The sequence below is a fragment of the Saccoglossus kowalevskii genome, chromosome 2, assembly GCF_978046115.1.
Source record: "Saccoglossus kowalevskii chromosome 2, keSacKowa6.1, whole genome shotgun sequence".
Classification (NCBI taxonomy): Eukaryota; Metazoa; Hemichordata; class Enteropneusta; family Harrimaniidae; genus Saccoglossus; species Saccoglossus kowalevskii.
Window position 1 is genome coordinate 25,857,073 of NC_140642.1, and position 110,852 is coordinate 25,967,924.

The 110,852-nt window shown below is 36.3% G+C and overlaps 6 protein-coding genes, 1 long non-coding RNA gene and 2 pseudogenes across 8 annotated transcripts; 6 read left to right on the forward strand and 3 right to left on the reverse strand.

Moving 5' to 3' along the window:
* Positions 1-4,133: 4,133 nt before the first annotated feature.
* Positions 4,134-38,486, reverse strand: LOC100371288 (striatin-3-like). 2 transcript variants are annotated; one of them, XM_085493608.1, is made up of 17 exons: positions 38,227-38,486; positions 30,593-30,696; positions 30,247-30,314; positions 30,067-30,142; positions 27,744-27,932; positions 26,761-26,962; positions 25,899-26,049; positions 25,640-25,756; positions 25,116-25,244; positions 24,197-24,285; positions 21,052-21,278; positions 20,066-20,187; positions 19,458-19,625; positions 18,997-19,137; positions 17,997-18,104; positions 14,119-14,205; positions 4,134-7,083 (listed from the first exon to the last, which is right to left on the reverse strand). In XM_085493608.1, exons 1-17 carry the CDS (start codon positions 38,422-38,424, stop codon positions 6,914-6,916), a joined length of 2,346 nt encoding a protein of 781 aa, XP_085349734.1. In that variant the 5' UTR covers positions 38,425-38,486; the 3' UTR covers positions 4,134-6,913. The 2 variants fall into 2 exon arrangements, with proteins under 2 accessions (XP_085349734.1, XP_085349730.1); XM_085493604.1 differs by lacking the exon at positions 24,197-24,285 and adding an exon at positions 24,363-24,511.
* A 228-nt stretch (positions 38,487-38,714) lies between these two features.
* LOC100371440 (uncharacterized) lies at positions 38,715-41,631 on the forward strand. The gene is made up of 2 exons (XM_002741707.4): positions 38,715-38,986; positions 41,161-41,631. Exons 1-2 carry the CDS (start codon positions 38,849-38,851, stop codon positions 41,452-41,454), a joined length of 432 nt encoding a protein of 143 aa, XP_002741753.4. The 5' UTR covers positions 38,715-38,848; the 3' UTR covers positions 41,455-41,631.
* Positions 41,632-44,205: 2,574 nt separating this feature from the next.
* LOC100371595 (tubulin-specific chaperone E-like) lies at positions 44,206-65,199 on the reverse strand. Its single transcript, XM_085493617.1, has 14 exons — positions 64,854-65,199; positions 58,403-58,487; positions 55,105-55,305; positions 54,723-54,811; positions 53,979-54,078; positions 53,338-53,440; positions 52,104-52,180; positions 50,198-50,293; positions 49,036-49,165; positions 48,050-48,199; positions 46,793-46,946; positions 46,070-46,198; positions 45,722-45,813; positions 44,206-45,445 (listed from the first exon to the last, which is right to left on the reverse strand). The coding sequence occupies exons 1-14, from the start codon at positions 64,939-64,941 to the stop codon at positions 45,353-45,355; spliced, it is 1,587 nt and encodes a 528-aa protein (XP_085349743.1). The 5' UTR covers positions 64,942-65,199; the 3' UTR covers positions 44,206-45,352.
* Positions 65,200-69,369: 4,170 nt separating this feature from the next.
* On the reverse strand, positions 69,370-74,984 carry LOC102808295 (acetylcholinesterase-like). Its single transcript, XM_085506946.1, has 4 exons — positions 73,446-74,984; positions 70,790-70,971; positions 70,454-70,589; positions 69,370-69,970 (listed from the first exon to the last, which is right to left on the reverse strand). Exons 1-3 carry the CDS (start codon positions 74,945-74,947, stop codon positions 70,474-70,476), a joined length of 1,800 nt encoding a protein of 599 aa, XP_085363072.1. The 5' UTR covers positions 74,948-74,984; the 3' UTR covers positions 69,370-69,970; positions 70,454-70,473.
* Positions 74,985-79,302: 4,318 nt separating this feature from the next.
* LOC100371748 (acetylcholinesterase-like) lies at positions 79,303-82,461 on the forward strand. Its single transcript, XM_006825215.2, has 3 exons — positions 79,303-80,654; positions 81,162-81,373; positions 81,952-82,461. The coding sequence occupies exons 1-3, from the start codon at positions 79,324-79,326 to the stop codon at positions 82,071-82,073; spliced, it is 1,665 nt and encodes a 554-aa protein (XP_006825278.2). The 5' UTR covers positions 79,303-79,323; the 3' UTR covers positions 82,074-82,461.
* Positions 82,462-83,572: 1,111 nt separating this feature from the next.
* On the forward strand, positions 83,573-84,564 carry LOC146748616 (uncharacterized). The gene is made up of 2 exons (XR_014931395.1): positions 83,573-83,902; positions 84,391-84,564. It is a non-coding gene; the product is annotated as an uncharacterized LOC146748616 (long non-coding RNA).
* A 4,009-nt stretch (positions 84,565-88,573) lies between these two features.
* LOC144343443 (acetylcholinesterase pseudogene) lies at positions 88,574-89,468 on the forward strand (annotated as a pseudogene).
* A 27-nt stretch (positions 89,469-89,495) lies between these two features.
* On the forward strand, positions 89,496-93,602 carry LOC100371898 (cholinesterase-like). The gene is made up of 3 exons (XM_002741710.4): positions 89,496-89,991; positions 91,495-91,703; positions 92,932-93,602. The coding sequence occupies exons 1-3, from the start codon at positions 89,525-89,527 to the stop codon at positions 93,132-93,134; spliced, it is 879 nt and encodes a 292-aa protein (XP_002741756.4). The 5' UTR covers positions 89,496-89,524; the 3' UTR covers positions 93,135-93,602.
* Positions 93,603-96,066: 2,464 nt separating this feature from the next.
* On the forward strand, positions 96,067-97,572 carry LOC100372049 (cholinesterase pseudogene; annotated as a pseudogene).
* Positions 97,573-110,852: the final 13,280 nt, after the last annotated feature.

The following is a 110,852-nucleotide window of genomic DNA, read 5'->3' on the forward strand; positions in this document are numbered from 1 at the left end:
GTGCAGGCGGACGATGAGGTCTATTGGCTTCAGATCTTGATCAAAAGTTCAGCACCCAAAGGATTATTCATAGGAGTGCTTATATCGATTATCCGACGTCTTGTTCAGTTTATGTATTTTATTGGTATGTTTGCAAATGTGCTTTAGACTATGCGACAAACCATGTGAAACCCAGTCTAGTATCCCCATGGGATTTGAGAGATACATTACCAATGATATTGATTACAAGATAAGTGATTTACTCCATTGAACCCAGACAACAATGCATATTCCCACTGGGTTCAGTGACCTTTGAACGTGTATCACCAGTAATCAGTCAAATAGAAACTAAGGGAAGATTTTATACTGATTAATTAAGTGACCAAGTTTGATAAAGTTGAATAGTAAATAGTAAACGACGACAACAGATATTCCCCCCTTCATATACTAGTACCTTTTCCTTTCATTTTTGATGATACGGGCAAGATAAAAACGGCGTGTTGCACAAGTGACAAAGTCGTTTTGCACTAACGCCAATAAAGTGTTGCACAATACAATGCATTGGCTACCTAGAAATACACGATGCGAATTACAATGGGAAAAACTGCTCCGATCGTTTCTATGAACAATTTACGGTTTCTAAACGTACCTGCGTATTCATTATGTATTTATTATTCCAAACAAGGTCGAGACATCAAAAGATATATATAATCATAACAAATATGAGAATTGCATTATGATAAAATACTGGGCACAATGATTGTACAAAAGACTGCAGTGAGATTTTCTCCTTTAGTTGAACTGGCATATAATTCATGAGATAAGACGCACTATAACTGCGTGAAGAGGAATCCGATACTGACGCGACACTACAGCGGGCATCAAGGGATTGGAAATTCTCCTGCGCCAAGCTGGTATGTGCTGCATAAGGAGCGATCCCACGGGAAGGAGCGGACGGGGGTTCGGAGCTAGTGCTTCCCGAACCCCAGCCTCCAGTATGGAAGGACGAAGACGGAGAGACTGAGCCCGAGGACTCCGAGGAGGAAGACCCGGAGTCGTCCGCCATCCATGACCAGGCAGCCGGCAAAAACCTTCAAAGAGACTTCGTGGCCCCCTCGTCCCCAGAAGTGTCAGAACGCCCACTACCAAAGCCACATTTCTTGGTCTTTTTCTGACGCTTCCCGCTCTAGTCTTCTTCTGCCCCTTCGAAGATCCTCGCTGGTTGTGGTACCTGAGCCACCTTGCGGTTTTGATTTGAACTGTTGACCAGAAGGACTAGCCACCTTGGCCAACAGGGACGATTGCTTCAATTGGTATGCTGATCCTCAGCAACCCTCGAACTGTTCGCCACATCTGTTAACCGACCACCAAATAGCCGGTCACGCCCCCAAGGCCTTCTTGGCAGGCGATCAAACTAGTCTCCCACTGGAGTAGGATAGGCGCACATCTCAGAACTGCCTCTCGCTCAATCAAAACCACTTCTGCCAAGAGGACAGTATGGACTTGCATGATATCCCACATAGCGACTCTCTGCACAGCCAGGAACTGGCCCATCTGCGCGAGGACCGAGGTTCGTTGCTGAGCACTCAGACGCAAAAGAAACCCATTCTATGAAACTGATGGGTCTAAGTTCCGACTGTAAAGCCTGATGCACTTGTAGGCACTGGTGTCTGTCAAATGTCCATGCAACGTGGCCTTCCCAATCCACACTACCCGCCTTAACGTAGGTATGGGTACCGGGATCGGGACGGGGAACCTGTGGAGCATGCTGTGGTACTGCATGAGTATCCCACACCGGGAATCCATCAACAATTCGCGTGACCCCAATGGGGTATTGATTCACCCAACAGAAGGCATAGGACATGACCGCTCCAAAACCAGATTCAAGCTGTTTGTCCTTTTCTCTCAAAGGGTACCAATGGCTCCCTTCCATCGCTCTCTGAGCCCCCTCCATAGCTTGGGCCACACAAGGTGCCCAGGGGAGTTGCCAGCGGGCATGGTCTCCAGAGGAGAGCGTCGATGAGAACAGGTCCAAAGGCGACCCTCCCATTGGGGAGGGGATTACCACACGCCCCGTATAAAACAAAAGTCTCGTGGCAATCACTGCCCTGCTCAAAAGCTGCGACCTTAATTGCATATTAGTAAGGGTCAGCTGGGCTGCGGTTGGTTGGGTATCCTGTGATTGTCCCGAAAAAGCGGGACGAGAGACACCAGACCCTAGCCCTGGCAGAGGGACAGGCAGTATCTCAGCCCATGCCCCCCTAGGTCCTTCTGCGTCATACCCTGCGACTGCAGAAGGGAGTTGACTTTTGAAGCCAGATTACACATCCAGGCCTTCCAAGCCATCTCTTCACCATGGGAGAGCGATCACCTTGACTAGTTCTGGTAAAGGAAGGCACCATACCTGTGTCTGTGATCGTGCAAGCAGCTCAGGCATGGGGATCAAAAACCATTAGGTCTGTGCAACGTCCTATGACATCTATGTAATTCATTTAAATGTGATCAGTACTTAAAATACGAGTGGAAAAGCCAACAAGCAGCCTATCGGCTGAGATAGCTCCGCTGTTAGCAATGCACATTTCAATTAAAGAACTAAAGACATCATTAGAAAATGAACAATATGAATAGTATCAAAGCAATCGGACTTACAGTTTTTAACAAGAAGTCGAAAATATCACTTTTTACCAAAAATTATAAAAATATTCACCAAAATAAATAGAGAATTGAAGATATCATCACAAAACAAACAAATCTGAGAGAGGTCCACATGTAGTACCTATATATGTAATATCAAAGCAATCGGACTTACAGTTTTCAACAAGAAGTCGAAAATATCACTTTTACCAAAAATGACAAAAATATTCACCAAAATTAGAGAACTGAAGATATCATCACAAAATGAACAAATCTGAGAAAGGTCTACATGTAGTATCTATATATGTAATATCAAAGCAATTGAACTTTTGGTTTTTAACAAGAAGTCGAAAATATCACTTTGTACCAAAAATTACAAAAATATTCACCAAAATTAGAGAATTGAAGATATCATCACGAAATTAACAAATCTGAGAGAGGTCCACATGTAGTACCTATATATGTAGTATCAAAGCAATTGGACTTGCGGTTTTTAACAAGAAGTCGAAAATATCACTTTTTACCAAAAATGACAAAAATATTCACCAAAATTAGAGAATTAAAGATATCATTACAAAATGAACAAATCTGAGAGAGGTCCACATGTAGTACCTATATATGTAATATCAAAGCAATTGCACTTGCGGTTTTTAACAAGAAGTCGAAAATATCACTTTTTACCAAAAATGACAAAAATATTCACCAAAATTAGAGAATTGAAGATATCAACATGAAATGAACAAACCTAAGAGAGGTCTACCCAAGGTACATATACACCAAATATCAAAGCATTCAGACTTGTAGTTTTCAAGAAGAAGTCGAAAAAGTAAAACATTGACACTGACGACGGACGGACGACGACGGAGGACAATCACTCATATGATAAGCTCCGCTCGACAAAGTCGACAGCGGAGCTAAAAATTTACAAATCATTATGCAAATTAGGTAACTAATATGCACAGATTTTTACCCAAAACTAATCAAATTTGTGCATTAGTTCAGAGTAACTATGTACCAAGTTTCATTGAAATCCAATTAGTGGTTCTTCAGATATCAGTGGAACAGTCAGAAACACCTGAAAATTGGCTAATTATCATGCAAATTAGGTAATTAATATGCATGAATTTTTACCAAAACTTTTTCAAATCTGTGCATTGGTCCAGAGCATCAATGCACCAAGTTTCATCGAGAACTGATGTATGGTTTTTGAGATATCAGTGGAACGGACGGACGGACGGACACACACACACACACACACACAAACACAAACTGCAAAGACTCCCAATTGTGTGCTTTGTACACAGGAGTCAAAAACATAAATATAATAGTGGGGAACAAATGACCTTGAATTTGTTATACATTTTCAATAACAAGAATAAACTTAATAGTACCCAAGTAGATTATCTAGGATTTAACTACAAGACCAATAATGACAGGGAATCAGTGCAAGGTCTCCATTAAAATTTATTACAATCAAACCACACATTCTCTGAACATCAGATGAAACAAGACACGACCAGTTCAGTATTTTACATGAAGTTGGTTTTAATGATGTATCATTCATCAAATAGATTAACAGGTAAGTTGGGTGGGCTTTTTTTTTTAAATCGCCAAGAATACCCATAAGACACAAGTGTCGAAAAATGTTACAATTCCAAACGGTTGGAAGGTCACAATACATGTTTAGTAAACCATCAAGACATCGCACATTTAAATTATACAACTCTTGTGTTCATTTTCTCTTCGTTCTGTACAATGAGTTTTTTTTTTAATTTTCTCAATCTATCATTGCTATATATGGATTTTTGAATATGAAGTCATACAAAATAGAACAAGCTAAAAAACCCTGACAATCAGAGCAAATGTGACAAAAAATTATATCACACATTGCAAAATTTATTAATTATTCATTTAACCTGCCAAAAAATAACATCTCCTATGCTATTTGATAGAAACGTTGATGTCATGGCATCACTAGCTTTGGCCATTAAACAGAGACAGGAGAATTTCACATTTTAATAAAATTTTTCCTCAAAATTTGAAATGTCCGAAATACAAAACTGGTGAATGTCCACCAAGACTGCGTGTAGCAATGAATGAATGGTTGAAACATTCAGTACTTTTAAGTGCCTCTCCAGATCAATCTACAGTGTGAAACTGAGCCTTCTTCCCAGCTAGCAATTTGCACATCATTTGTTTTATTTAATCTTTTTAACACATTAGAACCAGAATTGTTAGCGTAAACCTGTGTATTGCAAAATACTTTATTTACATCTGGAATTTATTTTCGCTTATTTCTGCTGAAAGGATGAATCGACAAAAATTAAATCCATTGAAAATACATTTTGTTCTACGTTTTACATTCAACTTATCAAAAATCAGTGAAAATAGACATAATTCAAAACAGCCAATATGTCTTTTCAGCCAAAATTAATTCCAGCAAAAATAAAGTATTTTACAGTATTTTAACACTTGGCATTTAGAACCACCAACAAACTATATATATTCTGAAAGCACAGAATGTGTACTCTTATAAATTAGACCTTTGTAGTTCGCAATAATCAATATCTAGTCATGGGGCAGATTTTTTTTATTAAAGATATTAGTCCTGCTGCTTCATGTGAGAGCATTTTTGTTAAATTTTCTATACTCTTCTCTGACTTCTACATTCAACTAAACCGGATGATTTTAGATATGTGTCAAATCTTGATAACAATGAGGGCTCACATATGACTGCTCCGAGACTGGTAATCTTGTTTTTGAAATAAAAATATTTGCAGGTCACTTGAACAGTAAAAAACAAATTAAACTAAAATTGCATCTAAAATGAACAAATCTCACAATTAGAGATTATCCATGAACCAATAACAATAATCCCATAACTATTACGTAAGATAGTGATATGCACTGGGAATAAGACAACAGATTCAAACGGGGATAGACTGACGGGATTATACAGACAAAACTGAACCACCAGTACAGATCTAAACACTTGGTAGAGCTTCTTTTACATTCATCTCACAAAAAAAAAAGGTATATTAAGTGAAAAATAATATAAACCTGGAACTCTAAAATATGTCTGCATCACCAAAATACAATCACTATAGTTATAATAAATACTACGTACAACAACTCATTATTATTATTTTTTTCGTCACTCATTTAAGAAGATCCCAGGATGATGCTATTTCTGTAATTCCAATTTTGGTCAAAACTCATAGAAAATATTCTTTTGTACAGTTAGGGACATCAATGAAATACTAAGACATGGTTGATATTTAAACTGTACAGAGGGAGTCCATAAACATATTCAAACCTACAAAATAAAGTGTTCATCAGAAATACAGTGCAATAACCAAAGGAGAAAGCATAATAAAGAGAGGGAGGGAGGGAGGGAGGGAGGGAGGGAGGGCAGGCAGGCAGGAAGGGCATTAAGAAGAGAACTTGGACATTTGCATGGCAATGCATTTGGAAACCACTTAAACTCAACTCATCTAGATCAAAAAGCAGGACATAATGTACGCAAATGACAGCACACTATTTGTTTGCATATTAATTAAAATCCAGCATTTGGTATTTCACACTAGAGCACCAGCTTTGACTAAGAATGTAAAACAAGTAAAATAGAGTAAAGCAATGCGTCCCTGTTTTGTATACATCTATTGCAACAACTCGCTCAGGAAAATCATTAACAATTAACATAAAACAAGAATTATAATGCCTGACTTTTTTCCTTTGGCATGCAACAAATCGAAAGGTTTTTTTTGAAAAAAAAAATTGCGCAAATTTCAAAATACGTTTCAAAGAAATTCATATATATATAATATGTATATATACCAAAGTTATGTATTAGGCATTTATCTGCACAGTGACAGGCTTATTATACAGGGCGTTGAATAATTTGTCATAGGAAGGGGAAGGGCAAACATACCAAATCACCAAGTGGCTAAAGAAAGGGAGAAGATGGCAATCAGGACATAGAAACATACATGTAACAGAAGAAGCAAATACGTAACAATTATCACCCGAGAGAAACATGTAAAACTCAGACATATAAATTGATTGCTTCATTCACATACATTTAGGAGACAGACGTTGAAAGACGGCAAGCATGAACAGAGAACGATACAGGCTAGATATCATATTATACAAAATAGTTTGAGGACTCAAACAATTGTGCATTCACAGAGCAGGGAAGTTCTTGTTTTGCCTCATCCTTTCTTGTTTGCAGTCCTCTGCACGTATAGAGTCCATCATTGAAGATAAAATGTACTTCTTAGAAGCATATTAAAAGGGGTTATCATACAAAGACTTTTGCCAAGGCATCGGCACCCCCGCTTGCTATGTAAGGTTTGGATGGATGGAAAGCGACTGTGTAGATGGCTTCATCAAATTTCTTACGATGCGACGTTATTTCCTGTACACATGTTTTACTATCAAGATTCCATAACCTAATAGAGCAATCATGGCCTGCGGAGAAAGGAAATAACATTGTTAGAATTAAAGGTGTCTGTGTCAATCTCAATATTTCTCATGGGAATTGCATGTTGTTGTTTTTTAAAGCTCAGTACCAGAACTCAAATCAAGAAGTTGTTTGGAGAGAATAAACCTACTAAATTAAGAGTGAAAATAGGATAGGAACTCTAAAACAGTACATTTCAATTCCACTCCTAATTTAACACTATGATTCAAATCACTACCTAATAGCACCATAAATAAGTCAACTTCTTAACTACTTTTCCACGACTGCACATCACACTTAATATACAGTTGAAAAGTCCTTATATTATGTAGAATATACAAAAAAAAAAAAAAAAAAGAGCATCCTACACTAATTTTCAGGCAGAGATTTACTAGCACTGGTAAAACAGTTTTATTCAGACACTCGAAATAAGTATGATTTACTATCAGTCTAAATTAGGACTGTTACTAGAATATGTAGGAAGAAATGATGTTTTAAAGATACAATCAGTATAAATTGTCACAGGAACTTTTAACACATGACTGGATACTGTCAGAACGACTCGGATATTATTGCTGTGTTAATCATCATGAAACAGACAGAGAGTAAGGTGGACAAAGACAAAATACAGCCTTTAAAGCAACATTTTTCTCCCTCACCGATACAGGATGAGGGAGATGGTTGCGTTAATTTTTAGGAATTAAAGACTGTTACAAAGTCATCCACGGAACCTACATAATGTATTTATTAAATATAAATACGAATAAGTAGTTTAAAACAAGCAGCCTGTCGGCTGAGATAGCTCCGCTGTTAGAAATGCACATTTCAATAAAGAACAGAAGATATCATTAAACAATGAACAATATGTATAGTATCAAAGCAACAAGCCTTGCTGTTTTCAACAAGAATTCAAAAATATCATGTTTCACCAAAAATGACAAAAATAATCATCAAAATTAGGTAATTGAAGATATCACCACGAAATTAACAAATCTGAAAGAGGTCAACATATAGTGCCTATATATGTATAATATAAAAGCAATCAGACTTGCGGTTTTCAACAAGAAGTCGAAAATATCACTTTTTACCAAAATCAACAAAAATATTCACCAAAATTAGAGAATTGAAGATATCATTACAAAATGAACAAATCTGAGAGAGGTCCACATGTAGTACCTATATATGTAATATCAAAGCAATTGGACTTGCGGTTTTTAACAAGGAGTTGAAAATATCACTTTCTACCCAAAATGACAAATATTCACCAAAATTAGAGAATTGAAGATATCATCATGAAATGAACAAATCTAAGAGAGGTCTACCCAAGGTACGTATACACCAAATATCAAAGCAACAGGCTTGTAGTTTTCAAGAAGAAGTCGAAAAAGTAAAACATTGACACGAACCACGACGACGAACAATCACTCGTATGATAAGCTCTGCTCGACAAAGTCGACAGCTGAGCTAAAAAATAAAGTCCAATAAAGTATCAGTGTCAAAGCTTCATTATTTAAAATAAAATAGAATATTGCTGTTAATCAATGAAATACAACCGCAATAGCAATAGCAAAGCAATGCAATGCAATGCAATCTAGCTGGTAGGTTTTAAATAGATAACCACCAAGTTTGTAGTTTTTCAGAGGTTGGAGATGATAATATAAAAGTAGACAACCGACTGAAAGATTGCACTGGTAGCCATGGCAATAGTGCCTAGAATGATTTTCTCTGTACGAGATATAGTATGCATGCTATTCAGAAATTTTAATGGCTACTAATCATATAAAGTGAACAGTGCTCACAAGTACATTTGTACTACAAAACAAGTTTATCCTGCCGACACTGGTTCTCAATTAATCCAAGATGCTTTTATTTTCAAAACGTGATTCTTGTTGACAGAGATGATTCGGCTAAAATCAGAAAAGAGGTCGTACTTGCTAAAACGTTGCTATTTTGGTATTTTACAGCAACATTCTCAATACTTGCATAGGTGTATGACTACTACAATGGCGGAGATGGAAAGGTGTGATATTGCTTTTTGCAAACATGCTTTAACACTTCACAATGGCGCCTATAGCCACTCAAACTCGTCAGCTGCGAGTCACACATATTAACAACAAGTCTAAGGATTTAAAAAGAGCTGTCTGCCATCGGAGGATGTAAGAAACGGTAAGAACAAAATAGATGGGATTTTTCGCAACAGGAAGTTTATGCCTGAGTAGATGCTAAAAGCACATCAGTGTCTTCCATAGCGTAATGATGTGTTGCTATGGAGATGAGAAGTTATCTACCTAGTCTTTCGGTTATTTCTGAGATGTTATGAAAACAATTCAGGGAGGGAAATAATTATATATGGTGGGGGAACAGGAAAAATCTTTTCTTGATATGAACGATGCCTAGTCATAAAACTATGCATATGTAAAAATATTAGCCGCACCACTATAAATAATATACAAGCAGAAAAATGGGAACAAAAAAAAAAATCACTATTTCTAAATCAATGTGCTTTTTTTCATTTATTATTAATTTACTGAGTGCTTCTGTGAAAGAGAATTGCCAAGTGTAAAATGAGAATTGAGCAAAAAGATGATGATTGAAGGTGAATAGAATAGAGTTTTATACAGACATGCCTACAATAATTAGATTCATTAGTGATCACCAGGATTCATGTTACAACCACAGGAGAAGCTGTAAAGGGGGATACTTGGCAGTTTTAATAAGACTATCCATGACGGCAGCTAATTATAAATGAGAGGCTTTAAGGAAGTATATGGAAAGCGGGAAGAGGGGAGAAACAGGGAGTTGGATATTACCCTAATGGAAATAGGAGTCAATATGAATACCGTAAGAATAATAATACAAATACTTATAGATTTCAAAACAAGATTGTGTGCTTTGACAAATCTCCTTGTACTGTTAACTACTTTATTTTAGCTGAAATTAATTTCCGCTGAATAGACTTTTAGGGAGTTTTGTATGGATTTTATTTTCACTGATTTTTAACGAGTTGAATGTAAAATAAAAAAAAATAAAAATATTAAAATATATTGGCTGGATTTTATTTTCACTGAATCATTCCTTCAGCGAAGTATTCTACAGGATTTCAATTAAAATAGACATCAAATGCCACTCTGTCGAATTAGTATCGGACTGCACACATGTAATATTGATTGTGTACGCTAATGTAAACGCCACTATTGCTATTCTTTGTCCATTTGTCACACACAGTGATAAAGAATGCCAATTAATTACACCATATAAAATCATTGATTACACTTTGTATACAGGTATAACACTGAATTGAATTCAAGTGACAATGGCTATTATAAATAGATATTAATGTAATAGTATGTGAAATTAAACATAGCGCAACAACAACAGCAACCTTGCCCTTTCCATTAGTAATTCTTGAACATTAGCAGCGAGAGCAGATGGCCAGACAGCTGCATTGCAATGGGTCATTGGGCATTCAGAGACATCCGTCTATTACCCAAAAACATCTGGTTATTTTGAAGTATTTTATCACTTTACATCATATCCACCAACCCTAGAAGCCATTACCTATTGTTCATATTTACTGTTTGAATTAAAGAAAAAATTGTTGAAAGTTTTCTATTACCGTACTTATCCGGGTAAGAGCCCATGCCCGGGCAAACGCCCACCCCCCACTTTTGACACAATAAAGAAGTTGAGGTAATATATTGGGCACACGCCCGGGGGTCTTTTTCTACACAAAAAATAACAAAAAACTATTTTCTATTCGTTGACTGTGGCTGTATTAACAGTTGACTTTCTTGCAGTCTGTCGTGATGCTTTAAATTCTTTAAATATAATTGTTAATTGCGTAAAACAAGGGGTGAATGCGAGATAGCTGTGACAGCAAAATAAGTATTTCGCTTTCTGCCTTCAGGGCAACGCGTTCACTGCTGATTTACATTTATTTTTCAAGATTTTTTTTTTCAGAATCATAACAGTCAGCATGTCTATAAAAATATATATTAAAGCAGAATAGGTAGTTCTCTTTTTGAAATATGTCGTGGTCCTAAAAAGGGCTGGGCGTTTCGTTTTGTGCTTCCTCAGAAACGATTCAAGCAAATCGTATAAGGAGAGCCGCGAAGCAAGTGTCGCACCTAGTCGACCGTAGAATCATCAACAATTAAACCAATGTTGCAATATTGTAGCAGCCCATACTGAGAGAGTGGTTGAAATCACGTTATTTTGGCTTTAAAAAATATTTGGTAGCAGCTTGCGAATCCATAGCTGGGGCCAGCAATTTTGCAATGTCACGCCAAAGATTGCCAACTTTTTTACCATCTTTCATCACCGCTATTGCATTTCTGTAATGAAAACTATTCTTCTGATAAAAAAAAACTTCCTATTTCAAGCCCACCGTGATATCCATGTAGTGAGATATTCCAACCGCCGGAATTTGCTGAATGATAACTTTCACCGTGAATGATAACTTTCACCGTGAATGATAACTTTCACCGTGATTGATAAGCGTCGAGTCTGATAAGAAAGCAATGTCACGATTTGACCTTTATGATGAAATACTAGTAGTGATGTCATTCTTAGCCAATCAGTAAAGCAGATGCATAAAGGCCAAAGATGATTGCCAGACTGTAAACAAAAGATCGTGTGCCATCGCAGCAGAGCGACCCCGTCTCTCTTTATTGTGATTAGACATGAATGAAAAGTGCCAAGCTGACAGACTGCGAAATCCGTGGATTAAAAGTGCCAAATCCAAATTGTGTGGGACGATATCGAACTTCAGGAAGAAGTTGTAGGGATTTTGTTTGACTGCTACAGTGATGCCGACTTGGACTTCGAGGGTTTTGAGTTTGACTAGGATGACAATGAACGTACATGTACAAATAAATATCTGAGAAGTTTTTTCAAACAGCTATGAATTTTTATAATTTTTACTGTGTAAATTTTGTAAATTATTATTGATCTTGTATGACAGTTGATTCGTAATTTGTCGAGACTGGTAATCATTTTACACAGTTTAACCCCTGACATTTTAATTCATTTTGAGTTCACGCGTATTGGGCGTGTTTGTCGGCGGGGAAATACTAATTCAAATGATTCCTCACTGTCGATTTTTATTATTTCTGGTTTATTTGTCACATTATAAGCAATACATTATTTTTGTTTTACTTCTAATGTTGCATATTGTTCATATATTTCTGTTGCATGTTTTCATTTGCCGTTCTATTCCCTGCCGCAGTTTGATCTGCGTGTTGCCATTCGAGAATTTTCGTTTTTTTTGCCAGGGATATACTGGCAAGCGCCCACCCCTATTTTTTGGCAATTTTCCATGTTCAGGACCCTGGGCGCTTACCCGGATAAATACAGTAGTTGAACCCCTCAGTTTATTGGCCTAGCTTGAAAACCAAGTTTCACACTTTCATTGTTTGAAATTACTTCCACTGTAAATTCTACAAACATTTTATAACTAAAATATAATAAACTACTAATAAAAATTAAAACTCTGCCACCTCCAAAGCGAATTGTTTGTTTATGATTTGATTGATAAAATCCTGAGACCTGCATACGGGTGCTATACAGGCATGGCAAAAGTAATACATTTTTTAACAAGACTCTAAATTCATTGAAAAACATGCCACATCTGATAAAAATGATATACATGTATTTACAGAGTACACTTTGACATGTCAGCATGCCATCAACCAAGCAAATCATTACAGTGCACATATCAATCCAATAAATATTAAAGTTTCCGCTTCTAAACTACGCCTAATGAAGGCCAGTATGTCTATTACCATCTACACGCAGACTTTCCATTTTAATCTAAAAACATATAAGAAAGTAGATTCACTCTGACCAACAATAGTTACGGGTACATCAATATTAGGCATTCATACACAAGCTATCAAATGCGAAATAGTCAGAAATATGTCCCAGCTGCTGAATAAAATGGAATAACCCTCAAAAATTCAATCATGCCTAGTATTTGGTGAATTCTATTAACTCCTGTGTATATTCTCCTGTGTTCATCAGGTCTAATACCAATAATAAGCACCCCTGTGGATTGTTTCCAGAGGGAAGATAATAAACACGTATTTTTTTTCTTCTCAACGAGAACAGACACAGGTCAGATGCTTTAGCTCCATGGTATTAACACAGAGGATTAATCAAGTAATCTTCACACGCGCTGCTGAATGTCTCGCCTGAATAAACTCAAGTCTAATTCAATTTACAGCCAATACATGTAGAAAATCAAATAGTGGATCAGCTATTTAAGAATGCATGATTAATTAATACCCAGACTGATAGATTTAGTTGAACTAGCGATAATATACAGACAACTAGATTACGTCTAGAAATTTACATCTGTCCACAAACAAAAATCTATATATTTTATATTTAAATAATAAATGCTCTTACGAAAAAATTTACACCAACCAAGTACATTTGTAGTCTACGGTACTTCACCTGTAATTTCTGATAAATTTCCACTCAATACAAAGTACAGGAAAATCAGCAATTAATGTACACAATTTGTAATGGTTTATCACGAAAGTCTGTAGGTAAGTATTTGAATCATGTGTATGTGTTTTAACACACAGTCCAACATATTCATCAAGATACAGAATACTCTCAATCATAGCACTTCTTTTAAAATTTGAAAAAAAAAAAAAATTGTAAATATATTTTTTTTGCTCAAAGTATGTTACAATTTTTATTTATTATAAACCGACTTCGTTCAACCCTGTGGAAAACTGGTCTCAATGAGCGAAAAAGATTAATCAAGTTAAAGAGGCACTGTTCATTTCAATGAATGAACCAGTGCTATGTTTATTGCAAAAACATTATTTTTATTGTACCATAAAATCCTACCATCAAGTATTCATCAAGATACAATATCAAATAAAATCAATGAAACATGATAAAAAATGCTCAGTTATCCAAACTACCTCTTTAAATATAATTCATTATACTCATTTATTATGGAAAATAATTTTAACCGAAAAAAAAAATTTGAGCATGTAATAACATAGAAGTTAAAAAGAGAGACTTACTTCCTGATAATAGATAAAGTCCATTTGGATCAATAGCTAAGCTTGTTACAGCGTCTAAATGAGCAACCATGCTATGAATCATTTTACCTGGGAACACAAAAATACAAACATTTTATTTTAAATGGATTGTCAGCAGCTCAAAAAGTGTTGAGCTAATCTGCATATGGACAAAATTCAGGTTATAGGTTAGGTTATATTAAATGTACTGGTTTTATGAGAGAAAAGTGGACTAGCAAAGCATAATCTATATTGAATTAAATAAATAAATAAATAAAAGAATTGCTATAACATTGCTTGTGTTGGAGTAGTATAGCGCCCTCAATCAACAACTAAATATTACCTCATTATTTAGCACTGAGGGCTCCCTCACACAATCATGAAATCGATTAACGTAAAATGACCTGTAGAGGGAGCTCTAACAATGAAGTCAACATTCAAAGGGTAAGAAAAGAAATCGTGCATTTGGAAACAGACTACTATAAAACAGTTTAGGAGGTACACAACATTTTATCCAATTTAGCCTAATGCCTGAATATTTTAATCTAAGTAAATCACCAACTATGTCATTGTAAAACAAGTCATTGTTAGATAACCTGATGTGTGATGCGTGTGTGATGCGTGTGTGATGCGTGTGTGATGCATGTGTGATGCATGTGTGATGTATGTGTGTAGATTGAACTTGATTTATCCAGGCATGAATGAGTTATGGCTCTGTGGATTTGTTTAAACAAGACGACTGCTATTCACCCTTTTTGGATTTGATGGTGACAAAAAAACATGTGCATTTGTCCGATATGTCTGATGTACAGTACAGTTATCGCAGAAGCTTTGGCATCAATTCAGTGTCAGCATCGCATCATTATGGCATTGTTATGGCTTCAGCGTTGCATCAGTGTCACAACATTATAAAGTTGAGGAGGTTATCACTTCGCATCATTGTATCAAGTATCGTAGTTAGCTGTATATGTATTCACACAGACGTTTTTACATGCAAGCTGTATTCATCTAAACTCTGTTAAAGCTAAATCATGCATGACCCCGTCCAATTATCAAGATTGACTGACGTTCAGCTACAAATTTGTTCCCTGAATCAAGCAGGTAGACATTAGAAAGTGTTGGTTTAAAAAAATGTGATCGTCAAGTTTTTAAAATGTAATAGCATCGTACTATGTTTTTTATATATTTGAAACTACACTGAGGGAAATCTGGTAAACAAACGAAGGTGAATTACTTTGACTTGGTTTAGTACTAAGTAACAGAGTTACGTAAATCCATATCTACTATTGGCTGACGGTGCCATCAAAAGTTGGCGTCATGACAACAAGCTTTTCATTTTTCTTTTATTGCATCTAGCTCTTATAGTTTATCACATAATGAGACCCATTTTACACATCGGTGCAGGGGTGATTCAACATGACATTGGTAATTTTACGGTGGACCAGGGATCGACTGATGCACATGAATAGAATCAAAGAAAGCTTAGAAAGAACTCCCGTGTGCTGAGAGTTTTGGGGACACATTAAAAATTAATTCAAAATAACTTGTACTTGAGATATTGATGGAATAGCTGAAAACTAATTATGCAAATAAGGTAACTAATATGAACAGATTTAAGTGTAAAACTAAAGGTCTGCACAATGTACCAAGTTTCATTGAAATGTGATTAGAACCAAAAAAATATTAATTATTATGCTAATTAGAGAATTAATATGAACAGATTTTATCCCAAAATTAATCAGACTGTCTATTGTCCTAGAGCATTTATGTACCAAGTTTTATTCAAATGCGATGATCAATACTTGAGATATCAGTATTAATTAATTATGTTAATTACGTGATTAAGAAGCATAAATATTTACCAAGAACTAATATGGTGCATAGTCTGAGGTTCATTGAAATGTGATGAGTGGTTTTTAGACATCAGTGCAACAGCCATAGAACAGCAAAAAATTAACTATGTAAATTAGGTAATTAATAGGCACAATTATTTATCCCAAAATTAATCAGGTCTCTGCATAGTCCTTGAAAAAATGTCGCAAGTCTCATTGAAATGTGATGATTAGTACTTGAGATATCAGGTGAAAAGCTGAAAATTAACTAATTATGCTAATAAGGTGATTAATATGCACAAATATTTTACCCAAAAACTAATTAGGTCTCTGCACAGTCCTCAAGTAACTATGTACCAAGTTTCATTGAAAAGTGATCATTACTACTCGAAATATCAAAAGCGAAAATTAATTAATTATGCAAATTAGGTAATTAATATGTACTGATATTACCTTAAAAACTATCAGGTCTGTGCAGTGTCATATGACACCTATGTACCAAGTTTTATTGAAATGTTATGATTAGTACTTGAGATATCAGTGGAAAAGCCGAAAATTGATTAATCATTATGTAAATTAGATAATTAATAATATTAACAGATTTTTACCCAAAACTAATCAAATCTGCGCATTAGTTCAGAGCATCCATGTGCCAAGTTTCATTGAAATCCAATGAGTGGTTCTTCAAAAATCAGTGGAACAGTCATAGAACAGCTTAAAATCAGTTAATTATCATGCAAATCAGGTAATTAATATTCATAGATTTTTACCCAAAACTAATCAAATCTGCGCACTAGTTCAGAGCATCCATGTGCCAAATTTCATCAAAATCCAATTAATGGTTCTTCAGATATTAGTGGAACAGTCTTGAAACAGCTAAAAATCAGCTAATTATCATGCAAATTAGGTAATTAATATTCATAAATATTTACCAAAACCTAATCAACTATGCGCATTATCCCAGAGTATCTATTTACCAAGTTTCACCAAAATTTGATTAGTGGTTCTTGAGATAACGGTGGAACAAAAAAAGTGACATACATACAGACATACAGACAGGGTAACTGCAAAGACTTCCTTTTGTGCTTCGCACACGGGAGTCAAAAATTACTCACATATCATCTAAATAATATGTTAATATGTATTTGTAAATTGTCGCAGAGGTTTCGACACCGAGTGTACTATTAATGATGTGAAATTGACAAAAAGATACACATGCACGTACCCAGGAAAATTTCATTAAACGATCGGGTCTGGGGCGATTAAGATCCACTCGAGAAAATAATTCAATCTGACAAATCTTAACACACATTTTGAACAACACTCATGTAAACACACTGAAGCGATGTGTTTTCTGTTTTGTTGTGCAAACAAATACTGGTCGTGATTGCACAGAGTTTAGTAAGGTGCGACTTATATCTAACTGATCATGCTGAGCTTGATCTTCAGCTAGCTCTTTTGAAGATCGATTACATAACAATCTTCTGTACATGTTTTTTTCTTTATTGCATTTCTAAAGACGTCATACTGATGCCGCAATACTTTGAAGCTGATGCCAAGAGACTGCGAAGCTAAGGCCACGATGATGCCACAATGATGTGATGCATAGGCGACAATGATGCTATAAACGCCAAAGCTTACGTGATAAATGTACTGTACATGCATGTGTGAAATTTAAACTAGATCAGTCCAAGCATGTAAAATATTTATTATTTGGCTATTTTGAAAAAAATAAAATAATGTGCATCAAGGTCCCATTATGTTCAACGTATGTAACCAAATATTGAACATAATCCGTGCATGCACACCTAAGATTCCGTTCCGGAATGGTGAAATTGGGTGATCAAAAAGGCTGCCATTCAGCCATCTTGAATTGGATCATGAAACTAACGGATGTGCATGTCTGATATAATGTCTGACATATCTGTGAAGTTTGAACTTAATCAGTTCAAGCATGTGCAAGATTGGAATCCAAATGGGGACTTAATCAAGTTTTCGCTGAGTTATAGGTGTAAAGATGACATGTGATTGTTAGGACTTAGTACTCACCTGAATTATTATCAAAGAACCTTATATGCCTGTCTTCATATGCAGCAATGGTAATTGGCAAGGTAGGGTGACTTACTACTCTATTAATTTGTGAAGAACCTTCATTTTCTGAAATATTACAATATATACACACAAAATTAATCAAGTAACTATAGAAAACGTCACACAAGATACTAATTTGATGTCAGCAATATGAATATACAAATGGTGACTTGCTCATCAATTTTTGGTATTTGTACGATGTCCTGTTTGAATACATTTATCTTCTTATGGGGGCGGAGCCTCAAATTACATTCAACTAGGTAAACAGTGCAACAATTATCTGTAAATAGTTTTTTGCTATCAAGTGTTTTGATTTGATTTCTGTGAGAACTTAAAGTGCTATAGTTGTTGCACCTTGTTACACTATATCATGTTTAATATGGGTACCATAGCGATGTATACAACATGCGTAAATTACATTGTTTACATGACATTTGAAGGCATGCTCATTGCATTGCGTGACGAACACTGCCTTTCTAAAGATCTGAAATGTTTAGTTCACAGCAATAAAATTACGTGATTTCCCCTGATGAAAAACATTCTAACACCAAAATACCACTAGGTTCCTAATCAAATTTATTTATTATCCTTGGGGGCGGAGCTACGTCACAGACGTTCCACGTTGCTAAGACGCGCACCACTGTACCACGTATTTTTATGGGCGCTGCGCACGCAGCTGAGAAACGTGGAACGTCGAGCCAGTGAAAATTCAAGAGAACAAAAACTCAACTTTGAAGTAATCCTGAACAATCAAATTTATATGCGTTACACACGCAGGGGTGATCTTGTTACACTGTTCAGGGGTGATCTTGTTACACTGTTCAGGGGGGTCTCAACAACCATCCCAAAGTAATGTTTTCTGAGAGTTCTCGGCCTTTGTTTTTTTCACCGTGATGGTTGCTATGCGGTGAAAATGCCCGAATGTCCACCCCCGAGAACAAAGAGAGAGGTGTGTTACCTGCTGTCTGCATGCTTTCCAGTCTCAGTACAGGCGTGGCAGTTTCCAGATCATACAGTACGGCAGTAGCAGAAGAATAACCTGTCACCATTTGACTAGGATCACAGCGTACAAAGTCAACTGACGTAGGCGTACCATCATCTTAAACAAATATAACAAATAGATGAAATAAATGCTATAATATACTCTAAGATTGTTTTCATGACATAAATCTCAAATAGATTCAGTAGTTTGATTAATTGTACACACACTATGCTCATTGAGGTTGTCCCACAATTCCAAAGTGGAGGAAATATGACATATATATACAATGTATATAGCTTTGCCAACACAGTCAACAACTCGTAGCTAAACAATAGTCATTTAAATATAAAACAGTAGGGTCCATCAAGAAAAAATGTTCACATAAGCAAATGCACATAACTGAATTTCAAACACTGGACACTAGAGGGCGCACTTACCCCTTTCCCCTGTATATGTATTTAGAAGTGGGGTTTTACTTTGAGGACTCCATAGCCTTACAGTATTATCAGCAGAACAGGACAATAAATGGTGTCTTGTAGCATCATAAGCTAGGTCCCATATAGCATCCGTGTGTGCTATAAGTGTGTCTGTTAAGACACCTGGTTCTAATAAAACAAACATAAAATAAATAATTTACATCTATATCAGACATTTAGTAGTAATTCAGTAGCATCATTATTGCACATCAGCCACAGTTATGACATTTAGTCTGTTCATATGATACACGTTCAAAGAATAATAAAAAAAATATATATAATTTCAGACTGCCTACAGAGAGTTTATTTTGAAAATATACTGCCGAGACAGTGTAATATTCCATCAGTGATCAAAAACTATCACCACACTAATACACCATGAATAATAAGCACATGATTTATAAACACGTGGTCTCTCTATGGTAATCGGGGTTTGACATGTGATCCTTATTCGTAGAGCTGGTTAATTAATACTTGTGACATCACCTGTCATATTTGGCCCCTGATAAATACAATCTCTGACTTCACTATATCAATAAGCTCTAAGAACATGATTCTATTTTACTTACCATATGAATCGAATGGATCGATATTCGACCCTGGTATATTCCAACATCTAATAGTAGCGTCAGTGCCACCACTATAACACTGATCACCATTACCACCCATAGCTATTGATAACACTGCACCTCTACAAGTTAAAAAGAAAAACAGCATATCAGTGCTCAGTTAGCGATACACAAGTATGAAACAACCTAATTCTAGTAAGAATAATATACATTATCTTTAATTTCTAAAAAGTATGCATACAACATTTACTTATAATTTGAAGGTAAGTGTGTAAAAGAGAGAACACTTCCTGTATGATGAAAACTAGACAATTTGTGACAGTGTCAGAGCGAACAATTCCTCTGAAATAAACACTAGATCATGCAAAAATTGTTTTCCAAAAAGAGTTTGCATACGATAAAATACATTAAACAACAAAGATGATGATGATCATCATCATCATCTTGTCTTCAACAGTTTTCCCACAGACCCTAATAACTTTCACACCGTAAATTCAGATGGCATGTAAATAATATTGGAATGAAATACTGTAGAATACTTTATTTTCGCTTGGAATTTATTTTCGCTATTTTCGCTGAAGGGATGATTCCGTGAAAATAAAATCCAGTGAATATACTTTTTTTCCTATATTTCACATTAAACTGATCAAAAATCAGTAAAAATAAATTCCATACAAAACAATCAAAAAGCCTTTTCAGCGAAAATTAATTCCAGCGAAAATAAAGTATTTCACAGTATTTTTGTTTCTTAATTATGAAAGTGTTACGGAAATCAATGATATTTCCCCTAATCTAGCACATGGTGAACAAAAATAATTGGTTAATTTTTCGAGATGGTGACATGGTAACAATGTAAAACAAACAAATTTTTATCTTTCTGAGGAGGCCCCTTGGCTTATGACTCGAGAAATACAGTACTAGTAAATTGGCGAAAGTATTTGTTTCCTAGTACACCACATGCATCAATTTAATACTGAGGTACGTACAAATGAGCTCTAAATGTGTAAATTGGCTCTACGTCAAGAGAGGCACTCTTTTTTGCAGGAACTGTTTTCTGTAAATTCCATAACTTAAGCGTGTGATCTTCAGAGGCTGTTATGAGTACCGGCTCGACAGGATGAAACGTGAGTGCCCTCACACCGTCAAAGTGACTCCGTAGCGTGTACTTTGGATTCCACGTTTTCCTGAAAGCTTCTTTGTTGGCTGTGGTAATCTAGAAATAAACGACAATATTGAAAGTCAGTGGGATTAATAAGGTTCATGTTAAATTACTATTAATTATTTGTTAGTAAAATTAAATCCTTATTTCCAATTGGGTAGGAGTTGGTAAATTTTCATTATTCAAATTTCATACTGAACAACTGATGTAATAAAGCTATATTTTCCGATTATATCATCACATTTTGATACGAAGATACTGGCATTTCGTTTACAAAAAGCGACATCGATATAGAAAGTGATTCAATTATAACACAAAATCTTGAGTACCGTATAAATGCACGATTTGCATACAAACCACAGTATTGAAATAACCATATTTAAAAATGCAAACATTTACAGCAAGTCTCAGAAGTATTGGGACAGCCAATTTGCAAACTTGCAAGCGAATTGGCTAACTGCTTTGGTTTTGACTGAACGGTTGGCTTTCCAATCTCGCTGGTGCCGTCCTGTGGTCACGCCCACTCTGTGTGAATCTATATAACAGTAGGGGTCGTCATACTTTAGTTGGATGGCGATTTCGCTTTCAAATATGCCAGGGAAAGTGTTCTTTTTTCTTTGTGTAATGAGGTGTTCGTATACAAGGAATTGTCTACGCAAAAAAACGATGAATGAGTTGAATTTTATGAGCGGTTGGTTTAATGTTACCCCAACAAATCATTTGGATGTGAAAATTTATTTTCTCCCTGATTTGTAGGTAACTATTTCTCAACTTGTCTCTTTATTTAGTTTCAATCAGTGTTCAAGATGGCCCCATATAGTAAATATCGGTGGATTAATTGCATTTATTATATTATCACTTGTACACCAGCTGACTGTGGCCTTTCTCAGACTGACCAGGGAAACTACTTTCCCATTACATATATCACGCTTCGCAAAGCAAATCATTCAGAGGAATCCAGACATGTACCAGGCTACGAAAAAGCATTCTATGTTCCCTAATGAAATATAGACTCGCTGAGAGTGGACGCGACCATGAGTCAATGCCAGCGAGATTCGAAGGGCCAACTGTTTAGTCAAAACCCAAACAGTTAGCCAATTCGCTAGTGAGTTTGCAAATTGGCTGCCCCAATACTTCTGAGACTTGCTGTAAACTATTATTTGAATGCTTTCACTATAAAATGTGTTTTGAAAAACAACAAATTACAGCATACGACAAATAAACTAACAGATGTTACATGTGTAGACTGTTCCCAGCATGCAATGCAGTTCACTATAACTAAATAGCAAAGCAGTTTGGGAATGCAACAGAACTGTGCAAACAAACAGTAAATAACAGTAACAATACACAAAATGACAAGCAAAGAATGCTAATATGACATAATATTCATAATACAAATAAATGCTGTATCAGCTGTGATGTAATAAATGGGCCTACATTAGAACATTTAAAATGAAAAAAGAATGATGAGTTTGGGAACAAACGTGTTTAGTTCATATCAAGACACGTTTCTAACAGAGCAAATACAGAAAACACAATTACAACTTAATAATGTTCATGTAAGATAATAATGAGATTTGTAAATACTATATATCATACCACCTAACATTATTTTAGAGTGAATTTCATTTTAATTTAGTTTTAACAATTATAATGCAAAACGTACTCTGAGGTGTACATGTTAGGCTGCTTTTGTATCATGTTTATAAGTCTGATGTAGAGAATACATACACATAACATGAAGAAACTTTCTTTTGGTTGAAATTAAATGTAGATGAACTGTGATGCAGTAGTACATCAAACTAAAACAGTAACAATATTTATAGACCAGTAATTTACAACAAACATACTACGACAAAACAAAACAGAAACTTGGTATTTGAAAACAATTTCAATAAAGGGTATGAACTGTAGTTTTTTGTGATTTTTTTAACTTGTGTAATACTGTCTTTGTCTTACCAACACATGGGATGTACAATGTTATGATGTTCGTGATACACAAATGCAAACAGTGCCTTGACAGCTGGAAAATTATTTTTTGTCGATCAACAATTCATTTTCCAGCTATTTGCATAATATTATCATAAATATCACACATCACTATGACAATACTCATTTGGTACCAGAATGAGGAATTTTGGCTCAGTATTGGATTAAATGGTTGAAAGATTGGTGAAAAATACATCACATGCCACTTTAGCGCTTAAATAATAGAGAAACTAACGAGACGTTGTCCTGAACTGAATATGTGGTGTTCACATGTGTAGAAAATTGCAGAGTTACCGTAGTTTTAACTTACTGCTGGAAAATTTGTGAATAGATTTTAACCCTGTTTTGACCCGGGCCATTTTAGCTCAACTGATCTTGGTCTTGGTCTCAATCCCAAGTTTTGTGTTCAACCCTGAGGTGCGACACATGTGAACAAAGTCACTGGGATGAAACATTGCCCAGTAACATTGATCCGGAAATAGATGAATAAAGGCATGAAAAGGTGTGAGCACCTAGTTATTAACCATGAACCACTGTGGTGTGTGATCAGACAGCAGGTTCAGCCCACTGAATATTCATCACCCCTCCATTTCTCTACACATGTGAACAAGGTTCTTTTTAAAAAAAATATTCAAGAAATCAAAGAAAAGAACCTGCATTCAATATGATTATTAAAATCCAGGCTCTAATGAACAATATCTTTGAAATTTAATAAACATTAACACATTCCATGCCCAACTGATTTCTGGTAGGTTCGTAGAAGCTTTCTGGAGGCAATTTCAAGGAGAAACACAATTCTTTTGATTCTGATTAAAGGAAAACTAAAACATCAAAATACAATGAAATAGAATGAAAAATAAAAGTAAGACAAAAAAACACTTTGACAGGTGAAGCTTTGATTAGTGCATCAGCCAACAGTCCAGTGCGTGTGCATTTCTCACTACATTTATATTTCTGACATTGGGATATTTACTGCTACTCACTTCACATCTTAGCGGCTCAGCCTCATCAGTTACCGTTAGTCCAGCCAGTTCTCCCAATCCTACTTGCAGAGCTGTCTCAAGAGCTAAGTCTGTATCAAATATAACAATGGCAATGGATTGTCAAATTTTTGTAACAAAACATATGTTTATTTGAGTGTAGACTTACATCATAGCTAAGGACGTCTGCCTCATTAGAGACCGACAGACCAGCGAGGTCTCCCAGGCCATACGTAGTCTCTATAGCAGAATCATCGGAACCAATAATACCGACCACCGGTCGTCTGGACCCTGCGTCAAAAGGCATTATCCCACCGTCTAGTGGTAAATTAATACAAGTACTAAGACTATCATAACATGCAATAAAATAACAAAATCTTGATTATAACATAAAAATGTTAATTTTAAAAAAAAGTATGAGAACAAATGATACTGCACATTCCTATTACAGTAAAGACTAAATTTCAGAATCACAAGTGAAGGATTTGAGTTAGTTCACCATGGTTATACTGTACTGAGATCCCATGGTGTACTATACATGGATGTCGGTGTCATCTAAGGACGCACGAAGTTGAATTTCATTTCCACTTTAAAATCACACTACCTGAACAGGTTCGTCTTTAGTTGTATTTGTTTCTAGCAAAAAGCTTACATGTAGCTTAGAGCAGAATGATAGATCACAAGGTAAAGAAATGATATCAGCGCATTTTATATAAAAAAAATTATCTAAAAAGCAAACATAAGAGACTATTTTCTGCGTGTATGAATTTCATTGCGTCTATATAACAAACAGCAGCAAGAGTTTATTCAAGACATCGGTGCAAACATGAAATTATATAGTTTTGTTACAGAAGTGTTTAACAAGGAGAAATGATGATGATGATGATGATGGTGGTGGTGGTGAGGGACGGTAAGTAGTTACCTCCTTCTTCAGGGAGATCTATATCTGAACGTCTCCCACTCCGAAGAGGTGAGCCAGAACTATCAAGAGGCATATCCTCTTCACCTTGTAGATTTGCTAACATAGATTGTAAAGTACTCCTTTTTGGACCTAGTGATAACATATATAAAGATTCAGTCATGCAACTGTCTCATTCATTCACTGCTCAATCGGTCAGTTTAACGATGTTACCATTCACCACAGATGCTGCAAGCTGGCCCAAAACTTTATATCCAGACATGTGAGCTTTCAGTCTGATTACCAGAATACACATGTACAGAAGAATAACAGTCTCTCATTGATCATGATGAGCAAACGGAGCTATCCATTCAGATTTAAGACAAGTCGGCTAGGGTTGAAGTTTAACATTTATAAACAGCACATTAATAATTATTAAAGTATAAATTAGAATTATCATCAACATTGTTACATAATTAAACAATTTAAAATTATCTCAAACTTTATTAGACACTGAGAGTAGGAGAACATTTCCAGACAATACTTACGCGACACAGCTTTTTTGCCTTTCCTTGCTTTCTTGTAATCTTCTTTAAGTTTATTAATAACACTTTGATCTACGCTACCCCATCCTTCACCAGTTGGTGACAAATCACCTTTCTTATCTGTAAAAGACAAGTGAACACAACATGAATCCTATTGCATAGAAATAGTGGGCGAGCACAGACTACTACAGACAATACACTGCACTTGCAAAGTGATCAGAATTCAGAAAGTTTCAGCTTTTGATTGAAGTTGTGAACTCACCTATTGCCCATTCTGTGTGCGCGTGTGCTTCTCCTGCACCTTCTCCTGCTTCCTGTACAAGGAAATCAAATTCTGCTAAAGCTTCTTCTGTTTCTGCATCAGCAGCTAGAACATCCTCCATACCTGCCATGCTTTCATTACCAACTGTTGGCTAGACAAACAAATTAACATACTCTTAGCATTTATATGAGAAGAGGGCAAATTTCAGAACACTATCATAATTATCAATTTTTTCTGGGTTTAAGGGCTAATCCCAATGCCTGAAAAATAGACATGTAACTTGTTTCAAAATGTTTCACTCACAATTAGCATAATTCTCAGTACCTTCATTACAGACTATTACAACTTACAAACTTCCAGGTCAACACAGTTGCAGTTTTAAAGAAAACTCTCATAAAGCAACACACAAAACAGAGCAAATACATTCTGCACTTTTGTATTTGAAGTACTGATAGTTAAAGAGCAAGAGCAAGAGCCATTATGGGTCCCATGCAACTTTAATATGTACACATGAAATACCAACATGCACTGCAAAGTAGTGCTATTAGCATTGTGATCAGTCACTGTGATCTTACACAGACTGCCTTCCTTGTGTTATAATTAAAAATTCAATGACACACATGTGTGAAGTGTGATTATAAAATACGTGAAACAAGTCATACTCTGAATATTTTCCATCGTTTGTGTTAGCATTTATGTTAATCAGGACGCATAGAATTCACCGTGTTCATTCTGGGATTGCACCCTCGAGCACGGCAGACGTTACACATGTTTGGGACATTTAATCTGATGCTATCTGCTGTTATGGAATTGTTACGATGTAGCATTGCAAGAAGAAATAAATACATGCATCAATATTTACCTTTTTCTTTTTAATAATTGTACCCATTTTATTGGCTTCCTCTCTTTCTTCAGATTCATCATCTGCTGACCCCCCACTATCTTCTTCCCCATCATCTTCCAAATTCTCTGACGACAGAAAATCAAACGTTGATAAAACTGATGTTTCATTGTCTAATATACCTTCAGCTATCTCCCGAGCTATCCTTTTTTTGTCCACTCCCCTGCAAAGAAAGAGTGGGTGTCAACATCAACAAAAGAAAGAATCACTTTTTACACGGTTTACACTGATGTAATAGAAATGTCATTGAATTCTCATGAACACTGCTTGTGGAAGCATTAATATAATGACAATTCTGGGCTGTTATTTATCACTAAATTACGACTACAAGGAGAAGAAGATAATTTTATCATGAGCAAACCGCAATGTATGACAGTACAAGATCATATTGACCTCTGCTACTGCCACTGTATTAACCCCATCTATTATTGTGTGTCCTGCATGCCAAGTTATCAAAGCAATCACTAAATATAGTAAAATAAATAAAATCGCCATGTAATGAAAATTTATTCAATGATTTTAAAATTCATACAGCTGAACTTAATATCAAAAACACATTGGGAAAAGCAGCAATTTTCTATTGTAAAATAAACGTGGACCCCTCCAAAAAAAAATTATTCAACCTTGAGAAGTGTTTATTTCACCCTTATTAGACTCTTGAGAAAAACATCACACCAAATAGAAAAATGTCCATTGTTTAAAAACACTAAAGTGTTGAGAACAACATTTTTAATACAATGTAGATAGACAGCAAGCCTCCATGTGACATAGAAACAGTATTGATCATCTCTAATGGCAGTTATGCATATAAACAATCACACAAAGGTCAATACGGTATTCGTCACCCTGATATGTCAATTCATAGCAAAGGTATGAATAGATCATTGTATACGAGTAATTTATCTTTACTTTTAAAAAGAAAAAAATGTTAACTTAGTTTCTACCTTTTTGTTGTTTGTTGATCCCCTTGCCTGGAAGGCTTCCCACCGTCTCCATTAACGATAGGTTCTACATTTTGATTTTCAACATCCAGATTAGATGTATTTGATTCGTTACTTAAACCTAACAAAGATCTCACTCTGGACGACCTTACGTCTAGTATCGTGTCTGTATAACCAATTTCTTGTAAATATCTACGATAGAGAAAATTATTCAATGAAACCAGTGAATGCAGACAGACATAATCAAAACTACTCATAGGAATATAGTCACGTAATGACAAGGACTTCAGCTGCAATGTACAAGGAAGCTTAAAATAGAACAGAATTGAGACAGTCTACTGATGTGTTTTGAATGCGGTAAATTGAAGTATAACCAACAGGGAATAAACTCTGTAAAGTTCTGTAACTAGCATTTTATTAGCACAATGAAAATTAAACGAAATTCAACGTACAGATTACAGAGAGACATAAAAACCCTTCCTAGACATACAGAAACCTATTTTTTTATTCTAAATTTTCATCCAGTGTTTTTCAGTAAGTATCTTTCAACAGTTAAAACAGAAAGCCCAACTAAAAAAAATTTTTTTTTTTTAAGGGAAAGTTGTATTAAATGCAGTTAATATTAAAGTGGAAGTCTACTTTTGTGAGAGTTGGTCATAAATCGCATGACAATGTTCATTAGTTTATTGTTTATAAAAACAAGAAGCCATTGTCTCATAGCATACTTTTGTGTGCTACAGTGACATATTTTGAGAAACTTGAGTTAATACTTTTCAACAATCACTATTTTAAGATCAGTTGCATAAAGCTCAATGTTAAATAATTGATAACCCAAAGAAGCCTATCTGTCAGAATATATATATTTTTCCCAGCCTATGTCAATTTGAGATGTGGCATATCATCTCTGCCATCGAAAACTATGGTGAAAGCAATATAATATTGCCAAAATGGCCACTATGCATTAAAATACAACCATCATTCTCTAGAAAATTAAGCTGGAGATATATCTTTATATTTATATTGTACAAGTTATTGGAAAATAAACAAATTCTGGGTATTTGAAATCATGTATAGGCATCTACCTTAAGTAAAAACTTATCAAAAAATAGAATCATAGCATTGAACTTAAAAGATCTCACACACACACAATCCCCCAAATATTCAATAATTACAGATGTCGCATGGGCTTTGGCTTCTTTTCGCTACAGCATTGATTCAGCTTCGTATAAACAAGAAGCAGCTTTGCTACAGTTTTGTATCGCCTTCACTTCACATCTCTTTGTATCAGCTACACTGGCGACTTCAGTGATAAAATGCATGAAAGGCAAAGAACATAATTTTTTCGGTGTGGAGAACTAGGGGTAATATAGCCATGCATGGCATTGTAACCCAGCAGTCACATCCAATCAGCTGACTTTTAACTGATAATGTAACACAACACGTATTTGAGGCAAACCAACAGTTCGACCTCTGTTTTAAAAACAAAGTATACTTGCACTTTCGAAACAGTCAGACACATCATGACAAATTAGTTTTTTTTTCAAGTGAAATTTATTCGATCGAGTTGTTGCAAAATAAAAGAAACTTATCTCGATTATATTTTGCAAGGGCTCATGTCCACTATTTTCACACATACAAGTTCATATTTGTTTACGCCTTTTACAAATGTATACTCATACATGTAGATGTGTGATCAAGCTCAAAAAATAACCAAAGGCTGCAATCGTGATGCTGTTACGTTTCACCGGACAGAAGTTGTCTTGTTAACGTCTTCTGTTCAATATTTCAGATCACTATGCCCCACATAATACAGCAATGATATTTAACAGAAAAAACAATTTTTCGAAATCGCATAACAAGGAGTCATAGTTCAAGTTGCGTCCTCAAACTACCCCATGTGTAGCATTATATCTAACAGCACTCGGAATCAACTTTATCTAGTTTACCAGAAATACAGACAGAATAAAACGCTTCAAACTTCATCATTAAAACATCATTTCGATCACAAAACTTTCAGCGTTTGATGTAAGCGTTGCTGTAAACGAAGCTGACATGATGCTGTAGCAATCTAGTTTACCAGAAATACAGACAGAATAAAACGCTTCAAACTTCATCATTAAAACACCAATACGATCACAAAACTTTCAGCGTTTTGCTGTAAACAAAGCTGACATGATGCTGTAGCAATGCTGAACAAAGCTGAAATGAAGCTGATGCCACATTGTATTGAAGCAGGAAGCCAAAGCTGAAGACAAAGCCTATGCGATAGCCATACTGTATCTATTAATAAAATCATTATCATTATAATAGTAATATTAATACTCACTGCCTAAGTAACTGCCTTCCTTGCCTGAAGTTCATTTGACTATTTTGTGGAAGAATGAGATCTTCCTCACCCTCTTCTACAGAGAAATTAAATAAAAAATATTTATTTGAGAAAGATGTATGTGATATGTAAAAATAAATGACAAATTTCTGAATTATGTAATAACTGAACGACACTAACCTCCATCGAAAAGGGGTTTATTCTCTGGATTTAATTCTGTTCCAAATTTGAGTTTGTGATATTTTGACCTAAAAACAAGAAAAGCACATTATAAGCAGCAGATAAACCAAGGACGAGCAGAAATGCATTATATATTGTTTGTCACTATTAACAAGACCTAACTAAAAATAGAACAGATACATTCATAGAAAACGATACAGCACGTGACACAGATTTAATAGTTGTGATTACCGTAAGAGCCCATTACCTGAATTATTCTAAATAAGTCTCATTATTTAAGTTTTTGTTTACTTTGTCTTCATGAATAATTATTCACATGGTGCAATGCTTTAGTAATGTCACCTACCTTTCTTGTTTTAGTGCATATTCTAACATTTTTATTCTTCGAACTAAGTCTTGTTTGAGATTTTCTTGACCTTTCCTCTCCCCCTGCAGGAAAGCTATACGTGCCTAAAAAAAAAAAAAATTTTTATTTGATTTTGAAGAGACAAATTATTGACAGATAAAGAATCAGCTATACCTCACTGTAATGGAATTACAAGTAATCATTTCACAAAATTAAAAATTATAATTCTCTAATCTATTATTCACAATTTTTTAATTAATAAGATGGATGGATGCAGATCTCAATGAAGTTTCAAAATTAAGGGCAATTTTCTGTCATATACAGATATGCAAGTATACTTGTATGCTAAAATAAAACGAGGTCACAGTCAGTCAAGAGACATATGTGTATATATACATAGTATAGAACGTACGATCATCAAATATATTTTGTTAAAAAATAAAAAAAGTTTCTGTAGGTAAAAAATAAAAAAATATAAATCAAACATATTGTTGTTATAGGGAGTTTAGATATGTTTGAATAATGCACTAGATTTAAATTCATTTCCTACATGTGTTCAGTATTCGTACAGCATAGCAGAAAACTACTCATGTGTACTGAGACACCAAACAGCCTTGAGATTATGTCATTCAACTAGCAGGCTAAAACTACTGTTAATTCATTCATCTTTTGAATTCAAAAGTGACAAATTAATTTCTATATTCAAAAATTATTACCGGTAATTATTATTCAATAGGCATGCACTCATATGTATATATGTTTTAAGACGTTAGTTAACATTAATATTTTACACCTACATTTAATGAATATTAACATCTTGTGTATCATGTCAATCTAGAATGACCAATAACATGTTGTGAATTCAATCATTTTAATAAAACAATAAATCCCTTGTATAAATATACAAACTAACCATACTAAGGGCTGCTTATTATACATGGCAGGATATGCGTTTAGTTGAAAACAAGATATGTCCGATACATAAATAAACTGATACACAAGATTACAAATGAGAATAGCTGAAATAAAACCAAGATAAGACGTTATGCGTAGGAATTTAACAGGGTTGTTTTCTCCAGCAAAATGTATTAAATACAACACTACTGTTTAGCGTAATAGAAAAATATTTGGCTGGATGGCGGACTGTTCTTGATTTTACATATTTTAATCAGTAGACTGATAGTCTAAACTCCCGGCTATTAAACCTTCATCAAGAAGATCAATAAAAAAGACATGTACACACTATTTGTCTGTGGCCAATTTACATGTTTAGGAAATCTGACAAAAAGACATCAGAGTATGAAGGGGAGAGAAAAAGTACCTCTGTGTTATGCATCTATGTGAAACATGCACTGTGCACAGAGAAGAGAAAGAAGAATTGAGCTATACAGATGCCCCTCCCCCTTCCCCAGCCCAACACTTGAATTTTGTGAGTGATAAAATCCAATAAAGAACAAAGATAGTATTTCATTCATTCATCAAGCATGACAACACAGCTGCACTCTTAACGCTTAACTCTTAACGCTTAAATTAGAGCTTCAGACATACTTGGAGTATGACTAACTCTTGTAAGATACCAATTAAACAGCATATTAAAATAAAAGAAGTGATAACGCAAATCTATTTAATTTATAATAATTACGACCATACATTGGTTGTAAGAAGTTAAGTAAAGCTGCTGAGTTGTCTTCGTTAATCACACTAATACCAAATTACGCCCACAGACAAGGATGGAATGTACAAACACTGGTAAGTGAGGTATCAAATATTTGAACCAGGCCTCACGGATGCTTGTAAAACTAAGTAATTATTTCACCCATTTGTGCGATTACCTATGAATGTTGCAGGACTACTGCTGTAGTAAGATCAATCTGACCTGTGACACTGGCACATGTCAGTGATAACGACTATACATCTCGCATATCCCAAATATAAATAGATGTCAGGTCAAAATAACAAGGCAATCTAAATAGTACCAGGAGATGAAAAGGCACTATAAATAAATAACATAATCTGGAGCGCAGGAATTTAACCATGACTTAGAAGTATCATTTCTGGGAATGTCAATTTAATACGATTTACGATTCAATTTTAGGAAACTTAGGAGTCCAAATGAAAAAAAATATTCACACAGAGGTATCTATCTAACCTCTGAAGGTTAAGGCCAATATACGGTATTCCTATAAATGGTGAGCGTCCATGTATGCATACAGAAAGGACTAGGTAAATGGAAAACAGAAATATGAAACTAATAACAGATACCAATTAAAAGAAATGATAATGACAAAAGCGTTCTTCATCTCTGTTATAACACTAAACATGAAAGTACAGTACATTTTATTTTGTCAATGTCTATCTACTTGGAAAGCCTGAATACAAAACACAACACAAAGCGATTTTCTGTTAATCAACTTCAAGGTCAATTCACCAGCTTCACATTCATGTTATATTCTCAACCATCATACAAGGCTCATTCAGGTGTATGTAAGGACCTGCTCGGACTGATAATTATAACATCAAATGGGCCCAATTTAATATGTTGTAACAATGGAAAACTCAACGCTAAACTGAACACCAGAGCATGAGGTATTTAGAAATCCACTAGTTTGTTGAAATAATGATCAAATCCTGCAACTGCAAATTTTCCATGAAAAACAATTCACTCGAAATTGTGGTGAAACAGCAGAACTTTCCGTAATATACACACCCACCTTGATTAAATGTTCATTAACAATTACATCCTAGAAATACTAACATTGAGTTCAAAGTGTTTTTTTACTTATGTCCTCAATAACTGAAACTAATACGTTTTATTATTTAAATTATATTCACCAAATGTATGAGTCCAAATAAAGAAAGCTGCAAAACAACGGTGTTCATGTTAAATTATGATAGATGGGATGGTTTATCATTTATACGTGCAACAAATAACAGGTACAAGTTGAATCAGATGTTAAAAAATAATTAAAAATCTCAAGAAAGCTAAAAAAATTCCCATTGATAAAAATATGATTGAGAGCATGGATAGCAGGACTGAAATTGGAACTATTTAGAACAGAAGATGATTTGTCATTTCTCAGGTGTAGATAACAAACAGATGAGACAAGGTAGCCAAAATGAATATCTAGCAATTTATTACAAATAAGATTTATAGTTGACATTACTTCAAATAACATTTGCTAGACATCAGTGGTCTAAAACATGTACTGCACAGTTAACATAAACAGATAACTGTTGAACTGTCCCCCCCCCCCACCATTGCCAGTTGCAATCCCCACGTCCACATGATTGAACAAGCTTTGATTTACTACTCACTCACTAGCGCCAAAAAATAATTTAACAACATGAATTCAATTAGTTAAATGTCTGGATCATGACAGGCTAATTCAAGCAGAACTGTACACAGAGGATTACCCGTGTTGCAGTTTTCATGATAATTGTTAGCAAATACCAGTATCACTATTCTGAAAGCACATACATACACATAGGGTATTAAGTGTACAAGATTAGTGCAGTTCTATTTGCCGAGTAGTATGTCCTGACATTTAAGGTCTTCAGTCACGATTATTTATGAAACATCACAAAATGACCCGGTCTCTTCATCTATTGATAATATAAATAGCACACACTTTGATATTCTGTTCAACATAATGTATTCAAAACTTGTCTTGAAAACTTTTGTATGTACAGACAATGCACCGATGAGCAGATTTAACAATACAGAATGGAGTTACAAACTTTAATAATTAATGTATTCAGTGTAATAAGTCTTGTACATCAATCAATGCTGACTGACCTACACGTATACATTTACATCAATTTACATATTTTTGAAGTTCTATTTTGTATAAGGTAAGTTTGAGTGTGTATGTATGTTTGTGTGTGTATAGCAAAGTACAACAAACAATTACAACTATAAAGGCAATGCAAAAGAGTGAGGTATTCTTGGTTTCAGCTTCACTGGGTAATAAGTTTATGATAGTCATATTTCAATTGATGGATCTTATCTGGTGCGTCATCAATGTCAGTCAATACTGATTAATCCCACTCAGGAGGGAAATATCTTCAATTCGGAGACAGCATGAGATTATTTGTTCCATGTAAATATAGAGAAGTACAAGCTGTCATCTCACATACAGAAGATGTACAAACGAGAATCAAATAGATTGACAACTATATAAAGTGTGCAGTATGCCTCAGCCAGTCCTACCACATCTTGAAAACTGCTTGGAATCTCGCCAAACAAGCTCACCAGAGAATATATATTTAAATATATTGTCTGTCATTATTTTCTCATTTTTACAGTGGAATTCAATGATAGAATTTAATTATTTAAATCAGGAAGCACCTAAATCCTCCAAGAGTAGGTAATTAGCCATATACAGTGTCATTCCTCTATCATATTAAATCTCCGGGGGCCACGACACCCTGGATGTCGTATATCACTATATATACTAAATGAACCCAGACTGAGTTATTTTCACTCCTAAGGATACAGCACTATTGCATAGCCACAACTCAAAATACTGTAAAAGGATTAATTATTCACTGGGTTTTAATTTTGCTTATTTCGCTGACTGGAAAATGCGCTAAATAAAAACCCAGTGAATATGTAAAATTTAGCATAGAACACGTTATCTAAATGATGAAACCGTGAATTTAAACCTTACTGAATATGCCTGTAATGGTAAATCAGTGAAATTTAAACTTGGTGAAAATTTAGTCATTTTACAGTAGCAGCCATCAGATTATTTGTCTAGAGCCATAACTGTTCTACTAGTACAAGTACATGCTATATATTATGTTGTATAATTATTAGTATCATATTCGATTATTCACAGAATGCACATATGCTGCCATAGTCTCTATTGTTCTGAACAGGGAATCATCTCAAACAATACGTCTATTGTATGTACTCGACCATAAATTACAGTATTTGTGAATAACCTTATATTATTGATTCTCACGTAGAGGTTAGTACTGAGAATAAGTCAACAGGATACGAGTCGATTCGAGGCATATTGAATATGTTATTGAAAGAGAAAATTCATGTATTTAGATAAATTCAAACAAAGACGACATTCTTCCATCCACTCCAAATGTGTTTTGATCACTGTTGGATCATCCAGTTCCAATAAAATAAGGTCTATACTGCATCAGATGCAAAATGATGTTTTATTTGCACATTCTCCAAACATGGTAGGCTTACATGAGAGCAGGAGAGACGATGACATTTTTTTTCTATAAATTATTGTACTTTCCAAAGAATAATATTCAATTTATTTCAAGTACAAAATCATACTGCAGCCACAGTGTGTTACCATCAACAAAAACACTTTGTGTAGTCATGCAAATGCACTGAGAATGATTGGCACCCCTTCTTCATTATTTTTGAGTAAAGATATGTAACGATGTTGAGTATTGTGTTATTTTAATGAAATCCAATGCAAATATTTTCTAGATGTGCATTCACACGTCCACTAAACTCACAATTTTATTGTTTATTTTTTGGAGTGGTTATTTACTTTAGAAGCTTAATTAAATTTTACTGTTTAAGCACAGATGTGGCGTTGTTGTTAAGGGCAATAAGAAGGTGAATGTTACATGAGAGTACAATATTGTTATCCAACAACAGTCAGTGAAAGAACAATGGTATTTAGAGGTCAAGATCATCAGCCAGCAGATGTTCAACACCAATATATCAAATTTAACAAAAATCTGTTCTTAAGATTTGCTTAAAACAGACACACAGACAGACATACCAAACTCATTACTTCTCTTGTGTGCTTAACACACACAAGATGTCTTGGTGTTCAGGAAAAGTATAGAGAAATTCTATTTTTTGGACAGCCACCAAGACAAACATTTGTTGGCATCAAGTTAATCACGTTTGATACCTCTATGAAGTTCAAGCACTACAATGTATTAGCAATATACATGTAAAAGTTAAATTAAAAGTAAGCCAAAAAGTATTGACTAGTTCAGCCCACAGCTGCCAAGCATTTGCAGTTTAATGACAAATACGGTTGAGGGCAGCATCATACTGGAAGGCGGAAAACAGTACAGCAGGAAGTGGGATACAGACTGAAAAGACAGTCTAACAGCTAGTTGTGGTTAGTCATAACTAGGAACAATAACACTGATAATAGAAAATAATCAAAATTAATATTAAGGGTTGTAAGAAATCATCTTTATATTTAAACTAACATGTTAAACAGATTTCAAGTCTTCAAAATAACTTATAAAATAGTTTGTAAGATATAGTGCCTACATACTTCGGGTCACGAAACATGGAAACTTAAAACTGTCCAACCAATCACTACAACAGTGAATTTATGTCCTTGTGCAGATGATAAATTTATAAACATATGAATTATAGATATACTAAATTGATCATCCATAGGAATTCCGAAACAAGTGTACTAACTCATAACATATTTATGTTACACTGTTTACAAATTTGAAAAAAGAAGGTATAAAAGTATAACTGTATTTAATTAATGATGCAGATGAATATATAAACTTTAACCTATGAATGATAAAATAAAACTGTGCTCAGTTCATTTTGTTACCTAAAGTCAAAATCTCAATAAAGATACAAAACAAGAATGATCATTATTAATATTATGACATCAAATTAATACATAATTAAAGATAACAAATCTGCTGACATGTATATTTAAATGCACTTGCTCAGTTCTGTGAGAGTAGGGTGCTTTGGAAGAAAACATACAGAATAAGATTTTCTGCTAGGGCTAATTAAATACCATTTAACTCTCAGGCAATGTGTGAAATGAAAATAAACTCATTATAAAATTGACAGTGCACTATTGGAATGATAAACAGAGAACAATGCAATGTCAACACCATAAACGAATAGTTGACAGTTATGACAACCAGGCCAAACCACGAAACAAACACACACGTTACAGAGATATTGGTGATTTTACGATTTGGCACCATTACTTAATAAGATGATATATTATCTGCTAGAATTGAATCAGGATAAGGATTTTTTATGTGTTCAATTACTGTGACATGTACTGTATATTTGTGATATTCATAGTGTTGCGAGAACTACTTTGAAGAGACCGATTAGATCATACAAAATGCCAGGGTTAATTATGACGATGCAAGTCGCCATACATCATAACTACATATATATAATTACCATGATCACGTTACAGTGATAAATTTATCAATGAGTTGACAATATTCTTTGAGTGAAAACAGCGACACGATTTCAGCCGACATTTAAAAACATCATTCTCGGCACCTAATTTGCGGGTCACTGGCTGCAAAATCATATATTATATGATACAGATATCCTTCAATAAGTATGTTTATAGTAAATTCATTAGGTAATGTAGCTACGACGACGATTAAAATGACATTTATTAGCGAAACTTGTCTAGTATCGATGAAAATATGACAAGGGGGTAGCCATTTTGAAATCCAAAATGGCGGCTGGGGTATGTGTCCGTGCTTGCGAAAAGCTATATTAAATCGGATAAATTTAAACATTTTAAGGCCACAAATGTAGTGAGCGAGGTTGCACCCACAACAGTATACTGCGAGGACAAGACTATTTGACTACAATAAGCTCCAAGGTCAAACAATACAAAGTATTTTACCTGCAATTCGGCCCTTTCAACCTCCCAATGCGATCGCTCCATTTCAAAGCGAGCCCATTCATGTTGTAAAAAGTGTAGAATTCCTGGCATAGAATATTTTGGCTGGTTGACATCTTCTCCTTGCCTGCTTCCACCAACACTGGAGGAAGATCCAGCATTTATCTGGCCACCGTACTGTTGTTGAACTCCGTCATCCATGTTATAACCCTAAATGGCCGCCATTATACGCGAATGGAGAAATAATGCGCAAAGCATTGCGGGTAAACAGAGTGACGTCATGCATAGGTAGGGCAACAATTCTTCTGAAAAAATACAATTATTGACCAATTTCGTAAGTAATTGAAATGCATTTTGATAGAACGTGGTTGAACAATTTAGTGTATAACAAATGAAACAATTTCCTCAGCAACACAGTTCAGAAAAAAAAAAAAACAGTTTCTCCTTCTTCGTGGGGGCGTCCTTCAGATCTCAGCTGAGCTCATTGCCGGTTTAGTTCATTTACAAGAGTTCGGTCAAACAGGCGTGAACAGTTATATTTCCTTCTTTTGGTCGATTTGCTCTTCTACCAATGAAAGACGAATCGAAGAAATTCTTCTAAATTTGCCGTTTTCAAGACTAGAAGATGTTGAAATTTTTGTTGCTAGCAAATAAACAAGGGCACGTCAGACTCACAAAATATTATGAGTACAGTGAAATTAGTGAACGAACTACCCTGGAAGCCGATCTAATTCGAAAAGTACTAGCAAGAAGCGAGAATCAGGTAAAGTTAAAATGTCTAATAATATTAAAATATATATTTTGTGTGTGATTTTAAATATTCTTCATAACAATCACATGCCAATTTGCATGCAAACGAATGGCGCAGCCGAACTGAATTGATTGACTTGTACTATAGCTGTATCAGTATTGTGTTGGCCATTGGGTGTTCTGATGTGGTTACGTGCAGGTCATGCCATGGTGTATGTACTATATAAATCATGGCAACGTCATATACTAGTAAATCATGAGCGTGAAGCCTGAATGGTTTATTTGCTGTAATCATCATGTGACTATGACTTAACTAATTTTTACCACGGCTGTCACAAATTGGTTTTGGCCAATCATGGAGCTAAAAAAATTAGCTCCATGGGCCAATCAAATCATTTTTGTGAATCGTCATAGCTCAAATTGTATTAAATTTTCGCATATTTGGAGTTGTCAGTACTTTGATCACGTATATTAGAGATGCGTTCACTAAGCAAAATTTTGCTTGTTCAGTAGAAAAATGCTTGAAACGCTTTTTCCTTTAATAGTTAACAAACCCCTGGTTATTACAAGATATCACTAAAAAAAAAAACTGATACCAATGAACGCAGTATAGCACGCAAAGGAGATCATACAAGAAGAAATTGTGCAGAGATAAAGACATTTTCAATCCCCGCTATGCTGTGATTTTTGGTGATATGTTGTGAATCCCAAGAAACTAAGCCCTTCATAGATTATTTCAATGCCATAATAGCTATAAATCTGTCACTATTTTTATTGTTGTTTACTCATTTGTTTGATCAAACTTTTTTATAATTAATTTATTACATGATGTAATTGCTTAGTACCATCATTTGAAAACAAACACTGTTCAAGATGGCTGTGGTAAAGTACTAATTACTACCGGTAGTACTAGTTAAATCATTGTTGTGTGATGGTTACAGCATGTAAACCAGAAGGTTTATGTTCCATTCTGACCAATAAGGTGTTTCGACCAATCAAATATGCATGGCATAATTTGTGGTTAATTTATCTCATATTCTGAGTTGTCTGTATTTTTATCTTGATACATATATCACACCATAACCAGGTTATGGCATATAACCATGGAAATTCTAGAATACACATTAGATAATTCAACACAGATATGTTGTATTTCCCCCACAATAGTGAATAGTGAGTGAAATGCAGTATGAATTCTAAATTGTGGCTTCCGTGGCATAAATTATATATACCTTGGTCATGTTATCATTCAGCTGTTGATCTATAGCTCTTTTTGTGTAGGTATTTAGTTTTTGTGATGGTATTTTAGTCATTTCTGTTAGATTTGGTATCTTTTCATTGTTATTTACTGATATTTTATCAACACAGAAAAACTATTAATAGGGTTGTGGCCACAAACATGCAAAACAAAATTGTATTGCAGATTTTTCATAAAGAAATAATCAAAAATATTAATATTATACAATCCCCACCCAAAAATCATGATAAAAAATGTTCTGATTTAAGTTTTTTTCCTGGGTTTTAGGTCACTGAACCCTACTAGTATGTAGCTCGGACGGCAGCCATTCAAACAAGGACAATTATTTTGTGACCAATAGACTTCACTGTTGTATGTAATGCTTGGGTACTCCAACAGTAGCAGACAACCATTTCAAGACACTTTCACTCTACCACTTTAAATCAAAAAATATTCTCATTTAAAAAAAATTCTGTATATATATATATGCAGAATATATTCTTTATATTTTGTATATCATATCCCATAAAATTCTATCGTGACTTATTAATTATCGGTACAATGCATTTCATTGTAGATTTGACATGCAAGTTGTATGAAATGTTCTAACATTTGCTCCAAAAATTACTGCACCTCATTGTATGTCTTTGTATTCATTGAATTCCCAAAGTCCATATTTAATTTAATTAAGATACTTCTAGTAGCTACTCTAATTTATCGTGACTTGCCATGATTTCATTGGTTTACAAAATAAATGGGTCTATTTGATTGGTTGAATTTAAGAGTTCAATTATGGTTTAACAGAAAAATTTGAATAGAATAATTGTTTTTTTGGTAGGTTCAATTCAATCATTTAATATGCCAGACAGCCAAGTAGGAAATATGCCTGCTCATGAGATAAAGTTATAGAATATGACCCTTTAACAAAATAAATTTGTTTGTTATTGCAGTGTTCATTTTTGGACTACAGAGACTACAAAGTAGTGTACAGACGCTATGCCTCATTGTATTTTATGATTGGAATCGACCATGAGGAAAATGAGATGGCTATACTAGAGTTTATTCATCTATTAGTCGAAGTCATGGACATGTATTTCAATAAAGTTTGTGAATTGGACATTATGTGTAATTTGGAGAAGGCACACATGATATTGGACGAGATGATTTCGAACGGATATATTGTAGAGACAAATAAATCCCGGATTATAGCCCCAATACATGTCATTGAAAGAACTGATAGATGATGCAGCTCTACAACTATCTACACAGATATGACTATTATAGTCTCAATACATGTCATTGGAAGAACTGATAGATGATACAGCTCTACAATCATCTACATAGATATGACTATTATAGTCTCAATACATGTCATTGGAAGAACTGATAGATGATACAGCTCTACAATCATCTACACAGATATGACTATTATAGTCTCAATACATGTCATTGGAAGAACTGATAGATAATACAGCTCTACAATCATCTACACAGATATGACGATTATAGTCTCAATACATGTCATTTGAAGAACTGATACATGATACAGCTCTACAATCATCTACACAGATATGAAGATTAGTCTCAATACATGTCATTGGAAGAACTGATAGATGATACAGCTCAACAATCATCTACACAGATATGAAGATTATAGTCTCAATACATGTCATTGGAAGAATTGATAGATGATGCAGCTCTACAATCATCTACACAGATATGACTATTATAGTCTCAATACATGTCATTGGAAGAACTGATAGATGATACAGCTCTACAATCATCTACACAGATATGAAGATTATAGTCTCAATACATGTCATTGGAAGAACTGATACATGATACAGCTCTACAATCATCTACACAGATATGAAGATTATAGTCTCAATACATGTCATTGGAAGAATTGATAGATGATACAGCTCTACAATCATCTACACAGATATGAAGATTATAGTCTCAATACATGTCATTGGAAGAATTGATAGATGATACAGCTCTACAATCATCTACACAGATATGAAGATTATAGTCTCAATACATGTCATTGGAAGAACTGATACATGATACAGCTCTACAATCATCTACACAGATATGAAGATTATAGTCTCAATACATGTCATTGGAAGAATTGATAGATGATACAGCTCTACAATCATCTACACAGATATGAAGATTATAGTCTCAATACATGTCATTGGAAGAATTGATAGATGATACAGCTCTACAATCATCTACACAGATATGAAGATTATAGTCTCAATACATGTCATTGGAAGAACTGATACATGATACAGCTTTACAATCATCTACACAGATATGAAGATTATAGTCTCAATACATGTCATTGGAAGAACTGATACATGATACAGCTCTACAACCATCTACACAGATATGAAGATTATAGTCTCAATACATGTCATTGGAAGAACTGATAGATGATACAGCTCTACAATCATCTACACAGATATGACTATTATAGTCTCAATACATGTCATTGGAAGAACTGATAGATGATACAGCTCTACAATCATCTACACAGATATGAAGATTATAGTCTCAATACATGTCATTGGAAGAACTGATACATAATACAGCTCTACAACCATCTACACAGATATGAAGATTATAGTCTCAATACATGTCATTGGAAGAACTGATACATAATACAGCTCTACAATCATCTACACAGATATGACTATTATAGTCTCAATACATGTCATTGGAAGAACTGATAGATGATACAGCTCTACAATCATCTACACAGATATGAAGATTATAGTCTCAATACATGTCATTGGAAGAACTGATACATGATACAGCTCTACAATCATCTACACAGATATGAAGATTATAGTCTCAATACATGTCATTGGAAGAACTGATAGATGATACAGCTCTACAATCATCTACACAGATATGAAGATTATAGTCTCAATACATGTCATTGGAAGAACTGATACATGATACAGCTCTACAATCATCTACACAGATATGAAGATTATAGTCTCAATACATGTCATTGGAAGAACTGATACATAATACAGCTCTACAACCATCTACACAGATATGAAGATTATAGTCTCAATACATGTCATTGGAAGAACTGATACATAATACAGCTCTACAATCATCTACACAGATATGAAGATTATAGTCTCAATACATGTCATTGGAAGAACTGATACATAATACAGCTCTACAACCATCTACACAGATATGAAGATTATAGTCTCAATACATGTCATTGGAAGAACTGATACATAATACAGCTCTACAATCATCTACACAGATATGAAGATTATAGTCTCAATACATGTCATTGGAAGAACTGATAGATGATACAGCTCTACAACCATATAAAGGGGTCTCATCATTTTCGGATAAAATAATCATCATTGTTACTTACCATAGTATGAATTAGTATTTGATCTAAATGGTCAGAGCAAATACTCTGAAATAATGTCCAACCTGTTCTGTTCTATAAAGGAGTGTTGTCATTGTCAGATAAATTGTGAAGTGATTTCATATACCTGGGTATATTAAGTGGGAGACTTTCAAGTGTGAACATCTTATTATATTTACTACTGCAGAATACTCAATCTGATCATCATAGATATTTTGAACAGTGTGTGCTGTGTTCCTAACACTGGGCATCTCCTCTTTAATATTGTTCCATGGGAAGTACCAACATCTCTGAAATGCTGCATGTTTCTGTTTTTCCTTAAACTACTGTAAAGGGGTTTATTATTCACTAGGTTTTTATTTCGCTTATTTTGCTGACTGGAAAATGCGCTAAATTAAAACCCAGTGAATATGTAAAATTTGGCATAGAACACATTATCTAAATGATAAAACAGTGATTTTAAAACCCACTGAATATGCCTGAAATGGTTATTCAGCGAAATTTAAACCCAGTGAAAATTAGTCAATCCCCGGGATTGCATGGAGCCATGGAATACTATTGTTCTTTTTATTTAAACAACCAATCTATCTCTTGTTTCCTTTGTCTTTTTAATTAATCCAGTAAGAAAATAAACTGAAAATTGATCCAATTAACAAACCCATGCACGCTTGCGTTTTTCTTTCCTATTTTGAACTCCCTTGAATTTCGATAACAATGGACCTTGATGCACATCATTTGGCTTTGATTCAAAATGGCCAACTGATGTCCATCTGATTCAATGAATGATGCTCCAGATATTGACATGCACTTGTTTCAAGCTCAGATTCAAAATGGCCAACTCACTTTATAATAAGTTTTGTATATGTTGCACAGGGGCCAAGACTTAGTCATAAATTTTTATTTACCCAAACTGAATTGATTCCAGCAGAAACAATTTTGATACTAAAATAAAAACTTGTTTTGTGTGGATGTCTGATTTTTGTGGAACAAACACTCGGAATATTACTACAGCATGTGAATACATTTTGTGTGGAAATAATGCAGTGTTTCTGATGAAGTAATGTCATATTGTAATTCAACATTTCAATCTAATCGTCTACATACTATACGTTACCAAAAAGGTTTAGTACAATTTTATTGACTTAAAAGTACAACATAGGTAGTGCAGTTGTATCAGTAACATACAAAACATTTTTGTACTAAATGTTACAATCCCCTATATATTAATATATACTGGGTGCAATAGTCGTATGCTGTCCATGAATAAAATTTGCATGGTTTCAATGTAAGATCAGTAATAACTTAAATTCATATTCACAAGTTGAATCTGCACTCACAAGTACTATGAAGCAAGTGGAGATAAACTCCACAAATGTTGAAGATTGGTGGTATTGTAGGAAGCAGCTATTCTTACATAATTCATTACACAATATTATCACTGTAAATGATGCTCAAAATAAAATTTTTGAAAAGAACAATATATTGGAAGTGAGTGATAATGAAATATATATCTACATGTATAGTACCGGTAGTAGTAGCTCTCCTCAAAACAGTTTAGCTCATTACATTGACAAACAAATTCAGTGGAATGACTCAACACTTAATCTGTTGAACAAATTGATAAATATTCTGTTACACTCAAAAACTGAAGAGACCATTAAAACATTTGCTCAGCACATGTAGGTATAGCTGCATGGTTACAACACATTGTTTGCTGCATGTACACATATCCAGACTTAGAATTTAATTACGATAGTGTCTTCATTTTCCAGTGAATAATAAGATAACTGTCTCAAATCACTCTCTAGCTCAACTTCTGGACCTCCCATCTGAAAAAGAGAGAAAAGAAAATACAATACACTGGTAAACAGACAATGTATATGGAAACTGGTTGATCTCAGACAAAATGACAATACACTTTCCTAAAGATACCTGCACACAAGTCAAATGAGTGTTCAGATCGAAATGAGCATTTCTCTCTTCCATAAATGTCCTCAACTAGTGTGTGGTTAATTTTGCAAGTCAGTGTAAAAAACTATCAAACTGGGAATCAAAGAATTCAAAGGAATAATTTCCTCGTATACCGACAATACAAAGTCATGTACCTTTTTGCTGATATACGCCAGCTGCTGATCTGTTGTGTCGACTTTAAAAATCCGAGATATCAAGTTTTTCACTTTCTGCACTGTCATTGATCCTTCAAAAAAAAAAAAAAAAAAAATTATAATTGCTTGGGTGGGATTTTAGGTGATACTGAAACAGAGGGCAATTTCATACTATCGATGGGTTGGTCATATTGCCAATAAACTGCACCAGTGAAAAATTAGAAATATATTCAGTTTTTGATTGTTAAGGTCACGGAAAAAAGAACTTGTATTATATATGGTAAAGTCAGAGAATACACAAATTTCTACAATGAAAAATGCCATGCAATGTTCAGTACTAATACATACCTGGTAACTTTTTAGAGACTGCTTTAATTTCTGGTTTCTGGGGACATACAATTGTCACTTTTATCAGTGTATTCTTCAGAGCTGTAGAGGGCGCTGCAGAAAATTCTGAGCTTTCCGGTGCTCCATAAACTGTTAAGAAAGAAGTTAAAATAGGTTCATGCGTGTATAATTATCACACTTTACCAATCAAGATAAAATAGACTGAAAATGGTATCACTTGGCCTGCTGAAACTGAAATCAAACAAAGCTTAGAAAGTACTTCCGTGTGTTGAGAGTAATGGAGAAACATTAAATAAGACCAGCACAATTTCACAGACAATAAATGTACCAGATTTCATTCAAATTGGAGTAGAACTTGAGATATCCATAAAAAATTAGGTAATTAATATGCACAGATTTTAGTCAAAACTACAAATGTAATTATGTCTTAGCATAGTCCTAGAGCATCTATGTGCCCAGTTTCATTGAAATGAGTAGTATTTAAGATATCAGTTTTTAAGCCAAAATTGACTACGATAAATTTGAGATATACATGTAAGCAGAAAAGTGCAAAAAAAGAACAAAACAAAATATAGTCATCAACCATCTTGGATTGACTTTTGTTGATGTGCTAGCACACAATTGTCTGTGAAGCAAGTGTTTATTTGAGATATAAACAGAATTGTGTCAAACAAAATGGAGGTCAATATTTTGATACAGAAGTCATGGTTATTTATAACTTACGTTCCAACAGCCTATGATATCTTGGGTGATTTATCTTGAAATCATCACTGGGTCTGTTTATCGCCAGATCTTGACTTCCACCACTATCCAACCATTCTTGGCCAAATCTTTTCAGATAATCTAACTCTGCAGTTTTCCTTTCAATATCTGGAACCTACATAAGATAAAATATTATTTCAACAGTTTGGCAGACTGTGCTGGCTAAGACTAGCAAAATGCTAATATATACTGCGGTTTTGCTAAGATCCAGTGGAGATAAAGTTGAACAAGGTGCATTGAAACAGAAGATTTACAATTGTAAATAAAATATTTATTGACATACAATTTTTTTATAGTAATCGCTGAAGCTAAGCTATTGATGTTATCATTTGCTTTTTGCTATATTAACATGTTTTATGCATGATCTACATGTCATACAACCTGGTACTTTCTAAAGGTGCATATTTCTTAATTATTTCCCCCCAAAATGCAAGAAGTTGTCATTGAAATTCAAAAATAGTTATATATATATGGCAAAAATTGAGAAAGATTATTGAAAAGTACAGTTGCAGGATAGCAGTAAGTCAAGAAAGTAACTGGATACCATTCTCTAAACCATGACTGATTACTGACGTTGTTGGAGACGTTGTTTGAATTCCAAACAGTCTCCGCCTTAGGCAACATTTAAGAACACAATCCAGTAGACTGCATTTTTATTCAAATAGGCTATAATATTCAATGTTTAGTAATTTATTTATTGACATATGTTATATAAAAACATGATATATGAAAATTGATCAACTCTAATGAACACAATAAATTAGATTCATTTTCGAGTACAATGGCGTAGAGGTGCTGGCACTTTCTGTGGAACCTTCAGCGTGAGAAACATGTGAATGCAATTAATAATATGATTCTGCTGATATGATTCAAATAAATCACGGAAGCATAGAATAAATGTTTCTCATGAAGTGAAGTCATAATGATCTGTTCATCTTTTCTTGTGTTTTCGAGTGTCATTATTAAAGAGTAGTTCAAACATTCATCAAAAACAAGAATATCCAGATTAATCTGTGACAGAGTGATGAAAGCCCATGCAGTCAATGCTAAGAGAATCCTGATGTGTGACATCTAGGGGTAATACATAAAGAGCTATACAAAAAATGTACAACATCATGCTTCTGTGTTTCATCTTGCAAATACTGTAACTGTATTTATTACACAAACTTTAATACCTCACTCTACCACAGGTGTATTGTAGTATGGTTTTAAGCTTACCTCACTACCATTGCACAGTTTTAATGTTTCAATTTTGGTGATGATAAGCTGCCTGACGTTGAAATACTTCTGATCTTTCAAAAGAGGATTACGCTTAAGTCTGATTTCTTCAAGACCTGTTAATTTGTTCAATTCGTTAACATCTCTCCACTGAAAACAGAATGATAATTAGCATCAGTACATTATTGTAGTAATTACAATAAATTGAATCTGGCTGCTCATGATAATTTTATAGCCACAAATTATATAAAAAAATAAAATGCTGTAAAGGAAGAATATTCATTGGATTTAATTTTAGCAGATTTGATGTTGCAGGGATATTAGGTTTTAAATTCATTGGTTTGTGAAATAAACAATACATTCCATTGTTAAATTTTAATATTCACACAAAAATTACAACAACAAAGATAAATTTTTACACATTTTAAACACAACTAACAGACAATGTCTACTCGGGTTATTAAATTACATACAGAAAGCCTACAAAATAAGAAAAGAAAAGGTGATAATTAATTAATGTATTGTTGTGCTATATTTTCAGTGTGATTTAGTCGTTGTTTATTTGAAGTCTATTATTGCATTGTATGTGTAGTTTAATTGTAGTTTATTTTAAAAAAAAGTTTTAATACAGCAATTACCAAAACTGAAATGTCAGATTTCATTAAGGATGTAATAAAGCATTATTCTATTCTATTCTATTCTATTCTATTCTATTCTATTCTATTCTATTCTATTCTATTCTATTCTATTCTATTCTATTCTATTCTATTCTATTCTATTCTATTCTATTCTATTCTATTCTATTCTATTCTATATTGATGGACTTGCTACATGTATCAACAGCGCATCACAGTATGACAACCAAATAGCATGATAAATGGTGTTATAACTGACTGATCATAATTCATAGCAACCAAACTGGTTGACATTAGCGACTACAGTCTCATCCAATCAACTTTATCTCTCTCCACGGAAGTAAAACTTACACTGGACAGTTTATTGTCATTCAGTGAGATAGATTTCAAAGCCGGAAATAGTTTTGTCTTTTCTCCACAGGCGGTTTCTTTAAATGATAACTCAGGTATAGAATTCATATTAAGAATGAGCGATGATAGCCTATAAAGAGAAAACAATAAGTACAATAATTAATTGGATTTTTGACAAATCAGAATGCTCCATTGCAAAACTTTTTATATAAAAAATGTCTTGTGTTTGAGTCCGATTAGTTTTCTCTTTGTTCTCATAAATTGTCCTAGAAATTTTGAGCAAATTTTATTGTGTGAAGAAGAAACAACAAGCAGCCTCTTAAATTTTTAAATGTCAATGCACACATTTACTATGTTCAAACATTGCGTAATAAATGGTACAGGACTGTTGTAACAAATAAACAAATCTGTCTGAGGTTCCCACAAAGGGTCTACATATAAAATATCAAAGCAATGGGGCTAGCCATATTAAAAAAGGAGTCGCAAATAGCATTTTTTTTACCAAAAATGACAAAAATATTCACTGAAATTAGAAACTTGAAAATATCATCACAAAATGAACAAATCTTATAGAGGTATCTTATCTTATACGCAAGGTACATTATGTACATATACAAGTATCAAGAAAATGTGAAGTTGGTGCTGATTGACGACCATGTACAATCAGTAATATAAACAACTCTGGTCTGTTTGAAATGACAGCAGAGCTAAAAATAAGGGTCGATCCTATTGCAAATTTCATGCAGAAATGTTGACAGGAATCACTATACATGTATCCCGTATATGTACAGACAATTTGGGACTTTGGGTTTCGAGTCAGATAAAATGCCTTGGCCTGCGGCCTCAAAATCTCATCTCAGATCATCCCAGAAGAGTCCTTGTACAAGGCCTTAGTCAGCACAAGAATATATTAAAATTATATTTGATTACCATTATATTTCGTTGCAGTAATGTCAATATCTATTTAACTGTTCAACAGCAACATATAAAAACGTGCAGCGTATTATTATGGAACAATCACTTTTTCACAGCAGAATATTTACTCAAAAACAATATGACAAGTGGTACAATTTTCAAACAATCCTTTAAGTATTTACTGCTGGCATCACACATGTATGTTGTACCTGAACAATAATGCATGATCACTTGCCAGCTTTCTTACCTTGGTAATTGACCTAAATGTTGCACAGACTTCCAGTCAGCAATGTTATTAGATTCTAAGTTTAACAGCTCTAAAGATTCAAAACTATTGTCTAACCTATTAAAGAAAATAAAAACAAGAAACACAGTTTAACATAGGGATACATGTATATACCCGGTATATGATACTTGCATCTTGCATCATGAAGCACATCCAGTACCAGTAGAAACAATCTCTGGTACACAAGTAATCATGTGACTGGTAATGGACAAGACGTGTGATCCACAAAACAATAGCCTGGTGTAATACTTAAAGGGGAACGGCTCAATCCCATGGATTGCACCACATGCTCATGGGTAATTAACTCCGCCTCTGTCCACTAAGTAAATGAATGCTTATTATGTTCGCTTACTCAAACTGTGATTGACAGGCATTTTTTATACATTAACCGCCATTTTAAACTCAGAATTTTTACTTGTCACGGCACGTTTCGACCAAAAACAACATTTATACATCAAAAGCCCAACCAGATAAGTGTAATCGCTAGCGTACATATTCATGCCCCGTAGAAATGAATTTGGAATCACAGCTTGATCTCCAAACATAGAAAATGGCAAATTTCCCGGAGCTCCCGCTACAATGTGAGCGGCTTGGTTCGAATTAGCATACTAATTGTGGTGGCCATCTTGCCCCCATTTATAATATCGGTTCCCCTTAAAGAGTTTACTACGTGGAATTCATTTCATAGAATAATCTATGCCTATGCTGTAAACGTACTAGAATATGGATTTTATTTAAAACCAAATATCATAAAAGTTTGAATGGATGCCACGACTAAAACATCGAATCACAACCCCCCCCCCCCCACACACACACACGACATACTAGTGAAAGTATTAATTAATAAAACCGAATACACAGCAAGGTAAATCGCCAAACTACAAGTCAGTGTCCACTCAGCCATGAGTTTGATGGGTATAACTAATGCGTCATCCACTCAGCCATGAGTTTGACGGGTATAACTAATGCGTCATCCACTCAGCCATGAGTTTGATGGGTACAACTAATGCGTTGTCCACTCAGCCATGAGTTTGACGGGTACAACTAATGCGTTGTCCACTCAGCCATGAGTTTAACGGGTACAACTAATGCAAAGTCCACTCAGCCATGAGTTTGATGGGTATAACTAATGTGTCATCCACTCAGCCATGAGTTTGATGGGTATAACTAATGCAAAGTCCACTCAGCCATGAGTTTAACGGGTACAACTAATGCAAAGTCCACTCAGCCATGAGTTTAACGGGTACAACTAATGCAAAGTCCACTCAGCCATGAGTTTGATGGGTATAACTAATGTGTCATCCACTCAGCCATGAGTTTAACGGGTACAACTAATGCAAAGTCCACTCAGCCATGAGTTTAACGGGTACAACTAATGCAAAGTCCACTCAGCCATGAGTTTGATGGGTATAACTAATGTGTCATCCACTCAGCCATGAGTTTGATGGGTATAACTAATGCAAAGTCCACTCAGCCATGAGTTTAACGGGTACAACTAATGCAAAGTCCACTCAGCCATGAGTTTAACGGGTACAACTAATGCGTTGTCCACTCAGCCATGAGTTTAACGGGTACATGTACAACTAATTCATTACTAGTTGTTATAAAATAATCTAATTGATGTAATACATATGAAAGTACATACTGCAAAATCAAGTATTATCTGTAGTTGCCTGGTGCTAACAGGGGTATGGATAATAATACAGTGTAAGGCATATACTTTATTACTTGCAGAATTAACTTGCAAATGTCATGCAAATGTTCCTGAAACCATTCTATTCCATTCATGTAGATGTGAAAGATACTAGATCTAAGGTGAGTGCAATAGTACCAGTGTCATTAACAGTTAGGGATGATAATCGCTTACCTGGGTATTGTTGAAATGTCATTAAAACACACATGAAGATTCTTTAAACTTGGTAAGACTGGTGAAAGCTGGACAATCTTGAAAAGATACAGAGTACAAGTCATTGTCAATGACACGTCCCCGTTCCGTTCGAATTTGAGTGACATATACATTCAAAGCAGATCATGACCGAAATGCACCTGCATATGTACAACACATTGTGCTAAATCTGAACAAAATCCATCCATGCATGACTGAGATCCGGTTCTGGAATTGTGAAAATACGTGATTTTGATGCATTTTCGGCCTTAAAATGGCCATCATTCCACTATTGTTATGCAGATCATGAAACAAATGCACATATCTATTTGTGACATGATGTACCATGTGTGTGTGAAGTTTGAACTTGATCAATCCAGACATGTCTTGGATACGGATCCAGAACTGAATTCTTTAACAAAATGGCCGCCAGTCGGCCATTTCGAACTTGATCCGAAAAAAAAAAAGACGTGCATCAAGGTCCTATTATGTTTAATGTATGTACCAAATTTGAACAAAATCCATCCATGCATAACTGAGATACGGGTCCGGAATGGTGAAAATGTGCGATTTCAATGCATTTTCGGCCTTAAAGCGGCCCCCATTTGGCTATCGTTAATGAGATCATGAAACAAATGCACATACATATTTGTGACATGATGTACCTTGTGTGTGTGAAGTTTGAACTTGATCAATCCAGACATGTCTCGGATACGGATCCAGAACTGAATTCTTTAAAACAAAATGGCCGCCAGTCGGCTATTTCGAACTTGATCCGAAAAAAAAAATGACGTGCACCAAGGTCCTATTATGTTTAATGTATGTACCAAATTTGAATGAAATCCGTCCATGCATAACTGAGATCCGGGTCCGGAATGGTGAAAATGTGCGATATAGTGAAATAATACATGCCTTGCATAATGTTAGATGAAAATTGTTGGATGACCCTCCTTAAACCTACATATGCATGAGCAGCAGTTTAAAAGAGGAGTTACAGAATACTACTGTGTTTCATAAGCACATTATTATCCCCGTGACAACTCACATGACACACTGCACATGGTTACCATTCTGTGTCACTTGTGAGATCTGGTTATAACTGTCCACACCATGAGTAGCTGTATATTTTACCATTGTTTACCATTACATTTCATGTTAATAACAAGGCTAATAATACGATACTACATTAATTTGGAGTAGACTAAATGGCACTTACATCTTTCCATGTTAGTTTCATATAATTAAGAAATAATTCAGATACATTCTGGAAAGCGGTGTCAAGTTTCGTTGATTGTAATGGTAACTGTAATCTATTCTCACTGAAAATGAACAAAATCTAATTAAAAAAAAAAAACACTGAGTGATACCCTGATCACCTTCTTATTATTTCATACTAGTCAGGAAAGGCTGCCTCAATTTAGCTTGTTCTGAAAAATGGATATGACAGTTATATGTATGCGCTGTATCAACTGATAATTACCACACAGACAAAATTGCAACTGCCCCTTTCTTTTTAACATTGGAATCAATTTTAATACATGATTAATGATCCAGGGAACGTTTTTTGGACTAGTATGGAGAAAGCCGAAGGACCCAAGAAATAACAGGAAGGTAACCAGGCTAACCGAGCGATGGCAAGCACATTAAATAGCTCAATCTTCAGGTAGCAAGAGAAGACAGACATGCTGTAGATTAAATCAATTGATGCACTGTGTGTATATTATCCATGCGAATATATTAATTCAAAAAAATAAATATCAAGTGAATACGTTTACGATATAAGTGGGAAGCACAGAGATTAAAGCATACGCACATCATCATAGAAGACACAGAAGGACCATTTCAAATATTATTTACCTTAATTTCAATGTCTTTAAAGACTTCATCTGCTTGGTTATGTTCGCAACTTGTTCCAAAGAGGACAGTAGATTTTTAGATAAATCTAATTCTGTAACATCTTGATTTCTGGATTAAAGTTTATACTCCAAACCATAACAATAATGAAAGACATTATTATATTGACTATGGTAATAAGTAATATTCTGCACAGTATGTGAGGCACACATACAATACATTGTCAATTATAGTTCAATTAATTTTCACATTAGCTCAACTATACTTATACTCAACTATGTAATGCTCATACTGTAGACAACAAAACGTTCATACATGTATTTTGAGAACGCTGACCAATATTAAAGAAGTGTAGTCCGAATTCTTTGAAATCTGATTAAATGCCAGATGTTCAAAAATGCCTTTACAAGTACCGGTTATATATCTATAATATTCAATACTGAACACATTTAAATCTTTTTTATCAGACTCAATAGAATTGTATTTCAAACATTTAAATAATATGCAAATTAATCTTATTAATATGCTAATCAGAAGATGACCATGCTACAAAATAAAATAGTCAAACAACATACATGTATACTTCCAGTGCAACAAGTGTGCATTAATATGCAAATTAGGTAATTAATATTCATAGATTCACACTAAAAAGTAAACAACTCTTTTATCTGATTGATAGAGTGGCTGGTTAATCTGTATGTTAAAAAACTGATCAAAACTAGCAGTGTTTTGCAATTATAAGGATACTGGGTGAGGTTTTCTCTATGTGGCCTTCTGCTCCAGCTGATGATATTCTCATTTCCCGCAGAGCTACATCTGATAACTTTTCATACTGGCTGTGGAGATAATACCATGCATTGTAAAGGGGCAGAGGTGGCTGTGGGCCGAATCGTTAAACTCAAACATATTAATTGTTTATTATTGAAGATGATTAAGTTTGACCACAGACATACATCTCTTACATATGTACCGGTAAGTGCATGTGCTACAAATAGAACAAATATGGTACCTCATGCACACAATTTAGATTCCCTTGATAAAAATAGCATCAAATTACCCATACTGAAGAGAAATTGTGAAATATGATGATATGCACATGCAAGTTTCTGTAAGAATGAACACCTCCTACCTTTGCAGTTTGGCTACAGACTGTGCACCAACCATTTCTACAGCTTTTTGTTTATTGCCGTATGTTTTGAAAAACCATTCAGATTTTTCAATTCCCATATCCTCATCATCCGGCATACCGTATCTTTCAACTAACGCTTCACAGTAAGAAATTCCAAACTCTGCCTTCTTTAGTCTGATGAACGAACCACTGGTGGGATGGCTGCGTGATGAGAAGAGGTGAATTTGAATAGCAGTACAATATTATGAACGTTGATTTTCTTAACACCATATATTCTCAAGTTGAGTTGAAGAATTTAATACAAGGCAGAATTTGATACAAGTCAACAAATCAGCTGATCTCTGTAATGGTGTTCTTCTATTTTTGTGTTTTTTTAATTTTTGTGTAAGGCCAGACTTTTTTTATTCCTTGTTTCTCGAGTTTTTATAAGGCAATTTTTTTGAGGAGCGCGAAAAAAAAATAAAATTAATTTTTTTTTTCCATTAGATTTGTGTGATTCTCAAAGAATTGTAGGTGAGATCATTGATCGGAGAGAAGAAATGAAAATAGCGAAAATAAATTCCAAGCGAAAATAAAGTATTCTACAGTATAACCTTGTTTCTCATCTGCGCGAGACTTCGGTACTTTGATCATGATACTCCCACGAAAATGCAACTTGGATTTGTGGTTGGCGGTAAAAAAATGAAGATAATCAAAGAAAGCTTAGAAAGAACTCCCGTGTGCTGAGAGTATTGGAGACACATTAAAAATTAATTCAAAATTACTTGAACTTGAGATATTGATGGAAATGCAGAAAACTAATTATGCAAATAAGGTAACTAATATGAACACATTTAAGTGTAAAACTAATAAGGTCTGCGCAATGTAAAAGTAATAAGATCTGCGTAATGTAATATCTATGTACCAAGTTTCATTGAAATGTGATTAGAACCAAAAAATTATTAATTATTGTGCTAATTAAGAGAATTAATATGAACAGATTTTAACCCAAAATTAATCAGGCTGTCTATTGTCCTAGAGCATTTATGTACCAAGTTTTATTCAAATGTGATGATCAATACTTGAGATATCAGTATTAATTAATTAATTATGTTAATTAGGTGATTAAGAAGCATAAATATTTACCAAAACTAATATGGCGTATAGTCCTACACATGTAGGTTCATTGAAATGTGATGAGCACTCTTTAAAAGTTTCATTAAAATTCAATGAGTGGTTCTTAGGACAAATTAATTAATTAAGCAAATTAGTAGTTAATATGCACAATAATTTATCCTAAAATTAATCAAGTCTCTGCATAGTCCTAGAAGATCTATGTCGCAAGTCTCATTGAAATGTGATGATTAGTACTTGAGATATCAGGTGAAGGGCTGAAAATTAACTAATTATGCTAATAAGGTGATTAATATGCACAAATATTTCTCCAAAAACTAATTAGGTCTCTGCACAGTCCTCAAGTAACTATGTACCATGTTTCATTGAAATGTGTTCATTACTACTTGAAATATCAATAGCTAAAAATTAATTAATTATGCAAATTAGGTAATTAATATGTACTGATATTACCCTAAAAACTATCTGTGCAGTCTCATATGACATCTATGTACCAAGTTTTATTGAAATGTTATGATTAGTACTTGAGATATCAGTGTAAAAGCCGAAAATTGATTAATCATTATGCAAATTAGGTAATTAATATAAACAGATTTTTCCCAAAACTAATGAAATCTGCGCATTAGATCAGAGCATCCATGTGCCAAGTTTCATCAAAATCCAATGAGTGGTTCTTCAAATATCAGTGGAACAGTCATGGAACAGCTTAAAATCAGTTAATTATCATGCAAATTAGGTATTTAATATTCATAGATTTTTACCAAAAACACATCAAATCTGCGCATTAGTTCAGAGCATCCATGTGCCAAGTTTCATCAAAATCCAATGAGTGGTTCTTCATATATCAGTGGAACAGTCATGGAACAGCTAAAAATCAGCTAATTATCATGCAAATTAGGTAATTAATATTCATAGATTTTTACCAAAACCTAATCAACTCTGCGCAGTATCCCAGAGCATCTATGTACCAAGTTTCACCAAAATTTGATTAGTGGTTCTTGAGATAACGGTGGAACAAAAAAAGTGACATACATACATACATACATACATACATACATACATACATACATACATACATACGGACATACAGACATACAGACAGGGTAACTGCAAAGACTCCCTTTTGTGCTTCGCACACGGGAGTCAAAAATAATATTTTTTTAGCATTTTTTTGCACTTACAAGTTGGCGGGTGCGAGAAATTAGGCTGAAATAATATTTTATTTTTATTTCATTTTTGGCTCTAGTTCATTCGGCGGGTTCGCGAAACAAGGGATAATAAAAGTCTGGCCTAAGGTGACAGTTCGGGACTTTGAATGTCACTGTTTTCTCTCCTAATCTTTACTTTTAATGTGCAATTTTCAAGTGCAAGTGCTGACATATATAGTACATTTTGCTACAGAAACCAGTTTGCGACTACGTGACAAGGCTGTGTTGCCATCTTCCTATCATAATGGTATTATGGCAGGCACAAACACAAGCACAAACACAAGCACATGCGGACCTTAACCAAAGTTCTGCCAAAGTTGTATTCATTAAATGATAGGAATCTTGGCCATTGGATTCAGCCTTCCCATTGAGTATGTGGCACACTCGTGTTCAACCTAAGATACAACCACTATATTACCAATGATGTAAGCAGATTAGGGTTCAGTAGCCAGTCAGACACTATCTTGGAAGTACCTTCGCATTGACTTGAATTTCTTCTTGATTTATTTTTAAATGTCAACTTGAGTTACTTTAATTAGTTACATAGTTGCACAAAATTAGAACATGGGCTGTGATGCTTTAAGGATTGACAGAACTGAATAGTGAAAATTTGAACACAGGCTGTACAGCGACTGTGACATTTCAAGAATTGACACAGCTGACTAGTAAAAAATTTGAAAATGGGCTGTACAATGACTGTGGTGCTTCAAGAATGGACACTGCTGAATAGTGAAAATTTGAACTTGGCTGACTAGAGAAAATGAGAAAATTTTTAAAAGCATCACAATTGTTGTTTGCTGGGTGAAAGGTTTGATTAAATAAATGAAAGAACAAATGTAAAGCAAACTTGCTGCCATGGAAACAATAAACCGGTCCCACCATATATAACACATGTAAAAACACTTGTTTACACAAAATTTGAACCAGCAATGATTATAGCCATTCAGATAGAGTTAAGAAACAGTCAAGGCTCTTACTTTGTGTGAAAAAATCTATGACCCTCATGCATACCATCATGTTTACCCCGCTCAGGTTCATCCCATTCAACACCAAGCCACTCTCCTGGAAAATACAATGCAACAACCAAGATAAAATCAATTGAAGCTTAGAAAGTACTTTTGTGTGCTGATCAAGTGTACTGGAAACATGAAATAAATATAAGAAAGACTTACATGTACATGTGAAAGTAATAAAAAAATAAATTAAACAAGAAGTATTTGCTATTAAAGATGCTCAATGTTAAAGCAAAATTTGCAATCCACAGAATTGAAGTTGATAGTTAATCTTAACTAATTTTATTGTTAAATAAGGGTCCATTAAGTCTAGAGATATCTGTGGAACATCTAAAAATTTGCTAAATTGAATGTGTCAATTTGGGTAATCACTGTCATCACAAGAATAATTTGCTGGCCAATGTTGTTATTTACATATAGATCAGCAGTATTGCTTATCAAGCTAAAACAAAATATTGCAACAATGTTTCATTATCCTAGACTTGATGATTTTTTCTTATTATAAGTGAGACTGACATGTTTTATTATCAGTGGGACTGTGTGTTTTTTTATAATCAGTGGATATGCGACAAAAAATATGTAATAATTATTAATATATTTACACTAGATCCGAACACAACTTTGAATATAATTCATACCAAGTCCATAATGACCAACCTGTTTAGGGCCATAACGTCCAAAACCAGGGCTGTAAGGTCTTTTATTTATCAGCGACTAGGACTGCAAGTTTCAGCTAACCATAGATTTCATCCCTAACTTTGGCCCTGAGTTCAGTAGGTTTGCCTTGCTCCACTGATCATTTGGTCCCCAGTCATGAGAAGACGTATAGATCGGGGATTCAACACCTGCCTACAAATTGATGGCAGAGAGCCTTTCATGTAGTTCCCATGATTGTAATCAGTCAAAACGTCGATCGATCAATCTATCAATCACTTATCTTGTTTTACACAAACAAAATAAAACTTTGTTCATAAATACATCAAGAGCAAGATGGTGGAAAAAGTCTATTTGCTCGACCCTAGCCAGAAATCTTCTGTAATTTCACTTTCAGTTGAGGTATTTGGGATAGTTAGATGTATCAACCTGTTTATCGCTCGATACAGCCCTTCACAGTGTTGAATCCCTGGTCTATACAATTTCTCAGGATTGTGGGCCGAATGATCTGCGGAAGGAGACCCGCTTACAGGACTGTAGTACTCAGAGCTACCCTAAACCATGGACCTATCAACACAGGATGAACATCAAGATTAAAGTATTAAAAGAACATTTTGTTACAGGAGAGGTATCTGCTTATTCTTTTGTTCGCCTAATCTCTTTGATGTACCGTACTATGTGTGTTGCCGCTAAAAAGGAGGCGTAGCTCTGGTACGGAAAATTAAATATTTTGTGAATATAATACAAGAGTTGCAACCAGTAAGTAAGCAAGTAAAACCAGTTTCTCCACTTTTAATGTTAGAAATTATTACATTTTTCAAAAAACCAGAACTTGACTGCTGTCAATTTCCGATCCATGACACTTTTAATGTTAATAGGTACGTGTATTTGCTTTTGATTGCAACATTCGGTGACCGTTTGCAGTAGTTTGCAGTTGTTTTTTTTTCGCTCTGAATATTGCTTTGATTTGAACTGAATTGTTTTTTTACACGTGTGTTAAATATCTTGTGGCATATTTCTGGGTTGATAAACCACTATTTTCTTTTAATTCTTACGCATAGAATGATTGCTCGGTTATTCTCAGGCTGGTGCAAATTTGTTATACACGTGTTTTTGACATGACTTGTTGTTAGTAAAGTATAGATCGCGTCATGGTGTTTCAGTTGTTTTATTTCCTGTTTGACAGTTGTACAATCGTCGTAATGGTCCGAAGTTATCATGCAATGTCATTCAAACATGTTCGAAAGGTGTGAATTGCGCAGGATCAGTCTTGTAAGAGTCAAGTGCCTGCAGTAAAAAGCTAATAAACATTAAGGATGCTGTACACGTTTTTGGTATTGATTTTCTAAACTGATATTTTCATATAAAATATTTACTGAACAACACAAAGCTATATATTGATGGAAAGCTTATTTCAAACTATATATGAAATCGACAAGATAGTGTGTGTATGGATGTGTATAGTCACGTGATCTCTGTGTAAACACAGAAAGCCATTTTCGGTAAAAAAAATAATTGAACCAATGAATAAACAAATTTAGTGGAACATTGGCAACAAAACAGTTTTTCAGACGACGCTCACCACCATTTCGTGTTAATTGAGATATATATCTACATGATAGTTGGAAAACAAATAATAATTTAGCTATCTTGAAAAAACAATGCGATCTGGTTCTTTTCGGTATTCAGAAATTAGAACGTAATTTCGAAACAAATAGGACAAGTCATTGTCAATGACACGTCCCCGTTCCGTTCATATTTGAGTGACATATACATTCAAAGCAGATCATGACCGAAATGCACCTGCATATGTACAACACATTGTACTAAATCTGAACAAAATCCATGCATGCATGACTGAGATCCGGTTCTGGAATTGTGAAAATACATGATTTTAATGCATTTTCGGCCTTAAAATGGCCATCATTCAGCTATTGCTAAGCGGATCATGAAACAAATGCACATATCTATTTGTGACATGATGCACCATGTGTGTGTGAAGTTTGAACTTGATCAATCCAGACATGTCTTGGATACGGATCCAGAACTGAATTCTTTAAGAAAATGGCCGCCAGTCAGCCATTTCGAACTTGATCCGAAAAAAAAAATAACGTGCATCAAGGTCCTATTATGTTTAATGTAAGTACCGAATTTGAACAAAATCCGTCCATGCATAACTGAGATCCGGATTCGGAATGGTGAAAATGTGCGATTTCAATGCATTTTCGGCCTTAAAGCGGCCGCCATTTGGCTATCGTTAATGGGATCATGAAACAAATGCACATACATATTTGTGACATGATGTACCTTGTGTGTGTGAAGTTTGAACTTGATCAATCCAGACATGTCTCGGATACGGATCCAGAACTGAATTCTTTAAAACAAAATGGCCGCCAGTCGGCCATTTCGAACTTGATCTGAAAAAAAAAATGACGTGCATCAAGGTCCTATTATGTTTAATGTATGTACCAAATTTGAATGAAATCCGTCCATGCATAACTGAGATCTGGGTCCGGAATGGTGAAAATGTGCGATTTCAATGCATTTTCGGCCTTAAAGCGGCCGCCATTTGGCTATCGTTAATGGGATCATGAAACAAATGCACATACATATTTGTGACATGATGTACCTTGTGTGTGTGAAGTTTGAACTTGATCAATCCAGACATGTCTCGGATACGGATCCAGAACTGAATTCTTTAAAACAAAATGGCCGCCAGTCGGCCATTTCGAACTTGATCTGAAAAAAAAAATGACGTGCATCAAGGTCCTATTATGTTTAATGTATGTACCAAATTTGAATGAAATCCGTCCATGCATAACTGAGATCTGGGTCCGGAATGGTGAAAATGTGCGATTTCAATGCATTTTCGGCCTTAAAGCGGCCGCCATTTGGCTATCGTTAATGGGATCATGAAACAAATGCACATACATATTTGTGACATGATGTACCTTGTGTGTGTGAAGTTTGAACTTGATCAATCCAGACATGTCTCGGATACGGATCCAGAACTGAATTCTTTAAAACAAAATGGCCGCCAGTCGGCCATTTCGAACTTGATCTGAAAAAAAAAATGACGTGCATCAAGGTCCTATTATGTTTAATGTATGTACCAAATTTGAATGAAATCCGTCCATGCATAACTGAGATCTGGGTCCGGAATGGTGAAAATGTGCGATTTCAATGCATTTTCGGCCTTAAAGCGGCCGCCATTTGACTATCGTTAATGGGATCATGAAACAAATGCACATACATATTTGTGACATGATGTACCTTGTGTGTGTGAAGTTTGAACTTGATCAATCCAGACATGTCTCTGATACGGATCCAGAACTGAATTCTTTAAAACAAAATGGCCGCCAGTCGGCCATTTCGAACTTGATCCGAAAAAAAAAATGACGTGCATCAAGGTCCTATTATGTTTAATGTATGTACCAAATTTGAACGAAATCCGTCCATGCATAACTGAGATCCGGGTCCGGAATGGTGAAAATGTGCCATTTTGATGCATTTTCGGCCTTAAAATGGCCGCTATTCGGCTATCGTTAATCAGATCATGAAAAAAATGCATGTGCATATGTCCCATATAATGTGTGATGTATGAGTGAAGTTTGAACATAATCGGTCCATGCATGTTCAAGATACAGGTGATCACGGACGCACGGACACAGGGCAAAACATAAGTCCCCGTTTTCGGACTCCGTCCGAACGGGGACTAAAAATAGAAAAATCCCAGCGCGGCTTGAGAGGGAACATATTGAAGAGTGTCTGTGCGAAAAATTAGTATAATGCGTCCACTAAAACTCAAGATCAAAGGCCTGCAGTTGCCGTGAATCGCTGTTTTGTTTAACCGAGAAAATGGCAAAAACAACTTAGCAGCAACATATCGTCGGCTAACTCAAAATCCGTTTGTCCCATGGATCAAAACAAACTCATAATGAATAGTCATGGTATCTGTCTGTCATAATCATGCAAATGTGTGGATATGCGTGGTCGCAATTGTTATAAAGTACGAAATTATGCTCCCGAATCCAATAGGAAACATTGTTTCACGGCGTGACAAAGCCGCGCCAAAATTACGTCATGATTTACATATTCATTAATACGTTGTGGGAGGAGACACTCCTTTTCTGGAAGACTCATTACCATACATTGCCCTCCATGGAAGGTCATTCTCTTGCTCAGCTGCTGAACCAATAACCGTGGCTGAACGCACCACCAGAGTCAACTACATGTAGTTTTCTTTCCAAGATTTTTGTTTTACTGCGCGAGATGTCTCGACGAAGAACTGTATTATCTGATTTGAATGGCAATGAGGGGGAGAGAAGTCACAGCGAGTGCTGAACTGAATCGGGAGATGCGATCGCTTAGGTTTAAAGTTGTCTGTCGATCGGGCGGTGAATTTTCAGTTTGTTTGCTCCTTTATTATTTTGTTGATTTGTAAAATAACCTGTTCGCCATAAATCGTGTTTTCCGTTTTTTAGTTCCCAAAACTGTTGTGACAAAATTAGTCGGATGATTCTTTTTCTATCTTCAATGCGTAATACATAGTACCGGAACAACTGCTGGCGGGGACTACTGCCGGTATCTTACATTCAGTTCACTTTCTATATCATGTATAACAAATCTAACTTCATTGAATCCGTCAAATTATTTATTGAGAATGTGAAGATAAAGAAAAATAAAACAGGTAAAACAAGGATGCTCACACACACGCTTTTACAGTTGCTTGTCTCGTGCTTTACGTGTAGCCATGGTGTAGCCAAGTCCGGGCCCAAGTGTTTCACTTCCGACTCATTGTGGTCGGAGTCCATGACACGTAATTTGGTCATGAAAACTAAGTCTGCCATGTGCTCAAATTTTCTACCTTCTGTTTATACCTCCATGGTCTGATCAATTAAATTGTGGAAGGTACCTTCCACGATTAAATTTTCATAATAATCGCTTTACATACTGTCGACGTTCTTCTCCAAATTTCCTTGCATTCGTTTTCTTTCGTCACTGTCATAGTCGACCCCAAAACGGTTTCATGGTCGACTACTTGAAGAGCGAGAAATTCAACGAAATTAAATTTGTGGACGATCGTATATGGAATGCGTGTAACTTGTACCTCGAACTACTAATACTTGTATTACTAGTCTGAGCTTGTACTGAATGCAAGAGACTGTTTATATTTGCTATGGGTGGTGACTATTATGCAAATTATCTGTCTATTATGTCTTTGGCTGATTAATTAAAACATAGCTTTCAAAACAATAACATGTGCTTTTGTTTTTAATTAACAAAAATTGATTTTTACACCCTATAAAAACATCCAATTCACTTTTTTTCCTACTGAGTGTTTGCTCCTTGTAGTCCAGCATTGAAAAATACAAAAAAGTAGAATTTTGGGTTTCAAAGCAAAAAAAAGGTGTACAGCATCCTTAATCACACTCCCTCAATGTTGAGGGACTGTGCATTAATTAATCTCAAGTAGAGAGTAAATAGCGGCAACGCACATAGATCAAAAGACAGTGGGTCAATGTTCATCCTGTGTTGGTCGGTCTATGCCTAAACTATGTTTTATGTAATTTTGAATCGTGTAAACTGTTTGTGTTTTATCGCTAGTATTTCAAGCATCATTAACGCAATTACTACATGTACAATATCTAACTACATACAAGCACATTTTCCTTAGAGATCAGTAAATGTCGGTCGGTCACTCGGGCTGTCGCCGGGAGAAGAAAACCGGCATGTCGAAATCACGCAAAAAAATGCTTACCAGCAGTTGGTGGCACTTCTCCAATGTACTTCACAGTGCCATAGTTGCCATCACTTACAAACCTGCTTCCAACAGTGACATTTGCCATTGAAGATCAACTTCGGGAAAAGAACTTTTGATCGTTGTCAGTTGTTTAGATTGTTCTGTCAACAACTTGCAGGGTTGATCACAATCCACGCGACGACCACAAACGTCTACACAATGTAGTTGAAATTTCGACGTTCGGCAATAACATGCAATAAAAAATATAAGACGAAATCGTGCAACTTTTATCCGAATTTCACGTGAAATATTAATTAACTTTTACAAAAATTCGTTCAGCATGCAAACTCCGTTACACAAGAAAGCTGCCATTTTGATAGTGAAATCGAGGCTAGGGTCATTCTAGGTCAGTTGATTAATAACAAGACGAACTCACTGACATTATACGGCCAAATCGGAAAGCACAAAAAAACGAATCGTTCGGCGTTTCGTAGCGTTCTTTAAGTATATACATGGCTTATGTAATAATATGTATATCTAATAAAATCATGCTGAAAACGAAAAAAACATGATTTCAGACACAGAGGGCGCTGGGGCAGGTGTGAAGTGAAACAAGAGTGTGAAAAGTGTTCGTCTTTATTACTTTCACAATCCATTGAATAAATTCCATTTCCATTTCATTATTTATTCAACATTACGGATAAGCCATAAACGAGGCAGCTTTTTTTACAGACGTTGGCAGAAAAAGAGTTAGATTGCATGTAAAATTCGAGCGGAGCGATACAAAGTACAAGAAAAGAGTCGGACTACACTGTTAAGACATAGGCAAAACCAAGTAAACTTTTAAATATTTGAGGTCATTGACACTGCAGTATTACCTGCTGAAACTATGTGATATACTTAGTGTTACTAAATCCATGTAAATGTGTCCCGACTGTTTTAAGAACCTATTTTTTTAAAGTTTACATAGAAGTGTTTTCCAGCCCAGTAATTCACCATTAGAAAAACACTTTTAACATGATCATTTCGTGTCAAATCATTATAAAACTCAGACACATCCACATCTTTTACTGTCTTGTAAATCGTCACAGTAAATTTGGAACATGTGACTCTAATGTAGTAGATTTGACGAGGGTCCCAATGAGATAGTTACACTCATTTATCAAGAAGACACATAAAAAGTGTAGCAAATACTAAACATGAGTGATTTATTCCAATATTACCACAAAATACTAAACAAATTACAATTTATTGCCCAGTTCTACTGCAGAACATGATAATCAAACTGTTAAGAGAATAATTTCATATCAAAGAGTGCAAATTGGGGAACAATCTTGTGTGTGTTGTGAGTGATATATTAGTATCCATTTTTACGTAAATATACCAATCGAAGGTTAATCAAACAATATTGTTCAACATAATTCACTGACTGTTTACAAATAAACTATAGTTCAAGTGCATCTGATTAGACACAATAAACAATCAAATTCACTTTTTATCTAAGTTTCTTCAAAGGACACACATCATGCGACAACATTGCAGTGCGCGTTTGTTTAATTTTTCAAACACCCATTTCTGCAGCATTCTAGGGAGATTCCGATTTTTTAATTAGCAATAATGATTTATCCAAGTTTAAATTGACCAACACGTGCTCACAAATTAAACATTAATTAAACTACATTTATTGCTCCTTACAAATAATGATATATAAATGTTATTTCCAGGTTCGCGTGGCAGTATAGATTCATATTAAAACATGGTTTTATGCTAAATGTGCCATATTTCCTTGAAGAAGCAAAATTGTGCCGTGTTCTTAACATGATAACGAATTGAAGGACAATTGATTGTTTACTATAATATTCATTTCCCCGATCCGTTAAAACTAATTGCCCAGTTAACCACCTTAAAAACAACTAGGTTGTGATGGTAAGATTCCTCTACGGCAACAGATTAAAATTCACACAGACACGCAAAAAACTATAATCAATCAAGCAAAATGGCGACCGTGGTTTGGTGGTATTTGACCGTCAACCATATACTACTAGGGTCGACCACTAATTCCAATAGTACATGGCCATAGCACAAAATGTTGTAAGAAGATCAGACCATAGAAAAAAGTTAGGTAGATATCTTCAATGTTTATCCCAGAGATGTTATTAACCTCTAGGATCTGGCTGAGATAAAGAAGAAAGTGTTGTCAGAAAGAACCTTCACCGTGACGGTTTTTAAAATCCTATAGCAAGGTATATTTTGTTACTATAAAATGTACTTTCATCGTGTCCTGATTTGGATATTGATTCAAATTCTATGTTTACTGTACAATTATAGTGCTAATACAAATAAAGAACGAATGAAAAACATAAATAAAGACAACAAATGTAATGAGGCAGCTGGTGCATTGTAAGTTCTGAGTTATTCCCAGATGATGAAGCAATGTTGAATATATTTTGCTAGCTGAATTTATGTTTTACCTTTTGTTATGTAAATCAATAATACAAATATCATTGAATAAACATACTGGTATAGGACCCTCCATTGAGAGGTAGCTTAAACACATCCTATTTTAAATAAAATTCCGTCTGCTATGTCTTTACATATAGAACTTACATGGCAAACACCGTAACATTACGTCAGATAACTTTATAATAGATCTATAGATTATATCGCAATTCCACATTATAGTGCATTGTGGGATGGCGCGCTTTGTGGTTGGCGGAGTCGTTTTTGATTGGATCAAAATTATCCCACAATACACTGTGATTTGGAATGGCTCTATGGAACTGTATTTCTTTGGAGGCACACGGTTTTTCGCTTTGATAATGGGGAGGTCACCTTATTTCTGATTCATAGTATGGGAGGGGTTAGTGTGTTTCGCTTTGAGCCGTGAGAGCAATTACCTAAAAATATTTTATTAACTACGTATGCATTATATAACATACACACATTTTTGGATTTGGTAATATCAAGGATTTATAAGACAAGTGTTTGCAGTGGTGATTATCCGAGTATGGTGAAATGCAAGTTCACATCGACATCGGAATGCAATGGATGTATAGAAAAGAGTGATAGTGTAAACAGAAATGAACGACAAGGCTTGCGAATCTTCAAGATGACTGTCAATTTCATTCAAATCAAAGTACAATCAAGTAATAATACTTCCTTTCATAGTGGTGTACGTGGGATATCAGTACTTATGAATAACACATCCAGTAACGTTTATATATATATATATATATATATATATATATATATATATATATATATATATATATATATATATATATATATATATATATATATATATATATATATATATATATATATATAGTAAACGATGAGAGAACCATTCAAATTATATTTCCCAATACGCATTAGTGCAATCCCGGGGATTGTGGAGCGGCGCTTTAAACCCAGGATATGAGGATATACAGATGTCGAATATCTGCCCAGTCACATGACCAATTTCTCAGTTTTTGTACCTGTTAATAATAGTACAATGCTACTTTTAGTAAGTCCGTTGATTTGTGCCCAAAGCTACTTTACCATAGTCCCATGGAAATACCCCCGATATGTTCACTGTCAGTGTAATAGTCACATGAACGTTTGATACAGATATGTTTCCAATTATATTTCACTTATTAATAATAAGTAATATATAATATTAATATTTTGCATGTTCGCATTTGAGAACAATCTATTTTTGGCAAAATTAGTAAATTAGATGTTCATGAATGCATGCAATTATTTTCTACTGACTACTGTGAACAATAATCAATCAAACTGTTACAATGTAACATAGATTGAACATTACTGAAGTACGAAAATATAGCAAAAGTATCTGCAAGCCAGAATAACCATTTGTAAACTCAAATATTTTAAGTCTGTAAAACATGTATTCTTAGCTAGCACATCGTATCAGCTATTGAATTACAATTTTATTAATTCAAAATGTAGCTAATTTGAAAGAAAGTACTCTCTCGCAGGGCGCTTTGGTTAAGTCATGGCTGTTAATCCATGTACTGGCCCAAATTCGCTGAAACGGCATCGTAGCTATTTCTAAATGTTTTACAGTAACTAGCTATATAAATGATAGTTTTAAGTTTCAGAAAACATCATTTGAGTTCTACTTAAAACCGCTAACATGGGAGGCTCGCTCTGTTTCTAAATTTGTTAAGGATGGGCACTGTTGTTATTGAGGTAAATGAAGTAAATACCAGTAGGTAGATAAAAACGGCGCCCCCACACGGGCTAAATAAATCATTTATACAAACACTGATAGATAGAACTTGGTTCAAGTTACTGCTACTTTTCCGGTCTGGGATTCAGGAGGTATAATTTACTGTACTGGATTTGGTTTGGATGTCAGGATCCTGTCACGAAACAAGATTAATTGTTCAGAACACATTCACGTGTGTCAATTTTTGTTGTCGGAGTAGGTGGGCAAAATTAGGTACACCAAGTCAGATATACAATCGTTGTTGTAGTGGTTGGCAAAATGTGTCTCTTGAAGCAGATAAGGACACACACTCTGAACTAAATGAACAGATCCTATTTAATATTTATATTTAAAAGTCACTCCGTTTACATCGAGTACTACTTATCTGATTAGGTGTGCAATATGTTGCCGAATTGCAACATTTTGCGCACCGAATTTTGCTCAGAACTTATCACCCAAACGTCTTGTTGTCCGTGTGTATATAGAAAAATATATAGTTCCCTTCTAGAATTATTCTGAAAATGTTATAACAGAGTTTCTTATTTTCATAATACTGGTATTATTAAAGATATACCGTATCCTCTATATATAGTCATATATACTGCACGGTCATTGCGGCGTAGATTAAAACAAATTCCAATACAACGTTTTCAAAAGTGCAATCGTCGTCATAAGAACACACACCAAATGTAAACGTAAACATTTGATGAGATAGAGTACTATCAAATTGAACACATTCAAACATAGATGCGAATCCCAGTAACTATGGAGATCGCCATTCCGCTGACAGACGGCCAACTTGGATGTGAATAATGATTATATATTTTATTTATTCACTTATTTGTACAGACTAGTGATGTTCCGTCAGTTGTCAGTGTTCAAGATGGTATACCGTTTCTTGTTCAGCACTCCCGTAGTTCTGAAACAGAGATGGGAGAGAAGATGAGTTGGAATGACCGACACAATACCATAGAAATCCGCACTGTAACACCGTGAGGGTGGGTGGGTACGATCTTGTCAGTTTTTGAACTGTCATGAGCAGTAACGTTTTAACTTTAGTTGTATGATCCATGCAGCAAATACTCATCTAAGTATATAGATATATACATATATAAATATATAATTGACACATTACAGCATGACAATGTTACAAACGAGTGACCCGTTAGTGACGATGTATCCCTGGGCACTTGGATCCCGCCAAGCCAGATTTTTAGGGGTGCCATTATATGATGGAATTGCTTCACATGCATGATTGAAGAGCGAGATCTTCAACGTGTATCTCTATAACGAGAGTTTGCATAACTCATTGTCATTTATAGATAGTGTTTCAAGTCTCTATCACCGACGATTTATTGTAAAATGTTATTGGGCGACCACAGTGACTACAGTAACAACATACCGTGACACGAACCCGATGAACTATAAACGTCTTCCATGTAGTGATACAGCTAACAGGGTCAACAGCACAAGTTTAAAATGTACGCCTACACTACTTGAAGCACTTGTGTAAAAACAGGGAGTGTTGGTAGACACGGCTGTAAAATAAAACATTAATTTTATTACAATTAACAAAGGACATTTCGGTGTTTTTTTCACGAATATCTGTAGTACAGTGTCATGTCTTGCTGGCGTGTTTCTGTTCAGTTCAGACGCATAAATCTAATTTACGCATTCCACGGTGGCATTTTCTAGTAGTTGTGATGATAATGACAAGTATACATATGAAGCAATTCACCTTTTTCAGTCAAGGCTTTCATGATTGGTGATAAGTCTTTCCAGAATTCGCAATGTTTTGCACGGAGACCACTCTCAGTGTTCAAGATATTTTGGGAATTCATTTCCAATACCAAATATCGCTTTAAGATATCATCGTACTTCGGCCATCTGCGATTTACTTCACCTTCTTCATTTGGGTCACTGAGGAGCAATAAAACGTTATATAAATAAAGGTAGATACGAGATGAGGGCACGCAACTCTCATAGACACACACCGCGACATGTGATCTCTCGCGAGACTATAAGGAGAAAGAGCCATCTGTAGTGCCCATCGTCCGATTCGCACGGTTTCGCAGTAACCGCCATACACGGCCGTAACTAAAATGGTGACAGCCTAATAAATGAAACCTGGCTGACGAAGATGCTAACTTTTCCGCTGCGTGTGAGAAGTGAACCTGCTATAATTGTATTCTTACCGGGAGATTGATATCTATTTTTTTGGAAATACATAAATATTAGATATACATTGTATAACACACATTTCATTTTCGAAGATTCGTCAGACAATGCATAAGCCGCCCGGTAACACCACTCACTCTCCCACCCATCCGGAAAAATTATATTTCATGTGTTAAAGGAAAGGTCAATCCTGTCAATATTGTTGGCCACATAGCAGCAGTTATATACACTTATTTAAATAATGGACAACAAAATTAAAACAAGAAAAAATTAATAGAGTTATGATCCCATATAATATTCCATATAGTCGCCGCCATCTTGGCAATTTTCAAGCGCCCTCTATGGGGTCAGACGAGAATGCGAGCAGAATATGTTTGTGCACTGTGACGTCAATGTCCACATTCATTTGACTAGTCTGCATCATAGCATAGTTCCACTAGATAGTTACAGTCCGGGTTCAAAGTATATATATATGTATATAATGCCGATGTGATTTTGGACAACTTACGGTACTGTACATGACTACGTCAACATTTAGTGTATACACACTGGAGTAATTATGTCCTTAGTGTATATATGTCTGGTCTTGGTCGTAAAATTAAATTTTATTGTGGCTGTCTTATTGGTGATTGTTGTATACTAGTATTTGGGAAGATGGTGAGTTGTTCGAGTTATGAACATCGAGTTACGGAAATACCACGCCCATATTTTAGAAACCACGCTCAAATTTGCAAAACCATGCTCAAATTATATCTCGATTTTCAGTTAGCAGAACTTTGAAGTTACGGGCAATATACATTGTTGTTTTCGTTTAACGTCCACATTAGGTACTCGAACTTTAACTAACAGTTGACTGAACTTTGAGTCACGGGCAACATATTTTTTTTATTTACTGTTACTAAATGTGGACGTTAAAGAACAGTAACAATGTATGTTGCCCGTAACTCGAAGTTTGGTTTTAACTGATAATTCAACGTCGAGTTATAATTTGGGCGTGGTTTTGCAAAAGTGGGCGTAATTTCTAAAATGGACGTGGTCATTTTTGTTACTCAATGTTTTCGTAACTTCTTTGTCTGAAATTCGAACAATTCACCACCTACTATTTAGGTCAGTCAGACACGACCATGCGGTGAATGTGACGATTCAAAGCTGACGCAGTTTTTTTTTTTTTTTTTTTAAAGTCACGGTGATCGTCGCACCGCGTCTTGTTCGATACTGGGGTTCACAGCGACGTAAACAACGCGTGTAAAATACATTGTTTATTTACATGAAATTAGAACATACGCTGCGCCACGACTACCGTCCCGTCCTTTAAATGGTGTATAGTTGATAGGTACAATGGGAAAATCTTAACATTTGTGTGTTTTTTCAATCAAGGCGTATACTAAATAAGGGGTAATTCAGTGGAGTGCATTTGATTTACAATACGTCAACTACATTTGGAGTTTGTACTGACCAATCACGTTCAACAGCTTGTTTTGTCATAAATGAGTACGCGTGTCAGTCTCTAAAATTGACACGTGACTTGTAACGACTTTGTATCTAGATAGCGAGTGGGCATTATCTGGACTGGGACAATCGGACAGAGAATGTCCTGTTAGATCATGTGCACTGTATTGTAATTACTTCATATAAACGTCACATATGTCATTAATACGTCGATGTTTACTATGACATGCCGGTTTTAGATTCTCAAAAGTAACAAAATAGTTTGTAATTACATCGATATTTTTTTTTGCCGGTTTCCTCCCACTATGGCGGATCCTTTTTTTCTTTGATGTGACCCGCTATTTATTACCACGCATGAGCAATTAGGTATATAATATTTAATGTCCCAAATCAGAAGACATTTTTTTTAATGCATTCATCCATAAACGACCCACAGTTCAACATGTAAATCACCCAATACACAACAGACGTACCAAGAAAATGTGTGTGTACTACTTATACGCACATGCGCAGTCCCTCGATTGATTCTAATACATCGCGTGGGACATCCGCTTGTGTTATGTCGTGATGATATAACTAAAACTGTGCAATTTCATACAATACTTAGAAATTGTGTGACAATATTCAAATACCTTTGTCGCCATCGTGAACTGGTTGTTGTCTTGGTGACAGTGGATACTAACCATGTCGGGTAACGGATCTAACAAATTGGTCACTTTGAACGTAAAAAATTCAGTACAGCCTTGGACAACCTTTGTAAAACTTACCCTGTTCTAGCGAAATTAGCCCAGAACCTCATTATTAGTCGACTCATCGTAATATCATCCTCACTGTATAATTGGTCATTGTGTAGAGGAACTCCGAACACGTAGGCGATTTCATCAGCGTGAACTGTACCAGCCCACTCAGGCCACGGGTTATGAGATGAACGATGTTGAAAATTATATAAAAATACATCTTCATTAACTAAGGCATGATACTCATTGGCGAACTCGACTGTGGGACAAATTATGTCATAATCACCCCAGGTATTGTCTGCCAGATCACGCAGTGATTCGCCGTCTTCTTTGTCGTGTTGGCGCACGTACTCCTCGCCAATTTGATCAAGAACCTCCGATGGCAATTCACCAAACCGAAAACCGATTGTTTCCAAGTATTTCTCATATGTGATGTGACTATCGGTGTCTAACGAAAAATCGGGAATCAGACGAATCAGATTAAACATTCCTTCATTTTCATTAGCACCAAGAAGCACTTGGGTCCGTTTTAACTCCATGTTATTTAAACTGTCCGCAGGCTGAGAGAGAATAAATCTGTCGTCTTGTACAGGAAAGTGAATGAGATTGTACGAATTGGCAAGTTTATCCGGAGGTAGATTACGAAGGCATTTTAAGACCACAGACACATTGAATTCATACGACAGTTCCTCTTTCGTCAGACAACCGAGCGAAAACGCCATGCATTTAGCAAGATGTCGATGTTCAGTGTATGTACCCGGACTTAAAAATGGCATCATTGGGCTACCACTTTGTAGAATCGCCCTTTTAAACAACCGACGGCTAGACGGTGAAAGGATGTGATATCCGACACTAGCAGCTCCGGCACTTGCACCGAATAAAGTTACCTGGTCGTGGTTCCCATTGAAAAATTGTATGTTGTCATGTATCCATTGCAATGCCATCACTTGGTCCATTAAACCCATATTTCCGGGTGAGTCAGTGTTTTCGAGAGCTAGGAAGCCAAATGTATTCAGTCTATAGTTTAATGTCACAACAATTACCTGTTCAACGGCGGCCAATGTAGTGCCATTATAAACAGCCAAAGATCCAGACCCGGTAACAAAACTTCCACCGTGAATCCAAACCAAAACTGGTAAAGGCGTTTTATGGCGAGGGTGCTGTGGTGTCCATATATTCAAATACAAGCAGTCTTCGCTCTGAGGTCCTTCGGTGTTCCACATGTCGGTACCGACGAAATCCCCCAATGCCCTGTCGGGCTTCTGCCAGCATGAACTAGAATATTCCGTCGCATTTCGGACCCCTTCCCATTGTCGCACTGTTGGTTCCGGGAGGGTGAAACGCCGTTCGCCAACAGGTGGGTCAGCGTACGGGATAGCCAGAAACGCGTCGACGTAGGTGTCCAAAATGTCGACTCGTTTACCTCTGACTTTTCCATACAGAGTCTGAATGATAGGACCAGTGTCATCTTCGTGTGTGAAAACTACCAAAAACAGCAGCAAGACCACAGTTGACTGAATACATGCCAACATAACTGTATCTGGGGGTATTTCTCAAAAGTAAAAGTTGTCCGAGTCCATTTTTCTAGACGTTGTCTTTCAGCCACTCAAGTCTATAGTAAAGAGAGAGGCTTATTTAAAATAACACAATGACATGACCTCTCAGTATATATATACTGGCAACCTAGATCACGACCTATGGGTTCTTGGGGCTTCCTCTCAGCAAAACTGGCTTTGCGACGAGTGGTCGTCATGAAAAAAGAACAAAACCGTGACCCCATTTTAACTATAGGTCAACACTACTATTATTATGTTAATCCCGCCTTCGTTTCAAATAAATGTCGGGGTTTAGTTGTTATGTTGTCTTATAGAAAAGCAGGTCGATCTTTTGATAGATTTCAAATCTGTTTTACTGCTGTCTGAGAGTAGGTGCAGCCCCACCAACCTAGTATGTAATTCAACATTAGCATTGAACATAGTGATTGAAAAACCAAATACTTAATTTCCCGATGTCGTGCCCATCCACGCATAGACCATGGAAGCTAATGCATAGACTCACGCGATATAAGGCCTTCGGGCATGTCAGCTTAAAAAGGCGAATTAATTTGCAGAATCTGAAACCCGAACTACAATAAGATAAAGGAATACAAACACCCACATATTTTGCGTCGACGTATACGCAATTAGTGTCACGGACTGTAGTAACTGTAATCACTGCAGAATGTGGTTAAGTCCAGCTTATGTGAAGAGAATTCAAATTGTCAATGAGTAACATGTAAAAAGCACTAGTACTTACAAATATACAAGCAGACTCCGACAACTAAAATGGCCCAGTCCTTATCGTTACTGTTGTACCACTGCCGTGGCCGTCAACACTGTATTTTACGATTATAAAGTCGTGAATCACGATCAAACGAATAAACTTTTACATCGATTCCACAGAGAAATCACCAACTACTAATATATCTAGAGATTGTCGGTTTCCTATTTACCGGCACTTAGTCACGCATCAAAGTTCGAAGATTCTCATTGTTTTTACAGAAGCGGATCGCCATGGCAAAATTGAAATCAACGATATCAAATTAATTGTTGCTTTTACGACCACCAATGTATGTATCTATTTCTGAATACGATACAAATACGTCGTACGGTGGTCATGGCAACAACACGAATGAAAAGACAGAATGATTATGATGATCTACAGTCTCATAAGTGTGTTTTACGCATGTATATGTTACACCCCGTGCTAAAGGGATGGAACAAATATCGAGTATAAGGCCATAAATTGCTTGGATAAACAGAATAGGAAATGCGGTGGTTGCAAACAGAATTATAAATTACGCTAAGCTAATGTACATCCATAACGATAATTATATTTCAAAGTCAACTTTATTCACTTTTAAACTTTCATTTATAAAACGTTGAACTGGTAATGATAACAAACTGGGGCGATGCAACATGGCGAAAATTTTTCAACCGTTGATGATGATTGCGTCACAAAGTTCACAATGCACATGCAAAATCGAAATATCACGGCCTATCTGCGTTTCGTCGGCACCAGTGTGTATCATTTGCAATCTCCGGACACGGTCACGCTGTATCTCCCTGCGAGAAAGCACCGGGATGTTTACATATTTAATTACCGGGTGTAACTTTTCAGCTGACTTCTCTGGTTTTGATTTTGTTCTACCTCACAGAGTGGCGCCGGGCAAAGTGTGAAGGTTAACTTATAACTTTACTCGTAAACTGATTAAATGCGACAGGGTGTGTAATACTATTGAAATACGGACCAGTGAATTGAATGGCCATATTGTATTCACTATGTATTGAAGCGTAGACTAGTTTGAATTCAGGGATACGGGGAAGAGGGTATAATTAAACCCACCAGTTTCTCGGGTAATATACCTCCGTCGCAATGTAACCCAGTCAAGAAGAGATGAAAACCACATATTCCTACTTATTTATCAAAGAATTCTTCTAATAATATTTAAGAATATGAGTACGACCATTTGTGATGGAGGGAACAACTCTCATACAAGGTACGGTGAACATCAAAAGGTTGTATGATTTGGAAAAGAGGTAAAATATGTTTTCACCCCAAATATATATTTGTTACGAATAGAAAATCAAATTTCCATGACATGAACATACCCTAGAAAAAACCAACAAAGGCAGATTGGCCGCCGTCTTGTTTTTTTTATCTGAAATAAATATTTTTAGTTAGTTCTTCACATTTGTGTGTGACCGAAACCACTTTGCTACTTACATTTACTTATTTCAAGCTGTTATCGATGATAATTTAGAAGCACGGGTAGTTCAACGATATCAGTGTATGAATTCACGTTTGATATGCTGAGAATAACCTACATTTAGGCGTTTGAGGGCGCTTTGTATCTCTAAATTGCATTGACCTACTTGCCCCTTAGAAACCTCCGCTTCAAATTACAGTAACATGAAACGAGATACAATCCGTGGAAATGGACGGGAGTATTTTTTTCTCGAAAGAAAACTTCCTCGAGCAAATAGAGTGTATATGTATCTACATTATTTAAAATCTTTGCTAGTTCCTTCATGGTTTCCTGGATCGAAGTACTTTATTTTGTCATATTTAAGCGTATTTACTATATTCTCGTCATCCACTCATCCTTCGAGCACAAATTCTACTGCTACTGATATTTTTTTCTAATTTGTATGCAACGTATCATATCAAGTGTATGATTTCACTCGTACATGTCTTATCGTAATTATAATTACACGTCGTTACATATTTTAATAAGCTACACAGCAAGAAAATTTAATTTAGAATTAGCATCTACAATCTACAGAATATTTAATTAAAGATTAGTAAAATCCCAATCTCAAACTCTTCAGATATCTACTTCCAAGTCGAGATACAGGCATTATTATTAATTGAACTTATTTATTTATTTATTTATTTATTTATTTATTTATTTATTTATTTATTTATTTATTTATTTATTTATTTATTTATTTATTTATTTATTTATTTGAATAAAAGTGCGCTCGCTGGAGTGTCAATCCACGTGTGCCATTCGGATTGAGACTCTGAGGGCGCTGCATTTCACTGCACTGTCAAGCTTGCTTTCACGGAGATGAAGCTTGAGTGGTGATTGATTCACGAAAAAGATTGTTTCCTTTCAAAATCAATCATCAAATTAATTAGCAGTACACGGAAGCAAGTCATTCTTGTTATTGCGTTGCCAAGCAACGAGGCGATGCTCCAATTTATCATCGTGTAGCGTACTGTCATTAGACTAGATTCTGTTGTCTGAACTGACAGGTGCCATAGTGTATGTTTCGGGGAATGATAAACGAACACTGACGTATATATAAAGTGTACCGTCGATGGAGATTAATTCATTTTACGTGTTTCCCTGATCCGTGTCGATATTTCTATGCGAATCGATCCACACAATCATTGCAGATGTTATTGTCATTCACGCGTTGTAATTAAATTGACCGACACGTATCAATTGTGGCTCAAAACCAGCCACAAAAATAAGAAATCACGAAATATGAGGTTTATATAACATAAAATGATTATACATGTGGATTCATTAATTTGTGGATTCACTATAAGATGATATTGTGCACATGTGCGTTATTGAACACGTTTTTTTTTATCAAGGTCATTGTGAAATTCAGTACTCTTTAGATAACAAATAAATCAAAGTGTTTCCATGGAGCGTCATTTGCATTCTATTACTGTTATAATGTCGGGAAATCTCCAACTGCTACATTCTCCCTACACAATGACGTCTCTCGGATTATTCTCCCTTAATAACAGATATCACCATGGTTTCCTGTGCCACGCGTGGATTCTCATATTGGAACCGAATTGTTGAAATCAGACAGTGCCACGTAAGGTATCGGGTGTCGTACATTGCTCCAGACAGTGACGCATGGGCACCGGCCGCCATACATGCGTGTTTTTTCAGCTATATGACCTGTCTGCGCCCGGTGTTTTTCATAGTTCTTACTGCGTACATTAAGTGTTAGCCGGTGGACAGTTCTGCCAATTGCACTGGTAACTTATTCACGAATCCGTGGATGAGATGCTCATAATAATAGTATTGCCCACTGGTAGGAACAAGTAACTCTGGAAGATGTCCAGTAAGTTTGTCCTAGTTACTATCGTTTATTTTGCATACTGCGTAGTTGGTAATTGCGATAACCATCATCCGAAAGTTACTACGAGAATGGGGGCAGTGGCTGGAAATCGCATCCGAATACTGGAAGAGACTGTTCACAGCTTTAAAGGTATTCCTTACGCCGAACCTCCGATTGGAGAGTTGCGATTCAAGAATCCGTTGCCTTTGCAGCATCCCTGGTCGGGTATCAGAAATGCAACGACTTTTGGTAATGCATGTTGGCAGCAGTCTGACACTATGTTTTTGACAGCGGCCACAGATTTGACACCGTCTGAAACACTGAGCGAAGATTGCCTGTATTTGAATATCTGGACCCCCGAGTCGGCACACAACGCGGCAGTGATGCTATGGTTTCACGGGGGGAGTTTTTTCTGGGGAGCTGGATCGATCTCCTTGTACAACGGTGGAACTCTGGCTGCTGTAGAGAAAGTTGTCGTCGTCACTGTTAATTACAGGTTAGGTGCATTTGGGTTTTTGACATTAAAACACACCGATATACGGGGTAATATGGGCATGATGGACCAGGTTTTAGCAATTGAATGGGTGAAAGAAAATATCCGTTATTTTGGTGGGGATCCGGATAAAATTACTCTGGTTGGACAAAGCGCGGGTGGGGCCAGTGTGACGTATCATCTTCTTTCTCACGTCGGTAGGAATAACTTCCGTCGGGCCATTGTACAAAGTGGAACTTCTAACAGTCCCGCTCTGGATCCTAAAACCATGGATGAAACGAATCATTATGCTCAACTTCTGTCTGCTGATCTGGGCTGCGTGGAGTCTATAATACCTCTAAATATCACCACCTCACTGCATGACTTGCCGACACCTGCCGACCCCATTGATTACAGTATATATGAAGAAAACTACGAGTCCTCGAGCGAGGTGACTCTTGGTGAGATCGATCAGTATTTTGAAAATCATGCCACGGAAGTCATTGCATGTCTGCGTACCAGGGAGCCCATCGACTTCGTAACAAGTCTATGGTCATTCGGTTTGCACTTTCCGACAATAGATGACGCGTTCATTCGTGAGACACCAGCCGATTCGATCAATGGAGAAGACTTCAAACGGACTGAATTGCTGATAGGTATGAATGAAAACGAAGCCGCAGTGAATCTTCTTCGAATGAATTGGTTGCCCAGAGAAAACGACTCTGTGATAGACGCATCTCTATTTCATCAACGCATACAAGATTTTTACCGGCGTGACCAAAACGATAACATTCTTGCTGAAACAACTGCGTTTATGTACCGAGACTGGTACGACAAACACAACCCTGAGAAACTACGAGATGCATATGAAGATATAGTGGGCGACCATGACATCAAATGTCCGTCTATAGAATTTGCCAGGACGTATTCCGCGTCGGATAGTACGCAAGTTTACATGTACCAGTATACACACCGCCCATCCCTGTCTTCCTGGCCCGAGTGGATGGGGTGTGTACACGGGGACGAGTTGGCGTTTGTGTTTGGTCATCCGTTGCATATGGAGAATGGATACACAGAAGAAGAAAGTAATTTCAGTCGAAAAATTATGAAATATTGGGCAAATTTTGCCAAAACAGGGTAAGTATATTATATAACATGGCGTAGCAAATCTGGGTTTGCAATGCAGTTAGCTGACAAAACAATTGGGGAGCGAATTCAGTATAATTTCAAGTTTATATTATAATACTGCACAACAGGAAACATATTAGGGGTATTTTCAATAAATCAGACTATGTTTGTGTTTTTTTTACTAAGCTTTAATTTCATTTGAACGTTTGTATTTATTTTTAAACACATAGAGACAAAACGTATATATTAGTATACCTGACTTTGATTCAATGTGATATACAATTGTCGAGGATCATCACACAATTACAGGTACCGGCATGGATACATCCGGGTTCTAACAGGCGTTATGTATCATCAACAATTCAATACATGACTTAACTATATATTAGTATCTGGTTTCTACTCATTCATTTACTCTATTTTACAGTAAAACGATCCTCACATAAACCACTCAAAATCTCGCATAGTTCAAGTTCAAGTCAACAATATGTACTATTTTCTTTCTTTTAAATTCAGCAATCCTAACGTTGATGATCCTGCAAGTGATCACCATGGTAACCAGTGGACTCGTTACGGGTTGGACAATCTTGCATATCTCACACTAAACATGTCCATACTGAATAAAACAATATTAAGCCGAGGGTTGCGTGTCCCTTATTGTGATTTCTGGCGAGAACTGGTACCAAAGGTAACAGAAGGAGAATCCACGCCCAAGGACACTGATCAAGGTACGAATCTCAACATTCTCAGCAACAACCAGACGATCATTTGAGAATGTCGGATCAAAGTTCGGAACATTTACGTAAACAATTGTGATTGGTATTTCATAACTAGAGGGAAATGAGTAACGTAAAACCGCACTACAAATGATACACAGATCCCTAAACACATGGTAAAATGGTGGTTCCCATAGAAACCGAAGACCCCCTAGAAAGGTTCCATGTGTTAACACGAGTTTTCCTGACTTCCTGATAAGCACATTCTGGTAGCCATTTGGTAATCAGCAATATTTAAAATAATTATGCTCTGACTTAGAAAATATATAGTGAAGTAACAGTATCACCCGACATTTTCGTAAATTGGGTCGTCACAGGATTGTTTACACAGCATGGCACTGAAAGAGAGCATATAGGAACCCCGGGATAGAAACTGTATATTATGGGTACAGTTCCCACGAGTGACGTACTGCCGAACGGACACTGAGAATATAGTAAAATCGTCGCACCATCTTAGAGTTAAATTACAGTCTAGTATACTATCAAAAAATGTTGTATGACATGTCTATTTACACATTTTTCTATTTCAGATAACAACAGTGATAGGTGTGCCAACCCTACGTCTTCATCATCCATACACCAACTACCCCGTGCGCGCGTGACCCTCCACGTTGTCTTTGTAATTTGGCTGTATGGCACCAATCGGTTGTGATTGTGATGACAGACACGGCGTAAAATATGATGGAAATATGGATGCGTCTGTTAAGCCCTCGGACACGGTGTGGTGTGTTTGGCATCGCGGCTGCCGCTACGTCGGTGAATTGATACTTGTACGAGCAATATCGAATCCGCCAAGATATATAGAGGAGAGACCCTGGATGTCTGCAAAATAACACGGCATATGAATACTATGGATTGATTGTACAGCAATGGAACACGTGCCGTAGCATGGTTTCCTCATTATATATTATAGTGGATAAGAGAACGGCCATGAATCATGCAATACATACTGAAAAATGACTTGCACTGTTTTGTCGATCAACGTATTCTCTTCTCCATAGTAACCAATTACGTTGAAATAAATATTCAAGTTGATGAAACTTGGTATTGCGATTTTTAGTCCCCTTTCCCTGAAAACGGGGTCATATAATTCGGACTCGGTCCGTCTGTCCGTCCGTCGGTGTCATATTCCAGAACCCTCTGGACCAAATCAGTTCATTCTTTGCATATACTCAGTACTCAGCGGAAAATATGCACATGCATTGGTTTAGTAATTCGATTCAAGTTGGCCGACTTGCAGACATTTTTTTTTTTTTTTTAAATATGGCATGCTTTGTCAGTTTTTGTTTAAATTTGGTACACATTTTAGGATATATGTTCATAACAATTTTTTTTTGTGATTGGATAAAAGATGGCTGACATGCAGCTATTGTGTGTGTTTTTTTGTAAATGTGGTATTTTGGACATGCTTTGTCAGTTTTTATGCAAATGTGGCACATAAATGTTGATTTTTTTAAACGGGTTCAAAATGGCCGGCTAGTAGCCATATTGTTTTTTTTTTGAAAATGTGATGTTGACAAGTTTTTTTTTTGTCTTCAAATTGTACATGTTAGTATCCATGGCAGTCACAATCGAAGAAAAGATGTCCGACTGGCGGCCATTTGTTCGCATATTCTGTAATGTTTGCACATTTAACACGTATATCTCTTGCCAACAAATTATTATATTAGATTTTTTTAATCAACACTATGTGAACTATTTTATTAAATTTCTGTAGTTTTTCGTTAGAAACTCGTCACATGTACATTACATCACCCACCCTACCGTAACGTGAGTCAGTTGAATTCAAATTATTACAGTCCTTCGCACTCACTGGCATTTGTGTGCCACGTTGGTTGGTTGTTTATTTCTTGGTATTTTTGTTGTTTGTTTCTCTGTGATTCACAAATACTATGACTTTTCAAGTCCAAGTTCAACAAGTACATTTGTACTATCAAACAAGTAGTTAAAATGCCGACCAAAAACTTGAACGTAGACACATGTTGTTATCGTCATAAAGGTCACTGTACCCACGTATGTCAGCCAGTACATCACACAATGACACGTCTACATCATATAACGGCACGAGTACACCACGTAATAATTGTATTAGGTCAATTATGTTGTGTGTCTTACATATTATATAAACGTACAGTGTTTTGTACAATCTGATTAAAATCTGATGTAGTGTACGGGCTTTAATTATTTTGGCTATAAACTTATTTTAATTTTATTTTTTATTACTTTTGTTATTAATGCCCTTTTATTTTATTATTTTACTTTGATTTTGATTTTGTGATTTTTTTTAATTCCGCCCTACCTACATCTGAACCGATGCCTATGTAACGAGATTTCAACGAGACCCACTATCGACGATTTTAGTCAACGAATCACAGACCTCCTTCTATAGCGCACATGATGGCGTCACCGGGCAGAGTCTGATGGCAAACACACTCAAATAAAATGGCGGATTATACCGACCGAGAAAAACACGGCTTTTCGGTAAGTTTATCATTGTCAAATGCAACGAAAGTCATTTTTATGTTAATATTGTGGCTCGAATGGTTCGATTTTAGATCGTTATTTTGCATAGTTATTCTGGGAGTGACGATTTTGTTTCCACCGGTTCGACCGAACACCAGTGTCTTTTTCCAGTCGCCTGCCCTGGAGACGGGTGATGTTTTGTTGACGATCGGGCCAAAATCGTCTACGATATTGAAGCCGTAAATATTCATCAAATTGTATCAACATTTTGTACATTATACAATAACACTTTATTAAAGTAAATGAGCTGATTTGGACTGGAATAATATATTTTTTATTTGGAACACATCGCAATTGATCAGGAAATATTGTTTTGCTCCAATTTTCTGCGTCGATGCCGTGGGCCGGTGACCGCTATACAATTTAAAATCAGTTTGCATTGTTTACTATAGCTGTTTACAGTGTTCTAATCATTACGATTTACTTTTTTTTTGCTTCCATTCTAGATAATTATGCTCAGTGATGTAAAATTGAAGCGATGACTGAATGAACGAACCTTGGCTGGCGAAGATGTATCTGGAAGTGTACACATTTGTTGGAAGTGAAAAAAATATTCAATGAAATGACAAAAATTGTAAAATGCTGTGGAATTTCTTTTGCAAATAAAAATATACTAGCAATTTTCTATTAATGGTTTATTCAAGTGGGCAAAATATAAATGTACAGAAGAATTGCCCGTATACACTGAAAAGTAAGCAACCGACAGCCTGTATGAAAGGGGGACTGTGATTGGCTGTTACTTACGCGAGATTTGAACGGGACTTACATAGGCGTCGGATCAGATGTAGGTAGGGCGGAATTAAAAAAATCAAAATCAAAGTAAAATAATAAAATAAAAGGGCATTAATAACAAAAGTAAAAAAAATAAAATTAAAACAAGTTTATAGCCAAAATAATTAAAGCCCGTACACTACATCAGATTTTAATCAGATTGTGTTTTGTATAGACCAGCTCGTGTACCACATACAGAGGTAGAGCATGTAATATCTGAGCTAATGGAGATTTAGTTGGTCCATCAGCTGCAACCGACTTGAATGTTTTGTAGCAGCATTGAATTGAAGTCGACACCTACGCACGCGCGGAAATTGAGTCCCAAGCGACGATAACAATACACGCTAAAATCGTAAAGGCTCATGGGTAAACGTTTGTTTGTAAAAAAAAAAAAAATGCCACGCTATAGCCATCTGACGCATGCGCAGGTGACGACTCCCCCGCTTCAAGTAATATATTAATCGGTTCAGTGATGTGGCACTGGGCAAATCAACTGCAGGCTGAATCTTCCAATACACGAAACTGTATAGCGGTATGTAGTCCGAAAGTATGCGGAATATTTTTTTAGTCGAAACGTATTGCCAGATTGATTGATTCAGAAACCCCATTGGTTATGGTATGCCCGTATTCGCGACACACACAGAGGAAAGCTTCTGGGTACAGACCGTCGTAATTCTTGGTAATGCAACGACGTACATCGTCTGTGATGCATTGGTATGCCCGTTTACAGGAGACGTACACCGTCTGTGATGCAATGGTATGCCTGTTTACAGGAGACGTACACCGTCTGTGATGCAATGGTATGCCCGTTTACAGGAGACGTACACCGTCTGTGATGCAATGGTATGCCCGTTTACAGGAGACTCACACCGTCTGTGATGCAATGGTATGTCCGTTTACAGGAGATGCACACTGTCTGTGGTGCAATGGTATGCCTGTTTACAGGAGATGTACACCGTCTGTGATGCAATGGTATGCCCGTTTACAGGAGACGTACACCGTCTGTGATGCAATGGTATGCCCGTTTACAGGAGACATACACCGTCTGTGATGCAATGGTATGCCCGTTTACATGAGACGCGCACTGTTTGTGATGCAATGGTATGCCTGTTTACAGGAGACGTACATCGTCTGTGATGCAATGGTATGCCCGTTTACAGGAGACGTACACCGTCTGTGATGCAATGGTATGCCCGTTTACAGGAGACGTACATCGTCTGTGATGTAATGGTATGCCCGTTTACAGGAGACGTACATCGTCTGTGATGTAATGGTATGCCCGTTTACAGGAGACGTACACCGTCTGTGATGCAATGGTATGCCCGTTTACAGGAGACGTACATCGTCTGTGATGCAATGGTATACCCGTTTACAGGAGACGTACATTGTCTGTGATGCAATGGTATGCCCGTTTACAGGAGACGCTCACCGTCTGTGATGCAATGGTATGCCTGTTTACAGGAGACGTACATCGTCTATGATGCAATGGTATGCCTGTTTACAGGAGACGTACACCGTCTGTGATGCAATGGTATGCCCGTTTACAGGAGACGCACACCGTCTGTGATGCAATGGTATGTCCGTTTACAGGAGACGCACACCGTCTGTGATGCAATGGTATGTCCGTTTACAGGAGACGCACACTGTCTGTGATACAAGGGTATGGCCGTTTACAGGAGAGGCACACCGTCTGTGATACAAGGGTATGCCCGTTTACAGGAGACGTACACCGTCTGTGATGCAATGGTATGCCCGTTTACAGGAGACGTACACCGTCTGTGATGCAATGGTATGCCCGTTTACAGGAGACGCACACCGTCTGTGATGCAATGTATGCCCGTTTACAGGAGACGCACACCGTCTATGATGCAGTGCTGTACCTGTATACAGGAAGCATGTTCTTCTTCATACACTAGTGTGTTCGTAGTCGGGGCACGTACACAGACAACATGCTGTATTTGTGATGCTGTACTATGACTGTATACTGGGGACATGCATCGTCTGTAATGCAATGGTATGTCTATCCACATGGGACATACATCGTCCGCGATTTAATAGTTTACCCGGGAACGCATCGTCTTTGATGCGATGGTATGCCCATCAGAAACACACAGGGAAGACACGCCATGTGTGATTGTAGTTGCTATGATCATGGAAGTAAAAAGAGAGCTCCATGCTATGATGCTCTCGATCTTTTACACATTATGATACAATTTGAATAGTTTTTAATGATTACCACGTGTGTGTTTGTAATTATAAATGAAATATTATCTGAATACGACGACGTTCTAATTACTCAGTGCCCAATGGGAAAATGGATCAGTCTCCACAGCATATGTTTCTTACCAGCCAGCGTTACAAGAACCGATGATGGTATGTTTTGCAAACAGCGCCATCTAGTGCATTTAAGGTACGATTTGTGTTTTGACAACGTAATTATGTTTATGGACACCGAGAAATGTTGTTTCATTGTGAAATAATAATGAATTTATTCACTTTTTCATAAATCGGCGGATTGGTTAACAGTGTGTGGGGGCGACGAACCAACCCACAATGCATTGCTTCCTCAAAATTCATTCCTAAAACTACTCAGTATTTCCTCGTTACAACACCTCATTGGTTGAACACATATACACGTATTGTTCCCGATACAACACATTACAGCGGATAAAGACAAATTTGACGAATGTGTACTATAATGTTATAACAAAATGCTACTGTCTACTGTTTAACAGTAGAAAAACAAAGATGGTTTTACTAATTGGCTCTATGGAAATGTAATATGAGACCTTATAATGAATGGCATGCACCACAGCTGGCAAACTCGGTAACTACATGGCGCACTGGACTGGCTTCTGCATGATCGTGGTGATGAGTTTTACTATAAATAGGTTTACTATAAATAAGTGAACACCGTTTTTTTTTTAAATGAATGAGGTTACTTGATGATTGCAAAGTAGAGTGCGGTACAACGCCCATGTACATGTACCATCATCACGCACCCCATTATTACGTCACACGTACATGAGATCACGCACCCCATCAACCAGATGTACTACCACGTGAGTCAGTTATATTCACGAGTGTGAAGACAGCGTTGCAGAGGCACGGAACTGCTATGTGCACTATGAAAGTACATGTATCTATAACCTTGATTTTTTTTAGGAAATACTAAGTTGATCCCTATTTTGCAGACAAAAACATTGTTACATTGGTTTAAATTGCTATATATGAACATTTGTGTGAATCAATGGGAGTATCAATCGTACGTGAATCGAACGTGAATCGAACCGTACGCTGTCTTCGCACTCGTGCTATATTCATATTATTATAGTCCTTCACACTCACTGACATTTGTATGTCGCGTTGGTTGCTTGTTTGTTCTAGTTCTTGTTTCTCTATGATTCACAGTTAAAATCAAACACTATTACGGCCCTATGTAATAGTATACTTCAAGTTCAACAAGTACAACCAAACAAGTCGTTAAAATGTCGGCTAAAGAAAGACTTGAACGCAGTGACAACGATGCTGTTATCGTCATCACACTATAAAGACGGTATTTGAAGTATAGGCTTGAAAATAACATCTGTAAAAGCAAATGCTCAAAGGTCAAAGGTCAAATTGGACACATTCTTGGTGGTGAAGGATAATATATGCCTAGTGTTTATCAACTGCTACTGTGTGTGACATAAGCGGGCATTCTGGTCCAAAAAATCACTGTAGTTCACGAAGTTCACGACGTATCCCGGAAGTATGATGTTGTGTACAAACAGCGCGCACTTGGCGCTCGGTAAATTTCTTCTTTTAGCATTGACGGTCATAATTGGTTGCCATGGAAGCAGAAAAATCTCGATGAGGATGCGGTTTGGTGAACTGAAAGGAAAGAGATACACGGTTCTGGAGAAGAATGTTGATGTATATCTCGGTGTACCTTACGCGGAACCGCCAGTAGGTGGCTTGAGGTTCGCGCCCCCCAAACCATGGCAACGGGACTGGGATGAAGCGCGTGGCGCAAGAAAATTTGGTAGTAGCTGTTGGCAGAAAGTTGATTCCAATCTAGACCATCCTGGTACTTCGTGGTGGAGTGTTGGGGAAAATTTGAGTGAAGATTGTTTGTTTTTGAATATTTGGGCGCCTTCTCCCTTCACCAACAATACTGCAGTGATGGTGTGGATACACGGCGGTAGTTTCAATTGGGGCAGTGCCAGTGTCAAACAATATGACGGGAAAATGTTATCGGCCAGCCAAGGTGTTGTTGTCGTGACGATAAATTATCGCCTAGGTCCCCTTGGATTTCTAGCTTTGAAAGATTCAGAGATTCGTGGAAATTTCGGACTGATGGATCAGGCGATGGCTCTCCAATGGATCCAAGAAAACATTGCAGATTTCGGCGGGGATCCAGAACTGGTGACCATTTTTGGCAGTAGTGCTGGCGGGGCATCTGTCGGGTACCATCTTCTGTCCAACATGACAAGGAATCTATTTCGTCGTGCGATTGTCGAGAGTGGGTCTCCTACCACACCACCGTTAAAGCCGCGGGATTCAGAAAGCATTTTAGCCCAGGTGTCTGCCGATAGTTTAGTCCGAGGCGTGGGTTGCTCCGGATTAAGAGACATCGACAACTCGTCGAAACTAATGGAGTGTCTCCGGGAAATACCCGCCTATAACATTTCTCATGACCAGTTTGCTTCACTGAATATATTCGTTGTAATTGATGGGACATTACTCACCAATAGCCCGGAAGTACAACTAGAAACAGGTGATTTCAAAAACACCGAGATTTTAGCGGGACAATGTCAAAACGAAGGAATGATAGACATGGTCAGACTAGTGCCGGGATATTCTATCGACACAGAAAGCCTTCTCACATACGACGAATTTGAGATGGGTGTTCGGTACATTACATGGGCAACATCATCGCAGACAAAGGGACTTGCCGAAATGGCCATTTTTCAGTACACCGACTGGAAAGACAAAACAAACCCGGCTAAGCTGCGGGATGCCGTTAACGATGTGTACGGGGATTATATTTTAAAGTGTCCCACCATCGACATCGTCAACGCATATTCTAAGGCTGGGCTTGATACGTACTACTACGACCTTAGACGGCGATCATCGGGAAGTCCGTGGCCTGGATGGATGGGTGTGGTGCACGGGGACGAAATACAGTACATATTTGGCCACCCTCTAAACACTGAATTTGGACCTTATAGCGATGAAGACGTCGATCTTAGTCTACAAATGATGCACTATTGGGCCAACTTTGCCAAGTATGGGTGAGTAAAAAAACGTCAGAGCCTTTTGCTGTCACAATATTTGAACAAACTTGGATTTATGGCCTGATTTTTGCAGGTTGCAGTTCAGAGATACTCAATTATTTTTGACACGCAAACATAAATATATTTATACGACTGCCATGTATGACTTCGTGGTCCCGAAACAGTTTCTGAAAGCTCTCTTCCTGGTAATTTCATTAATCATTTAAACAAACAACACACGTAGCAATACCTCATGTGAGCACTCATCAGGACGTGTGATAAAACCATCCATCTGTATACTAAATAACATAGAGCATAGAAAGAACAAAATAAAAAGCTTTTCTTTACGATTAAAACGTCGCCAATGCTTTAGCGGCACATGGCGTTTTATTGGAAAATTGGAATCTAAATGTTAATGGTACAGGATACGACCGTCTCTAGTACTCGGCACCGATTTGCCCTTGTTCTTGTCGGTTTCCTTACCGTTCTACGGTACCGTCGAGTTATATGTTTTATCGTTCAATGTGTATTCTAATCTTACAGAAACGATATCTGTTGTACACATTAGTGATGTACGCATGTCACTCGGGACCTCCCCATCTGCGCAGACAACGTCACAATAGATAATACCATATCCAATATACATATATCTTATTTGAGGGGGGGGGCAAGGGTTATTTTCGTTCAACGTAATTGCAATATTTTTTTGTTCGTACAACGTAAATTGAAAAAATAAATTCCGTAATTCTGTAATCACAGGCTTGACGTACAACGTAATCGATCAAATATTTTGTTCGTACACAGTAAAAATGTGTATTTTTTCTCGGTACGTACAAGAATTTACATCCAAATAAAAAATCGTAAAGAATAATCCAGGGAAATTACATTATAGAAACTGTAATACGACTAGATGACACAATTCACTACAAAATTGAATGTCAAGACGTAAAAGGCCCTCTAACCGAATGAAGAGCATTACGAGGGTAATATGCGCGTGCATCTCTACACACGGCGCAGCAATGGCGGAGAATTTGAGCCGGAGAGCTCTTCGGACCATTCAATGTTCCTTTTTTTAACACTGTAAACTGTAAAAACGTCTTTTTTTTCCTTGTAAATTGTAAAAAGCCCTTTTTATTTCCCGTAAAACCGTACCAGCTACCCCCCCCCCCCTTGCCTCCCCTCTTATTTCACGTCACTGTACTTTATTTCACGGCTTGTGGTTATTTGTTTTACTCAAATATAACATCTAGGTCAAGTCAGGTAAATTTAAAAGGGCTGTGTGACGAAATTGTATGTTATTTTGTGTCATTGAACCTTAAGCGCAGCCTTGAGGTGTCGTCATCCCTTATGTAATATGTTGTGACCTCTCATGGCTTGCCTTCCTGCCAATTGCAGTGATCAATATCCCTTTAAAAGTTATATTAGAAATAACAGTTTATTTTGTTAACAGTATGCAGCACACGCACTGCTGGCCTCGATTACAGTGATTGCTTTAATTCTGCTATTTTTTATTAATACTAGAAATCCGAATCCACTGACCTCGAACATTTGGCCTCGTTATACTAAAGACGAACGGAGATATTTTGTCATAAATGGGGCACTAGAGGGCGCACCGAATATAGAAGATTATCCGCGAACACCATACTGCGAATTTTGGAATAATTTAGTCCCTCAGCTGGAAATGGGGCCACAGCATTACATACCACTGATGACTGTAAACAAAACACAAGGTAGTTATTTTTTTTTTATTCACAATTGTCAACAATGTATAACATATGTATAAAACAATAACAATAACAATGTATAACATATGTATAAAATACTCCTGCTTTGTCATGGCGGAAAATACAAACATGTCAGTTTCCTGATAGTAGATAGAAAAGAATTTTATTTTTGTGACGTCGATTGGTACACCCAGAAGCACAATATTATGTGTGAAAGTTTACGTCACACCCTAAGACGTTATGCGCGCATGCGAAACGCCGTATCTTCGATTTCCGGCAAAGTGGTCTATTCAGCAAATGTTTTCATGTTTACGGTATATTTATTAATGTTGTTCTTGGGCGTGGCTAACTAGCAAAAATTTGAAGATTTTAAAAGTACTATAAAACAAATGATTATGGTTCATTTTGGGACATCAAAATTGCTTTTTTGTGTACGAGTTACAGTAACCGTTCCTGTTTTTTATGCTGCCCTCAGCGGTATTTCTTATATTATACTGCGGGACACTCGCCAGAGTCACACTAGCGTATCGACAAGAGACGGACCAGGATCTAGGGTATCCCGAGTTTTTTTTTTTTTTTTTTTTTTATTTAAACAGGCAGTCACAAGGAATAAGTCAGCAAAGTTTCAGAAATCTAAAGTTGGTTAGCCGCTTCATAACTCATTTCACATTCTAAAACTTGTTGAATCCCTGAGTGAATAATATATGTGCACAGAATATATTTGCAGCCAGCATATATATAGCACCGCCATATATTTACATGAATAAGTTGCGCGTTGGCACAATAATACTGAATTTGTTTTACCATTAAACAAGATTGTAAGCCTAGGATCGATTCTCAGTGTCAAGATACAAAAATTGTACCATAAACAGCTTTTTTTTGGACTACTGCTATTTCAGTGTCGACGCTAGATGGCTCTGTTTGTGATCTCCCATTATCTTGTAATTGTTGGTGATACTTTAGTGAGTCCAATAAGTCGTCAACGATTATTATAATATCAGAAAAGTAACCATTAAGAGTTTTCACTGAAATTAAATGTGTTCAAGCAGCTAGCAAAACTGTTAATTATCTATATCAAACCATGGAAACTAGAAGGTCCCGCTACCTTCAATGTTCAAACTAACGTCGATACGACAAGCTCAGTGCTTAGTTTTACTTGCTACAGGCGCCCTCATACGATCATCAAACATATTCAAACTTTTGCGTTTTACATATTATTCATTTGTATTTGTAGCAACGACTGCAGTTCCTACGGATGAACGTGAAGTTGAAAGCAAAACCAGCCCAACCATTGCAACGAGAGCAGCGCCAGTACGATGTCAAGTTTCGAGTTCATCTGCGTCTATGAGCGCCCGCTATCTTACCAATCGACGTGTTGTTGCAAGCTTTGCTGTAGGTGCCTTGCTGTTACATTATTTGTTAGTATTTTTGGATTAATGACTTTTTTTTTAAAGAAGCAAAGTTGTTCACCCCAAACTATTTTAAGTAAAATGAAATTCCAATAGATCCATTTCATTTGTGTGAATATGCCACCTTTAATATTTACGGTGCTGGGGTAGATCGAACACGAAGTACATCCATTGTAATAATGTTGGAACAGGGGTGTCAGCTGTTTCTAGAACAGCGTCAATCACAACTTTAAAATCTTATTGGAGGGAGAATAGTAAGTTTCTAAAACAGCGGCAATCACATTATTCAACGGATACATAGAATGAGCAACACCAGGCCTTACTCGTATTTGCTTTGTTGTTTTGCAAAACAAGCATTACGCCACCATGAGTTCGGTGTTATCAACGTAATGTTAAAGCATGTTCGGTGGCGTGTTAATTTAATTTCTTTGTCATACCCTTTACAGTGCACGAGAATGTTATTATATGCCTTCAGAATAAAACATTTTTAAATGAAGTTTTACACACATGCAATTTGATCTTGGCAGAGACATAAGCTATAACATTTTATCGTTTTGGTGTACAATAAGTGGACATAACACTAATATAACACCTCTCGTTTGAATTTCATGTCCGTATCTAAAACATTTTTACAGAAAGTCACGTTACTAACGCTGATGGAGGTAAAACATCATATCGCACATCGTCCTCATCATTATTCCCTTCGATTATGAAGTAAACATATGACAGTGATGGACGTGAGCCTGTGATATCCATGGCCATGCTGCTGCATGTAAAATTATTTGATATACCCCTCCCCTCCCTAATACTATACACCGACGTTCTCGGAATGTTCGGATATGTTCGTTAAATGTGTCACAAATATGCATATGGGAAAACATCAAATCCCACACAAACTAATAACTAACAACTGATTTCGACTAGAATTGTTTTGCTCTATAATACACACGTGTAAATTTAAAGGTGTGGTTTGTATATACGTATGTTCGACAACTCTTCAACGCAGGCACGGTTGATCCGACGTAACACAACAGCTATTTGCAGTGCCACGAAGACGATAGTAAAACACTTAAAACCAAGGGGAAACTGGGCAACAGTAGCAACAGCGGGAATTTATGAGAATTCTGCCTTCTTCGAACCATTAAAGAGAAATCCGTGCCTTTTACAAATTAAACAGTATTTTATGATGTAACGCATCGCATATTAACCTTTGACCTATCCTAGTGCATGGCTAATATCACCCAGTTTTACAATGTAGCATTAAATTATATTACCTTGCAAGCATGCTTCCCTCTCCATCTCTCTCGCCCGTTCTCACTTATAAGTTCAGACTTTGAGCGAACAAATAAGAAATTGAAATGGCCACGGCGTTTAAATGCTGATCATGCAACAATGTGTTCGATATTCCCAACCCGACACTTGTTGAGGCCCCGTCCCTTATGAATAAGTTGTTACTGTATTTATTATTACCTCCTGTAAGCACGCAACCTCAAAAGGAAAGGGAATCTTATTATTTGATGAAAACACCGCACATTCACGTTAGTTTTGATCTATTATGCTGGTAAACTACAGTGTATACAGATACTACAGAACAAATGACGTCACGATATTTGAATGTATTATAAACACGACGGGTTACAGTAATCGGAATAATTCTTTTTAATAATTAGAACACTACACACAATAATTACCATAACATTTTCTTTGAAGCAATGAAACAATGGAATTTAGAGTATGATTAAAGAGAGTGAGAAATTTGATTAAACTTTGCACATTAATTATCTGATTTGAAAGTCTGATTTGTCATGCAAGCAAACACTTCGATGACATACTGTTGTTCCATGTATACCTTATAGGCGATAATTGGTAGGGCCCGACATTGAATGGATCTTGCAGTGTGGATATGATGCGGTGTGAGGACCGTATAAAAACAACATGGCCGCCAATCTGTCATCGTATAGGTTCTCAATTAGTTTCTTCGCCGCTCTACCCTATTCTCCCATGCCCGAAAAACAGGTACACACACGCGCTAACATTCCCTGCTATATGTATACACTCGATGGGGTGTGTATTTATAAACGTTCCTGAACATTGGCCAATTTGCCTTGAACAATATTTTGAGTTCACAAGAAAATCTCCGAGTTCGGTCTCGTGCGCAGCACACTATGACATAATTCAGCCTTAAAGTTTGGTGTGTCCGAGCAGGTACAGTCGTCTCCACAGAATACAACATAATACACTACCGAAAGGGTTAGCCGAGGCGTTTCTAATTGGAAACAAATTTGAAAGAAATTGCCTTTCTCCAGGTGCAGGCTAGCTCTTCAATCCTTCATCTTTTTCACTGTTTGAATATAATGACACCCTGCTTTCACGAAAAACGCACCCCACCAATACCTCATTTGTGTTCAGTGCCACCCCAAATGACTCGATGCAAAGGCAATTCTGACAGATAATAAAAAGTTACACAAGGCAGAGGGAGTAACCGAGCCCACTTTTTATATTATTCTAGTTCAGCCCACTAAAATGGCTTTGTGTAGTCATGGTAACATTATGACATACGGGTCACCCGTTGGCGCGAGTCGCTGCCTGAAGTCAGTCGAGATACACTGTTCGTCTACAGAATCTATAATCGTTGCACGGCGAATTAGTTATTGGCCACGCCTCTGTACGTGTGACAACAGACTCTCGGCGAGCAGTTTCATTGATCGGCGTATTGCGTACTAATTAAAGGTACGTTAGGTTCCATACCGCTGTCCAGGACAAACACAGAATAATTTGGACTCCAAGGCGCCAGTTTCAATCAGTATCAACCTTATTGGTATACAGAAAAACCAATTTGTTTCATCAAAAGTTTCTCGATTGGCCGAGGTCGATTCGTCGCCGTGATAGATCGAACCTCACAGTAACACACAGTTCAGTGAGCTCCTGGTATGTTAAAAGACCGCAAGTAGTGACGAACAATGGCAATCAAGACAAGTACAACGTCTTTAATCCTAGTAGCATTATTGCAACTACTTCTTCGATACTCTGTCGCCGATGAATGGCCGATTATACAATCGACACGATTTGGCGATATCCAGGGTAAAAGAAAAAACGTTCTGAACAAAGAAGTGGACACATTTTTGGGTATTCCATACGCGCAACCACCAGTTGGCGAATTAAGATACAAACCACCGAAACCATGGATAACTAGATGGGATGGACCTCTTGATGCAACGGAATTTGGAAACAACTGTTGGCAGCCCAAACTGTCTTTGGATCACCCTGGTTTGATGTGGCAGTTTGCCACTGAATCATTGAATGAAGATTGTTTGTTTTTGAATATATGGTCTCCTTACCCACGGAGATCCGATGCCGCAATTATGGTGTGGTTCCACGGTGGCAGTTTCAATTGGGGGTCCTCTGGGGTAAAAGAATACAACGGACAAGTACTCGCAGTCACCCAAAATGTCATCGTAATTACAGTCAATTACCGGTTGGGACCGCTTGGATTTCTATCTCTAGGAAACTCCGAAGTCCCTGGGAATGTCGGATTAATGGATCAGGCTATGGCTCTCCGATGGGTCAAGGAAAATATTGCCAATTTTGGCGGTGATCCGGAATTGGTGACTATTTTTGGTAGCAGTGCTGGTGGAGCGTCTGTCGGATATCACTTATTTTCCCCAATAAGTCGCGTTCTTTTTCGACGCGCGATTTTAGAGAGCGGTACTCCAAATTCGCCCGCGTTAAGGCCGATAGACGATGAAACAAACACGGTAAATACAAAAAAACTCATTGAAAGTCTAGGGTGCATGTACGACGAGCGAAATCTCGCATATCCTGACACCATCGAATGTTTGAGAAATAAACCAGCCGAGGATGTCACATCCAATGTCTTCGCCGGTAAAAACCATAATATCGTCATCGACGGCGAGTTTCTAGATCGCGATTTCGACACCATGATGGAAGAACACGATTTCAAATCGACTGAAATAATGGTCGGAAACTGTGAAAGGGAATGGATGATCAACTTGTATCTGAATAATTTCTATAGCCTAGAAAGCCAAAATCCGCTGACTCATGCGCTGTATCGTAAATACGCACACCCTTGCATTAAAGGCGCTAACCTGAGTTCCGCTGTGACGGAATCGGTTTATTTCCATTATACAGACTGGACGGATCCGTACAACCCCATCAAACTTCGTGATGCGGTGGACGCAATATGTGGTGACTACAAACTGAGCTGTCCCTCCGTTCAATTCGTACACACATACGCAATGGCTGGTAATCCAGCCTACTACTACTCTTTACACAAACGTGCGAATGCAAGTCCGTGGCCGGAGTGGATGGGGGCCGTGCATGGTCAGGAGATCACTTACGTGTTTGGACACCCACTGGACGTGACAAATGAAGGCTTCCTTGAGGAAGATGTATATCTAAGCAAACAAATGATGAAGCACTGGGCCAATTTCGCCAAATATGGGTGAGTGTTATTTTTCAAATTACATGATTACTTCACACCGAATATGTTAAAGCGCGCTGGTCGTCGCGCAGCGCGTGTTCGAATTTCATGTAAATAAACAATGTATTTTACACGCGTTGTGTACGTCGCTATGAGTCCTATATCGAACAAGACGCAGCACGACGACCACCGCCCTTTAAATATAAAGAAAAACGCATCTTTCACGTGACCTACTTTCTTGACAGTAACCCAAACCAGCTGTTTGAAAACACCAATGTTACCGAATCGTGGCCAAGGTATGAGACAATGACAAGGAAATATATAATTTTTGATGAGAACGCACCAACAATACCAAATACCGACCATCATCCCAAAACTCCTAACTGTGAATTCTGGATGCACGTTGCCAGAGGTGAGTACCAGTGACGTTGCTAGGGGTTTGTTGCATTGTGGACACGGCATGCGTACTAGACGGAATTCGGTCCCGTTTTGTATAGGGAACGGACTGTTTTAGAAGAAAGTGTAGCCTTTAAAAAAGAATGGAGGCCGGTCCATGGGATCAGATTCACCTTATAGGAGAAACCTTTCTGACAAAATGTGATCGCGTGAAAGCAGCCAAATTTCATGTGACATATTAATTGATTGAAGAATTAATTAATTAATTAATTAATATTTTCCACACAAAAAAACGTGACATGTTGATTCGCAACTTAACGTGTGTTATCAAATTGTTCTTATTAGATATCTGTATAGATTGCCTTTTTACGAATATTCTGACAGTATGACCTTTGCTGACACTGTCAACTTCTTCTTAGGCTTGCTTGAAAGCGCGAGGCTTGGAAACAGGATATCACAAATTCCTTAAAATGATATTTTTAGATTTCCTGTCATCTCATTCAGACTTGTCAGATACTAGAGTATTTGTATCGGGAGTGTGTAAAACGTTAACCTTATGTAACCATGGATACCGATGATGATTGTGTGATGGAAAATCAGAAATTGTACTCGGAGATGCGATGGTGTTACATCTAGTCGGCGTATGTGCGTCTGTTCCTGTGCTAATTCTCAATATATATCCGCACGAGGTTGCAGTCTATGTCATCACAATTCGAAGGCGCGAGGAATCCATAAAGTATGACGACGTGCCGGTTTCAAAATTTTCGAAACATCCCAAGGAAACAGCACCACGCGAAGTAAACTAATCTCGTCCTCAAAGAGCCGCCCACGAGGAATGTAATAAATTATTACTATGATGTATTCCTGCAAATCATGTCCATTTGCAATCCAACCAAGCAATGATTTGTTATTAATAGGCTACATACATAGCTATAAATGTCTCCTAAACTGATCGCAGTCATCCGTCGATTCTGTCTGCGATAGTGAACTAAGAATGCACATTTGATTCGGTTAAAGTGTTATCTTGGCAATATCGTGCCTTAAAAGTGTCTATTTTATTTTATTTTCATTTGTGACATATACGGACGAGAACATTTTCTTTTAATATCCTTGTTGATGTAACGAATACAAATGCAACATTTTTAGCTAGCTTATGATAATAAACTGTAATACGATTCGATTTACAATATGGAGAAACCACTAACCTTATTTAAAAGGTTTTTCGTCCATATTGCATATTTAATCAATATTGCGTAGGAGTGTGTAAGCCCCTTTTTAGCTCGGCTGTCGACTTTATCGAGCGGAGCTTATCATATGAGTGATTGTCCGTCGTCGTCCGTCGTCGTCCGTCGTCCGTGTCAATGTTTTACTTTTTCGACTTCTTCTTGAAAACTACAAGCCTGAATGCTTTGATACTTGGTGTATATGTACCTTGGGTAGACCTCTCTTAGGTTTGTTCATTTCATGTTGATATCTTCAATTCTCTAATTTTGGTGAAATTTTTTTGTCATTTTTGGTAAAAAGTGATATTTTCGACTTCTTGTTAAAAACCACAAGTGCAATTGCTTTGATATTACATATATAGGTACTACATGTGGACCTCTCTCAGATTTGTTCATTTTGTAATGATATCTTTAATTCTCTAATTTTGGTGAATATTTTAATCATTTTTGGTAAAAAGTGATATTTTCGACTTCTTGTTAAAAACCGCAAGTCCGATTGCTTTGATATTACATATAAAGGTACTACATGTAGACCTTTCTCAGATTTGTTCATTTCGTGATGATATCTTCGATTCTTTAATTTTGGTGAATATTTTTGTCATTTTTAGTAAAAAGTGATATTTTCGACTTCTTGTAAAAAACCAATAGTCCGATTGCTTTGATATTACATATATAGGTACTACATGTGGACCTCTCTCAGATTTGTTCATTTTGTGATGATATCTTCAATTCTCTAATTTTGGTGAATATTTTTGTCATTTTTGGTAAAAAGTGATATTTTCGACTTCTTGTTAAAAACCGCAAATGCAATTGCTTTGATATTACATATATAGGTACTACATGTGGACCTCTCTCAGATTTATTCTTTTTGTAATGATATCTTTAATTCTCTAATTTTGGTGAATATTTTTATCATTTTTGGTAAAAAGTGATATTTTCGACTTCTTGTTAAAAACTGTAAGTCCGATTGCTTTGATACTATACATATTGTTCATTTTCTAATGATGTCTTCAGTTCTTTAATTGAAATGTGCATTGCTAACAGCGGAGCTATCCCAGCCGATAGGCTGCTTGTTTATTCTAGTACTAGTAATGCACACTAGGGATAGGGATCCGTTGTCAACGCTATAATGATGTGTGTCGTCTGAGAGGAGATCGTGTTATTTATACATTTTCAAATGTTTGTTTAAAGTTTCAGCGTACCAAGAATGTGGGACAGGAAATGACATCACATCACCAGTTTCGTCGTCACGGCTGCAATCATTATCATGCCATCTTTTTAACATCGTGTGTATACACGTCTGTTTGAGTCGGTGGTTTTATCTTTAACGGTAAGTTCCAGTAAAAGTCGTACCCGTTATAGGCGAGTGGAGGTAATAAAAATAACTTTAACCTCCTGGCATTCACCGTGACCGATACAAACGAGGTCAAGTTCAAGAGCGTCAATGGTTAGTGCTAGTTTTAAAGAGATACATGCGTTTCATCGTATTCCTTTTGACCCACCAACTTCATACTTCGCATACGTATTATTGTCCTACTCACTAGTTACAAATAATTAAACATTTCTTTATAAAGAGTTTAGTTTTCTAATTATTTTAGTTTCGATATACCGTTTTTTCGACCAATCTTATGGCTGGAAGCTTATATAGCAAATAACGCAAAATACGAGTTGACTCACATCTTCGTCGATAATAAAGAGAACTACATCTTATCAAATATGTACACCCGGACGTCATTTTTCATTGCATACAGATCCTAATTCAATACAGTCATAAAGTCGGCAAAAAATGCATTGCGGTTGGCCATGTAGGTCACACGAGCTTTCCGTATTTCATTGTTTATCAAGAAGTAAACAAATAAGCAACTTCAAGAATCTACCAGCGGGGTCATCGTTTATAAACAAGTCTACCCATGAGCCTTTGCATTTTAGCGTATGTTGTTAACACACTTCGTCGCTCAGAATTCCCGCGCATGCGCAGGTGACGCCCCTCCCGCTTTAAGTACATGTATATGGAATCTCAAACCATATAGAACTGAAGATAGTAGTAGCTGGAATATAGTGCGGACTCGCATTCCCATGTGCATACGATATATACAGTAGTGTTTTGGTGACAAATTTGTATATGCCATTAATTTACCGGTACATGCAATGTCTATTCATTTACGTAATGGGCGTTATTCACATTTCATGAACATCAAAAAATTAGTTCATTCCTTTGTTTTGTTTTGACTAGCCTTGAAATTATATAAAATAAAAATCCATCTCATACTAGTATAATACGCTGTTGAATGTGCTGAAAGTCTGGTGTAAATCCATGTGTGTCCTTTATTTTTTTTATTATACCACTAATACGTGTTCACACATATCAAATGACGAACTTGAGAGTGAGATTGTCTAGATATTAATAATATTAAAGTTATAAAAAGTCAAGTAACGCATGCATCATATTAAATGCGCCTCAAATTAGATGAGACATGGAGTCTATCGAACCCGACATGTGTTTTCACAGTTCAATGTGATAGTAACACACACACATCGAATATATATATACATATAAACCAAATATGGAATTACTGAATCATTTCTCGCGTGTATTTATAATTCCTATCTAGAAAGCAAATGGATGTGAATATATATGTTTATTTTTAGTGGCGGTTTTTCTGTTTCATCGTATCATTCCTGTTTATGATAGCATTACCCACCCGTCGCCATGGTGATGTTATGGTGATGAACATCTGAAGAAATATGTGTTAATATACTGTGATAACTGCTGTGGCAAGATGAACAGAGACATCGTCTTCGGATTTGATTATATGTTGCAGAAAACTTTCATGTTTTGCGTAAAGAGCCCATACTAGCATGGGTACTGAAGTTAAAACTACGACAGTGGTCTACACCATACTAAGAGATAACCTGACATAAAAAGTGATTACTGGTGCCCTATGAAATAATGATCACAAAAACCTGCGTAAATTCAGTCTCAGATACTCGTAACTCAATGTAATGTTAACTATTCTGGTATCGTTCGTTTACCGAGTATTTATTAAAACTGCCCCCACATTCATTGTGGATGTAGTCACGTGATGGGCTGAGCAATATTGTAGGCGCATCCGGTATTGAAATCTCGCGTGAACAAATGTAACTTTCAAGAATGAAGAATTGTATTTTGTTTACATTTATGTGTCAAATCTGGTTTAATGTGAATGTGTTACGCAATCACCGCGACAATGACATTGACATTCTTCTCAGTCGAATGCCAACTGAAACATACACTGAATAATTGAATTTATTTTTTAACATTAACATAATTATTAATAATTTATATTGTAATCTTTCTGTATTTCATCAAAATATAATAAATAATATGACTTTTGTTAATTTTTAAATAAATATGGGGCATTACGTTACAAATCACAATGTTGATGTTATGTCAATGCCTTGTTTTTTACACTGCTTGTATTGGTAAATAGAACGATGTGAATTTGCCAATGAATTGTGTTTGTTTAAACTTAGTTCGAGCCCCGATATGATATGATATGATATGATATGGCATATATTTATTAGTTTATTCACTGGATTACAGAATACTTTGTAATTTACACCAGAGCCAAACAAACACGGACAAATTAGAACTACACATAATCCGGAGGATATATACAATTACGTGTATACATGTAAAACGTGTTGTAACTCGAATGTCGATCCAGATATAAACTATGTTGAGTTCGTTGAACCCTATTACACCTAATTTTCGCAATGAAGTGATTTTGCTGATGTTGACCACGAGTGTCTGTATCATGTATATCGGGAATATAAAATTAAGTACCTAGGACGGATAAGAATGTTCAACCAGCCAAACTTTTGACAACTATAGTTAAATGTGTACAGCTTTTAATAAACTTTTCTGCACGTTTTACGCAGAGCCAAACTAGTATCCTGAACAACTGTTTAAGATTGAAATGTATTTAATTCAGTCCTGAATCTAACTGTTGTAGATATTAAAAAAAATGAATCGTACAATTTATAATTACGATTTGGGGAGGAATTATTTTCCTAATAACGTTAAATCAAAAATGGACTCAGTGCGTGGAAAAATTTTAACATCATGATTTTTTTAATGGATTGTAATCTTTTACATGATAATTTTCACAAATCTCACTATATATATTTATAACAACATTTTGTTTGATCTCACCCGCTCGTCATACCTCCTCGTCCTATAGCCTATATCATGTAAAATTGAAACAAAATATTACAAGAAAAAGTAAGACAGCTACGCCGGAACGCAGAGAACCTAAATAGGTATGCGAGAATTAAGTATACGACGTGAGCGATGTAAATTACGGTCAATGAGTGAGCAGTTTGCGTGCCTTTAGCGATTTATAAATAAGGTATCTTGTTCCGCCACCCCACTGCGTCAGTGATGTCTGCCAAGTCAATAGGCAAATAAAGACCGAGCACAAAGTAATTGGCAACTTTATATTGTAAACAGAAATTACTGTTGGACATAAGGAACGTGCCGACTACGATTTTCCAAAAGCTATATCTTAGTATGATTCGAGAACAAAAATTAAAAAAAAGAATGTTTACGAGTTTATGCGACGTTCGGAAGGAAGTTTTGAATCACGATCGGGTTTTTTTCAGGAGGAACGGGGTGTGGAGAGCCCGACAAAGGAATTCGCTCGGTTTGACGTCATGGGCTTGGAGTGGAGTACAGCCTGTGATATATTTGACGATTTCTCGAGAAATCCAACGCTGTCAACGTTCAGAATAGAAATTCCTGATATATTCTGAGCAAGTTAAAGGGTGGTAGTTGTCGCGCCGCGCATGTGCAACATTTGTGTTGATAAACATTGATATCCCATAATCCAATGCGCTTTTCTAATTAAATCACGAGTACGGGTTTTGCCCTGGGCGGCACTTGAACTAATTACCGCCGACAACTCCTTCGATACCTTCCAAACACCCCAAAAAATACCTAATTGAAGCTTGGTAACCTCTTAGTTTGTACTCGTTGGTCATCGCCTGCCAAGGACCATTTATTCGGCCAAAGCCTCAACATTGACAAATTCCACCACGATTTACTGTATGTCGCACGCCCTCAAACGATGGGCTAATCTGCACTGGCTCGGAAGGTTGTAAATGATTAGCTAGTTTTAATTTGCATAACAATACTGACAATGAACGTGCATTCAACGCCACAAGTTTTTTTGTTTTTTTAGCCAATCAGAATTCATCTTCCGAGCCAGTGCAGATCAGCCGCAAACGATTAGAAGTTCACTTAGGCTCATTTGCATCACCCAATCAGAACCCACGAAAGAAACGAGACAATACTTGGTAAAATTAAAATAGTGGAATAAAATGAACGTGTTGCTAGCTATTTCTCTGAACAAGCTTATTGACCATCCAAAGAAAGCACTTAGTGCTGTATCTGAGAGAAATGACGTGTTTGTTGCAGCTACGGTGCCTCTAAGGACTGGGTTGCAACAAAGACCGGATGGGCAAGTCGATATGTTATCAGTTTCGACAGTCTTGTCAGTTTACTAAAACACAGTTTGCTCAAATATTTAGACATTTCATCGTCCTCATTCACTTGCCCACAAACAATTTTTAACGTTGGAATAAAAAATTGTGGAAACGTGTCAACGAATATAGACCTTCTGTTCTTGACTCCCAGTGAAACAGCGCAAAGCCTACACGTCGCCATTGTTTTAATCTGTGATCACAGGGAGCCCAGGAACTATAATCAACTGATACACCCCACCCCACCCCCCACCCCCACCCCGCGCTCATAGAGACTGCGTATTACAGTTGATTATAGTTCCTGGGCTCCCTGTGCTGTGATGAGCTCCCTGACCTCCACTTTTATGATACAGCAACTCTGATTGGTGGCGCGGCCAATCAAAAGACTAATTTAGCTGCAGTGAAATACAGCTTTTCCTAACACGATCACGCACGGGTTGGGGCCGGATATGAATGTCCGGCTTTAGCAAAACTGTGCGATTCGGACGATGCTCATTGGTATGCACAACAGTCAAAATCGCCATCTTTGTTTATATGAGAACCATATCTCGCGCATGCGCGGCGCGACGACTACCGCCCTTTAAAATGTGTGTAGTGCATTTTGACTCAAACAACTATAATTAGTTGTCTGAGATTTGGATGAACATTGTGACATCACATGTTAATGTGGTTGAACGTATCGTACTACAATGACATATTTTATTGATATTAGTGGTATCTGTTCAACTTACTAGTAAATTGCAATAACGCTATTTTTACTATGTAGCTTGTATGTCATTTTAATTTGACATATATTTTGGTGATTTAAATATAAGTACTAAGCAGAAATATTATCATTAAAGTGGGAGGGTCGTCACCTGCGCACCTGAGACCCAAGCGACGACAACAACACACGCTAAAAACGCAAAGGCTCATGGGCAGACGCTTGTTTGTAAACAATGACACGCTATGGTCATTTGACGCATGCGCAGGTGACGACTCCCCCGCTTTAAATGCACTGTAATATCTTTACAAATATACTAACAGTAAATAGTAAACCACAGAGCAGGGAAAGTAGTAAGGCAGAAAAATGATAATAATACGTACTAGGAAAACTGTTAGACGTTTCAATAAAAGTGAATCGACGAAGCACTTCGATCCTCTCTTGTCGAAACGGCTAGATCAGCCTTACTGATATTATTATTCGTTATTTCGTGTCTTTTTACTTGTGTCTCTCGGGTAATTTGCTATAGATTTATTTTATTCGTTGTCCATACCAGGCAAGTCTTGCCCCATATGTATCGCTTTATCATTAGCCCGGGCAGCAAGGCTTTCAAAAACAGGTATATGGAATCGGTAAATCAATTAATTACAATATAGTGTACATAAGCTGTAGGCCTTGGGTTAAAGCTGAAGCTGGACACTAGAGGTCGTTGTTGGCCATGTTGGTCATATAACTTCATAAAGCGAATTGCTAATCACAAATGTGTTCAAACATTTGACGCATGGTGGCGCTCTACATAATTACAACACATTTCATATGATATGTACAACGAATAAATCGATAGTTCTATTAGTAAGATTTTAATGCCCAACAGACATTTAGCATGATTCCTTGTATATATGTGGTACGGTTTGTTTTCTGGGTGAAGTTTCAAGTTGCTGCACTATGTTATTCAGTTGTCGGGCATTATACACTTCGTAATTTGAGTATCGGAACAGTTTCAAGTGTTCATTATCAGTATTATATACCCTTATATTTTATTGGGAAATATCCTCATATTTTAGTAGAAATTATTTCACAATAACATCACATGTCGAGGCATTTTCCAAACATCGATCTCATTTCAGGATTAAAATATCCACGTGACTTTAATTAGATGTTTTATTCAACCTTGGTGTGGGGGCGCTGTATAAATTGCAGTTCAGGGTTGTTGAATATTGTGTAATGCAAATCACTAAAAATGTCTATTACAGTTCATACATCACCATTTAGAGCTCTATTACTAAACATATAAATAGATTAAGAGATAAGATGTGCACTAATTTTGTTGTTTCGCCGGTCTTATCCGTTTCTCAGTAGTTTTGCATAAAGTGGTTGAAACATACATTTCTGTGATAAAGCTCACATTATTTGTTTGAATTCTGGCATTTGGTTACCCACGGCATTATTTTTTCACCTATAGAACCAAACAGTTTCTGCAACAACAGAATACATAATGATCTGCATAATTGTGAATCGCTACTAGTGATGGACTCGGGATTACGCATTCTTGATTGTATTATTAGTTTTGTCACCAAGTTGCGTTGATGTTGTCATGACGATGCTATGGGGCGACGCCCTCAGTGGTGGAGTTCAAATGTCGTCATGATAACGCATACAAAGTATTGGTTGAATGATTAACTGTCGATTATAAAAATGGGGGGGAGGGTTCTAGCGTGATAAGTGAGAAGAGGACGGGGGGCATATTGTGACGATTGTAGTTGTAATAAATATCTGGCTGTACTATACTACTGATGTCTTTACGACTGAATGGTACGTATAATACTTTTCCCGTGTCAAGTGCTCGTGGGATTAGCGAGAAGTAATGTCGCCCTCTGTGTCAAATGAATCTCGGTCTTCGCAATGGCTGTTTCCGAGTTACAACATACAAAAGTGTCAGCTGGACCAAACACGTGTGATATATTGCTGACAGAACGTAACATATCCGAGTCCAAAAATCGGGTTGGTCTTAGGAAAGTTCGGTTGACTATTGATAATGTGATTGCTCCAAGTAAACGATAAAAAGTCACGGAAAGTGCTATTATTACACTGTCTGTATTTGACCGCTGCGTCCGGCACGTGACCACATCACGTAATGATTCCAGTAATGTCTGCTATACCTGTATGTGATGAACACCTGAAAATGACACAATTGATTTGCATATAAACAATACCGACAACTAACAACGGAGTGAGGGAGCCTTGACGCTGACGGTGCCGAAAGTAATATATCGTACTAGTTATAATCATTAATATTGAAGAATATATAATGTTTTCAGCAGAGACCTGAAGTCGAGAATATTAATTTCAATGTAACGTTTCACATGAATATTCATTATCTACAATATATCAAATACACCAGGTATAACAAAATAATATTAACTTCATGGCAATATTATGGAATTACTGTTTATAGTCATGACTTTTGAGTCTCTGCTCCGTGAACAAAAAACATTCCCTATATTAAGACATTAATATTCAACCTAATTTTCCGACATCAATTTCCTCAGTTTTCGAGACCTTTTGCTGATTTAATGAAAATGAACGCAAACGTGTAATACATCGACGATGTTTATCGGATATTGTCACCCTATTGTAACTGTGTTGGGTACTTAGGGGAACTACTAAAAAAAGTGCGGTTGGCTAGGGAGTATCGTGTAGTTTGGGTGTTAAATACATGTCATGATGCTGAAAAAAAGTTGATAGGATATTTACAAACTAAATTTTGTACCACCATTGTTAAGTAAGTCATTGAACATTGAAATAAATCTAGTATCTTAGTTGCCATGGTGACTCTAAGTGGTCCTTTGTTCAAGGAAGAATTTGAAGTGTAACTCGTAAATTTTACGAAATTAAAATAAGTTGAATGTCCACTGAGTGCCCATGGCAAGTGTTTGCTGAGTCATAATATCGAGACTTACCTATTGTACAGAAGGTGAATGTACTTCGGAAATAAAATGCAAACACTCGAACAAAATGCTGAAGCACCTTCCCAAGCAATAATCATGTTAGTCGTCACTCGTTGTTGTTGTTGTTGTTGTTGGGTTACGAATGGTGCGGTAATTGTCATTTACTTAACTGATGGCGACATTACTTCAATATAAGATTTGAAGTTAAAAGTTGAATGACGATCTCCTCAGATTTGCCAATTATATATTTTATAATTAATTCGGGTACCGATCTTTTTATTAAAAGTGGTCGTCGCGCCTCGTCCTATTCGATATGGGACTCATAGCAACGAACACCACGTCGCCTGTAAAATACATTGTTTATCTACATGGAACACACGTGACGACCACAGCCCTTCAAACTCTTTCACTCATTGACATTCTATTTAATTATTTGTCTTATTCATTTATTTGAACAGGGAGCACATGACATCGGCTATAAATGTTTTTCATAATTTAGGATTTTAGGAGATTTATGAGACCATGGTGAGACGTAGTCACACGCCAAGGAACGTCCAGTCTGCGAGGTCATATACACGTATATGATATCAAATAGTGCATATACGGAATTCAAAATTTATTTTGATAAATTTATAGATCTTATTCTTCTCAAAATCCTGACATTTTACAACCACTGGCTGTATACATCTTTCTTGCATTGAAACTTAGGAACGAGATATGTGATTTTATTTAAATATTCTTCTTGTACATGTAAATACTTTTATGGGCCGATGGCCTTGAATTTGTAAATAAAGCCCATTTGATGGTGAAAATTCAAAACCTATATATCTAATAGTAAAAAAAATAGTTTTTGGTCATCGGGAGCGCGCGGCAATTGGAAAGGTTCAAAGATAAAATAGACTCCCTCTCACTTTACAGTATCAGTGAAGTTATGGCGTCACGATACATGTCTGCCACCCGATCCCGGCGTGCTTTTACGTATATATGTTTGGAATGATGTATATGAAGAGAAAATTAGATATCTTCTATTTAAATAAAGAAAATTACTATCACTATGTGTGGGCTCGTTGTGTATGCGCTACAACCTGCCTTCTTCTGAGCATGCGTGTTTCCATGAAGAAGGTATAGGTCGCACAATACAATTCCACTAATAATAGACCGCAAAGAGACTCGTGAACCAATGTATAAGGAATCCTTGCCGTAAACGCCGAGCAAACATTTTCTCACATTAAGGTGTTATCATTTGAAATCTAGGGGTAGTCTTTTCACGTACAGTGTTTAGCCTTTTTGTTTACACATTTTTCTTTTCAATATAGTGGTACAAGTGTTTCAATAGCTTTACTAGTTTAAACAAAACTCACGGACTTTTAAATATGAATAATAAATAGCTGACTCTTCTGCCCCCCCCCCATTTAGTTCAAAGAGTGGACCCGTTTAAAGGGTACATTTTTTATCATCATTTACCCACAGTTTGAAATACAGACAAGTAATCCAATGCAAATATGCCTTTTAAAAATAAAGTTAATAAATAAATATAGATAAAAAGTTACATTCCTGTGCGTGACCTTTCTCGGGGATAGACACAACTTGATGTTTTATTTGTAGCATGACCCTGTCTTATTCTGACAGAGGCACGCCATGACTTCTACATAAGATCTGGGGTTACGGTGATCGTTGGGAGAAAACATATACCCTATATACATACTAGCAGTGAACAGTTCAAACTCTCCCGTCCGTGAGATTAACTACGTCGCTATATTATAATAATACTTTGTTTTATATATGTATAGTCATAGTTCAACAGGGTTTCAAAGTTACGCTCAGGTTTGACAGTAATCTTTAACAGGGTGATGTGACAGCCTGGATGTTAATTACTGCATGGTGAACATACCATTAGTTTCTGCTGCAATGTAATCGCAAACACGTGGGCACAATATCTTGAAGGTAAGGCGTTCACTGTGATTTAACTCGTAATTATTGGACTTGTAGCATTATTTACGTTGATGTCAATGGTGGAAAAAATCCTGTTTTCGTAAGACCTATGATTCAGAAGTTGGTTTTGGGTAGATAGGTCATGGTGTACTGCGGCGAAAGCAGGAATTGTTCAAACCGGAACCTTGCAGACGGATTGTGGGTAACAATAATAAATAAAAATGTCATCTTATGAAGTGGTATCACACATACAGGAATACTCGGAGTCCAAGACTACTATTTGTTGGTGGTCGAAATGTGCTTCCTATCAACAAACATCTTGGGGATTTTTTTGTTTTCAGTAGAGAGTGTTTATATGAAAGGGTATCCATGTTTTGGAGAAAGCCTATGGGATGATCGGCAACGGCGAGTGAATCCATATGGAAGAGAATATATGCTTCCATGTTAAGCCCTAATAATGTATAAATCATCATTATGAAAAGAATGTCGAAGTTTCATTTTCGTGAAGTATTAAAAAAAAAAACGATTAGACAATGGACGACCTCATAAATTTGCCATACCTCGTGTGAAACATATGATA

Coding starts and splice junctions, on each gene's coding strand:
- LOC100371595 (XM_085493617.1), bottom strand. CDS start 64,941: ATGGCAAATGTCACTGTTGGAAGCAGGTTTGTAAGTGATGGCAACTAT. Junction 54,079..54,722: donor CATAGAGAAAACCTCACCCA/GTATCCTTATAA, acceptor CCAGAAATCAAG/ATGTTACAGAATTAGATTTA. Junction 45,814..46,069: donor AGTCTCTAAAAAGTTACCAG/GTATGTATTAGT, acceptor TTTTTTTTGAAG/GATCAATGACAGTGCAGAAA.
- LOC100371748 (XM_006825215.2), top strand. CDS start 79,324: ATGTTTTTGACAGCGGCCACAGATTTGACACCGTCTGAAACACTGAGC. Junction 80,655..81,161: donor GCAAATTTTGCCAAAACAGG/GTAAGTATATTA, acceptor TTTTAAATTCAG/CAATCCTAACGTTGATGATC. Junction 81,374..81,951: donor GCCCAAGGACACTGATCAAG/GTACGAATCTCA, acceptor TTTCTATTTCAG/ATAACAACAGTGATAGGTGT.
- LOC100371440 (XM_002741707.4), top strand. CDS start 38,849: ATGTTGAAATTTTTGTTGCTAGCAAATAAACAAGGGCACGTCAGACTC. Junction 38,987..41,160: donor TAGCAAGAAGCGAGAATCAG/GTAAAGTTAAAA, acceptor TTGTTATTGCAG/TGTTCATTTTTGGACTACAG.
- LOC100371898 (XM_002741710.4), top strand. CDS start 89,525: ATGATAGACATGGTCAGACTAGTGCCGGGATATTCTATCGACACAGAA. Junction 89,992..91,494: donor GCCAACTTTGCCAAGTATGG/GTGAGTAAAAAA, acceptor TATTAATACTAG/AAATCCGAATCCACTGACCT. Junction 91,704..92,931: donor GACTGTAAACAAAACACAAG/GTAGTTATTTTT, acceptor TTGTATTTGTAG/CAACGACTGCAGTTCCTACG.
- LOC102808295 (XM_085506946.1), bottom strand. CDS start 74,947: ATGTTGGCATGTATTCAGTCAACTGTGGTCTTGCTGCTGTTTTTGGTA. Junction 70,972..73,445: donor GCTAATTTCGCTAGAACAGG/GTAAGTTTTACA, acceptor ATTGCTCCTCAG/TGACCCAAATGAAGAAGGTG. Junction 70,590..70,789: donor GAAAGCCTTGACTGAAAAAG/GTGAATTGCTTC, acceptor TTTATTTTACAG/CCGTGTCTACCAACACTCCC.
- LOC100371288 (XM_085493604.1), bottom strand. CDS start 38,424: ATGGATGACGGAGTTCAACAACAGTACGGTGGCCAGATAAATGCTGGA. Junction 21,279..24,362: donor CAGACGTCCTTAGCTATGAT/GTAAGTCTACAC, acceptor GTTTATTTCTAG/ATTACCACAGCCAACAAAGA. Junction 18,105..18,996: donor GGAAAGCATGCAGACAGCAG/GTAACACACCTC, acceptor GTAATATTTCAG/AAAATGAAGGTTCTTCACAA.